The 144179-nt window shown below is 46.9% G+C and overlaps 1 protein-coding gene, 2 long non-coding RNA genes and 2 other non-coding genes across 5 annotated transcripts; 1 reads left to right on the top strand and 4 right to left on the bottom strand.

The window, feature by feature from the left end:
* Window positions 1-42786: 42786 nt before the first annotated feature.
* On the bottom strand, window positions 42787-127229 carry LOC126522330 (glutamate receptor ionotropic, kainate 2-like). Its single transcript, XM_050171060.2, has 15 exons — window positions 127050-127229; window positions 123590-123751; window positions 84860-85108; window positions 76925-77091; window positions 73272-73325; window positions 72853-73017; window positions 72332-72487; window positions 70376-70480; window positions 63603-63746; window positions 59511-59714; window positions 58187-58527; window positions 56446-56644; window positions 50238-50463; window positions 46356-46630; window positions 42787-45392 (listed from the first exon to the last, which is right to left on the bottom strand). The coding sequence occupies exons 1-15, from the start codon at window positions 127141-127143 to the stop codon at window positions 45225-45227; spliced, it is 2709 nt and encodes a 902-aa protein (XP_050027017.1). The 5' UTR covers window positions 127144-127229; the 3' UTR covers window positions 42787-45224.
* On the bottom strand, window positions 80485-80673 carry LOC126523125 (U2 spliceosomal RNA). The gene has a single exon (XR_007597599.1). It is a non-coding gene; the product is annotated as a U2 spliceosomal RNA (small nuclear RNA).
* LOC140218998 (uncharacterized) lies at window positions 91457-96262 on the bottom strand. Its single transcript, XR_011895251.1, has 2 exons — window positions 95968-96262; window positions 91457-94250 (listed from the first exon to the last, which is right to left on the bottom strand). It is a non-coding gene; the product is annotated as an uncharacterized lncRNA (long non-coding RNA).
* On the bottom strand, window positions 110382-110522 carry LOC126523120 (U4 spliceosomal RNA). Its single transcript, XR_007597596.1, has one exon. It is a non-coding gene; the product is annotated as a U4 spliceosomal RNA (small nuclear RNA).
* Window positions 127230-127345: 116 nt separating the features above from the next.
* LOC126522332 (uncharacterized) lies at window positions 127346-128728 on the top strand. The gene is made up of 2 exons (XR_007597396.2): window positions 127346-127433; window positions 128269-128728. It is a non-coding gene; the product is annotated as an uncharacterized lncRNA (long non-coding RNA).
* Window positions 128729-144179: the final 15451 nt, after the last annotated feature.

Here is a 144179-nt window from a genome sequence, read left to right as displayed (position 1 = left end):
CGGCACTGAAGAGCTCCTAAGGCATTGGTAGCATTCACATTCACTGATGTGGCGAAGTAGGGATATCAGGCAAGATAGATAGATTAAACTTTAATGTCCAACGGATTAGGTGATCTACCCACCCCCCGACACGCAGGGCAGGGGGCGAGTGCCGCCGCCTCAGATGCAGGCTGGGAGGTCTTGGGTCCCAGCAGCCTCTTCAGCCAGTTGGACGAGCCGGAGCTGGAGCTCAGAGTCCGAGCTGCGCAGCAGGGTCTCCCAGGCGTCTCTACTATCTATTTTGTGTATTCCCCCGGGAGAGTACGGACATTCCCATATTATGTGGTCGAGGGTCCCTCTCGCCCCACAAAGATTACATTTATCGCTCCTGGCCTCGGGGAACATGTGGTTCGCCATAACCGGGTGCGGATATGTATAAGTTTGTAGTCGTCTCCACGCGACTGCTTGTGTGTTGTTTAATTTTGGGTCTGGCGGGGATACCAGTCTACGAGCCAATCTATAATGCTGCGTGATCTCCCCATATTTTAGCATGCGCTCTCCGCTCCCTCGGTCATCGAGGGGCCCCGTAGCGGCTCGGCGGTAGAGATCTCGAGCCAGCTCGTGGGCCGCCTCGTTGCCGGGGACGGCTTCGTGCGCCGGAGTCCAAATTATTTGAATTTTTCTATCTAGCTTTCTCTGGCCTAGGATTCTGGCCGCTAAGGGCGAGATCCTTCCCTTGCTAAAATTTTGTATGGCAGTTTTGCTGTCACTGATCACAAATTTCGCGTCCGTTCCAGCGCAAGCTAATGCGATCGCAATTTCCTCGGCAACTTCTATGTTGCGCCCGCGCAGAGTGACAGCGGTCACGGGAGTACCCCGGCCGCTGACGGCCGTTGCCACCGTAAAACTGCCGCTACCTCCCGCCGCGTCTACATATGCCACCTCATGTTCCGAGATATTACCGAATCTAATTTTTAATGCTTCGGCTCGTTTATGCCTCCTGTCTTTGCTATGTTCCGGGTGCATGTTTTTTGGCAGGGGGGGGATAATCAGATTTTTTCTAACTTCCCTATCTACTTCCACCTTTTGGGTGGGGCCTCTGTCCGGATTTATTCCAACTTTGGCCAATATGGCTCTTCCTGTCCTCGTGGTGCTAAGTCTCTCAATTTGAGAGGTTCGCACCGCTTCCGCCAGCTCTGCCCATGTGTTGTGCACTCCTAGAGCCATCAGTCTCTCTGTTGATGTACACATGGGCAGTCCCAGCGCTCGTTTTACGCACTTTCTCATTAGAGAATCAATCTTTTCTCTTTCCACCACTTTCAAATCGAGATATGGCGTTGCATAGCTCACCCGGCTGAATATGTACGCCTGTATTAGTTTAATTAAATTTTTCTCCTTTAACCCTCGGCCTTTGCTGGCCACCCGCCTAATTAGGCTCAGGGTCTGTATTGCGTGATTCTGCAGCCTCTTGACGGTCTCGCCATTGTGGCCGTGTGACTGGAGAATCAGGCCCAAGATTCTAATTTGCTCGACTATTGGTACCTCTTTACCCGCCACATTAATTTTGATCTCCGATGGTGCCTTGCACCTTAAGTGTTTCGGATTGTATATGAACAATTCTGATTTCTGCGGCGAGCATGCTAGGCCTCTCTCGGCCGCGTAATCGACTATGATGTCGGTGGCGGCCTGGAGCAGGCTTTCGACGGCTGAATCACTTCCCCGGTTGACCCAGAGGGTGATATCATCCGCATATATACTAAATTTTAATCCCTCGAGCTTTGCCAATTGCTCGGGGAGTTCTCTCATAGCCACGTTGAAGAGTAGGGGAGACAGCACTGATCCTTGGGGCGTACCCTTACTCCCTAGCTCAATTGTGGGGGATACCAGCGTTTGGAACTTCATGCAAGCAGTTCTTCCCGTCAGAAAGTCCCTGATGTATCGATATGTCCTGGTACCTACATTAATCTTGTTCAGCCCTTCCAGGACCGCCTCATGCTTTACGTTGTCAAAAGCCTTCGTGAGGTCCAGTCCCAGAATTGCTTTTGCATCTTTAGACCTTGAGTCTATTATATCATGTTTGATTTGGAGCATGACGTCCTGCGTACACAAGTGAGGTCGGAACCCGACCATCTCATGTGGCCACAGATCGCCCTGCTCCATAAAGCCCATCAGTCTGGTCTGGACGACGTGCTCCATTAATTTCCCCACGCATGAAGTTAAGGAAATTGGCCGTAAGTTTTCCAATTGCGGAGGCTTCCCGGGTTTTGGTATTAAAATGATGCTTGCCGTCTTCCACTGTTGTGGGAGCTCGCCTTTTTCCCAACATTCCTGCATGTACGTCGTTAGATAACTAATGGAATCATCGTCTAAGTTCCTGAGCATTTTGTTCGTTACCCCGTCAGGGCCCGGAGCCGACTTCGTTCGGAGTCTTACAATCTCTGCTCGCACTTCCGCTTCTGTGATGGGGGCGTCCAACGCCTCGTTAGGCGCTCCACCATAGTCGGGTAGTGGAGTTCGCGATGTTTCCCCCACGAACGTCTCAATTAATTTCTTCATGAAATAATCATCGTTTCCTACGAACGCGTGCCTAGCTTTTGCCAATCTTATACCGGATTGAGTTTTCGAGCTTGCGGGGTCCAACAAGTGCCGGAGGATGTTCCACGTCTTGGAGAGGTTCATGCTCCCCTCCATTTCGTCACACTTGTTGGCCCAATTTTGTTCGCATAATGTAAAAGTATAATCTTCGATTTCCTTATTATGCCTAGCAATCCTTCTTCTGAGGTTGCGGTTCCATTTCTGATTTTTGAGACGACGCTCCATGCTTTGCTTAGCTTCCCACATATGCAGAAGACGGCTGTCCGCTATCTCCGGGGCGTTATCCCCTTCGAGCGTTTTTGTCGTCTCTTTAACGTCTGATTTGAGTGCCGTCGTCCATTCCTCGATGTTTCTGATGGGCCCCAGTTCCTGCGCTCTCCTGATATCTCTAAACTTATCCCATTCAACGACGGCCGGCGCGCGAACCCTGTGCGTTTGAAGGCCCTCTTTCAGTATGGAAACAATTATGTAGTGGTCGCTGCCAAAATTTTGATCCGAATTATGCCATTCTAGATCTTTAATGTTTTTCGAGAATGTCAGATCTGGAGATGTATCTTTACTAACGCTATTGCCCACCCTCGTTGGACTCTCAGGGTCCGTGTGCAGAGTGAGCCCTATGTCATGCGTATCTTCCCACAGCTGTCTGCCTTTCGGGCTTTGGTGCGGGTACCCCCATTCCTGGTGATGTGCATTAAAGTCCCCCACTATCAACAGTGGCTGGTTGTTTGAAATTTTGAGGGCCTTGCGAAGCAGAGCCCTGAACCTCACCTTCCTTTGCCTGGGTGAGCTGTATAAATTTAGAAGGAATAAACTAGGGTCCTTCTGTTTTCCGGTTAGAATTTCGACAAACACGTTCTCGATCTCTCTCGACTCTAAATCGTGTTCAATGGCCGCGATATTTCTTTTCACGAGCGTTGTGACCGAGGATTTCTCCCCCCTGCCACTATGAAATGCCTGATAACCTGACAGTTTTGCGGGTCCTCCAGTTTCCTGGAGGGCAATCGCCAAAGGAGTCTCATCTAATAGCGGAAGGTACTGTTGCAGAATCGACCGCTTGCGCCGGAAGCCGCGACAGTTCCACTGCCAGATTTGATTTTCATTTGCGCGCCTGGCCATTTTGCAGTTGCGTGACGATCTGCTCCATATTCTGTTGCCACGCGTTCATGGCGACCATCTCAGTCCTTAGCCTTTGGCATTCCTCGGCCTGTTTCTGAACTGCCCCGAGGACAGCTTGAATTTGGATGTTGATATGGTTCATGAATTCATTCACCTTGGCCTCTAACCTTTCCAAATTTTCGACCCTTTTCTCTATAGCCTGAATAGGGTCGGCGTCTTGAATTTTGCGTTTCGTTGGTGGCGGGAGGGACGCCTCTGTGACCATCTTATCCTCTCCTTGCGGCTGTTGACGTGCCGCTGGGGGGGTCATCTGTCTAATGGGTTGTTGCGGAGGAGGGGTTGCCTGCCTCTGTGATTTCTTTAAGTTTTGGATTTCGGACCGTTGCGAATCGACTATCCCCGTTAATTTTTCGACCATTTTCTTTAATTTCTCAATTTCCTCGTCCCGTTTATCCCTCTGATTATTTTCCTGGGAGACCTTGCCCGCAAAATTCACACCCTTACGCTCCTTGCTCCTACCTCGTCTCCATGGGTTGGCAGGGTCCCTTGAGCTGGAGCGCCCCCTGGACTGGCTCCTGGCACGGGAACCAGAGCGTCCTTTGGGTGGCGGCGATGGTCTGCTCTGATTTGCTTCCAGTTTTGGGAAAGAGTCCTCACGAAACTTGAAGCCCTTGCCCCCTTTGGGTTCGCGTTGTCGACTCTGATGTCCCCCACCAGTCGTCGTTGCTTGTGCCATCTTCTCCCACTGTCGCTTCTTAACTTCGTAGGGAGTGCGGAAGAGTTCTCGGCACTTGGGATCTCCTAGGGCGTGGTCTTTGCCGCACAGCTGGCATTTCAGCTCACACCTGTGGTCACTTGACGGGTTCTCGAGGCCGCAGCCACGGCACTTGACGTTCGTCGGGTCCGGGCACACGTCAGCGCGATGCCCGAGTCGGCCACAGGCGACACACACTTCGTATTTTTTGCGGTACAGCTGGCATCTGTGCGGTGCCCCGTTAAGGTAAATCCACCTTGGCACTTCTTTCTCCTTGAAGAGAATAAAGATCGACTGTGAATCTTTGCCCAGCCTGCGGACGCCTCGAATCTCGGGGTTATCCTTGCGGTCTAGGCGGTACAGAATTTCTTCGATGGAGTATCCGAGTGGAACCCCGTGGATGACTCCCTTTCCGCAGTGCTCGGGGGTGGCCACGTAGGCGAAAGTCTCCACTTGTTCACCGTCGAACATGAGGTGTTTCACGCTCGCGTACTTCAGCTTCCTCTCCGCACTCGTAGTGATGACGAGAACAGAGTGCTGCTTCATATTTGGAGTTATTATATCTTCCTTCTCTTCGCGTGGGTTAATCCCCGCCGACATTTTGATGATGTCAGTCAGATATGCTGTTCCATATTTGGTAAGCTTAACTAAGCCGCCACGTGGTCGGAGAACAATTTTCTCGGCGCCGTCTGGAATGCGCGTATGCTGACGCTCGATCGACTTGGCCGCCATTTTCCTGCCTGCTTGCCTCTGCCGGGCTCGCTGTTTCGCAGTTTTCTGTCCGCTCTTCTCTAGCGGCACGTACCTTCCTCCTTTGCTAGCGTACCATTGTCCTGGAACCGAAGATTCCTCGGGTGTAGTCGCTCCTTCCATAGTAGCCATGATTCACAACTTCCGCGCGACCACGAGCGGCAAACGATCCTCCGGTGGGGACGCCGCGGGCCCGGTCGGCCGCGGTAGCCTCAGCTACGTGCTGCGTTGAACACACGAAGTCCAAAAATGGAGGAAATAAGGTCCCACTTGCGGAGAAAGCGGTATCCTCGTGGTCCTCTCGAGTTCCGTCGTCGATTGAGCACAAAGCCTAGGAAAACAAGATCGAAAGACTGCCGAAAAAGGCCAAAATTCGCGCAGCCCATCGGAAGCGCGTTCTACCAAGAAGGCACACCCACGTGCGAATGAGAACTAAGTAAGCTTCAATTGATACAATTGACATAGGGTGGATGGCCAGGTAGCACAAGCACAAGTTATCCGCTCCCTCAGCAACTTGGGTCACTGCACAGATGGCATAGGTTGGACGGCGCAAGAAGCAACATTCCTCAGCGCCCGTGGGCACCGGTACACAGCCTCTCCAAAAAGATCCGCAACAGAGGAGCCGGATTGCCACAAGGCACATTTCTCAGCGTTTCCACGCACAGACGCGCCATACATATTCAATGCTATGTCCAGGCTACGCCGCGGCGGTACTAGGTGGCATAGAACCTTCAGATATGTCGGAAAGAGTTCTTTCACTGTACAATTAAGCGTCACAAAAACTCATATCGTTGTTGGTAAAACATTGTGTCATTTTTCTCATTTAAAGCTAGTGCATTCCCCCCAACATTGTTCAGTCACATTTTCTGCAAAAGTTATCCTAAGAAAAAAAAAAACACAAATCACAAGGTGGCAGTGCTTCGAACTGGCACCCTGATCCCTACTCGCACTCCTTCGGGCTGGGGAGCTTAGTTGTAACCCTGACCTCACCGTTTACAACAACTTGGCCAACATGGGTCGCACACACGCCACCGGTAGCGTTCGCGAGTCTTATTCTGCCTCCCACCACCTACCGAGCCGAGAACGATTGCAGTTAGCGTTCAGTTATTGGCTGTGGTGAAGGTACTAAGCCATCGGCAGGACTATATAGGGAATCATTCTACCTTGAGCACAGGAATTGTCCTAATGAGGGCATATCATTTAGCAGGCGTTGTTATGAAGAACGAGCGAACCCGTAGAAAAGTTCACGCTTATCTGTCGGCTGCTATAACGGTCTTCAATTCACCTGCGCACAGGCGTTACGTCTGATGGAATTATTATGGCACTGGCGGGATTATATATTCAGTAATTCTACCTCGACAAGAGCAGTCGACCTAAGTACGGCATATGATTTGGCAGGGGTTGCGATGGCGAGAGATATGCAATGAAGCGGGGACGAAGTGCCCGCTTTTCGGCCGGCTGTTATAACAGGCCTAATAGGGATACCTCTACACAGAGAATCGATTTTGGTCTAGTTGATGGGCTGTGGTGGCCGGATCAACGACGTGACTGGCCAATTTGGTGACAAGTGACCAGCCCAAGAAAGGATAGTTTAATAGCACTCCGGCATGCTAGCCAAGCGGTAAAGGAGCTTGAATATATTCCGCTGTCATAACGTTACCAGTTAAAACAAAGGTAACAAATTGTATCCTTTTTTCAGAGTCACTGTGATAGGTAATGTGTAGATCGACCACATAACATTTAGCGCTCAGTTCAGGCGTGCGGTCAGACCACATTTGTGCGCCTGACAAGCTGTGCTTAGCCAGTGTTCAGTGTGGCAAGCATGAAGAATCTTGCCTACCACACGTAGCAGGACGTTCTTACCTGTGCCAGTCAGGAGCTCATCTCGTGTGTCATGACGCAAAACGACGTCGCAGAGGTGACAACTAGCGAGGTCCGTAGAACAGCTTGTCGGGAACGCCCTGCTGATAGCAATGGGTGTGGCGTCGTCCATCGAGACATCAGCCATTTCTCCAGCTGGACGTTGTGACCTCGCCTAGGGGGTCAAGGCCGTTTGTTTGAATCATAAGCTGTGGTTACCCAGTGTTCACTCGGGCAAGCACGGAGGATGTTACCTACCACTCATGGCAGGCATACTCACCACAGTCTTGAATGGCTCATTCTGGGTTCCATGATGGAGACATAGCGACACCACAAGGATGTCAAAGCCAACAAGGAAGAACGACTCTACACGGCTATAAAAAGGTTGTAGCTGCAAAACACGCTGCGCTGAAGAGCGTTCATGTCATTGGCAGCATTCACCTTCACTGATGTGGCGAACCACAGAACAGTAAATACAAGAAATGAAAAAACGGCGCGACTTCTGTCCCAGGACCCATGGTGTACGATGTGAGCGGCTGCGGTTGCGCACTGCTCAGTCGGGCAAGCACGGAGGATGTTACTTACCGCTCGTGCCAGGCATACTCACCACAGTCTTGAGTGGCTCATTCTGGGTTCTATGATGGAGACCTAGCGACACCGCAAGGATGTCAATGCCAAGAAGGAAGAATGACTATTCGCGGCTATAAACAGTTTGTAGCTGGCATACAGGCTGCGCTGAAGAGCTCTTGTGGCATTGGCAGCATTCACATTCACTGATGTGGCGAAGCACAGAAAAGTAAATACAAGATATGAAAAAACGGCGTGAATTCAGTACCAGGACCCATGGTGCACGAAGTGAGTGGCGGCGGTTGCCCAGTGTTCAGTTGGGCAAACGCGGTGGATGTTAGCTACCCCTCGTGGCAGGACGTAGTCACCACAGCCTTGGATGGTTTATTCCGGGTGCAATGATTGAGACCTAGCAAAACCGCTTAAGATGCCAAAGCAATGAAAAAGAATGATTATACAGGGCTATAAAACGTTGCAGATGCAAAACGGGCGGCACTGAAGAGCTCCTAAGGCATTGGTAGCACTCACATTCACTGATGTGGCGAAGTACGGATATCAGGCAAGAAATACGGCACTAACGCACACCCACGTGCGAATGAGAACTAAGTAAGCTTCAATTGATACAATTGACATAGGGTGGATGGCGAGGTAGCACAAGCACAAGTTATCCGCTCCCTCAGCAACTTGGGTCACTGCACAGATGGCATAGGTTGGATGGCGCAAGAAGCAACATTCCTCAGCGCCCGTGGGCACCGGTACACAGCCTCTCCAAAAAGATCCGCAACAGAGGAGCCGGATTGCCACAACGCACATTTCTCAGCGTTTCCACGCACAGACGCGCCATACATATTCAATGCTATGTCCAGGCTACGCCGCGGCGGTACTAGATGGCATAGAACCTTCAGATATGTCGGAAAGAGTTCTTTCACTGTACAAGCGTCACAAAAACTCATATCGTTGTTGGTAAAACATTGTGTCATTTTTCTCATTTAAAGCTAGTGCATTCCCCCCAACATTGTTCAGTCACATTTTCTGCAAAAGTTATCCTAAGAAAAAAAAAAAACACAAATCACAAGGTGGCAGTGCTTCGAACTGGCACCCTGATCCCTACTCGCACTCCTTCGGGCTGGGGAGCTTAGTTGTAACCCTGACCTCACCGTTTACAACAACTTGGCCAACATGGGTCGCACACACGCCACCGGTAGCGTTCGCGAGTCTTATTCTGCCTCCCGCCACCTACCGAGCCGAGACCGATTGCAGTTAGCGTTCAGTTATTGGCTGTGGTGAAGGTACTAAGCCATCGGCAGGACTATATAGGGAATCATTCTACCTTGAGCAGAGGAATTGTCCTAATGAGGGCATATCATTTAGCAGGCGTTGTTATGAAGAACGAGCGAACCCGTAAAAAAGTTCACGCTTATCTGTCGGCTGCTATAACGGTCTTCAATTCACCTGCGCACAGGCGTTACGTCTGATGGAATTATTATGGTACTGGCGGGATTATATATTCAGTAATTCTACCTCGACAAGAGCAGTCGACCTAAGTACGGCATATGATTTGGCAGGGGTTGCGATGGCGAGAGATATGCAATGAAGCGGGGACGAAGTGCCCGCTTTTCGGCCGGCTGTTATAACAGGCCTAATAGGGATACCTCTACACAGAGAATCGATTTTGGTCTAGTTGATGGGCTGTGGTGGCCGGATCAACGACGTGACTGGCCAATTTGGTGACAAGTGACCAGCCCAGGAAAGGATAGTTTAATAGCACTCCGGCATGCTAGCCAAGCGGTAAAGGAGCTTGAATATATTCCGCTGTCATAACGTTACCAGTTAAAACAAAGGTAACAAATTGTATCCTTTTTTCAGAGTCACTGTGATAGGTAATGTGTAGATCGACCACATAACATTTAGCGCTCAGTTCAGGCGTGCGGTCAGACCACATTTGTGCGCCTGACAAGCTGTGCTTAGCCAGTGTTCAGTGTGGCAAGCATGAAGGATCTTGCCTACCACACGTAGCAGGACGTTCTTACCTGTGCCAGTCAGGAGCTCATCTTGTGTGTCATGACGCAAAACGACGTCGCAGAGGTGACAACTAGCGAGGTCCGTAGAACAGCTTGTCGGGAACGCCCTGCTGATAGCAATGGGTGTGGCGTCGTCCATCGAGACATCAGCCATTTCTCCAGCTGGACGTTGTGACCTCGCCCAGGGGGTCAAGGCCGTTTGTTTGAATCATAAGCTGTGGTTACCCAGTGTTCACTCGGGCAAGCACGGAGGATGTTACCTACCACTCATGGCAGGCATACTCACCACAGTCTTGAATGGCTCATTCTGGGTTCCATGATGGAGACATAGCGACACCACAAGGATGTCAAAGCCAACAAGGAAGAACGACTCTACACGGCTATAAAAAGGTTGTAGCTGCAAAACACGCTGCGCTGAAGAGCGTTCATGTCATTGGCAGCATTCACATTCACTGATGTGGCGAACCACAGAACAGTAAATACAAGAAATGAAAAAACGGCGCGACTTCTGTCCCAGGACCCATGGTGTACGACGTGAGCGGCTGCGGTTGCGCACTGCTCAGTCGGGCAAGCACGGAGGATGTTACTTACCGCTCGTGCCAGGCATACTCACCACAGTCTTGAGTGGCTCATTCTGGGTTCTATGATGGAGACCTAGCGACACCGCAAGGATGTCAATGCCAAGAAGGAAGAATGACTATTCGCGGCTATAAAAAGTTTGTAGCTGGCATACAGGCTGCACTGAAGAGCTCTTGTGGCATTGGCAGCATTCACATTCACTGATGTGGCGAAGCACAGAAAAGTAAATACAAGATATGAAAAAACGGCGCGAATTCAGTACCAGGACCCATGGTGCACGAAGTGAGTGGCGGCGGTTGCCCAGTGTTCAGTTGGGCAAACGCGGTGGATGTTAGCTACCCCTCGTGGCAGGACGTAGTCACCACAGCCTTGGATGGTTTATTCCGGGTGCAATGATTGAGACCTAGCAAAACCGCTTAAGATGCCAAAGCAATGAAAAAGAATGATTATACAGGGCTATAAAACGTTGCAGATGCAAAACGGGCGGCACTGAAGAGCTCCTAAGGCATTGGTAGCATTCACATTCACTGATGTGGCGAAGTACGGATATCAGGCAAGAAATACGGCACTAACGCACACCCACGTGCGAATGAGAACTAAGTAAGCTTCAATTGATACAATTGACATAGGGTGGAAGGCGAGGTAGCACAAGCACAAGTTATCCGCTCCCTCAGCAACTTGGGTCACTGCACAGATGGCATAGGTTGGACGGCGCAAGAAGCAACATTCCTCAGCGCCCGTGGGCACCGGTACACAGCTTCTCCAAAAAGATCCGCAACAGAGGAGCCGGATTGCCACAAGGCACATTTCTCAGCGTTTCCACGCACAGACGCGCCATACATATTCAATGCTATGTCCAGGCTACGCCGCGGCGGTACTAGGTGGCATAGAACCTTCAGATATGTCGGAAAGAGTTCTTTCACTGTACAAGCGTCACAAAAACTCATATCGTTGTTGGTAAAACATTGAGTCATTTTTCTCATTTAAAGCTAGTGCATTCCCCCCAACATTGTTCAGTCACATATTCTGCAAAAGTTATCCTAAGAAAAAAAAAAACGCAAATCACAAGGTGGCAGTGCTTCGAACTGGCACCCCGATCCCTACTCGCACTCCTTCGGGCTGGGGAGCTTAGTTGTAACCCTGACCTCACCGTTTACAACAACTTGGCCAACATGGGTCGCACACACGCCACCGGTAGCGTTCGCGAGTCTTATTCTGCCTCCCGCCACCTACCGAGCCGAGACCGATTGCAGTTAGCGTTCAGTTATTGGCTGTGGTGATGGTACTAAGCCATCGGCAGGACTATATAGGGAATCATTCTACCTTGAGCACAGGAATTGTCCTAATGAGGGCATATCATTTAGCAGGCGTTGTTATGAAGAACGAGCGAACCCGTAGAAAAGTTCACGCTTATCTGTCGGCTGCTATAACATAACGGTCTTCAATTCACCTGCGCACAGGCGTTACGTCTGATGGAATTATTATGGCACTGGCGGGATTATATATTCAGTAATTCTACCTCGACAAGAGCAGTCGACCTAAGTACGGCATATGATGTGGCAGGGGTTGCGATGGCGAGAGATATGCAATGAAGCGGGGATGAAGTGCCCGCTTTTCGGCCGGCTGTTATAACAGGCCTAATAGGGATACCTCTACACAGAGAATCTATTTTGGTCTAGTTGATAGGCTGTGGTGGCCGGATCAACGACGTGACTGGCCAATTTGGTGACAAGTGACCAGCCCAAGAAAGGATAGTTTAATAGCACTCCGGCATGCTAGCCAAGCGGTAAAGGAGCTTGAATATATTCCGCTGTCATAACGTTACCAGTTAAAACAAAGGTAACAAATTGTATCCTTTTTTCAGAGTCACTGTGATAGGTAATGTGTAGATCGACCACATAACATTTAGTGCTCAGTTCAGGCGTGCGGTCAGACCCCATTTGTGCGCCTGACAAGCTGTGCTTAGCCAGTGTTCAGTCTGGCAAGCATGAAGGATCTTGCCTACCACACGTAGCAGGACGTTCTTACCTGTGCCAGTCAGGAGCTCATCTCGTGTGTCATGACGCAAAACGACGTCGCAGAGGTGACAACTAGCGAGGTCCGTAGAACAGCTTGTCGGGAACGCCCTGCTGATAGCAATGGGTGTGGCGTCGTCCATCGAGACATCAGCCATTTCTCCAGCTGGACGTTGTGACCTCGCCTAGGGGGTCAAGGCCGTTTGTTTGAATCATAAGCTGTGGTTACCCAGTGTTCACTCGGGCAAGCACGGAGGATGTTACCTACCACTCATCGCAGGCAGACTCACCACAGTCTTGAATGGCTCATTCTGGGTTCCATGATGGAGACATAGCGACACCACAAGGATGTCAAAGCCAACAAGGAAGAACGACTCTACACGGCTATAAAAAGGTTGTAGCTGCAAAACACGCTGCGCTGAAGAGCGTTCATGTCATTGGCAGCATTCACCTTCACTGATGTGGCGAACCACAGAACAGTAAATACAAGAAATGAAAAAACGGCGCGACTTCTGTCCCAGGACCCATGGTGTACGACGTGAGCGGCTGCGGTTGCGCACTGCTCAGTCGGGCAAGCACGGAGGATGTTACTTACCGCTCGTGCCAGGCATACTCACCACAGTCTTGAGTGGCTCATTCTGGGTTCTATGATGGAGACCTAGCGACACCGCAAGGATGTCAATGCCAAGAAGGAAGAATGACTATTCGCGGCTATAAAACGTTTGTAGCTGGCATACAGGCTGCGCTGAAGAGCTCTTGTGGCATTGGCAGCATTCACATTCACTGATGTGGCGAAGCACAGAAAAGTAAATACAAGATATGAAAAAACGGCGCGAATTCAGTACCAGGACCCATGGTGCACGAAGTGAGTGGCGGCGGTTGCCCAGTGTTCAGTTGGGCAAACGCGGTGGATGTTAGCTACCCCTCGTGGCAGGACGTAGTCACCACAGCCTTGGATGGTTTATTCCGGGTGCAATGATTGAGACCTAGCAAAACCGCTTAAGATGCCAAAGCAATGCAAAAGAATGATTATACAGGGCTATAAAACGTTGCAGATGCAAAACGGGCGGCACTGAAGAGCTCCTAAGGCATTGGTAGCATTCACATTCACTGATGTGGCGAAGTACGGATATCAGGCAAGAAATACGGCACTAACGCACACCCACGTGCGAATGAGAACTAAGTAAGCTTCAATTGATACAATTGACATAGGGTGGATGGCGAGGTAGCACAAGCACAAGTTATCCGCTCCCTCAGCAACTTGGGTCACTGCACAGATGGCATAGGTTGGACGGCGCAAGAAGCAACATTCCTCAGCGCCCGTGGGCACCGGTACACAGCCTCTCCAAAAAGATCCGCAACAGAGGAGCCGGATTGCCACAAGGCACATTTCTCAGCGTTTCCACGCACAGACGCGCCATACATATTCAATGCTATGTCCAGGCTACGCCGCGGCGGTACTAGGTGGCATAGAACCTTCAGATATGTCGGAAAGAGTTCTTTCACTGTACAAGCGTCACAAAAACTCATATCGTTGTTGGTAAAACATTGTGTCATTTTTCTCATTTAAAGCTAGTGCATTCCCCCAACATTGTTCAGTCACATTTTCTGCAAATGTTATCCTAAGAAAAAAAACACAAATCACAAGGTGGCAGTGCTTCGAACTGGCACCCCGATCCCTACTCGCACTCCTTCGGGCTGGGGAGCTTAGATGTAACCCTGACCTCACCGTTTACAACATCTTGGCCAACATGGGTCGCACACACGCCACCGGTAGCGTTCGCGAGTTTTATTCTGCCTCCCGCCACCTACCGAGCCGAGACCGATTGCAGTTAGCGTTCAGTTATTGGCTGTGGTGAAGGTAGTAAGCCATCGGCAGGACTATATAGTGAATAATTCTACCTTGAGCAGAGAAATTGTCCTAATGAGGGCATATCATTTAGCAGGCGTTGTTATGAAGAAGAACGAGAAAACCCGTAGAAAATTTCACGCTTATCTGTCGGCTGCTATAACGGTCGTCAATTCACCTGCGCACAGGCATTACGTCTGATGGAATTATTATGGCACTGGCGGGATTATATATTCAGTAATTCTACCTCGACAAGAGCAGTCGACCTAAGTACGGCATATGATTTAGCAGGGGTTGTGATGACGAGAGATATGTTATGGACCGGAGACGAAGTGCCCGCTTTTCGGCCGGCTGTTATAACAGGCCTAATTGGGATGCCTGTACAGAAAGAATCGATTTTAGTCTAGCTGACGGGCTGTGCTGTCCGGATCAACGACGTGACTGGCCAATTTGGTGACAAGTGACCAGCTCACGGAAGGATAGTTTAGTCGCACTCCGGCATGCTGGCCAAGCGTTAAAGGAGCTTGAGTATATTCTGCTGTTATAACGTTACCATATAGAGCAAACATAACAAATAGTATCCTTTTTTCAGAGTCGCTGCAATAGGTAAAGGGTAGATCGACCACATCACATTTGCACTCAGTTCAGGCGCGCGGTCGGACCACGTTTGTGTGCATGACAAGCTGTGCTTAGCCGGTGTTCAGTGTGGCGAGCATGAAGGATTTTACCTACCACACGTATCAGGACGTTCTCAGCTGTGCGTGTGAGGAGCTCATCTCGTGTGTCATGATGCAGAACGACGTCGCAGAGGTGATAACTAGCGAGGTCGGTGGAACAGCATGTTGGGAACGCCCTGCTGATAACAATGGCCGTGGTGTCGTCCATCGAGACATCAGCCATTTCTCCAGGTGGACGTTGTGACCCCGACTAGGTGGTCAAGGCCGCTTGTGTGAATCATAAGCTGTGGTTACCCAGTGTTCAGCGGAGCAAGCAAGGAGGATGTTACCTACCATTCGTGGCAGGACGTGCTCACCACTGTTTTGAATAGCTGATTTCGGGTGCCATGGTGGAGACACAGCGACAGCGCCAAGAATGTCAAAGCCAACAAGGAAGAATGACTCCACATGGCTATAAAAAGGTCGCAGCTGGCAAACAGGCAGCGCTGAAGAGCATTTATGCCATTGGAAGCATTTATATTGACTGTGTGGCGAAGCACATAACGGTAAATATCAGGCATGGAAAAAGAGCTCGCACGAAGTGCCACGTGCCATGAAGAACTAAATGAGCGGCTGTGATTGCCCAGTGTTCAGTTTGGCTAGCACGGAGGATGTTACCTAAAACTCGTGGCAGGACGTACTAGCAACTGTAAGGAAAAGCTCATTTCCGGTGCCATGATGGAGACTAGCGAAACCGCCTAGGATGTCACAGCCAACAATGAAGGACAATTCTTCAGGGCAAGTAAAGGTTGTAACTGGTAAACAGGCTGCGCTGAAGAGCGCTTGTGGCTATGGCAACATTCACATTCACTGATGTGGCGAAGAGAGAGAGAGAGAAAGGCAAAGGAAAGACAGGGAGGTTAACCAGAGATTATCTCCGGTTGGCTACCCTGTACTGGGGGAGGGGCAAGGGGATGCGATAGGTGAGAGAGAGAAGGATTGAAAAAAAAGAAAAAGAAAACTACACACACACGCACGTACACACAAACTGTTTCTGTGGGCATTGTCACGTAGCCCGCAAATGCATTCCTAGTGTTATGCAGTGCACCGTACAATCCTGCGTCACAAAGTGAAGTCGCAATCTGTCAGAAAGTTCAGTGTCCTTTAAATACCGCAGCAGCGCCTTCATAGCCGATCGCGCTGACGTTCGCGTAGGCCAGTGTCCAAGGATCTTGTTTTCTGTCAGTGGGCGCTTGTCCAGTTTGTCCAGGGTGGCTGAGAGGACTGCTCTTTGCGGGGTGAAACGAGAGCACTCACAAAGAAGGTACGCGATTGTTTCATTGCACCCGCAGAAGTCACAAAGTGGGTTATTGGACATTCCGATAAGAAAGGAGTACGCATTTGAAAATGCTACTCCAAGCCATAGACGAACTAGAAGGGTACAGTCGCGTCGTGGAAGCTCGGGCGGAATACGGAGTTGTAAATTAGGGTCCAGGGTATGAAGTCGTGCACTTGTGAAATCGGATGAATTCCACTGAGCTAATGTCAGGTCGTTTGCCAGTACGGCAAGTTTTTTCGCTGCGTCGGCTCTCGAAAGAGGAATGGCAACGCAGCTGACGCCGTCATGGGCAGATCGGGCAGCTGCGTCTGCTCGATCATTGCCGTGTATGCCACAGTGACTAGGCAACCACTGATATATAATATCGTGTCCTTCGTTAACTATGCGATGGTGTACTTATCTGATCTCTGCGACGAGCTGTTCATGTGATCCATGGCGCAGTGCTGAGAGTACACTCTGTATGGCTGCCTTGGAATCGCAGAAGACTGACCATGCATGGGGTGGTTCCTCCTGAATGAAATGAAGAGCCGCACGCAAGGCTACCAGTTCAGCAGCTGTCGTTGATGATACATGAGACGTTTTTAGCTGTATTTCGACGGATCTTGTTGGTATCACCACAGCAGCAGCTGAACTAGCAGATGTGACTGAGCCATCGATGTATACGTGTACGCAGCCACTGTGCACCTCATGTAAAAGTTCTAATGTGGCCTGCTTCAGGGCAAACGACGGCATGTTAGCCTTTTTAGTGATTCCTGGGATGGTGAGGCGTACTTCAGGTCTGTGCAGGCACCATAAAGGTGAGGATGGTCTTGCTGCAGCAATGTAGTTCAATGGCAATGAGGTGCGATTGGCAACAATCATACGACTGATAGCTGCGTGTGGCCTTTCTGCGGGTAGAGCGGCAAGGTGGTGAGATGGTAGTCGGGCAACGTGGCGAATATGCGCTCTGAGAGCGTCGGTTACCAAGTACGCTGATATTGGGTGATCTCGAGCTATGACAATCGTTGCCGCTGTAGACGCACACCTCGGAAGACCGAGACACGTCCCTAGGGCTTGAGCTTGTAGTCCCTGGAGTACACGCAGGTTTGTTTTGCAGGTGTTACCAAGCACAGGGAGGCTGTATCTTGCGAAACCGAGGAACAATGCGTTATAAAGCTGCAGCATTGATCGCACCGATGTGCCCCATGACTTCCCGCCGAGAAATTTGAGGAGATGTATTATTGTCAGCAACCACTTCTTTAGGTACGGAACGTGCGGGCTCCATGATAAGTCGCGGTCGATAATTACCCCTAAAAAGCGGTGTTTACGTGCATTTGCAACTGCTTGCCCGTTAACACTTACAGAATAACGCTGCATTGCCTTCCGAGTGAAAGTAACAAGGCAGCATTTCTCTGAAGACAGCTCTAAGTTCTGTTTTCGCAAGTACAGTGATGTTAAGGTAGCTGCCTTTTGTAGCCGTGCTCGTACCTGCAGTCGTGTAACAGCAGACACCCAAATGCAGATGTCGTCGGCATAGATTGATACTTGGGGTGCTATGCAGGATGCGCCGAGTTTCTCGTTCACCCGAGTTTTACCCGAGTTTGCTCGACGGCAGTCAGTGAACGGAGATAGCGTGAAACGCGCAAAGGCTGCAGGCAAAAAAATATGTAGACAAAAAGCCGCGTATGACAACATGAGCGCACCCTGCGCGGCACGCTGCTTCCACGTTTCAAGCGCAGACGGCTGCACAACGAAACTCGCCAGCGCCGCGTATTGTTATCAACGGATTATCGCAACTTAGCAATACCGTGACTGTCCCGCTGTCTGTCTGCAGACTTGCCGTGAGCCGCTTGCCACGCCTTTCCCGGGCGCGTCAAGGGCGTGCCTCATCTTTCGGCAACTATCTTTCTATCCTCCATCGAATGCGAACAGGGTACATGCGGCGCATTCTTGCAGCTACGCTTTCGCTCAAACGAATACGTTATAATACAACAAATAAAATAACGAACATTTTTATTTCTTTAAGTGTCTGTTTTTCGTTTTGAATGCTAGAAATTTCTGATGACAAACGGAGATCGAGCAAATATATTAAATTTTGCACTTCTTGCCGCGAGTGGCGACAGTGAGGCGAAAGCTTAGAAGCGGATACATTGAACCGGGTCGCACGCACGAGGCAGTTCATACGGTGAGAAGTCGCCTAGGGGCGCTACAGTGCTATTCTCAATAATGTCAGTGATCACCACTCTTTCTCTATTAGGGGAATAGAAACGCAGCGCCATGGTACGGCTGTTCATCGCAGGCGCCTTAAGACGCCCGCTTTACCAACTAAAAACGACACACTAGTCATAAATACGGGAGCAACGGTTGTCGCTACAAAATGGTGGTCCGTAGTGCTCGTAGTGACGCAGTTTAGTGAAAATGTACCAGTTTATCTTTGTGCGCGAAGCCTCGGCGATGCATTGCGAAGAAGTGCGTGCTTCCCATCGACACAGTTCATCGCTTGTCATCGCTTGCCCACTGAAAGTGCCTCTGAGCGCATGTACGCAGTATTTGAGTGTTTTGTGCGCACCAAGGTGCTTGCGGATTACTTATGCTGGAGCCAGCAGCGATCGCAGAAGGATATCGTAACGACACCGCAGGAATCGCATTTTGGCAGGTGAGGGCTCTTGTGTGCGGCTATGAAATGAGACTTCGAACTGAGGAAGGTGGTGGAACTGTTGAGTGCGCAGTGCTTGTGATGAAGAAATGCCATTGCCCTGGGTCTAGAAGAGCGAGCGATTCTCGGACGCTGATCGTGTTTACGACGTTGTGGCTCCGATACATCACCGATGACGGAGCAGCCATCTCAAACGACTGCTGCGATACGCACTCCTCAGCATCGTCGTCACCCTCGGCGCATCGACGCCTTGCAAGCAGCTACAGTGACGTGCCGATAATTATTTACTGTGCGCTACGTCGCCACAATGCAGGCAATGAAACCGTGCTGTGGGGCCATCTCAGCCCGAGAAGCCAGCGACAGTCAACGCTTTGTTTTTGATAGTAGTGCGCAGTACATCACCGATGACAGTGTGTTGTGCGTGTTTTATGTCGGTGGTGAATATTGTTGATGCCTCTCAGCTCGGCACCGCGTCGCTGTTGCCGAAAGATAAGTTGGGCGTGGCCCAACCTTGGTGGGTGCGCGCACTAGAGTTACATGCCTCGCGCGGGGCGTGACCTCTGGCTTTGATTGACAGGCGAACTCGTGCTAAACTCGTACATCGCGAAACCCCCCCGAGTTCAACTCGGGAACATGGCGGCGGCAGCAGCAGCCTGTGTTATTGCAGCCAGCGGCAGCAAGCGTCAGTATGACCGTCTGGACCCGTTCGCGTACATGACCGCCGTGGAGTTTCAGCGTCATCTTGGCCTGTCGAAGACATCAGTGCGCTGGCTGTGTGACGAGCTAGGCGAAGACTCTCGTCTGTGGAGACAGCGTGGCGGGCTTCATTCGCTCACCGTTGAAGAGCAAGTCCTCTGCGCCCTCTGTTTCTACGGGACTGGGGAGTTTTCAGGGAAGCGTCGGCGCCGAGCGTTACATTGGACGTCATCAAACTATTGCGAGCCTCTGTGTCAGAGATGTCTGATGCGCTTATTGATGCGGCGGTGCGGAAGCGGTGGCTGGCTTTCCCGAAGACTGCGGCTGAGCGGGCATTTATAAAAAAAAACGCTTCTTCGCGGAGACATTACGAACGTAGTCGGGTGTGTCGACGCAACGTACGTAGGAATTAAGGTGCCTTCAATGTCAGCGTTACTCTGATTAGCATTGTAGCAATGTCTAGACGCACCATATTGCCAAATTTGTCACTTCTCTGTAGCCGACCTAAATTTTGTGTTTCCGACGTCACACATGCGGCAGCCTATAATACTGACTTTTTCGCTGGTTGCTGACTTTTTACCGATTGTTCTACTTGTCTATCAAGGTGCCTTCCAAATGGCTCACTTTTTTGGGGAAAGAGGTTAATGAAGTATAAATAGATAGATGGATATCACAAATTGTGTGAAGTACCCTGTGAATGCTAATCTCATAAAGAACTTGCTTTTTTTTATGAGATTACTTAGTACAAGTTACTTAGTATGCATAATGCTGAATTTTGGTCATGCGTCATCTATCGGCCACACTATGAAACAGTAAGGCATTGCACAATTTGTTGCAGTGCGAGATGCGGATGTCGCGCCAAGCCGGTTGTGCCTATGCATTTATGGCAAAATGAAAATGCATTGAGAATCTTAGTGTGCTGGCTTGCATGAAGAAAATACTTCAGAGTGTTTGCTGTGTGCACTGTTGGTGCATGTGCCAGTGGTTCAGTGTATTTCTTTTGGGGGGGGGGGGGGGGCAGCGTTGTTCTGTATGGACAAATCGTATATTTTCGTCTCATATAGGGCTCTAATTCTTCAGCAGTAGAACAATGCAGATCCAATGCTCTGCAGAACTCGGTGTGCGTGAAGATGTCGTGAACCACCACGGCAAAATTACATATCGGGAGAAATGTGGTGCAGATGCCAATGAAAAGTGGGTCTTTAACCCGCCATGATAAAAATAAAGATTGCAGATTGAATAGACCTTTTGTACAGCTTTAGAGCAATGATTACACAAACTGTGACATGCTCAAACGTGTAAAAGCTTGCCGCAATTCCAAAGTAGGATGAGTGATATGCAGCATATTTTGGCATTGAACATGTCTTGTAGATGCTATTTTTATTGTAAGCCTCAAGCCTCGCTGTCACGCCTTTCCCTCCGGCACTCCCTTTACTGAAACGCAGCACTGTCTTTCTATTGGTGTCATGATGATGATGGCAACGGCAGCAGTAAGGCTGGTTAATGCTTGCCCCTTTAATTCCTGCGAGTTTAGTGGTACAGAATATGGCACGTACATACACCTGTGCTGCAAAATTTTATGCTTGCGGTGATTTGTTGGAGAGCTAATTCGTGTTGGGACATTTCAAAGATGTGTGCCATTGTGGCTTAATAACTAGATCATTGGTGAGGTTGAAGACTCGTTGTATCGGTATAGAAGCTTGTAGCTGAATTGCACCACAATTCGACGGGACACAAAGAAGTGAAATACACACAGCAGAACGCTCTGCTGGGTGTGTTATTCTTCTTTGTGTGCCGTCGAATTGTGCGGTCCAACTTCAAGTAGAGCATTGGGCCTCTTCGGTGCAGGACCGAGGAAGTGTAAGCTATTCGACACCATGCCAGTGCCTTGCCACACAATTATGGAAGTCTGAAGGTTTGCAAACAAAGCTTTGCTTTCAAACCCACCTGCTCATGTAATACAAGCACTGATTGAAAGAACCATCATACAAAAATAATGGTGAAATGAATCGCCTTTGAAAATTTGTATGTCGACACTAATGACATAATAGGTGCCACAGCAAACTCGACAGTTGTACTGGACAGAGCACTTTGTTTCCTATGTGAAGCACAAGCTTTCATTACATGCTGTGCAGATAACCAAGCTCAGTTTGTTTTAACGTGGTACACAGCATTCACTGTAATCTGTTTTTGATTCTAAAGTGCCAAACACCACCTCTTTTTCAAGGATGTCATGGGAATATTTGGTGAGAACTGTTTACAGCCCCTCATAATAGAAGTGTGGCCAGCCAGCTTTGCTTGGGTGCCTTTATAGATTTCTGTTCCTGATCATTGTGTGCTATCAAGTTGCTAAAGTCTATGCACCCAGTGCAAGGCATTACGTGATTCTATGGTCAGATATAACTTTAGGAGGCCGCAGAATCTGCACTTCAACGGCAGGTGAACACAAGCCTGCACCAATGGGCACACACTCTACACTGACGTCGTGCCGCTGGACGCACTAATACCCGCTCTTTAGAGAGGGACTATGTGGAGGCAATCGGCTGCTGCGCTTTGGTCATCTGGGCGAGGCCTCTCCTGTCTTGTGAAGTTGTATCCGACTAGAGGATGCCGCTTTTCATACAACACAAAAGGACAAAGTGTACAATTATTTGGCCTATGAAATGGATACATCACAAGTGAGCTATGCATGCGCTTAAGCTGTGTGAAAATTAGTACATGCAAATATATGACATTGTTAAAGAATATGTGGTATCGAACATGCATGTAATGGCACGTTTAAATCGGGGAGTGTTGCATTCATGTGCACAGTCTATAGGTGATAGCATTATTAAGGTCATGCCGTTTCCTGTCTTTTCATTGTGAAATACACACACCGTTCATCTTGTGGCTAATCAACACCCACTGTATTCTTGCACATAGAAAGAACAAACAGCACAATGACGTATATGCTGCATTAGTGTCTTTTTCATTTACACGGTCCAGGTTGTCTTATATGTTTGCCCATTTTGAAGACACATAAAGTGCATGTTACAAGTGTCCCAATATGCACAGCACAATGTTTACTGCAATAATTTTATTCATGCTCTTGAATAATAAACAAAATAATAAACTGAAAGCTCCTTTATAAGGTGTGTTCTGGGGGCTCGACTGGAAAGCAGTGAGTGCACTGATCCTACTGTTGCAGAGCAGCCCTCTGGACCTTGCCACACTCTCAAGAGCATGTGCCTGGCGCTCGCCTACTGCCACCGGGCGGTTGAGTGCCTCCAGCAGCAGAATGTTTTGCTGCAAAAAAAGTGGATTGTTGGAATGAATCAACCGCATATAAACCATTATTTACAAATAAAAATGCTCATTGCACTATTGGTACTAACTGCCCTTGACTGTGGAAGCCTTTAGTGTATGCATGATAAAACAATTTGTCGGGACAACATTGCTTTATTTTTCATAATGGGTTGTATTTTTCAGAGCCAATTGTAATGTTTATTAGTGTGCCAACAGCTGACGTGTCCCCGAACCTTCACGAGTCTCTACTGTCAGCACCACAAACTTATTTTTGTTCACTGCGAAATCAATGGCGCCCACTACAATCCCGTCTTATGCGAGCTGATTGCATCCTATGCCTACAAACATCATATTTTTGTCCCATTACGCAATTTTCTACCATCCTCGGCTGCAGTTCTCTCTCCTTGACATCCATTCTGTCACGCTTATGTAATCACCTGTTATAAATTGGCAACAAGTGATTGAAGATGTGCATGGCCTGCCCACCGATTCCATTTTTTTTTTTAAAATCTCAACTAGCATATCAGTTGCCACGGTTTACTACGCCACTGTCTTCCTGCCTTAATGCTGCCTCCAACAATTTTTGTTACTTCGCTTTCTGCACAGTCCTCGACTTCTCAAGTTTCTTTGTTAACCTCCAGGTTTATGTCCCATATTGCATAACCGGTAGAATGCAACGATTCTAAACATTTTTCAAGGATATCGGTAACGTGGCGATCACAATTCGGTAATGCCTCCCATGTGCTGTTCAACCCATGAAATTTTTGTATAAGTTTCCTGCTTTATATCAGTACCTGCTATTGATATTTCACCTGGATAAAGATACTCTTCCATAGATTCTGCGGGCTGAATGTCACTGATGAACTTCTGTTATATCACTAAGTTAGTGAAGGTTACCTTTATCTTTTCCATATTTTCGCGGGCCCACGCACATGTAAAAGCACGAGCACTCATTGGCTCTCAATGCCTTTTTTAAACTGCAGGACATTCAGTTCGTTACTACGAAAGTGACTTAATCCGTGCACTATTATTATGCTAAATATGAAACAGTAGAAATATACTTATCTGCAGTTTGTCGATGCCTCCGTCACTGTGTTGGTTGCGAGATCCATCGTCGGCACCACCTCCTTGTCGCATCGTAGCTATATCGGCTGTCTTCCTTTTGCACACACTATGCAATATTCGTGACGCTCGCAGTCACGCAGAGTGGAGGAACTCAGCGCACTCACAGAAGCAGCACCGGATAAGTTGTTTGTTCAGGATTGTGCCGTGAACAGTAAGTACGCGTTGCGATCTGTAAAATCGCCTAAGCTATTCGCAGTCTTTCGGGGTGCACGGAAAGATTGCTCACGGAGGAACAGAACTATCCAAGAAATAGTGGTCATCGTCGAGCCTGATCACTACGTCGCGCACTGCAAGCTCGTTGTGCGAGTTTGTTTACACTGGGCCTCTTCGATGTTTAGCCGCCATGCTCACCCGATGAATGTATGTGATGACGCCACCACAGCGTTCGCTCGTGGTATAATGCGAAGCGTACTAAATTACAAATTAGTCGAATACACATTCAGTGTACATCTTGTAAGCTTTAAAATGCTTTTAAACCACGTTAAACTAACTAATAATATTGTATTAAATGCATTTGTTTTATAACTCGCTTGTGCGTGTAATGCACTCGGTGGAACGACAAACAAGTGAAAGAAGGCGCGACCATGCACCGACGGTATGATCACGTGAGCCCCAGTTTGTCGACCGCCCAGAAGGCAACGCCCAAGGAATGATAGCCACCCAGAGTGAATCGAGATAAACCAATGAAACTGGAGGCTTCTCGAAAGATAAACTGTGTCTCGGTACCATTTGTGCTTTCATCTTGGGGTGTCGCCAGAGCTCGTGAAGATCCCGAGTTTCGCCAAACTCGGCGCATCCTGCATAGCACCCTTGAACTGTGTTGGGCAAGCATCTGACTAGGCCAACGAGCACTAGGTTGAATAGCGTCGGGCTTAACACTCCGCCTTGCGTTACTCCACGGAACGTTTGGTGTTGAGTCGTGGCGCCTTCCTCGGTCATGACGAAGAAATGCCTGTCGGTCAAATAACTGCACAGCCACTGAAAAGTGCGGCCACCGATTCCTGCTTTAATCAGAGCCTCTATAATGGCATAATGTGCTATATTATCATAGGCGCCTTTTATGTCAAGGAATAATGCCGCAGTGAGTCGTTTCATCCGTTTTTGATGTTGAACATACGTGACCAAATCGATGACATTATCTATGGATGAGCGCCCACGCCGGAAGCCAGTCATAGCATCTGGGTACACGTTGTAACTTTCCAGGTACCATTCCAGGCGAGTCAAAATCATTCTTTCCATTATTTTTCCTATGCAACTGGCCAGAGCGATGGGGCGGTGCGATGACAAATCTAACGGTGATTTGCCAGGTTTGAGAAGCGGAACCAAGCGGCTGCATTTCCATTCACGTGGAGCCATACCATTGCGCCAAGACTCGTTGTAAAGGTTTAGCAGCATGAGTCGTGCTTTCTGCCCAAGATTGGCGAGCGCCGCATAGGTAACGCCGTCCGGCCCAGGTGACGAAGAGCGCCTGCAAGTCGCTAGTGCCGCTTCAAGCTCCTCCACCGAAAACATTACATCCATGCGGGGATACTGTGGCACAGGAGTGGCACATGGTGTAAGGGCGCGTTGAGGCTGCGAGCTGGCAAGTCTTGAGCAAAATTCTTCGGCAACGTCTATTTCGCTGCGACCTTGTTGCAAAGCGAGGGACTTAAAAGGAACACGCTGTTGCGGTGATACGCGAAGTCCACGCACAGTTCGCCATATCTGAGATAGTCGCTGACGTGGATCCAACGACTCACAGAAACGTTTCCATCTTTGAGATTGAAGCGCATCAATGCGGCGTTGAATCTTCTTTTGCATCCGCCTTGCCTCTCTGAGATCATGGATGGATTTGGTTCTCCTGTATCTTCTTTCAGCCCGCCGGCGGACTGCTCGTAGTCGCTGCAGTTCGGCTTCAAATTCTTCGTATTTCGGGAAAGGCTGAAAAGCACGCGTAGTATCTTGCATGGCTTTTTGAATTTCATTTTCCAGACTTGAATGGTTCCCTTGCTGACATACTTCCTCCATGTGCGACCGAAACGCCGACCAGTCAATTCTCCGGAGTGTCGTGGAGGGGCATTTAGATAATCCCTTGATCTTCAGGTACGTCGGAATGTGGTCGCTTCCACGGGATTCGATGTCTGGAAACCATTGCACGTTTCTTTCAAGACGCCGAGAAACCAGGGTCAAGTCTAGGCAGCTGCTGTATGTAAGCCCGCGTAAATATGTTGGACTACCATCGTTGAGGCAGTAAAGGTCGTGCTGTGTGGCAAAGGATGCTAGTCTCCTTCCCCTGGAGTCCATCTTCAAACACCCCCAAAGCGGATGGTGAGCATTAAAATCTCCGGTGAGAATCGTAGGGTCGGGTGTCGCTGATAGCACGTCGTGCAGTCGCTTAGAGTCGAAGCCGCGTGAAGGAGCAAGGTAAACAGCGACGAGTATGAACGTAAGCTTGTTCGTTTTCACAATTAAACAAACGTACTGGTTGTCGTCGTGAGGTGGGACTGGGTGCAACACGTATGTCAGATCACATCTAATATATACAATTACCTTGCTCACATCACCACAGGTAGAGGACATGAATGCCTCATAGCCAGAAATGCGTATAACATTCTGCACGTTCGGTTCGCAAATCACAAGTATGGGAAATCGGTTTTCGAAAACGTAGTGTCTAAAATCAGAAATTCTCAATTTGAGACCACGGGCATTCCACTGCAATAGAGATGCTTTCTTGACTTCCTTGTGGAGGGGCAGCGAGGGGCGGGCCATGGTGCTATGCGATGCTTTCAAGTACTGGAGTCAGCGCGTCCAGCACTTGCAGTGCACTACGAGCAGCCGGAGTGTCCATGTTTGTCAGTAGTAGACGCATGACATTCGTGAGGGATTTGAGCATAGCAATCACTTGTGAATCCTTGTCTCGCATTTGGTCAACTGAAGTGACATTTGACGTTAAGTGGCGAGTCATGTGCTGTGGCTCTGGCGCGTGGCATGTCTTCGGCAGTGCTGGCCACACCTCACTTGATGTGGCGAAGCACAGAACGGTAAATATCAGGCATGAAAAAACGGCGCGAATGCAGTCCCACGTGCCATGGAGAGTGATGTGAGCGGCTGCGGTTGCCCAGTGTTCAGTTAGCCAATAACGGATGACGTTACCTACCACTCGTGGTAGGCATATTCAGCACAGTCTTGAATGACTCATTCTGGGTTCCATGAAGGAGACATAGCGACACCGCAATTATGTCAAAGCCAACAAGGAAGAACGACTCTACACGGCTATAAAAAGGTTGTAGCTGCAAAACACGCTGCGCCGAAGGGCGTTCGTGTCATTGGCAGCATTCACATTTACGGATGTGGCGAAGCACAGAACGGTAAATATGAGGCATGAAAAAACAGCGCGAACGCAGTCCCAGGTGCCACGGAGAACGACGTTAGCGCCTGTGGTTACCCAGTGTTCAGTTGGGCAAGCACCGATGTTACCTACCACTCGTGGCAGGCATACTCACCACAGTCTTGAATGGCTCATTCTGGGTTCCTTGATGGAGACATAACGACACCGCCAAGGATGTCAAAGCCAACAAGGTAGAATGACGCTTCATGGCTATAAAAAGGTTGTAGCTGGCATACAGGCTGCGCTGAAGAGCTCTTGTGGCATTGGCAGCCTTCAAATTCACTGATGTGGCGAAGCACAGAACAGTAAATATAAGGCATGAAAAAACGGCGCGAATGCAGTCCCAAGTAGGTGCCATGGTGTACGAAGTGAGCGGCTGTGGTTGCCCAGTGTTCAGTTGGGCAAGCGCGGTGGATGTTAGCTACCTCTCGTGGCAGGACGTACTCACCACAGCCTTGAATGGTTTATTCCGGGTGCAATGATTGAGACCTAGCGAAACCGCCTAAGATGCCAAAACAATGAGGAAGAATAATTATGCAGGGCTATAAAAAGTTGCAGATGGAAAACGGGCGGCACTGAAGAACGCCTATGCCATTGGTAGCATTCACATTCACTGATGTGGCGAAGTACGGATATCAGGCAAGAAATACGGCACTAACGCACACCCACGTGCGAATGAGAACTAAGTAAGCTTCAATTGATACAATTGACATAGGGTGGATGGCGAGGTAGCACAAGCACAAGTTATCCGCTCCCTCAGCAACTTGGGTCACTGCACAGATGGCATAGGTTGGACGGCGCAAGAAGCAACATTCCTCAGCGCCCGTGGGCACCGGTACACAGCCTCTCCACAAAGATGCGCACCAGAGGAGCCGGATTGCCACAAGGCACATTTCTCAGCGTTTCCACGCACAGACGCGCCGTACAGTCGCGGACAGAATATTATGGACCATGAAATCTAAGAAAAAGCGGGATATCTCCGCAACCTCACAACAAAATCTGGTATTTGCATTTTGGACCTCGACTAGAATATGCTAACAACGTTGTCGTGGGCAGTTTTACTGGTTACTGCTACAGGCTGCTCGGGAATTGAACGTTTTCGGAGATACCGCGGTCCATTTTATTCTGTCCGCGACTGTACATATTAAATGCTATGTCCAGGCTACGCCGCGGCGGTACTAGATGGCAGTTTATGTTATTTTCTGTCAGAAACTTCGGGAAAGTCTCTGACGTGAACTGAGTTCCGTTGTCTGTCACAATGGTTCTCGGTATGCCCAGCCTGCAGAAGATTTCACGCAAGGATGTAACTGTCGATTGCACTGTGGCATGACGCACTGGAATTGCTTCGATCCATTTCGAATGTGAATCTATGGCCACGAGGACAACGGTGTCATTCACTGGACCAGCAAAATCCAAATGTACACGTGACCAATTCTCGTGCGTTAGTGGCCAGCTTACTGATATCTTCGCCGGTGGCATTGCGCTCGCTTGTATGCATGTAGTACAATTCCTACTGATTTGTTCGATAGCTCCGTCGAAGCCGGGTCACCACACCACCCTACGGGCCAATGCCTTCATTGCAGACATTCCCTGGTGCCTCTGGTGCAGGAGTTGCAGCATGTCAGCACGAGCAGCCTCGGGAATCACGACTCTGTGGCCCCAGTAAATAGACCTTCGTAAACGGTTAGCTCACTCCTTCGTGTCAAATATCGTTCCAACAGCAGATCGGGCGCTTTGCGCTCCTTTGGCCAACCATGAAGCACGTAGGACTTGACATATCTAAGTACTCGATCTTTCTCGGTCAACTGTCTCATTGCTTGCGAAGAAAGGGGCGTGTCATCCAGCTGCTGCAGCGAGTGCACGTATATGTGTAGCTCCTCTGATGTGTCCTCGGTGGTTTCTAGAAAAAGCCAACAGAGTGCGTCTGCATTCAGGTTATCCGAGCCAGGTTTGCACTCTATCTTGTACTGGTATGCTCCCAGTAGCAAGGACTAACGCTGAATTCTTGCAGCGGCCATGACGGGCGTGGGACGATCTTCGCGAAATAGACACACCGCGGCTTGTGATCTGTGATCAAGGTTCTTGCCAGTTGGTAGTCCCGAAACTTTGATAGCCCGAACACTAGGGCCAACGCTTCACGCTCAAGTTGTGAATAATTCCTTCCTTCTTTGGTAAGTCTTCGAGAGCCAGAACCTATAGGCTTATCAACATTGCCAATGCGATGGGACAGTACCGCTCCGATTTCGTTTGGTGACGCATCGCACTTCAAGCGCAGCAGCAGTAAGGGATCGAAGTGAGTAAGCTGTTTGGCATCGCATAAAGCGTTTTTTTCACTTCTGAAAAGCTTCCCGTTGTTGAGAGCCCTAATTCCAGTGACGTTCTTTCGTTAGCAAATCGTAGAGCGGGAATAGCAGACTGGCCATATTGGGAAGGAACTTGCTGTAATACGTGAGAAGACCCAAGTAAGAACGCAGTTCACTCACGTTTTCACTCTAATAACCAATACCAATTTCACTCTAATAACCAATGCGACCGAGTAATAGTGGCATCGCCGTAGGAATAAATAACTCCGCAGTTTTCAGAGGATATATGTTTTCTTAAAGAAAAACGCACTTAACAAAATAAAACCTCACCATATCGCGCATCTAACACCGAATGTGTTCGTACATGTGCCGCAGCTGTTTGGCTGACATGATCTTGTGAATGCGATTGCTTCCTGACGACCGCATTTCAGTGGGTGCGAAATGCGAAAACACCCGTTTACTTAGATTTAGGTGCACGTTAAAAAACCCCAGGTGGTCCAAATTTCTGGAGTCCTCCCGTACGGCGTGCCTCATAATCAGAAACTGGTTTTGGCACGTGAAACCCCATAACTTAATTTAAATTTTTGCTTCCAGACGTGCATGACATTGTTTAATGGCAAATGAATTAAGCGATTTGCCTGTTCACATGTTTACCGCTTCTACTGTGTTCGTGAGCTTTTAGTTTTGAAATCAGCCTAAGCGTCGTGCGGCTGTTTGTATGCCCTTGTTGGGTCGGCTGTATTTTCACGCAAGCTTGAAGAATGTCCGCCTTTCCACCGATCTCTGCGCCTTTGTCTTAATTTCAGAGGAAGTTATCAGAAAACATGCTACGGAGCTGCGCGCTTTCCTTTTTCGGCGCAACACCAAGCGCACACGGCTTTCTCTGCGTTGCAAATGCACCCTTAGTTTTGCGTTCCGTACAGTCCATGCTCTGGTGGTGCCCTCTCGCCGCGTCGACGTGAGATTCCACACGCGCGGGCTCTCCTTGACCCCACCACCTTCTTCTAGAACACTATTGGGGGCTGGATGGATGGATGTCATGAGCGTTCCCTTTGGAACGGCACGGTGGGTTGCGCCACGAAGCTCTTGCTATTATACTTACTGGCTAATGTCCTACCTAAGTTAAACAATTAAAAAAATATAAACACTATGAGTTCCCACACCCAAATTTTCTGATCCCCTATTGCTAACTGTGCTTTTGTACGTCTCCGTTTTTTGTCGTTCCCCTACTTTTCGTCCACCAATCCTCCGATCGCCTCTTACTAATGCCTATTGAGGACATGCTTACGTTTCCACTGCTCCCACTGAACCCAAGAACTTCAAGGAGGCCAGTGGTGCCTAAATCGACTGCTGGGTAGACGTCTTCACATTCTAATAAAACATGCTCCATAGTTTCCCTAGCTTTACCGCAACAAGCACATGCTTCTTGTTCCTTCTTATATCTCGCTTTATAGGTGCGTGTTCTAACGCATCCCGATCTCGCTTCGAAAAGTAATGAGCTTCCCTTTGAGTTATAATAAATTGTTTCTTTCCTGATTTCGTTTTTTCCTCTTGAGTAGTTACTCATGGCCGGTTTCCTTTCCATTGCCGCCACCCATGAGATTATTTCAGCCTCTCTGACTTTCCGCTTGACCGTCTTTGTAGCTGTGTTGCCCACCCTACCGGCCACATACTTGCTGGTAAGCTTCCTGGTTCTTTTCCTCCACTGTGAAGCAATGTTTTCCCTGTACAGATACCTGAACACTCTCCCAGCCCATTGACTTTCTTCCATATTCCTCAGGCGCTCTTCATACTCAAGTTTACTGCGAGCTTCCCTCACTTCAAAACTAGTCCAGCCCATATCAATGTCAATATCACCGAATGACTGGGTCAAATCTCGGTGTTCCATCGGAACCGTTAAAAAAGGACTCCAATGTAGGGACTCTAATTTCTGACCAACAGCCATCGCCCAAGGTTCCTTTGAAACTATTCCCAGAACGGCTCACGTAAACTACAATAATTTCACTGTAGCATGAAGTCGCTGGAGAATCATTCACAAGCCCCCATGCTCGGGCCTGGGAGTCTGCCATTAAGACGGTTCTCAGAAAGCCCAGCCATGCTAGCAGAGTGGGCCAATCGCGCCTCGGCCACGCGACCTCCACGCTAGCTTCTGTGGAAGGGTGTCAAGTACTAATTTATGCCTCCGATGCTGTTTACTTCTCTCTCTCTCTCTCTCGCCCTCACACACACAAAGAACACAAAATTACATTACAAACTTTGCAATACAGGAATGACAACTAGGTTAATGTTTAGTTATTGCAGAAGCATACTGCTACCTGTATTTCGTGACCAAAATGGTGGCAGCGGCGGCTGCGAGGATGCCCATCGAGTGTCCGTATAAGCTCCATCTCAATAAAGTATTGAGACCAAAGGAAAACCATCGGCGTTGGTTAGCACCCAAAGAAATGATTAGGCCGATTTGCCTAGACGTTTGCCATGCAGTGCAGGCACCACGGTGTGGTTTGCACAGAGCTGCTCAGCAGGAAGGCTTTTGTTTGAACGCGCTGCGCTCACGCCAGCAGCAAAAGCCAGGATGGTGCCCAGGCTGCAGGAAAGCCCATTGTGTGCAGCGTGACAGGACGTCCAGCTGGTCTCGTAGCTTTTGTAAGGAAACGCACTTTGGGCATATCTATAACAACTAATTCTGCCCCCATGCGGCGGCTGCTCATACACTTCGTCACCATGACAGCACGTAAGTTGCGACGGCCGCGTCAATGGCGACGGATCAAAAGTGCCTTGATCCTCCGTATGATTGTCATCGCAATAACAACATTGGAAAATGTAAGGCAGTCCGAGCAACTATGACATGAAGAACTTCATAGTCCTATAAGGCATATAGCGCATCGTTTGAATGTAAAACAATGCTCGTCATGGTTAGGGTGGCGGGGAAGAGATCTTGACGCTATCCTCGCAGATCCTTTGGGGGGGGGGGGGGGGTGGCTGCCGATGATAGACTGAGGCCACCTATATTGCCAGCAAACAGCAGCCAGGCCAAACACGGGAAAGTAGACAAACAAAGCGTCGCTATAAAAAAAGGACTACATCCAGTAGCATGTATATACTCTATCGGCAGGTGGACAAGCGTGACAACCTACATGATAATTTTTAAATTTCGATATCCGCTGTCGAAGGCTGTCTGGAGATTGTCGTGTCTTGCCGGGTTTGCTATTTTCATGGAACGAAAATAGAGGCATATCAGTGTAACACTCGGCAGGCATTAGTCCTGCAGTGTACCTAAATGAGGCTAATAATAATGATCATTAGGACGAGCAGAAATACGATTATAGTTTATTCTGCACAGCAGAAGTCTCCAAACAGCGTGGTCCAAGTGCACCTGGTGTGTGCACGTATTTTCTGCCTAAACATTTCATATATTTCAAACATTTCTTACATCCTAATCAACGCTTGTGTCTGTTTTGGACAGTCTTCCGTGTACAGCAGAAAATTTTGAACATGCCAAGCTACATTAGAATATTTGGATAATCACCATTACGTGCGAACTACCAAAGGTCTCAGTAAATACTGCCCAACTTAGGCAAAATACCCAATTGTTTAGCTAGTAAATAGCAGAATGTTAAAACAACCCAATTATTCTAAAGTTGCCTGAAGTAGAAATAGGAGGAGGAGGAGGAGAAGGAGAACATTTATTTAAAAAAACAAACGACAAGCAGGTGTCTTTCTGCTTGCGCGGGAGGCGCCCTTAGTCCAGGGCTCTAAGTTTACCTCATTTGCGTAATTACCACCTTTCCCACAAACACAGGTCGATGAGCAAAAGCTAGCTCATCTAACCCTTTATTACCCTGAAATCTTATCTAAGTAGTGCCATTAGTGCTGGGCTAAGCTCCGAGTCATTTTATTGTTGTCTTTTAAGGCATACAGTTGCTGTATCGACAGCGTCAACGGAGAAAATTTTAATGCGAAGGAACATTGTGTGGCTAATCCGTGGTACACTTTGCAGTCGATAGGTAGGTTCGTGTCTCGCCTTGTTTCACAAAAATTAAACTCGAATATGTCCAGGCGCGAGATCGAACTTCCGATGCTGGCCTCACCAACTGGATGCTCATGCATTTACTTTATTTATTCCCCCCCCCCCCCCCCCCCCCGATCACACGCATACTTCTTTCATGCCAACACCGACTAGCTCTTTGAGATGACTGCCGCGAGCGTCGCGTCACATTTACAGCAAAAACTAGAGCATGCATGTGCGCGCGCTAGTTTTCATTGGCACGCAGACTTACAACCCTCTTTCCCATTCGTCAAGAGCGAGAATTTGCCAGTTTCTCCCATTCTGTCCTCGTGGCGTCTAACGCTTTGAGACAGTGTGTTGGATTGTGCTGCCTTTGGGATCGGTCCACATTCCCCAATCCTTTTATCGTCGCAGAACGCTACGAACACGCTGCACAACAGTGTACCGCCTTCAGGATCAGCCCAATTGTAACAGAACAGGTTTCAATCTGATTTCTTCTTCGAGGAGGAGGAGGAATAAACTTTTATTGTACAAGCAGCACTTTATGATGGCCGGGCCTAAGCCTCCCATGAAGGGACGTCGAGGGCTTGCCTCGGCGCCGCCTCACGGCCGTGCTGGGTCGCCCAGGTTTGGTCGTCGAGGGCGGAGCTCCGCAAAGCCTCATGCAACCTCGACGAGAGGGTCGTGGTGTTAATGTGTGTGTGTACTGTGCTGGGTACTCCCACAGCATATGCGGAAGCGTAGCCGGGTGAATGCCACAGCACCGGCAGTTGGGAGCAGTGTAGACGTCTGGAAATATAAGGTGGAGGCGGGCGGGTGAAGAGTACGTGTTTGTTTGTAGCAGGCGCAGGAGAAAAATAATATTCTGCAGAAGCCACCGATGATTACTGTCAATGTAAGGCTTGTAAGTGAATAGCCCAAACAAACGAGCGAGAGATCAAGACTGAGAGAGAGAAAGCTAAAAAGTGTGCAAGAAGAAGAAAGAGAACGAGAAAGCAACAAACGACCGTTTTATTTGACGAGAGCGACCGTTGACTATCGACCACCGAATAGCCCCGAACAACCAATAAAACTGCCTAAATAGCCAAACAAAGGTATTTGCTATAAAAAAGATATCGCCGCCGTGTTGGAGGGGGGGGGGGGGCAGAAAGCTTGGCGGCTGCTAAATTGTGGGCAGCAATTGACTGTAGAGCACGGTGATTTTTCCTGGAGAAAGGTGCCTCTGCAGCACCTTCGTACGCGTGCATCCCGGTTGCATGAAGCATGGTTCGATCCTGCGTGTTGGATAGAACCATGCTCGCCACCCGAAAATTTATGCTGGCCTGCACCCAGAAATTTCAATTTGCTCCACCCCCAAATGTCAAATTGGGCCACCCCCAAATTTTAAGTTGCGCCACACCGAAATTTCAAGTTAGCACATCCCCAAGTTCAAATGGGCCCACCCACAAATTTCAACGTGGTCCGTCGCCAAATGTCAAGTTCCGCCACACCTAAATTTTAAGTTGGTATAGGCGGCATCCACTACAGCAATTCTTTACATATCGTCCTAGTCAAGAGCACGCATACTCGCCTAGGGGCTGTCAGGATTGGGGGCTCAATCCCACCGTTCGTAACTCGTTGTCAAGATTGGAGTCGGGCATGAATTAGAAGGTAGCAGGCCCATTCCGTCGTCCAACTTATCCACGCTGAGGCGTTGTCGAAGGGAAGGACTGCTGCTCATCGAGAACGAGGAATACGGGTTTATTTACAGTATCTACATCAGTCTAGCATGACTGCGAGAGAAAGTACATCAGTATAACATGACTGCGAGAGAAAAGTGCATTAGTCTAACATGACTGCTTGAGAAAGTACCTCGAGCATCTGCACAACAGCGGTTTATAAACACTCGGTCCCCCTCGATTCCAAGGTGACGGAAACGTACGTCCAGTCATCGTAAACAAGCCGCCTCCCCGCGGGATGGCTTACACACACACGCACGCACGCACACACACACACACACACACACACACACACACACACACACACACACACAGGTTCACGGTCCGGAACCGATGTCACACGGACTTCGTAGAACTCGGAGCTGACTCCCGCAGCTCGGCCGGTAGCCCGTTGCCTTGCGTCTCGAACCGCGCGTGGGAAGAGGCATCAGTAGACGTTCCCGCGGGCACTTCCCCGCTAGCAGCCGACCAGGTGGGCGGTGGCGGGCTCAGTAACAATAGCTGTACGCCGACCGCGTTTAGTCACAATGACGACGAGGCTAGAGCGTAACGCTGGCGTTCCAAGCAAATGTTTCCGCCGCTGTCGCAACTGGCTGGCAAAACTTGCACCTGAGCAGGCCGTTCTTAACAGGGCTCACCTCGCATATCACTGCAGTAACTGCGGCTGCACACCATTTCTTGAAAAATGAACGCTTCTGGGACGCGACCCAGAGCAACGTGCTCGTGAAATACGTGATGCTTTCCTAATACACGAACATTGTGATACGTGTGTAAGCGCGCCCTTGCCACCTTACATGGCTGCTGTCGCGCGAACAGGAAATACCTAAGACATGACCTTCTTGCAAGGCTGTCTTCAGACTGATTTCTATTTTTTAGAACGCAGAACTCGTGCCTCTCCTTCCTGTACTTCTTTTGCCAGCACTGCGCGCTACGTATCCAGACTTCGCTACACAGCGAAATGCGTCACTTATCAAATGTATGATAAACTGCCGGCAACAATGGCATGTCATATCTACAATTCTGAACCTTTCTGCGCATAGGTACTCCTATATACTGTAACTAAAAGTGCAATAAAAGAGGTTTAAAGTTTGTAAACAGGGATAAGGTGCCTCAGAAATGCTGGCCAATGTTTCGATAGGAGGACCTATCTTAGTCAAAGGCGGCGGCATCATCCACGGCATGTTAGTTTTAAATGGTTAGTGCAGTGACATCACGTGCGGGTGTTGTCGTTGGCGGTTGGTTATAAAGGGAGAGACTTCAGAGGTAATGAGCGCTGTCGCCTGACGTCTGTGAGCCTCGTTCCCATGACGAGGGGACAAGAGCGGGAGAGTGGGAATGCGGGGAGAAAAGAAAAGAAAGAAGAGGGAAAAAAAACCGGGGGACACCAAGAGGTAAAAATACAATAAAAGGAGAAAGAACAAAAAAAGAACGAAGGGGGCATGGGATAGCGTTGAGGAAGCGACAGGTTAGGAGCATTAAGAGGTGTCATTGATGGCATGTTTTTGTGGCATTAGAAGAGCTGGTCAAGCAGTCAGTGCGTGAGTAACACAAGAGACCAAAAAACTCTTGTCTCTTGTGTTACGTACAGACCGCCTGACCGGCTCTTCTAATGCCACAAAAACATGCCGCCAATGACACCTCTGAATGCTGTCTAACCTCTCGCTTCCTCAACGCCCTCCCATGCCCCTTTCCTTCTTTTTCCTTGTTCCTTCCCCCCTTTTGTTTTTTCCTATTGGTGTCCCCTCTGCCTTTCTCTTCTTTCTTTTCCTTTCTCCCCGCCTTCCCACTCTCCCGCTCTTGTCCCCTCGTCTTGAGAACGACGCTCACAGACGTCAGGCGACAGCGCTCATTACCTCTGAAGTGCCTCCCTTTATAACCAACCGCCACCGACGACAAACGCACGTGACGTCACTACACTAAAAAAAAAGTTATGGGGTTTTACGTGCCAAAACCACTTACTGATTATGAGGCACGCCGTAGTGGAGGACTCCGGAAATTTCGGCCACCCGGGGTTCTTTAACGTGCACCTAGATCTAAGTACACGGGTGTTTTCGCATTTCGCCCCCATCGAAATGCGGCCGCCGTGGCCGGGATTCGATCCCGCGACCTCGTGCTCAGCAGCCGAACACCATAGCCACTGAGCAACCACGGCGGGTCATCACTACACTAAAGGGCCGTTTATAGTCCGACGTAACGCACGCGCGCGCGCACGCTACGTCACGTCGGTGAAAACGACCCCTCTATAGTCGGGCGCACCGGCGCAGCCAACGTAACCGGCGGCTTCCGACGCGCCCCGACGGGCCCGGCGCCGATATGGCTCCTGAGCCATTCGCGCGTCGGAGTCGGTGGAACTCTCGCACCACAATGCATTGCGTGCGAAGAAAAAGGCGCCAACACAACTCCGCAGACGGCTTTTGCGGACGGCGCGGGACTTGCCGAACGTTCTGCGCATGCTCCGAAGATAGCAGCCGGCGCCGCGCGCGTTGAAGTATAGAGGGGATGGCATCTCGGCTGGCGCAGCGCAACCGACGCAGCGTGACTGACCGCGGACGACGCTCGCCCGCGCGCCAATAACGTCGGACTATAAACGAGCCTTAAGCTTTTAAAACTAACATGCCGAGGATGACGAGGCCGCCTTTGACGAAGATAGGTGCTCCTATCGAAACGTTGGCCAGCCTTTCAGAGGCACCTTAACCCTGTTTACAAACTTTATACCACAGTGGGGTATTCCATCTGTCAGCCCCTTTCTTGATTTTGGAATAAAAGAGGTTGTCAGTCGGCGCTGTGTACGTCGTCTCTGCTATCGTCCTGTCCTTTGAGCGGTTTTAGAGCGTAGCTCTTAGCGCCCGTTCCTGGGCTGAGTGTCAGTATCCCTCGGCGTAATTGCGCAAACGCGCTCGTACCACTGCTCGCGCGTTGTTCGTCATCTTCTTCCACAGCTGTCTTCGATGCCGCTCATCATGTCAGTGCTCCCATACTGCTCCTCGTGCTCGTGACACTGCTCGCGCGTTCGTCCTCGTCTTCTTGCACAGCTGGCTGCGACGCCGCTCATCTTCAGCGTTCCCATACTGGCCCTCGCGCTCCTGCCACTGCTCGCGCGTTTGTCTTTTCCCACAGTTGGCTCCGATGCCGCTCATTATGCGAGAGTTTACCATACTTTCAGGGGTGGCACAAGAGAGGGGGGCCGTACGGGGGGCGGCAGCCCCCCCTCAATTATTTTCGCCTGACCCCTTTGCCATTGACCCCCCCCCCCCCCCCCCCCCCGATAGCGCCGAAAAACTGACCCAAAGTAGGCGGTATAAAACAACATGCCAATTTTTATGTCTTATATCTTGGAGGTAGATGTATGAGAGCAATGCTGCTTACAAAGGATGGCCTTGCTTAAGCATAACAATTTATTCTAGAAAATTTCTTATCCCAAGCAATTACCCTCCCGCTTGTGATAGAATAGGCGCTTGAAATACAGCGCGAACTGCCGCAATAAGATAAAAATGGTTTGAAAGGTTCTAAATGGATTTAATAATGGGCTACACTTCATTGTTCAGTCTGCTTGCGCGAACCGGCATGCTCGTGCCTCGGATGCAGTAGGCTATTTTTCAGGCGCCTTCCGCTCACAGGCCTCTTCGGCAGAGAGCAAGCTTCGCCCTGCCCAGGTCGCATAACCGCGCGGGCTGTGTAACCGTAGGTAGCACACATATACCACGCGATGGACGCACACATATGTTTACAAATGGAGCTGGTTTCAATGCCATTTCATGTGATCTCCGCTGGGATACTGGGCAGAGTTGAGCCTTGGCCATGCAGGGATCCCAGTCACATCGCTTAAGTGTAGTGTAACCCAGTGCCAGAACACTCAGTACGTGCAGTGCCATGTACCATGTAAATGTTCATTTCCTTAGCGGAAGCCTTGATGTGTAAATATGATGACTTTTAATTTAAATCTTACGGCGTTGCTGGAATAGCTTATTGACACTGATGTGTTGAGAATGCCTTCAGCCCAGTCAAGCTGTTGCTAAAAGAATATAGCCATTGAGGAAGTCGTATCCGCATCGCAACACTGTTGTGCTCTCGGATGAGCGTGTTGTACATAAATAAATGTACGTCTTTTTTCACATTATTTCATGGTTAAATGCCGCAAGGAAAGCACGCCGAACAACTACAAAGTCCGGGTAATTAAATTGAAGATAAATATGATAACAACGTTAAGAAACAGTGGGATAAATTATAATGCACAGTACGTTGGGCAGAGCAATGGTTGACATCTATTGAAGAGGCTCAGCGTCGATATCTTTTATGCTGCACTTACCTAAGCAGAACACCGGGCATGTTTATTGGAGTCTTGAGCTACTGAAGGAAGCGTAGGTGCTATGTAACAAGATTTATCTTGGCTCCGATCGATTAATTAGAACATTTATAAAATATGAGAGGAAAGCGGAAGCGGAAGCCAAAACACAACGCTCAAGTTTCTCGCCTCCCTGCCCTCCTGAAGAAACTCACTAGTCGTGGATGTCCCCCAACAAAAAAACTTCTGGCACCGCCCCTGCATACTGCCCCTCCATCTGCGAAGGCGCTGACGGCACTGGCCCACTGCCAGTCGGTGCCGTGATTTCGGTCTAAAATTTGCCTCAGTATATTCCGAGTTGATAACACCCATACAACTGCGCCCAAACTTTGCATTAGAAAGTGTCATGATCACCGGAAATTTTTACGCCCTTAGTCAACAGATTTTACTTTCATTGCGATAGCAATTATATTGACACTCCAGGCGCATTCTTTTCATCGACGTCGCCATGATATTGCATATAAAGTTCAAGGGTGATAACACCGTCGCCGCGGGCCGTAGGCTGTATGTGCGAGTGAAAGCATGCGAAAGAAGCCGACGATCGCGGTTGAATAGCGCGCGCAAGGAAGGAAAGCGCCAAGGAAGCGAGACTTCCTTCGTCACGCGCTAAGTATCGGGGGAAGAGAGGGGGGCGGCGTTGTACTCCCACAGCAACGGCGAATTACGCGGCCGCGCGCGCCATACCTTGAGAGCGATCTGCGTTCAGGTGCAGAGTCTAGGTGCTTAGACGACTCATCCCTTTGTGCGTGCTTTGTTCTCGCTGCTCAGTTTGCGTTGAAGCGATAGACAGCACGAAGGTCACTACGCTCGGTGCTGCTGCCGCTCTTCCTCACGCCAGCGTTTCGACAGCGAGTCTCCGCGCTCATCGAGCATGATGTCTTGATTTTTGCCTGTGCGACCTGTCACCATATTTGTTAATTTATTTATTAAGTAAATGTTTGCAAGTTCATACGGCCAATAAAACTACTGTCCTTACTTTTTATAGCTGTCTGTTGACTTGCTACCGCAATCGATGCTTCGCCTCTTAAGCGAAACTGCGACTTCTTTCTTTTAAATTCAACCAACCTCATCAAAGTTTGTGGCATGGTTGCCGAGAAAAAACGATTCCTCTGTCCACATGTATATACATGACAGGAGCCGCCGAGCTAAAGGATCTTTTAAGGACTGGTGTAAATCCAGACATATCGCAGCGTATTTAATTAGAAAGGCGAGTTGTGCCAATTAAACGCGATCCGCTTACCATTCGAGTCATTTGTAGTGTCGTTCCTCGTATTGCGTCGTGGAAGCGCCATCCCCGATCGCAAGCGAGATGACCTCTCTACTTTCGGCAGGTGTCACCCTGTTCCAGCACATTCGCGTAGATATACTGGCAAATAAGATCACGAGCATTCTTCTAAGTGATATAGCCACGAACTAGAAGCGGAGCGAGACTGACATAAATCTTAGCATAACCGAGAGTTTGTCACCTTCCATGCTGAACACACCCAGCCCTAAAGGTACACTATAGGAAAATATTGATTCGAGCTTGCATTGAAAGATTATGCTTCTGTAATAGTGAATTCGTCTTTCGCATCTATAGAGCAGAGCTTTCGTAAGCAAGAAAGGAGAAAAAATGGAAAAAAAGAGAGAGTGAACCACCTGTAGCGGATTGCGGCACCCCTAATCAACGTCAGCACTGGCTGGTTCGTAGAGAGCGCCAACAAAGCAGGCCACGTGGAGATTACGTCAACTGGTTCGTCTAAACGCGGCCGGTTCAATGCAGTTTCTCCGGAAAAGCGAAGCCGTATAGCGAAGTATAAAACTATTTCACGAAGGAAGATCACACACACGAGAGAAGCCAAATTCTTGGTGGTGGGAGAGGATTCAGGCTGCGAAATTGAACTGTCTCCTACTATGACTTCTTGTATATACTCATATAAGGCCGTCACTTCAGTGAACAATTCTTTGAGGTCGTCCCACGATGTTTCTCTAAGTACAACTGTTATGAAAATATATATATATATATATATATATATATATATATATATATATAATGTCCGCAAAGCTGTTCGGGCCCCAGCACAATCCCCACGGGAAAATTATAACTTTCCGCCTATGAGATGACTACACTGAACTCAATGGCATGACATGCATTTCTTTAGCTAAATATATGCTGGATATGCTTGTCGTGACATGCATACGGGTCATTAATGAAATTTCATGCCGGTATGTCACAAAATGATTGGAATAAACGCCGTGATATACATGCCAAGCGATGACACGATTCCCATGAATGTCGCAACATGCTTCACAAGATTGAGATAATTTCGTGACATGCGTGAATGTATCGGCATGACAATTTCATGGCAAGAACTTGCGTCGACGCAGTGGACGAAGTTATCTGCTAACTTGGGCCGATGACCAGACGCTCGTGTTCGTGTTACCGTGTTGGTCTGCTTCGTCATTCCAGCTTCATAATCCGGCTCTCCCCTCTCATTCTCGCGGGCCATCTACGCGAACACCCGGTGGTGGTTTCACCCGATTAAAAAGCGTCTGCAAAGGAGGTTTCTCACGAGCGTTAACTTCCGAGCGCCGGACAACAACGCGCCGCCTCCTCATTCCTCCCAAAGCTCGCAGCGGACTTGCGCGGCCCTTGTCGTCGTTACCAGGCTGCTCAATCGAACATCGAGGCGTGCTCTTTCCGGATGCACGTAGTGTCCGAGTACGACAAGGCTCCATCGAATTACACTATGGCACCGCCATCACGGCTCGGCCAAGGCGAGCGGCTGCACCACGCCTTTCGTCCGAGTGGCCATGAAAGGACATGGGCTTCAGGTTGTGCAGTCTGTGACCCGTTTGTGACCTGCATGTGATTTCACGTGCTGCCCTCAAGGAACATTTAGCTTCTGCGCTTCTTGACCATCTGGCACCTCCGTGCCGTTTGTTCACATGGTTTCGATTGCTTGTAGAAATCGTGCAATCGTACTTACCGTCGTCGCCGTCTTGCTGCTGTCGTCTCCCATACGCACTCTCGCGTTCTTGTTCACTGTAATCTCGTCACACACACAAATACTGAGTTTACATGAGTATACTGGTCAACCTGGTAACGATTTGCGGAACCTCAAATGATGTTCCATTTCCAGCTGCCTGCAAAACGCTCCGCATTCCCACAGTGCATGCGTGAGATCTGCACAATTTTTTTAAAGAATATTGTGCCTGGTCACGCTTCGTATCGTAGGGAAAGAACTGGTTGCGCACTTTTCGACGAGTGTTTTTATTGTCAAACTAACTTTACATAACTTGCGCTAAGCCATCCGTACACATGTGCAAACGATGAAAAGTCATATCGGCACTCGGACGCATGACAATTCTTCATTTGATGTCTTGCGTCTTCTCCAGTTGCGAGCGGTGATCAGCTACAATCCCGAATACCTGAATTTCATGCTATTTAGTCGTGTAAATAGCTGCTCCGATCGAATGAATAGGTTTGTGGAAAATGAGTGATCTTTGAAAAACGAAGTCGCGAATTAATGCTAGAAGTGGGAAATTCTGTTAGTGTAACTTATGAGACGCCAATCTAAGCGAATAGAAGTCCTTGATGAAGCTGTGTAACCATTAAACCTATCTAAATTAAAAGAGCGAACTATTACACCTAACCATTCAAACTACGTATAAGCTACGGCCAAGAAAATCTGCCGAATGACGAGCATATTCCTTCCTCATTATCATTTTCTTCGAGGAACCAAATAACCATTCTAATGCTGTTTTATGAGAACTGAAATATGCAGCAGGGACCCAATATTCACCACAGCCCCGTGTCTGACAAGTTGTGTTTTCTTGTAATGCAACAGGAGAAACCGCTAAGTAACAATATAAAATACGCAAATAGACGACTAGCTTGTCGAAGATTGCTACCTACCATGAAAATGCTTGAAGAATAAACTCGAACACGCACTGATTTTGCATATCACAAGCCTCATCGCTGACTGAAGGGAAAAAAACGAGATCCATCATGTATTTGCCTGCTTTGGGAAGCTTACGATATTGAAAGCAAAGCCGGAGCTACAACACGTCGATGGTAAAAAAAAAGCTTCTCTGGAATCACGTCTGTCGCGTTGCGCTGTTATTGCACAGCTAGCAGAAACAATTCGCATTGCACCGCGCAGTAACCTTCGGGCACGCTGCCAAGGTGACCGAGTACATGACGTAATGATTGCGACTTGAACTTCAACATTTCACAATGTTACGAGCCCAAATTAAGAAATTTACTAGCGCCAGATGAGGCGGCAGACTGCGGAAGGTGTTTTGGGACATCAGCTGATATCACGAGCGCTTCACTCTGCAAAGGTCGAATAAAATCTCACTTTGCTTCCCCTGTCACTTACTTGACATCATTTCATTCCGACGCTAAGCGTGTTTTGGCCAAATTAATTGTAACGTGAGCGCCGTTTCGGCTAGGCTGCAATGTCTTCAGCACATGACAGCGTTTAGAAGTCTGTGAAGTTGTAACGCCCTAACGAGTTTTCACAGCCACTCGAAGAAGGAAATGTTCTTAAATTTCAATAACCATTGCTGTGGAGTTGTTGGGCACGGTCTAATTATGACTAGTTTTTGTCTCAGTGTTGACATTTCATGTTCTTTGTCCTTTTCCTGTTTCCCTTGACTGGCATGTTCATCCATGACCTCCGAGACCGAAAGGCACGCACACTAGTGAACTTGGACGTCATCGTTTATCTAAGGAAAAGACAAAAGAACTATGTGACCTCTCATACATTCTCATCCTCTGTTATTAAATATTAACTATTTTCTCACAGTCTGTCTCCTTTCTGCATTTCATTAAAAATGTCCAGATGTGAACATTTGCGAAGTCCACTGCTTGCTTTCTCTGGCGGCTGCTTAGCTTCTCATGACCGACACTACTGAATTCTTTCAGTACGAAGTAGTCCCAAAAACAAAATTTACGACGCAGTTTGCCGAGAGAACAGTCAGCGCTGTGATTGATGAAAATGCACCTCCCAATCTGGTAGAACATCCGCGCTGATATGTTAGCGTAGGTTCTGAAGGGATATTGCAAATCCGTTTAGCCATCTGAGGCTCAGCTTTAAGAAAGTTTAATGAAGTGAATACATGGCCAGGCAATTCGGATTAACGGAGTATCTTTAACGCAGATCGCTGTAACAACGTGTTGAAGTGCGCGGCATAGCAGAAGGCTTTTCGTCTTCCTTATTTGCATACCCGACAGCCTCGGCAGAAAACTGCGCAACACCGCGTGCTTTCGTCGGCTTCTTCGTATCGCCACGTTGACGCGCCGCTGTTTATCATGACCGGGAGAACACATTTTCGTCTAATTTTCATTTCATGTACTGATACTCACAATTCTGTTTGGCTGGAAATTAAACGAAATGAAGCCGACTGAAATGTTTTATCGGCGTATAAGCCTATGCGACGAAATACTTCATTGTAGCAGATGGCAAAACGGCTCAATAGAGGCAAAAGAAAAGGAAAACTCATTCGGGCAAGGACCTTGGCTTCGCAATTCAGAAGCGGACCGTTCTGTGAGGACGAATGCGAGCTCTGCGAAGTGTGATGCGACGAGACCGGCGAGTGCCACGGACCGGCCACTGATCTGTTGCGCTGCCTCGTGCGCCCCGAATGGCGCAAGCCCAATGTCCAGCGCCACGCGGTAGTTCACGGAGCGGTGTCATTCGGAGTGGTGACGGTGGGCTGCTGCGGCTGCGTCGTGGTCGTGGCCGCCTCCTGGTCCTTGGCCGCGTCTTCTTCCTCCTTGGCCCGCTTCTCCTTGCGGCACAGCATCGCCGCGCGCAGTTCTTCCACCAGGGTGTTCCAGACGGCACTCTGCGCAGCACGAAAGGAATGCGCCAGTCATCGACACGTTATATCAAAAGAACAAAACAGCGCTAACGCAAGATTCGGACAGTCGCAAGGTCAAGCCAAAGGTTGCTTGGTAGATTGAGACTCGAATCAAAGGAACTAAAACTGAACAATGAAGGAGGTCGTCTCGATCCGGCACTGATATTCGTTTCGACGAGACAGGTTGTCTTTGGTACGCCTGGACGAAAGTGCTTCGAAGCAGCTTTTAAACAGCCCCTAAGCAGACGACGCGTGCCCCTGTTGGTTAACGGATATGACGTAATTACGAGCCCGTCGACCCGAGGTTTATCAGGGAGGCACGGGTAGCTGTAATGGCCACCTAGGATCGAAAGCCATGCCTCAGAGCCGCGCGTTCTCGGTGACGTGTCGCTTCTGGCGTACGGTAATGATGACGATTCCTTTTTTTTTTCAGTTTCGGCGCCAAAAGCGTCTACATTGCAATGATTTTCGCGACACTTTCACTCCTACTTGTAACGTAAAGATTTGCACGGAGGCTGCGCTATGCAATATATGAAACTCAGTTTTTTACGCAGTCAAAAGTTTCGTTGAAGGTGGAGAAACTCAACGAATCTATATGGCCTGTAACGATGTTATCAGTAGGTCTGATATGGTGACCTTGTAGTTTCCTACTTTCTGACGTATTCGTTCTCTGCTCTTAGCATGGTAACATTTAGTAAGGCGTACAATTTTACACCCAAAGGTAAAAGCCACGCTGTAACTGATGTTAGAGTAATGTTAAATTTGAAGGTAACATCAGCAGAAGCACTTTAGAGGTCATAAATTTATATATATATCTATATATCTATATATATATATATATATATATATGTATATATATATATATATAATATGAGAGGCAGTAAGTGCAACTGGATTGACTTTAGAACTTATCGTAATATACTTTGCTATGGCGTAGTGTCCACTAACCATGGACTCGGCGCTGAGGTTCTTCTGCGCGTGTCCGCGCACAAAGATAAAGAGCATGACGAGCATGGTGATGACGAGTCCCAGCAGGAGGAAGACGAAAACCAGGCTGAGGCGGCCGAAGCGCACTGTGAACGGGGTGGGACGGTACACGGGCTGCTCACGAGGGCAGTTGATCGCACCCTGCTCGTGCCACCAGTAGTGGCGAAGCAGCTGCAGGGTGCCGTCGCTCTTCAGACGGATGATGGCCGCCGACACCTCCGACCGGAACGCGCTGCCTGCGACAGGCGATCGTGCCCGGGCAATCATTCTCTGTTACGGGTACGACTAAGGTACGACTAAGGTACGACTAAGGTTCGACTAAGGTACGAACACTTGAAACAAGTGACCTTGAAATATAAAATCGTATACCGAATCTTTCTCATTCCTAAGCAAAGTGAAATACAAATGTTCCGAGAAGTCTGTATGAAAAAAACATGCTTAGTTACGTTATTTGACAAACGTAACGCTGTATATATTTTGACGCGTGTCTTTACCCTTAATACATGTGTGTTAAAAGATTCACAAATTTGTTTTGTGGAGGTAGTGCAATAGTGAACGGCAGTAAGGGCAGTCTATCCAGCGTTCTATGCCGGGCGCTCGTCTTGGGCGAAGGCTCGTCCAGGACACCCTCCGGACATAGAACGCGGGGTATTCTCTATGGCAGCTACCTGCTCGAAACAAACATACTTGTGTATTGTTCACCGCACATTTAAAATAAACAAATTAAGCTTTTTGCGGTAGATAAAGGCTAGCCTACTCAACATATTAATTCTACATAGGTGGTGATGATGATGATGATGATGATGATGCACCTTTCTAATGTGGCACTTACCCATAATGAGGAATGCACCAGGAATCGCATATTGGTAAGCTCACTTAATAAGTTAAAGAAAGAACATAAATACGTGTAACTTTGGAATAAAAAAAATATTGTGTAATGGAGCGAGGGGACGAGATGAATAGATTAGAATGTCATATTCTTCCTTCCCATTGTTAATCTTTCTCAATTCCCACAGGCTGCGGCTCATGCACACCTTGGTTCACATGTAATGCTGTTACCAACTTGATGTCAGGTCAATAAAGAAGCTTGGAATTGAGAAACAACGGAAATGTTATCGTATCTTGCACACAATGACCGCAGCTGTAATGAAACGAAACAAAAAAAAAACACGTCACTAGAAGCGCGTCATAAGGTGTAGTGCTCGTTGAACGAGCTAAGCGTACTATCACAAAACTGAAAATAGTTTGAAGGAACTCAAACGTGGGTGTATTGGCCATTTGATAAATAGCTTGGCTATATCAAGACAGCAGGCCTGAAGGCTGCCCAAGGCTAGGCATGCTTCTTTAACGACTGTAAACATGTGCTCATGTTATCTTCTTACATTCGCTCATGAACCGGGTCGTCTGCGCACCAAGCTCAGTTATCCTGCAGCAGAATCGGACGTGCGTCTGGTTAACCTCCCTGCCTTTCCTATCTTCTATTTCTCTCTCTCTCTCTGCAGCAGAATCATTCCAAATATTCTCCCCTTGCATGATACTTTCAGCCTGCAGAATGAAAAAAGAAACTGTTGTTGTCACTCTTAGTATTGACCTCACTCTCAAACATGCCTCAAAGCCCGATTTTCGTCGAAGATACCTTGCCGCCATAACCCAATTTCATTTACAGCTGCCTCACTCTCTGGCCTGCCCTCTCCCTAACCTTCCAGGGAACACCGGTATCACATATCACGGTCGTTCTGGAGCCATAAGGCACAGTAGTAGGTGCTAAATAAATACGTTTACTCTCTCTCTCTCTCTCTCTCTCTCTTAGTATTCGAACGGAATGAATATTCGATAGCTTGGGATAGTGAATTCTCGAATTGAATAGCAACAATAACTGTTCAATTTATATTAGAAATTTAGTATATTCGAACACCCCTACTTTCCATCACAATTATAGCACATTTGTGTGGTTTATGTCCCCTCCCTGCTCCGATTAGCAACAATGCTGGACCTCCTCTAGACTGGTTCTCGCAAGCGCCTGCCCTAGCTAAATGTTCATTCGTTACAACAGAAATCACGTGGCATAGCTTCAGCGGCAAATGCTTATGATGATTCCCCGTGCAGCAGTCAAACGAGCACAAGAGACACACTGATGAATGTACACAGCTGGGCTGTGAGACCATATATTCGAGGTTGAATTACGCATTGCGTGTTGAACCGTACGCGACCCATAGAAAGCTGGCAATATTTGAGTGCATTCAGCGCAGTTGAAAATTTCTATATAAATTTTTCGATGTCACAGTTGAATCCTACAGCAGTGTGACAACGCTGACTGGTGAAGCAATGGATTGACACTCCCGGAAAGGGCTCTTTCGGGTCACAAAAGCTGATCTCGAAGGCCATGGTTTCGTGTACTACACCTGAACTGCAGGACCGGGAAAGACGTCACGGCCGTCATTCCCTGTTTTGTTTTTGCATGTGCTTCTTGGCGCCTGCTGCACCATTGGGGGCCAGAGCGTACCGAGCAAAACGATCGATGGGGTCTAGAAATGTTCCAAAGCAAACGACACAGCAGTGGCCTCTAATTTCCTGACGTCACACAGACCATGCCGAGATGGCCGTCGCTGCTGGTGGGAGGGGTTTATATGCAGCGATTTCAAATCGAAATTTCAAGCTGAAGCGTGCGCTGAGAGCCTAGTTCTTTTTGTATAATAATATTGAGCCCTGTACTCTCGTTACAAGGATACACTGAGAATAGTCGGATGACCATGTCATCGTTCCTTTAAGCACAACTAGAAGGCTAGTTAGTTAACAACAGTTCATCTCTACTGTTCTTTCAATAAATAATTCACAGCCATGAAAAACCAATTGTGTGTCAGTGTGCTTTTTGTTACTGTGAAGCAGTCAGCGCAAGTAGTAGAAATGATCATCTACACGCACGCTAAAGCGCAACACTTCGTCTGATCTCGCATTATCAATCATTTCTTAGAGACTCGATTTCTTTTTATATGACGGCAAAGGGTTCGGTATTAACGGAGAAAATAAATGGCCAAGGTTTCATGTGTGATCTTTACTCCTAATCCACAGCGCCAGCACTTAGTATGGTGTCATGGCCTTGAAACTCTTTTCGCATGTCTGAAGTAGTTTTCTTCCATGAAAAAAAAAAAAAACCTAAACACTCTTTAGATTCAGTATCCTCGTACCTTTTATAACACAATATAGTCTTCGTTCATCGACAAACTATTAAGTAATTGATTAATTTGTCCCTAGCAGACGCTGTCTGAATTTCATGAGGTCACCAGGCGCCTGTGTAAGAACTAGAACCCCGGTTTTTGTTATTGCGTATCTCGTTATTTATTTATTTATTTATTTATTTATTTATTTATTTATTTATTTATTCGGCTTACCAAAGCTCCTCTCGCGGTACGACTGACATTTACATTACATCAGAACCTTTGTTCACACATACAGCTCATCTTAGCATTGCTCTCTGGTTTCTGTTTTGGCAGCGTGGTTTTCCTGTATAAGTCCATTTTGTTTTGAAACAAACTCTAACCTATAGAATGAATAATACCGGTTGTACCGGAGATATCTATGTAGCCGTCCTTTCGCCAAAGATATTTTTATTCCTCGCCTCGACGAAGACAGCTCTCCTTGCCGAAACGTTAGGTCCCCTAGTGTGACCGTTCTTTGTCCCTTTCAGGTCCTCGTCTTTCTAGGAATACCTGCCTTGTTTGAATTTCTAATAACAGATGGAATTAGACAGCGGATGGAAGACACCGCTATCACAAAGTAGATGAATGAACGATTTGTTGGTACTTCTTACGATTCGTTGTTTAGTCCGCATCAAGGCACACGTACCCTTGGGCAGGGCGAGGGCATAGCCCGAGGAGCCGATGATTTCCCCCACTTTCTCCACCTCGCAGTACCGACTCTCGAGGTACTCGAGGGCGGGCGACTCCATGAACATGGCGTACGAGCCGCCCATGACGCGATCCAGGCCCGCGGCGTAGCTGTTCACGAACGCATCGTGGCCCTGGCTTTGGATGCCCTGCCAGAGCTTCATGTACTGCGGGAAGGTTGAGCGCTGCGCAGGACGGCGGAGATAAAAAGAAAAGACAATCACGATCAGTAGGGCAAATCAAATTACGCTTGTAGCGCGTATGCACAAACAAAATTTTCTGGTCAACCACACAGCACGTAGTAGTGCCTAGCCATCGGTCAGGAAGTTGATGAACCATAGCTGCCACCTCCGATTAGTTGACGTATATCACATAGTAACATCAACGAAAATTTCAAATGTGCACAATATAGCAGACATGAAATATTTACGAAGCAAGAACCCACACAATTTATTTTTGTCACTCTAACTACTGTAACGCGCTGTTTGCTTATCTACTCCCAAGGCCAACTATAGTTTTCAAAAGGGCATAAACAACTATAGAAAGCCTTTTATAGAACATGAATACAACAGGCTTCAGTCAACGACATAACGCACTGTAGTGCAATATTTCTTTAACTATATTTTTTTTTATTTCTAGTGATATAGCACTATGCCTTACTCATGGTTAGCGTGGGCAGTCTCACAGAACTGCTCTTCGGATATGACTTAATTTCACACCCTCTGTTAAAACCAGCAGGCGAATTATATTTATGCGTACCCTCCCAGCTCAGTTAAGTGTCCAATTTCGTGAGGTGACTCCTGTTTGTTACGACGCCACTTCCTTAAAGAATAATTCGATGATATTTTCCCTAAAAATGCAAAGGTACTATCTTGCAGCATGTTAAGATCTATATTAAAAAATTGTTTTTTGTACATGCACATCAGGACAGCTATTGCCATTGACGCTTACCAATCAACATCGATAAATGGCGCTTGATGAATAGGCTTAATTGAACATTATGATACTTTTTATATGTTGCTAGGAAACACGACACAATTAGGTTTAATTATACTTTTCTTGGCGGGAAAATATCTGGTGCTGCCCATGTGCGAGACTTTGCTGTTATTGTTGACTCAAAGCTAAATTTTCGGTTGCATGTGTCTTCAATTGTTTTGCGCGCATTGAGACATTTTGGTATTATTTCTAGGTTAACAAGACAATCTCATCGGCACTAGTGTATGCGTACTGTTTACTCTGCTCTCCTGAGACAACGCCTCGAGTTTGCGTCAGTAGCCTGGAATGACGTCTCCGTTAGCTATTCCAGTCGGATCGGAAAATGTTCACGGTCAATTCGTACGCATACTGTATGATATATATATATGGGTCACCGTCGTTTTTATAACTATGATTCTCTCTTAGCAGACCTCAGTATGTCTACTCTTCGTGACAGGGGACTTGTGCGTGACATGCAGCTCCTTCATAAAATTGTGCGTGACTCTATTGATTGTGACCAGTTATTGACGTCACTGCAATTTCGTGGGCCTCGTACAAAAGCCGCCAAATGCTGTGACACATTTTATCCTGAGATGCATGCAATTTGTCCCATGACTCGTTTGCTGGTCACCTATAATCTATCCTTTCATAGCGCGGACATATTTGCCTAAGCTGCTGTTTTTCATCGCTCTTTTTGGATTATTGTTTTATTGTCTATATTGTCTTTGTGATTTTCCTTTTTTTTCTATAATGTGTCTGGTTCATGTCCTGGTGTTTGTATCTGACCTAGTGTGCGCTCGTTTAGGCCAATGGCTGTTGAGGCACATTCAAAATATTATCTATCTATCTATCTATCTATCTATCTATCTATCTATCTATCTATCTATCTATCTATCTATCTATCTATCTATCTATCTATCTATCTATCTATCTATCTATCTATCTATCTATCTATCTATCTATCTATCTATCTATCTATCTATCTATCTATCTATCTATCTATCTATCTATCTATCTATCTATCTATCTATCTATCTATCTATCTATCTATCTATCTATCTATCTATCTATCTATCTATCTATCTATCTATCTATCTATCTATCTATCTATCTATCTATCTATCTATCTATCTATCTATCTATCTATCTATCTATCTATCTATCTATCTATCTATCTATCTATCTATCTATCTATCTATCTATCTATCTATCTATCTATCTATCTATCTATCTATCTATCTATCTATCTATCTATCTATCTATCTATCTATCTATCTATCTATCTATCTATCTATCTATCTATCTATCTATCTATCTATCTATCTATCTATCTATCTATCTATCTATCTATCTATCTATCTATCTATCTATCTATCTATCTATCTATCTATCTATCTATCTATCTATCTATCTGAAGCGCAGAAAAGTGCGGCATTGGACTTTTTTTGCATATTTACGATTGTTTTCTCTTTGCCTACCAGATTTCGTAACTACCTTTCTAGCATAAGTTTTAACGGTACGTCTAGGCCACCATAAAGTAAGTACGTCAATTCGTTCCGCAGTGGTCGTGATGGGTTTTCTGTCTGCGATTCTCGTTCACTGCTTCTCGTGACTCCCAGGTTTTACGAGCTTTCAAGTCATTAGTGCCTCCTCATTTACTTGTGATTATATTGCATTGGGTGCTCGAGCATAGTGGTCTATTTCTAAACGAATTGGCAGATTACATGGGGGAAAGCGTGCCTGAATGATCTGGTTATCCAAATACTACCTGCATCAGCTTTCATTACAGGAGCTACAGATCAGAGACAAATAATGCTGCCTGAATTTTACAACATCCTCAGAGCTTCAGCACTTGTCGCAATCACTAAACTACGCTGTCTAATTCCATTTCTAAATTTTAACCTGCCCAGAGCTTGTCTGGTTCCTTCGCCGAACTGCTCCTTTTGTGGGGAAAAAGAAACAGTAGATCATTTCATCATTGATTACCAAAGATACTCTAATTTGCGAAAACGAACCTTAGAAGCCCCCTTATACTAGACTTAAATGTTGAAATTTTGCTATCTTTTGGATTCCTAGACCTTTAGGTGCAACCACAGGAAGGTTGGTGATGCCATCCGGGATTTTATTGCCGGGCAAATGGGATTGCAACTATAATATCAGAACTTAAGGCTTAGCTATTTTTCTGCGAAGTCGATTTCGATTAGCTGTGTTATTGCTTTGATTTATTCCTTCATTCCAATGAAATCATGAGTTACCAGTCTTGTACAATTATTCATCAACTACCTATTTACAAACTTTGTTGGCATTTTTTACATTTCGCTTTTCTTATCTTTTGTGTGTTGAACTACTTGGTTCTTAGCCAACGCCCGAGTGAGCATGCGCCACTAACATCTGAGCTCTCCATCCCCATCTCCATCTTCGTTGTTGTGGCCCCTCTCGCCATCTTTAAAGCCCAGTAGTGCAAGTAAACCCCACGTCCGAAATCTCCCTGTAACATCAATGGCGGAAGCGTGGGCTAAGCGGAAACCCACCATGGAACTTCGCAGTTGATATCTTGTGTGCCATTAGACAATGTCAGCTGGAAGGTGTGCTGGTTCAGCCTCGGCTACCTCAACATTTGTTGTCCTGACCTAACTCCAAGACTCTGACATCTTCTCCGGTACTGACACCATGAACGTCGATGACCGAATACGGCTGGGTCCGCAAGAACAACCGCTGAAACCCAACTATCATGCTGGCCAACGTCACCTACTACCTCTAGTGAACGGCCCCGTCTTTGGTTCCAAACACGCAAGGAGGAATTGACTAATTGGGACACCTGCAAGCAAGAACTGCAAATGCTCTTCGGGAAACCAGTCGGGCGTAAGCAAGCCGCCTAGAAGCAACTTTGGTGCCGGGCTCAAACATCTACTGAGCCGTACATCCTGTATATTCACGATGTATTAACGCTGTGTCGGCGGGTCGACGACAAACTGCCGAAGCTGACGAAGTCAGCCGCATTCTTAAAAGCGTCGCCGACGCCACCTTCGATTTACTCATAATAAGAACTGCTAGGCCGTTGACGACATCATAAAATAATTTTTACACTTAAAGCAACGAAGAGTGGTCGTGTCAGGCATGACCGTTCATAAGGTCTTTGTCAGGCCCTAGTAGTCTTTTGCTCTTGCTTCTGTTTCTTCAATAGAAACAAAATTCAACTTCAACAGTTCGTGCGGCTCCCTAACACCACCGCTACCTCATCGGGCGAGGTAGCGGCGGTGTTATAACTTGAGCTGTCTTGTGCATCATGAGATTACGGCCACGTCTCCATCTATTTCTCAGGCTCGTATTTACGGTGAGTCTCAACCGGCAGTATTTTTTTATTCAAACCATCGTACGCGAAGATTTGGCGAGTGTCGGCATTCATCCCATGCACCTTGGCTGCAACTCGCCCGACGGACAGAAATTTCTTTCGACCTATCCACCATCAAGACGCCGATACAGAAATCCATACTGACGACACTATCCTGAGCCTCAGCACCGTCCTAGTCCAAAGGAGCGACGGACTTTAACGGGTGATAGCTTACGCTAGCCGGTGGGTGTCAAAAGCGGAAGTCAATTATTCTACAACCAAAAAGTAATGCCTCGCCATCATTTGGGCTGCAACAAAATTCCGCCTATACGTATAGCAGGCCGTTCAAAGTTGTAAGCCACGATCACGCGTTGTGTTAGCTAGCGAACTTAAAAATCCCTTCGGGACGCCTGGTGCAGTGGAGCCTCAGACTGCAAGAAAATGATATGCAAGAATTTTGCCCAGTTACATAATTAGTTCTACTGCAAATTAGCTATGGCTAGCCGATTCGTCCGTCCGTATGTCGGTCACCTGTACACCGAAATCTCCTCCGGTGCAACCGCATGCGCATGAGCGAAATAAAGAAGGAGAAAGAAATAGAGGCGCACGATTAGCCAACACAACTTAGATAGCGCAAGGCCTGTTTCTTTATACCTGTTTTTAAGGCGCCAAAAAACAACACACAGCACACAAGAGAGGACAACGGGACAGAGCGCACTGTCCCGTTGTCCTCTTTTGTGTGCTGTGTGTTGTTTTTTGACACCTTAAAAATAGGTATAATGAATCAATACCAACTTGCCCAGCAAGAAGTTCTCTTTAGGCCTGTTTACTCCAATCCATGACGTCATGCTACCTGGCTTGAAATTTTCATAGACAATGCTGGCGTGACGAAAGTGGTGACGTCAAAATCACTGTTGCCTACTCGGGAGCATCCTCATTAGATTCTACGGAATTCGGGCCAGGTAACATGGCTTCGTGGATCGGAGGGAAAAGGCCTTGTGCTACCTGGCTGGTGTTGGATTAGCTGCGCCAATAGTAACGTCGTTGCCCTGCGTCGCTGCCGAGTGCGCGCGCAGCAGTTTCTCTTCGGCCCCGAAATGGATAGACCACGTATCATACGTACTCGTGAGGAACAGGCAGCTTTCGATCAGCGACGCGGCGAGTAGAACTGGGTACGAGCTCGTCTACGTCGTGCCCATGTTGTAGCCCGGGTGCAAGAACAGGCTCGTGCAGCCGAGCACAAGCAGCAACTGCGTATCGAAGATCCGGCAGCCTGCCAATCCCTCGTTTAATGAGCCGTTGGGATTAACCCAGTGATAAACACCGGGGCCGTGCGTTTAAGCTTCGCCCATTAACCGTCTGTACGGAGTGATTGGGCGGTGATTTTTATTAATAATTAACTTCGCAAATATTATAGCCAGATCAAAATTGTCAATCAGAAGATTGTAAGGCATCATGAACTATTCCCAATCCACCTTTCGCTTTCTCAATACGTGCTACATAAAATGTTTTTTTTTTTCCCAAGCGTTAAAGAAAGCTCGAAGAACACAAACAAATGCTGCGGGACTGTTCGCGCGGCACTTCTCATGTGCTCTTGCGGGCGTCTTTCAGGCTTGGGCAGAAAGTTTAATGTAGCACGTATAGGGCAACGGAAAACACCTGAAAGTTTGCGCCTGAAGTTTGCAAAGAATGCTTTGCATTAAAATAATCTGACTTGCTCCAAGCAACGGCAAAGCACATTATATTGGTTCTTCCGAGCTAGGAGCACTCCCGTATGTTTAAATTTTAGCACAAGTTACGCGACACACCCTGTATTGATGCAAATATGTATACATCGGGCTAGAGCTCCCGATCGGCGCACCCTGAAGAAGTCGTGCGTGGAGCCCTGGTGCAGCGTTCCGTAATTGATCGTCTTCTGGCGGAGGAGGTCGTCCAGGCTGTCGAGCGTGGGTCGGTCACGGTAGCGTATGATGAACTCGCCCAGCACCGACGCGTACGCCACCATCACCACCAGAGAGAAGAGCCACCACGACACCATCGCCACCACGGTGGACGTGGCCCTGCACGCGTCAGTTTGCCAATAATGACTGACTACCTGGCATTCGAAGCGACGCATAAATCTTAAGCAAGTTCGGTTCGATTTCAACAGCAAAACGTTCGAACGAGGTAACCATGGAATGAGGTACGTTTATAAATTAGTTAAAAGCCATTTCTACATTGTTATTGCTTCTAGATACGCTTCAGGCGATGGCTTTTCGTTAGGAACTGCGGTTTCTATTCTGCACTGCTATGCACAATATATCTGAGATATCAATGATGCCGTAATCCGTAGTCCTCCATAAAGAAAGCAACAAAATCTCGATAAAGAAGAGCGTCATGGCAGGTAGATACGATCTCTCCAATGCTATTCACAGCGTGTTTACAGGAGGTATTCAGAGACCTGTATTGGGAGGAATTGGGGATAAGAGCTAATGGAAAATACCTTAGTAACTTGCCATTCGCTGATGATATTGCCTTGCTTAGTAACTCAGGGGACCAATTGCAATGCATGCTCACTGACCTGGACAGGCAAAGCAGAAGGGTGGGCCTAAAAAATTATCTGCAGAAAACTAAAGTATTGTTTGATAGTCTCGGAAGAGAACAGCAGTTTACGATAGGTAGCGAGGCACTGGAAGTGGTAAGGTAACACATCTACTTAGGGCAGGTAGTGACCGCGCATCCGGATCATGAGAATGAAATAATCAGAAGAATAAGAATAGGCTGGGATGCATTTAAAAGGCATCCCCAGGTCATGAACAGCAGGTTGCCATTATCGCTCAAAAGAAAAGTGTATAGCAGCTGTGTCTTACCAGTACTCACCTACGGGGCAGAAACCTGGAGGCTTACGAAAAGAATTCTACTTAAATTGAGGACGACGCAACGAGCTATGGAAAGAAGAATGATGGACGTAAGGTTAAGGGGATAAGAAAGGAGCAGATTGGGTGAGGGAACAAACGCAAGTTAATGACATCTTAGTTGGAATCGAGAAAAAGAAATGTAATGAGGAGGGAAGATAACCGATGGTCATTAAGGGTTACGGACTGCATTCCAAGAGAAGGGAAGCGTAGCAGGGGGCGGCAGAAAGTTAGGTGGGCGGATGGGATAAAGAAGTTTTCAGGGAGAACATGGCCACAATTAGCACATGACCGCGGTAGTTGTAGAAGTATGGGAGAGGCCTTTGCCCTGCAGTAGGCGTATCCAGGCTGATGATAATGATGATGATGATGATGCAACGCAGCTGCGGCAGAAGGGACTTTTGCGCTGTTTGCAAAGGGCGTGGAATGTTCTCGGTATATTGCACGCTGAAATAACCCGCTATGCTTATTTTTAAGATATCCAAGAGCGCAACTATATAACCACAATTTCATCAAAATAATTTCGCCGTAAAAGCATGACAAATCACACATAGGGGTGCTCCAGCCATGGTGCACGCTTTCACTTTCTCTCTCTCTCTCTCTTTTTTTTTCTTTACTTTACCTTCACGTAAATGCAGCCCATCAGAAAACACACTTCGATATGTTAAAGAAAGACTGCCAAAGATACACAGAACGGTCTCTACGCACTTGGGCACGAGTGTGACGCGTTGCAAGGTCAGCCCGCTGAAGAGCATCCAGAAGCAGTTGCCCAGCGTGTAGTCCGTGTCGAGGCGCGAGTCACTTATGCGACGCCACTCGAGCGGGGAGAGCCGGCCCACCAGGCTGAGCAGCAGCATGGCCGCGAGCACGGTCGCCACCACGGCGCACCACAGTGCCGCGCTGAAGGGGCTCAGGAAATTGTGCGCCACGGTCTCGTCCTCGCGCGCGTTCAGGAGCCCGATGCCCAGCGTCATGAAGGGCACCGTGAAGTCGACCACGGCGCTTCGCCGGGAGGTCATGGTCAGCGGGGCCAGCGCCATGTCCGCTTTCTGCAGACAAAGCGAGACGGTCATCTAGCAGGCAGAAACGCTCGAGCGATCCTGGCACACCAGATACCACGTTTACCGCGTTTTTTTTTTTACTCCTTCCAGATTCTAGGGTACGCCCGGGCTTTCTAAGGTGACCGCAACGCCACCTCACAACCTAGCGTGCGGAGGAATGATATATTGTATATAGGTGACGTTCCGCATTCACAATTCACTCTATCATAGCCTCCTAAGACTATGATTCTACTTTATGTTAATCTTGAGGGCAAGCGTTTCCACGTTGTATGTATACAGCCATGCGCGTTCGAACGCTGACGTGGATTGGAGAAAGCTTAGCTCATGACGCTGTAGCGAGCCATAAAACTGTCACGCGCCTGTTGATCTTCAAAATTGCGTCTCATTCCCACCGTAGTAAAAGCGGCTGGCGTCGGCAGATTTTATAGGAAGCTGAAACAGCCGCAGTACCATCGAGCCAGTTCCCGGTTCACATAAATTTTGGCTATAGAAACTCTTCCCCTACGGAACATGCCCCCGTTAAGCTTGTCTGCTGCCTTCCCCGTAATCTTCCTCGGTTGGAGGAAGCCCCTATGTAGAGGCATACCGGGCACGTGCCCCCCCTCCCCTCTCTCTCTCCCTTCTTGAAGTTTCTGTGTGTCATGGTTCTCCCTGCCTGGCTCAGTAGCTACGGGGTTCCGTTGCTGCGTATGAGACTGCGGATTCGACACCGCGCACGTGCCAACATTCCCCGTCTCAAGGAGGTTAAAAAAAAATATTGCCCTGTCTACACGAAAATTTGCACAGTTGTCAGCATTCTGGTCACTCACCCAACCGGCTTTTTGGCACCGATAGCGAACTTGAGTGAACGGCTGTCATGCGAATTTAGAGCTATAGTCGTGCGAAGTTGGGGTCTTGCACATATATGCCCACTCTACGTCCGTACCCTCCCATACTTAGCTTTCTGCGATGCGACGGAAGGCTTCACTCACCCCGGCGAGCAGCTCTCCGATCATGCCGTTCCAGCGACCGCGCTCCTGTTCGACGCCAAAGCGGCCGTCCGCGATGATGTTCAGCCTGTAGTGAAAGCCCAGCAAGTGCGCCACCTTGTCGATGAGCGACACGCAGAAGCCCTCGAAGCGGTCGTTGCCCTCCAGCTTTTCGGCACCCTCCTTGAGCATCACGAACGGCGGCGACTGCGAAAACAGCCGAGACTCCGTCAGTTGGACCACAAACTTAAGTGTTCAAAGACGTCAGCCTGTAATGACGAGAGAATGCGGGAAATTGGGGGCTAAGGAAACCGCGATATGACGGATGGTTCTGAAAGTTGTAGTTGGATATTAAACAGGTACACGCACTACGTGAATATATGCTGTGTACGCACTGTGTGCATATATCTGTAGATTACGTGAATAGATGTATCACATAGTCGCTGTGCTCATCGCGTCCATGTTTCCTTGTGAGATTTGCGCTAATTCTTGCAGTCAGTCAATGCTAACAGAAATGCACCTATAGCCTCTTACTGAGATTACCAGAGGAGAATGTGGCGTTTCAGTATAGTACAGTCATCGTGGTAAGCACTTGTAGGGCGCCTCTAGGAATAGCCTCTGCTTCGTTAAGAAAGCATGTTGCGGCGTCTATCCTAGTATTTTCCCGGTTTAGTTCTGTTGAATGCTAAACTACAAACATTTCCGTAGTTGTGAACGTAAAGCATATAGCGGCGCTAATTTATATTAGCAATCTTCAGAGCAAAATGTCATTAAATTGCATCATCATCATCATAATCATCATCATCATCGTCGTCGTCGTCGTCATCATCATATCATCATGGACGCCAAAAGGAACAGGACTTGCCTTCTCAGCGCAGCAGGAGCAGCGCGTCAAAGCAGTATATTATGACTTGGTTTTTCGCACATTTCGTATTTAGAAGTGCGAGTCTAAGCGAGCAACCTAGCTTTTCTTTCACTTTCTTTGTATTTTCTTCGTATAGATTTCACTTCCTTTGTATAGATGGGTAACAAATAATAGTAGTTCTTCTAGAATTGTTTTCTCGCAAATATGATTATTGCTATACAACGTCTTGTTAGCACGAGATAACGGTTGATAGGATGGGTCTTGGCGTGGGTTATACAGAGTGCTACCAACCCCACTCGTTGGAAGAAACGCGGTTTGAGTCGGTAGGTGAGGCCAATGGGGCGTACCTTTCTTCTACAGCATGTGTGTGGTAGGGTCGCGACTAGACCGCCTACAGCACGAGTAGATTAAGCTAGTGAAGCGGGTCGGGAAGTTAGAAAAGGAACTCAATTGCGAACAGCAGCAGAGGAAGGTGGTAGACGATAAGCCAGCCAACGTAGAAATGAAGCCGAGGGCCGCCATTCCGCAAAGCAATGGTAAACACTTCGATGCGAGCACCGCAAATGGGGCTGCTCCGAAGCGGGAACAGATCAGTAAGCCGAAACCACCACACCGGAAAGCAGTGGCGGACACGTCAGGGATGGTCATGAAGGGCCTAACACTGAAGTGCCGGTTGCAGAAGTCGAGAACAAAGCGAAGGGTGCACTGCGACTTCAGGTGCAGTTACCGGAGACTAGGAGGAGCAACAGCGTCGAGATTTTTTCTTTCTTCGGGGGGGGGGGGGGGGGTGAAGGGAGATTTCAGCATGCATAAAGTAGGACCGGTGATAAGAGACTCGTAAGTGCAGATGAGGGAGACCAGATTAGCGCACTTTCTGAGAAATTGGTCACGGAAGTGATACCGAAGGCCAAGCAACACCTGTGGGACACATGGGACACAAGGAAGGATCGGCACCTAGCGTTGATAATGGGAAGAGTAACTGACGTATACTGCAGGGACGGCGGCCAGAGATCGCCAAGCAGATAGCTAAATAGCGGGGTCACCGATATCAGGGATGATTTCAAGGAACTGCGTATTGCAGTTTGTGACGAATTTTTGTGAAAAGACAGATGTGTGGAATTGAAAGAACAGTGCGTGCATTTGGACACTAGCTAAGGCAATTCATTTCGCAGTCCCTCACATCCACCGAGAAGTGCGCTGAACCGGCCGCGACGGCACTTTTATGTTTTTTCTTGTTTTTACGCTTTTTCTTGTTTCGAATCATTTTCATCACACACAGGGACTCTGCTAACGTATACGAGCAATGGAGATACAAGAAGCACCTTTCCTACAGTGATGCAACTTCACAGAGGCGCCTCGGGTTAGGGGTGGCTTTTACAAAAGTCTTTTTCATTTTTTGTGGGAATGCCAGACTCACCCACGCGTGACTCGTGCAAATCTGAATAGAAAATCGGACGCGCATTGTGTTTTTGTCACTCTGTTATAAGGTCGAGCGTGGTCTTCTTCGAACAGTGTCGAACGGCCTAGACCGTACACCATTTCCCGAGACAAAATCTATCTATCTATCTATCTATCTATCTATCTATCTATCTATCTATCTATCTATCTATCTATCTATCTATCTATCTATCTATCTATCTATCTATCTATCTATCTATCTATCTATCTATCTATCTATCTATCTATCTATCTATCTATCTATCTATCTATCTATCTATCTATCTATCTATCTATCCAACTATCTATCCATCTATCTATCCATCCATCCACCCATCCATCCATCCATCCATCCATCCATCCATCCATCCATCCATCCATCCATCCATCCATCCATCCATCCATCCATCCATCCATCCATCCATCCATCCATCCATCCATCCGCGCTCATTGAGTTTCTCAGAGTAAAATGAAACGTCAAGAACTCGGCCCTGTGGCTCACTGGCTGCGGAGTATTCCTGCGGAGCACGAGGGAGCGAATTGTTTTCAATTTGCGGTGTTTCCCATTGTGACGGACGGAAATATTGTCACGTGGAAGTGACGCATAAAGAACACAGTAGCAATTCTGTGAAAGACGAAACTAACTTTTACTGGGCGAACCAGTGCCCACAAAAACAGGCTACACTTGAAGAACGGCGACAGCGGCGAACACAGTCTGCAATCGTCAAAATCTGATCAGCGGGTCAAGCGCGTCGGCTTTTATACATCAGTCGTCGAATGTTTTAGAGCAATCGCTGGGACCCGCGTGTCTTCCACAAAGTTCTACACTATTCGCGTCGCGCATACATGCAATCAGATTACACAAGGTTCGGTGACAGACAGCGGATAGCATTCCAGAAACTCCCGATACATGCAAGGGCGTCCTGCGCTGTGCGATGACATTTGTTAGGCGGTGACAGGCGGTCATCCGGAAAAGATAAACAAGTACACGTGTCAATATGCTCGTACGCTGCTCTTCTCACGCGCTTTAAAGGGAGGCTAAAGGCAAATATTAGGTAAAGTTAAAGTGGTAGATTAGTGGTACAGAACATCTAAGGTAAGGATATTATCGCGAACGGAGCCTCAGTAATCGAGAAAGTGAGGTAAATGGAGGACACGATTAGACTCCCCCTGGACTTTTCAAAGTACTAGCCCGATGACGGAGGCACTCCTCATTACAATTATCTCAATAGTACTCAGTCACTCGTAATAAAAAGGTCATTGTATTGCACTATAAGGCGCAAGAAAATGCTCATTGTCTAGATCTATTTGATATTTAGAAGCAAAAAGCGGGTGACACGCAAGCGTACGGGTGCTATAGCGCACATGAGACTATCGGCCCCTGCGCGTAGACTCCTCGACTGCCCGCATCGCAGATCGCTTTCAAGATGGGGCTCGCGCGGCCGTGCTATACGCAGCAGCCGCCGGAGACCTGCCATGTACGATAAAATATTACGCATAGGGCACGCAGCTGTTTTTCACGGAAACTTGGTGGTAGGGTTAGAAAGTTGACGTTGTTATATTACAGCTTATAAATTAAATTGGTTTCTTTATTTGAACACCCTACACACCCCGAATCGATTACATTGAGAAAGGGGGGGAGGTTATACAATAGGAGGATACAATAAGTTTATAACGTTTAGTAAGTACCAAGCAAATCCGTAAACTTACAGCTCAAGCATGAGCGAGTTTCACGTATCGTTCAGGTCATAACGATATATGACACTTGATGTATACTTTGAGCGTGGCTTTACCAGAATGGTGGTCACGATGATGGTCCGGTTCTCGAGGGAGTTCTCGTCGATGGAGTCGTCGACACCCTCGCCTCCCGGCACTCCGTCATCGTCGTACGGGTCGTGCACGAAATCGAGACCCTTTTCGGCGCTCCACGTCGCCACCTGCGCAGGGAAAGTACTTCGGCATACTGCTGCATTTGCACGTGAAACCTGATTTTCACTTGCACGCTGCTTCTGTTGGATCACTATGATAAATATGCACGGTTGTCTCCTGCACGTTATAGGCAACAGCAACGCTTATGCCATTTCATTGCGGTATTTCTGAGCTCAGCCTTGCGCAATAAGTTTCACAATGCAGAGTAAGCCTGAAGCCTAAAGAACTTGGATTTACTGACAACGCGAAGGCCTATTGACCCACAGCTCTCACACACAGGAGACTATCGCACATTCTGTATGGTCGGGCTTCCGTGTATAAAATATCGTTGAACGCACTCTATATTGCAAGTTCCCTCGATATCACAGCTAGACCAGAATGATGCAGGCCCATGAATACTAAAGCATGCGGCAACAAAGCTGGCTGTGTGTGTTTCGCAAGTAATTTCTCGTAGCAGGCATCACACGGGGAGCGTTACGGAAAAGCAGCAAATCGGCGTCTTTTTGGTATATTGCCTGCTCCTAGAGGCGGCCTAAACACCTTAAAGAAGAGACTGACAACTGATTCTTAAGGACCTAGTTTTTTTATGGCCCGTTGAAAAGCTCCCCCTCGGTAGTGCTTACGCAGGCAGCCGTTACTTCCAAAAGAGCATAGATATTTTGTAAGCAGAATTTTTCTATCTGAGCAGCCTCTAAAGAAGGAAGGTTCCCTTCTCCAGCAACGCTGAGAAGTGAGAGCGATGCCGATAGCCCGCCTCGTGAATTGTGGAAATCGCCCATCGTTCTGCTTTCACAGAGGTGAGTGCCACTGTAGCTAACCACCTATATTTTGACCTTTTCAACCGCTTTTGAAAATAAAAAGCTGGTACAATAAGTTTACGTTGTTGTACAGACATTCTTATGTATGGTAGCACGTTTCTTCAATTTTACACGCCTACGTTATGGCTGGCTGGCCCGTGCATGGCATCGTTGTTCTGTCGATAGACGAGCCTAAACCCCTGCACACTACTACCGCAAAGCGTAAGCTGATGGAGGCTCTTTAGACGAGTCAAGTCAACTCATCAAAAACGAAGGCGGAGACAGCGTCACTTTTCTACTCACTACAAACGGAAGCTTATCTTCCCATTGTAAGTAAGACAAAGCTTATAATAGAGAAAGGTGGACCGTGTTTCAATACTAATAAAAAGATAGGAACCGCGTACACTAGTAGAAGGTCATGTGATAGGTCACTTAGGCATCTTTATGTTTATGCTGCATGGAGCGGCAAAGGTCATTTCTCGCAGTTTTTAGTGATGAATTAAACATATAAATCCACATTTTATGAGAAGAACAGGGCTAGTTTTAACCAATACGTTCGGCAATCTTTGGGTCAGTAGGTTTACCTCGATTCGTGTTCTGAGTGGTTGTCTGTTCCTTTAAAGGCAAGCTGCGACAAAATTTCACCTAGGCTAAATTGTTATAAATTAGCACTATACACTACAGACTCAATCTTGACAAAGCTGTAGGGCTGGTAATTATATAGTTTTATTATTAGCAGCCTTTAAATAGAGATGTCGTGACGTGGTTAGACGATATGATGCGAGTCCCACCACGTTACCTCCGAGATATTTTGGTGTTTCTCTGGCAGCGCCTAACCTCGGAGGTCAAGCGGAGGAGCTGTGCATTCCAGGGAATGGGTCACTTCAGACGAACAGGAATGACGGTGTTTTCTTTTCGGTTTCAGAATCAAAACGTCTACTGATTCGATCCTTTCGTGACGCATCCACTCGTATTTCAAAAGTAAGATTTCGCCCGTAGGCTACCCTATTAGAATCAGAATGTACCACTATCCGAAACTAGTCTTCATAGGCACCCAAAATTTTGTTGCAGTTGGTCTATCATTCCTACGGAGTGATATAATCAAGAAGCGGTCTTCCGCTGCTAGCATCCACAGTAACATCCCGGACGCGTCTGCGGAACATTTGCTCATCGAGTGCATGCAATTCGAGCGGGAGCGAGAGATCTACCTCAGCCATTTGGACCGCCTGGGTAGGCGCCCATTTATCCGATTAAGAGGTTATGGGACCCTGGTCGTTCCCGTACAAAGACATGCTCTCACCAAACGGCTCCTACTGCTTTGAGATGCAATTGGCGCGTACGTCACGTCTGACAGCAACAATTGACTTATATAAGTGAGAGTTCCTCTCCCTGTGGCGAGCAGCGCTTTGCAATGGTATTTGACGTTGCACCGCCTTCAGGCTCGGCCCAGGTCGGTGGCAGAAACGACGCGCCTTGCATTGCGTGTTGTGGAAAACTATACAGCCTTTATACAAGCACATGCTCAAGTGGTAGTCGTCCGTATGCGTCAGACGGTCACGCCTGCTCTGGAATGCAAGGTTTAACCGTGCAGCGGCCGCACATGGCGACTGCGATTCAGCTCGAAAGGGACGTTTATTGAATTACTATACTCTATCTCAGCAGTTCCTCGCAGCACTGGACAAGCTGCAGGTCTACTTAGCCAATAGGAATATTGAACGCCCACCCCTCAAGATGTGTTCATCTGTGCCGCGTCGTCTGTTCCGCGTCTGCTTGCCATTCTTTCAGAACGTCATCCACTGTTGGTAGAGTGATGCAACAAATGTTTTTTGTTGTTGGTGGTGGTGCTGTAACTATCAGCTGCGTTTCCGTGAATGTCACGGGGGTGGCTTCGCTTCATCGATACACTTTCTGAGAAGTTCAATGCAGCCTACTGAACCAGTTTAAAGCGAACGCCCTGATAAATGTCCACACGCACCGCGCCCTCTGTTCGGCGCCTATTTGGCGTTTGCTTGCCAACGTCATCACGTACCATACTAGAGTGGAGTTGTAAATTGATGATGCAGTGAACGATTAGGCCTTCGTAGCGTTGCGCATCATCAAGGCACAACCATCGCTAATCCTGTGGCGCTATCTGCTAAATGGAAATCAAACCACTTTTACTGGTCGGCGGTGCCTCTGTAGTCATAGCACCGTCAATACAAACAGCTGATCAGAATAATAACGGCAAAACATACCTAATGATTTGTCCTCAGCGTGAAGTGAGACTGAGCAATGATGGATTTTGTCATTTATTTGTTGCTGTCAGGGCGGAGAGCCAGTAACAAGCGCGAATTGGGATCGAAGCGGGCGGTCTGGGCTACATGCGGCTCTTCCATGTTGCTGCGTAATCACGCTTAGGATGGCTATCAATGTTCCCGGCGGCAAACGCCATGCACAGTACTTCGCGGTATACGACGTGCATGCGCAAGTAGTCTAACATCTTACTTATCAGTGTAACGTATCATGTGTCAAGCAAAAATAACCCTCGCCAATCCCGCCAGTAATCAGACAGTTAAGACCGGAACTATATTCTGCTGCGCAAATATGTTTCCTTTGTACACCTAGTAGCTTCGGCAGTGCTGCAAGTCACTTCCGAGGTGCACAGTATAATAACGCTAACACAGTATAGTAACACTAACAGCACACGTGACCGCAGCTTGGAAGAACATGCACACTAATACTTCTGGGTATAAAACAATTGTTGCATCCGTCCGCGCACCATCACTGAACATCAGCCAATTGGATCACTCAACAGAAAAACAAAAGTGTGGGGGAGGGAAGACGAAACACGCACGTACAAAGCACAAAAATGTTGCCCGATGTACTGCCTCTACTTATACTGGTAGCGGACACGCTTCGCCGACATATGAAGAAAATTTCGTATAATTTCACAGACACGCTGCTACAGAGCGGATCCACGCAGCGCAACCGCCGAAGTGTCTCAAGACATTTTTTCACCCTTTAGGAAACATTTCTTCAACACGTCTTACACTGCGAGGCACAAATACTAACAGCAGAGAATTTTGTTCAGCACTTATTTCTTCTGATTGAGAAATAATGTATTATACCTTGAACTGGGTGCACGTTGGAAACGCGCTATCAGTTCATTTAACTGCCACAATAGAGACTTCGTCGAAAGGCGCGAAGATGAGTTTCAAAAGCGGAGCGTGACCGTTATCAATGAATGAAATGCCAAGTTACTTTGAAATAATTAAAAAATGGGACGGCGCATACAAGTTTTGGTGATGATTGGAGACGTTAATGAGATTAGCAGTGTTTCTTCTGACATAAAAAGCCATGATTGCGTGAGTAAATCTTTAGTCACCTCGTCTGGTAAGAAATCGGCATACTTTGAATGCGCAGAATGTGATGCGGCCTCGTGACCTACTTTCTGTTATCTAAAACAGTCAGAAAGGTTGCGCTTATTTTGATTCACTTTGGCAAGTTTACCACACACCTGTTTGACTAGACAACCATTGTGCGGATATATATATATATATATATATATATATATATATATAATATATATATATATATATATATATATATATATATATATGCTTCTTGATGCGAAAGCGCCAAATGGCTCATTTAGCGAGAAAGACGGCGTTTGTAGCAGCGAAATGGCACCTAAATTCCCGTCGGCTGCGATGTCGCGTGCCCGTAACGTTGGCTTGTACTTGCTGGCTCGGGCCTCGACGAAGCAGAGGAGGCGAAGGAGAGCACCTGCTGCCGCGGTATTGCGTGAGGGGAGAAGGTGTCCCCGCGACGCCACGTCACCTTCCCTCTCGCAAGCCTGTACTGCCCGCACGTTCTTCTAGCGCGCAAGCGCTCGCCTGCGTTCTAACTGCGCCTCAGTAAGGCCTAATCAAAACGCGCCAAGCCTCTCAACAAGCTCGCTTGCCCGCGAGGAGTTCGTAACCCGAAGGACTGCTCAGCGGCGTTCAATTGGACTTTAATGCTTTCGTATTCACAGCAAACGCTTACGTGTGCTCTGACATTTTCAAACTAAATCTTAGTTGCAAGGCAGCGCTTGTGTCAATCTGCCTGCTGTTGCGCTATTTTGATAGCGGATTCCCGACTAGCGCGGCCACACACCTCGTAAAGTACACAAGGTCATGGTAGCATGCGCAATCTTTGGCCTCTGAAAACACAAACGAGATAGCTAGTCTCTTTAGAAATAAGGCCAAGCTGCGGGACTAAATGCATGACTACCTTTTTTTCTTCGTTGTTGACCTTCACATTTGTGAGCCGACCGTGCCCGGTTCTAGAGAGCCATGCTACAAATAACTAACACTTTGTACGCGTCACATAAATACTCGTACAGGATGCGCTAAGTGTAGCCCTGTTAAAAAGAATTTGAAATTTATTCTCGATGTGCGTAGAAACAAAATTATCCATTATATTTCGCGAGGTTTGGTTTCTTATCTTTGGGTAATCTCAATAAAACAATGTTGGAAATCTTTCGACCTTATACGCAATGAGAGCAGTTCACCCGCAATTTGTGTTTCAAGACGCATCATTGCACAAATGAGTGATGGGTATATTCTTATGCACTAATAAATTCATGTTAGAGAAGTGTACCAGTAATTTTTTCCAGAGATTCTAATGTGTGCATCGCTTCAGACATGAGTTGTGAAAGGTAAACTTACAAAAACAAAGGTAGTTACCTGCCTGGATATGCAGCGCATTCATAATTTGGAGATGATTGTAGACGTTAATGCGATTAGCAATGTCATAATGGGTTTATAATCGGAGATTGGGAGGGGGGGTATGTTTCCAATGTTATGGGGAATATTATGATCCTTTATGCGAATATTATAGTTCCTGAAGAAGCGACACCAGAGCAGAGCTGTGATACGCATACAAGTGCAGTGTGTTTATTAAAAAGCTTGACAAGCCACGCGAATGGCCGAGCTTCGCTCTCGTACTTGCGTTCTTATTTTATTTATTTGCTTTTGAAGAGCGGCACAAGTCCTGTGATCCAAGCTGGCGTGAAATAGCGGTCCACATGCATGTAGTGCCCCTGACGCCAATGCCCAGTTTCCCATACCTGCAGGGGTCGAAGCTGTGCACACCCAAATAGTCTGTTCGGACACACAACCAATGGCGCGTACTCAGTGGCCCAAGGTGGCCTAAAAGAAGCCATAAACGTACATGACGAAAAATGCGTTGTATTCTCCAAGGTTGGTAATCGCATTACAACTGTAGTACGCAGAACGTAGACAGGACACTTCTAAACGATGTTACATAATGGTGCCTTTGTAATCTTAGCGACTAAACGTAGCAATAAAGCGCTTGGTAACTCAGAGTCACGGTTCAGAACCTCATCCGAAGTTCAGAATCGATGTTCTGGTTTAGAAGCGCATATCTTCTTCTTAGTGAATGAGCCCGACATCCCGCGCAATCCAGCGTGTGTCATAGACAAGCTTTTTCTTTCTATGCAGCAGTCATTGGTGCCTAAATTTCAGATTGTATTGCCACTTTAAGCGCTCGAATAACTTTTGTTACGAACTATTGGCGAATGTTTATCTGAAGTTCTGAAAGGAAACGTTTAGAATGCAAGAAACGTCTTTACTTCTTCTACTTCTTTTTCTCCGTTCCACATAATGGAAAATTTCTGCTCCGTTTAAAGGAAGCAACTCGGTCATATGGTCACCTACAAGTTTCGCTCTTTGTCAGTATTTTTTTTTTATTTCACTGTTACTTCACGACCGAAATTTCGCTGTCCCAATAGAATGTCCATATCCTTCAAGAACATTGCATTTCCGAGTGCAGTTTGTCGAGCGAGAGCTGCTCACCTGTTCGGTGCGGCCTCGGTGCCACTCGAAGAGCCGCAGATCGTCCAGCTCACGTTCCCCGTCCTCGTCGAAATTCACCTCTCCTGTGAATCCATCGTAGCTGGCCTGCGAATCCGAGAGGTATACTCCGTTTTAATTTCACGCCCCGGAATACCATAAAAAGAAAGAACAACAAATAACAGCAGGACAGACAGATGAATCAATTAATCGATTAAATTCTGGGATTTAACGTGCAAGAAGCGCGATCTGATTATGATGTACGCCGTCATTTAGAAAACGTGCGACTTACTAATCTTTCTGGCCGTCGGACACTCAGAGGCCGTGTTACGGAGAGTAAACAAAATAGCGCGACGTTTCTTCGCGGAGCCTTCCGCAGTTATCGTCACGACAAGACACAGTGCGTCGGATGCCGCAGCGCGAACTTGCACGATAACAAAAAGTCTCCATTCACACCTTTCGCCAATGAACGCCATGCGCTAGGTCACGCAGAACTTGAAGCGAAGTGCCCGCCAGACTTTCAACAAACACGCAAGGAAATTAAACAAAACACCTCGGACGAAACCGACGTGTTCAAGTGAGCAACGCCATTCCACACGACATAATAGCTGGTTTGCACAGTCTTGCCAAGCCTTGCGCCAGAATCACGGGTTCGTAGGGGTCACCAACGAAGTAATAAATTGTCAATAGAAAAACATTAACATTTGTTGTTTTATTACAGCAAAAATATTTGAAATGGAATAGTTAATCGTATGACAGTGCTCTAATTAAAATTTTCGAACATATTGTCACGTGGTGGTGACGTAGAAGAACACAGTAGCAATACTGTGGACGAGAAAACTAACTTTTATTGGGCGAACTTGTGCCCACAAAACAGGCTACACTTATAGCACAACGAAAAGCAGCGAACACAGTCGGCGATCGTCGGAAATCTGATCAGCGGGTCAAGTGCGTCGGCTTTTATAGAGCAGTCGTCGAATGTTCCAGACTAATCGTTTGGACCCGCGTGCCTTCCACAAAGTTCTACACCATTCGCGTTACGCGATGAAATCAGATAACACAAGGTTCGGCGACAACAGACAGCCGGGTAGAAGCATCGATAACTTTCCAGAAACGTCGGATACATGCAGGCGCGTCCGTCGCTGTGCGATTACAGTTGTTAAGCGGCGAAACGTGGTCGCCCGATAAAGATAAGTACACGTGTCAATATCTTTTTTCACATAGATTTGCTAGTTTCCGTGTTCGCCCCCCCCCCCCCCCCCCCATCTAGTCACGCTTCAATCATGTACCACTAAATGATATCTCTGGCGACAGGTTTTGGCACGCTTTTCGTTCCAAGCTTCGCGAACCATTTAGATGTACCTGTGCTCGCTCGCCTCGCGCCCGCCGTTTACCGCCAGTTCAGGCCCGGCAGTCAGATGGAGAAGACGTGTTTTGTTCGCTCTGCTGAAGAGCAGGCTGTGTTGAAGGAACAGAAGCGGGCCGCGCGTCGTGCGTTCTGCCGAAGAACAGGTGGTGTTTGATGAACGCCGTCGGGAACTCGCTCGATAAAGGGCTCGTCGCCGACGTGCCGACCTCGCCGTGAGAGAGCACGAAGCCGAGGCGTTATGACAACGAAGAGCCGCGGATACCGAGCTTCGCTTGCACCCCTCTTCACAGCAGTGGAAGGGCGGTCAATTATGTTTTGTTCATAAGGCTCTTAGTAACCTCCCGCATCACGATCAGCCCTGCGCCACCGCGCGCTATCCGCCCCACACAACGTGGTTACAAATTACCGCTTGCCTACCACGTGACATGCGCCTGAGTCTCGGCAGCTTTCCTTGTTTGTTTTTTTGACGAGGCTTGAAAATTGTCGCGGGACACTGCCTGCTACATTTGTTTTTCTCCTCAATGCTGGTGTAGTGGGCTCTGGCCAAAGCGAGAAAAAAGAAAGCAGTATACTGAGGAAAGGACACTAACGCTCTTTAGGGCATCCAGCAGCTGTTGGCCGTCCTTCAGGTAGGTGGCGGTGTCACACTCCACCGTGTTCGGTTCCAGGCTGCCCCCAGTTGTCGACAGGTTGTGCAGCGCCGCCGCAAACACGTGGACGGCGTCGTGCACCAGCGCCAACTGCGTCTGCAGTCACTCGACCCAAGAATTTTGAAAAGTGAGAACGTTACTGTTCATACTATCTCCAAGTGTTGTACGACACCAATAAGCACATATTACAAGCGTAGATGGCTCCGGCAATGAGTTGCTCAGACAATAAAGTTAATCGCTCTCTTTCTTTCTCACTCCGATGAGGCAAAGAGGTCATTGCTAGTATTTTTCAGCCCAAATCCGACTCTCTCTGCTGAAGGGAGGCATACAACTTGGAGTAAGCTTGTGTTTATGAACAATAGGTGGGTTAACATCGGTAGAGATAAGCGCGGATGATGTCTTTGACGGCGAACGCTAAGGGAGCTTAGTCACCACTTTCGCCCCGGTTGCCGGCCCCTCACCTGCTTCTCTCGCCCGCCAGCGGTGAGCTCGGGGTGCTGGCGCACCAGCCGGCGGCCCAGCAGAGTGAAGTCGTCGTCGTCCAGCTCCAGCATGCGGAAGCTGTACACCCGGGCTTCGGCCATCGCCTGCCGAAGGGCGGGCCGGCTGCCCGGCACGTGGGCGTCCTGCGAAATGCGCGCAGGGCCACGCAAGCATCAAGCACGCGGGACCACCGCGCCCATTATAACCGCACTAAAAATTTTATGTTGTCAGTCCAAATAAGTTTTCAGACTACTGATTTGCAATTCTCTTTTTCTCTTTTTTTTGAGGGGGGCGGGTGTGCAGGAGGAAATCAAAGGAGTACTACTTTCATCGAGATTGGGAGAGCTAGGTTAGTACGGGTAGTAAGCTTTTGACAACTGGACGTTGGTCCTCTCACCAGTGACACGAGCAGGTAACTGTGTACCTCCGTCACCAGGCCGGCCTCCAGCGCCTGCGAAGGAGGTAAGATGACGACTCAGAACAACATCAGAGCTGGCACGCTATTCAGCCAGACAAGCTGAATTGTGATGCAAAGCGAAGCAAAGACACAACAGTTGTAAGGAAGGTTACCAGTTCTACATATTACACAACTGGATGTGGGCTTGTTGCAGTCAATGAGTGACCTGCAAGAGTATAAGTTCGCTCCTCGTTGCTATTGCCTTTCTTTCCTTTTCTTGAGCGAGGACGAAAGAAAGAGGCTGAGTCTTGTGTTGCTTGAGGTTTGTCGTTTTAGTCGTAGAAATAATACATCAGAAATACACCAATTGACGCGTCTGAAGCATTTATTTATACGGACCCGCTTACCCCAGAAGCCAGAAAATCAGCTCGCAAGTTATCACTGTCAATGCTACTTAGCTGAAAGTATAGCACTATAATCAGTGATAATGATTAGCTTTTGACCATGTTTTTTCCGTGCTTTCAAGTAATCCAGTTGCCCCGCGAAAGCTGTGGGAATGTGCAACATTGCCCGTGTATTTGTAATTCAAGAAAAAATGATTCCCATATTCTTTGGATGGCCTGTTGCGTTTGGCTGGCGCTAAATCTTCGGACAAGTTCGCCACTTCAACTTCGTGTTCTTTTGGAAGGGTTATCTGCCTGTTCGTCAGGATTAATTCATGCAATGTCGCAAAGAGGACCCGCAACACTTTGCAAGTCAGAGCCTGTGTCTTGTCTGTAATACTGCTTAGCGTGTATGGGAAACCAGAGAGGAAAGTTCACGTGCCAATAGTGGCGCCGTAAAGCACACATTCTCAGTTTACCATGCTCCGTTTTATCACCGCAAAATTCGGTGCTCATCTTGAGACACACGTGTCCACCTCCTGATCTTATTGGCTACCGGCGTGTAGGAACGTACACGAGCGTGCGCTTCTCGCAACGTGCCTGGCCTTGGACAAAGCTTTGCGTGGGCCTTCGAGCTAATGCAGACATTAATGGACGCGCGCGCCTCTTATCGTTTAATATGTCGTGGCATTTTGTGGTCTCGCTGTCTGGTTGCTACAACATATACTTTATTTACTCACCGAAGCTATCATAGCGCTTCCTGGACACCGCTAGTTTGCCATATCGTTAGTATCTTCTTCCGCGCCAGAAATAACGAGTGACCCGGGTCACCCTGCATACGCGACTACCGAGCCGTCACCGATTAAGTGACAAGCGTACGGGCCCTTTGCGGTATACCATCGCCTTCCCGACGTCGCGCGCTCGACCAAGTGTTCTCGCAGAGTACAACCCTGTAAGCAACAACTTTTTTCTTTTTCGTTGTAGTAGGCGGGAAGACAAGCACCCTGGGCGCTGTACACTGCAAATTCCCAAGCGTCCGAACGCCACAGCAAATTACGCCTATAGGAACGACGAACTGTTGGACTAGCTGATCTTTTATAACCGTTGAGGAAAATTGGCGATTAAAAAAATAAACACCAAGAAATTTCTGTCTGAGCGCGGTGTACATACGCTAGCGCGCAAACAATAAGTGGACAACACAGAGACACTCGCGCACGCACTTCACTGCAGTTTGAAAATAGTACATCATTATTAAAGGCGCAGCGGCGACCGACATCTCTCAGCTTAGTCTGGTGAACTACATTTACCGGGATTTATTTTCCATTCATTCGAAGGGCAAAGTTGCTAATCAGCAGGAAAAACGTTGCGTAAAGTTTTCTATCTTTCGTTCTTCCTTTCCCACTTTCGTCTTTATTACTTTCTTTATTGTTTCATGCCCGAAGAGCAGCGCTTTTACATTGGTATGGCGCCCCAGATTTCGAAGTATTCTCGCATGTCTGGCCTGGTGATTTTCAGAAACAATTATGAGAAGTTACCAGGTGAAGTCTTTCGTTTACTTCGAATGAAATGTAATCCATGTTAATCGATAAGCTCTTCCTTAGTCCCAAGAATTATCTGTACTAATCTCATAAAGGATCTAGCGCGAAAAGTTCAAGCCCGTCGTTTTCCGTCGCTTCTTTTCTGGGTTACCAGTTCTTCGCTCACAGTTAGACCAACATTTCTGATTGCAGAAGCTAATTTAAAAATACAGCTGAAGTTATTCCTGCTTTTATATTTCTTTGAAACGCTGCTGCACTATCATGCTGACAGCATCTATTTCCCCATAAGCAGGCACAATTTACATCTTAGAAGATCCATTAAATGCCAACTGCAACGAAATTTCAGTTTGACTGATATAGTTATAAATTATGATTCTACACTAAAAAGAAGCAACCTTGCCAATGCTGTAGGGCTGGCAATTGTCTGTTTCCTTATTAGCCGCCATTGAATAGTGCCTAATCAGACAAATTGTGCACTCAGTAGTAAGTGCGGAGATGTTCTGAGTCGTCAACAACGTTGTGGGTCGTCACTATATAGACAAAGGGCAATGGCAGCGATACTTCTTTTTTTTTATGTTTCAGTACCGGCAACTTCTACTCTTTAAAGCTGTTCGTTACGCATCCACTCGTATTTCAAACGAAACACTTTTGCACGGACACTGTTCTATATCGGCACTATTTGAAGCTCAGCCTCTTAGGCGGTCAAAACGTTTCCTTGCACTAGACTTTAAACAATCGTACAGCCTTCTTGGTCTACCGGGCAGCTATTTCTATACATGGCACCTCACGGTCCCGTGAAAAGGGCAGGGCACACAACTGAAAAATTAATTAGCTTAGTGTTCAGTGGAAGAAAAGCCTACAGAAAGCTTTAATTATAGTTTTCTAGCCAATCTGCACCGTGATCTCACGAATATCGCAGTCTCAACGTTCTCACCACTCTTTCTGGATTTCTTCATGTTCGCATGATTTCTCCGGGTACCATTCATCACAGGCAAAAAAAGAAAAAAGCCTAGAAAACACAGCAAAGAGAACACCACGACTACTTCGTCCAGCAAACAAAGAACCAGCACGCGCCAATTTCAGTAGTCTAGAACATGGGGAGCGCCGAGGCACGAGCACGATTCGGCCACGCATAGCGGAGACGGCTGCGTGCCATAGCGATATGGTATTTTCGACAGCCGATTAGTCAAACATAATTCGCCGCTTAGGAGTTATAAAAACTTAGTCCACCTACGTCGCCAACGCTAGCTTCTGAACTTAAACTTACAGCGCAGACACCTAAGACGGACCACAAAAGGAAGATACGACACACACTGGCGCTGTGTGTTTCGTATCGCTATAGCTTGCTCCGTAACGCTAGCTTGCTCCGTGCAATGCCTGGCAGCCAGAAGATATTTTATAATATTTACAAAATATGTTGTTACAGGTACTTTTTTTGAACAGTGCAGGATAACGTATAGCGATGCAGTACGTTTTATCTTTTTTTGTCAGGTAAGCACATGTTTATTTCTTTCACAATAAGGTATACCGAGTTTAGTTTAGATTTAAAAAAGAACTTCCCGAAAGTTGATGTAGGGTTGTTGCGCGAAGCTAACGAAATACCCTGATCGCTTAGTATCATCCAGCATCTTCCAAGTGCTTCTCAGCTGACTCAGAATATTCTGAGCTCTTAATTCAACAAAATGGCCAACAGTTACTGCTGGCACCAAGTGCTGTTCGCAAGTCCACCCACCTGCATCAGGACGTCCTCGATGCGGTTTTCATCCACGTCGATGACGATGTTGCGGTATCCCGACTCCACCAACTCCGACCAGACGTCGTCCTCGGACAGGTCGAAGGCGAGCAGTTTGCGCTCGGACATGTCATCCTTTCTCTCCAGCTCCTGGAGTCGCTCCAGGCCTGCAGGCGCATGCGTCAGTCGCAGGATTAGGCGGTGCGCCATGATTCGAACAGCTCGCAGTGTACAAATGTACGAGTGGAAGAGATGGCGTACGACTGTCAAAATGTGCCTAGCGAGACTTCATATGCTATAATGGGCGGAAAACTTTACGTGGCAATGAAGCGAAAACTACGCAGGCGAAGGGTATACGTGAGACAAATAGGCCCGCAGTCTCGTTCGTTTAGGCTGGCGACCGAAATGCGTAAACGTCTTGCTTACTACAGCGCTTGTGCTAAAATAAAACATAAAATACGCTACCAAGCCTTCAATTTGACTTTTATTTTTCTCTCTTTCCTCTTCCACGTCTAGTTAACGAATGCTATATCGTCCCAAGTCTGAGGAAAACATAGGTGCAGTTTATTTCGTGGTTGCTTCCACGGTCACCTGCGGTCAACATGTTTGGTGACGACTTACTGCCACAGAAAGCCATATTCGTTTTGCAGTTGAAGTCGTAATCATTATTCCTGGCAGCGCAGTCTGCATTCTTGAGGTAACGAGGTGGGTAGAACGTTCGGGCAATTTGATTTAGGCGCACGTTAAAAAGACCTAATCTTGTCAAAATTAACCAAAATCTCTTTCCTACGGCTATAACATGGTTACAGTGTAAGTTTTTGGTGTAAAAACCCGCGAATTATGAGCTGCCTTTCAATGCCTTGCAGTCACGGTTCTCTAGCAGTGTTGCGGATGCCACCTCGGTTACCAGTGCGAAAATCCACTAACGCGATGAACAGCTGATCGTTTATCCGACTCTTTAACTACAGCTTGCCTGTGCGGTTCAGCGTCTCTATTAGCTCCGAGACCTTCGAGTGGCGTCCTCTCGCATATGACGTCAGCGGGCGGAGGGGGGAGGGGGGGCTCCGCTGCTGCGTCGCGCGCTGTCAACGCTACGTCGCTTGAACGGCCGTGGACCAAATAATAATATAACGTTCTTACTGCAAATGGGTTTACCGTTACATGCTAAATAACAGGTTATCGATTACAGGACTGCTAACAAAACACCCTCGGTCCCATCGTACGTCGTTGCGGGTACCCCTTTCTTCTAAACAGCTTGGCCCGCGTTGACTGCGACACATGGTAAGACTGCCATTGCACCAGCAGACATGGGGTCAATATTACAGTGCCCATGTTAGTCATGTGTTAACGGCTACCTGTGCGTCAATGGTGAGGACATGTGGTAAACATAAAATGAGAAAAGATCCCGGCCTAATTGGTCGTATCTGATGTCTAGTCAATAAACTTTATCGCTTTGCCCTTTCACTTTCGGTAATCAGTGTTTCGTGTACTCTGTTTTAGTGTGAATAAATATCGACTGGCTCAGGTTTCTGTTAGCTTATGGGGATATACAATTAGTGTATGTTGTACTACTAGTAAAGCAGAGATCTGCCTCAGCTGGTGCGTGCTTAAATGAAATAAATAATAAGAAGGAATAAACACGGTGCACCAAGCTTTATCCGATCCTGTTCTTTTTCTTTATGTTCGGTGTTCACCTCTGGTTTCTTTTTCAAGTAGGGTTACCGGATTCAGACTTGCATCTTTAGTTCCGTCAGCTCTCTGCTTTTCTATTGCACGGGAAGGAATAGGTAAAAAGTTGAATGAAGGCAAGTGGAAACGTAATGAGTTATTTCATTAGCATGACCTTTTTCTATTCCAATTCTGCAATCAGCCCTCAGTGATAGGTCAAAAACTTTTTGGGCCACCCTCACTTCGCCTGTCAGTCACGCGACATCATTCAAACTGCAATAGCTCCCCATCTGATATGACGTGTATACTCTGATGATGCATGATTGGACTGAACAAAAAAATAGTTATTTCTGATTCGACGCCTTTTCGCAATTAGCCCCCGGCTATTGGTCAAAAGTTTTCGGGCTGTACCCACTTCACCTGACGGTCACGCGACGTCAGACCCAATGCCGCCCAATGCTTGCGGCGGCGGCTACGCAAGTTGGACGTCAGAAGATTGGAATAAAAACACATTGGAATAGTTTTATGTTATAGGGCCCCTGTTATACGTACTCGCGGTATCTGCTTCACACTCACTGAAAAAGGTTTCCAGAGTTTTCTCACAGTTAACTCCCGGTAAAGGCGTTCGAAAACAAGGTCAGGGATGACGGCTTCTACATCAGCAAAATTACGGGAGGACATCAGACTGGGCTACAAAATTACAAACAACCTCCGCATTGTCGGCGACTCGATCACAGCGAAGGAACATTTGTTAAAATGTGTGCTCGAGTCATTTGGCTTAACATTTTTTGCTTCAGCGGAACAGTGTCACAGATAACACGTTTTCTTTTCTTTGCAGATAGTTGTGTTACTAACGATAACGTATCTACATCAAACGCAAAGTAAACTGGAGGTATTTCGAAAAAAAATGCATATCGCAACGCTGCCTAACGCGTTAACACTCAGCGTGTTTTATGGAACCAAACTAAAAGAAAAAGAACGGTTACAGAGATCGGAAGTAATCAGTGCGTTAATCAGTTACCCTGCCACGCAACTCTTTGGATGACCTACTAACCCTAACCATTCTACCAGAGTGAATTTTTAAAATTGGTCTCCGTTCGAACGCAACTATGTTTTTATTAGTAGTTGTTATCTTCCACGATGGAAAAGATGCGAAACCATGAGCGTAAATGACCGGACAGGAAAGTGGATACTCGGTAGTAGCAAAGATGCCTTGGCACGTGAGTTAATGGAGGCGTACTATATGAGAAAGAGACGAGGTATTTGTATCAGCGATACATGCCCGCGTGCACTAATGAACATGTATTTATAATGTGTATTTTATAATAACCCCTTAAGGCAGGAATATAAATGGGAAATTTAGTTTCCTAGCATTTATTGCATATTCAGAATCACGAAAACCGTATAGCTAAATAACGAATTAATATTTCGCAGTTATTCAGCGTGCTTTGTCAACTTTACAGGATGTTGACTCCATGCCAATCGCTCTATACAGGAATGTCAGATATTATAACATCAGCTCTTTCATGTCTAGCCTACCTGGGAAAGCGACTATCCAGCCACTTGGAAAATATGATATAAGACATGCTAAACAACAATGAAGGAAGTGAACTCGCTACATGACGACATACCGGCGCCAAGAGCATTCATCTTCCAACACTTTACAGATGTTACGGAAGCTTGCAGCACATGTTCAATCAGAAGTGTTTCAAGATGTACGCGACACGTTTTATTTATCCCATTTTCGTCAGTGTTGACTCACTATCTTGCAATGCACAAGTTTGCACGCAGCGTCTGAAGGGGATACGCATCCACTTTGGCAATTCAAGTTTCATTGTTATTACATCGAGGCTGTACATGGCTGGTTTTCAGCGGATCGATATCTGTAGGCAAAACCGTAGGCCGATCTCGAAGACAGTGCTATACTGGGCCAAGCCGCGGCGGAGGTGAAGCAGGCTTCAAGCACTCCGCCAACGTGCGAAAATAAGTTTAATATATTGAGTCCAAATACAATCCATATCAGATATTAAGCTGATAATAACACATACTACACTTTAACCCATGCCGGCCATGTCTACGTTGGCACAGTCCTCTCTTTGTCGGCGTTCCAAGCGATTCAGTACCTAGTTTCTTTTCTTTCCGCTCTCCCGTGGTGGCGTTCCCGTCGAAATGTCACGCATGTCTAGCTTCCTCCGGCTCCTCAGGACGACGGTCCCATCATCCACTCGAATGTATGTATAAATACAACCAAATGTACAGTTAAATATCCATATAAATATAACCAAGTGTGTGTATACATATAACCAAAGGATAGAGTTTGTGGGGAATCAGTTTGGTGTGGCCTGTGTTGAGTGTGACCGCTTGTGGTTTTCGAGTGACCTCACCGTCATCACTGCACTGCGGGACGTCGACCAACGCACCATCGCCTTGGCTACAGTGAAGCGGCGTGTGCCCTTGAAGTGCGGTGAGGTGCGTGCCAGTCCTACGTGCCGGGATTAGTTCGTAAAAGGTGTAGTGCCGTGTTCTGCAACAATACATGGGTGTGCATGCCCCACGGTGTCTCATCATCTTCCGAGGCTCAACATTGTGGAGGAGCGACTATAATCGCGCCTCGCCTTCCATTTGTGTGCATACGGCGTTACGGTCATTAAGCATACGGCCATTAAGGGGCCCACATACACATCTTCGCTTGTCGAATTGAATTGAATTATGGGGTTTTACGTGCCAAAACCACTTTCTGATTATGAGGCACGCCGTAGTGGAGGGCTCCGGAAATTTCGACCACCTGGGGTTCTTTAACGTGCACCTAAATCTAAGTACACGGGTGTTTTCGCATTTCGCCCCCATCGAAATGCGGCCGCCGTGGCCGGGATTCGATCCCGCGACCTCGTGCTCAGCAGCCTAACACCATAGCCACTGAGCAACCACGGCGGGTCATCTTCGCTTGTCATCCGCCTTCACAGAGTGAAATGGCACTTCATTTTCTCGTCTGTTATTGGCGCGCAATGCGGGAGCCTTCGGGAAAAAGTTAAATAAAGAACTAAAAGAGAAAAATAAATATGAATACCCTCTTTTTCATTCTGTGATTTTCTCACGTGGTGTAGCATCTTTTCCCGTAAATATATACAGGGTGTCCCAGTTAACTTGGACCAAGATTTAAAAAAAAAAAAAGAAAAACCAGGAGCTCTAGAGAAATCGTACCGACTACATAGTAGCGGCAATCATATGTACTTAGAGCCAGTATTTTCTTCATCACGAAGTATTAATTAGTTAATTGCTTTTAATTAGCGATTTTTTATCATTGCTCGAATCGCAAACATAATATTTACAATGTTGTAGAGCACCGTAAACAACCTCCGAATCAAGCATTTATTCCGTGCTGCAGTGGTCCTGGTTGTGTTTTCCAAGAAAAAGAAAAGCCCGCGAAATACGAAAAAGATGCGCACTCGCACGCCGCTACTCAAGCGCCTACAAGCAACCATTGAAAGATATAAGGCTGCATTCTCTTATCACTGCATCGTACAAGGCTCCGCAACGCTTATCAATGCGTCAGCGGCGTGTTCTCTTGATGCCGCGGCCATCACATAGCGTGAAACCCTGTATCGAGCTGCCGCCGCTGGTAAAGCCGTGTATCCGTGGCTATTTGCTTGGGAGCGCTTGACTAGCGGCGCGCGAGCGCGTATCTATTTCGTATTTTGGATGTTTCGCGCGCCTTTGTTTTTTCTTGGAAAAACCAACGAGGCAAAGCTGAGCACCAAACAAATGATTGATTTGGAGGTTACTTGAGGTGCCCTACAACTTTGTAATTGATATAATTGCGATTCAAGCAATAATGAAAAAGTGCGCTAAATAAAAGTAATTTTCAAGTAATACTTTGTGATGAAAAAAATACTGGCCATAAGTGCATACGACTACGGCTACTATGCAGTCGGCACGATTTCTCTGGAGCTGTTGGGTATTCTTAAAATCTCGGTCTAAATTAATTGGGACACCCTGTATATATATATATATATATATATATATAGTCATACTGATAGAAATCAACAAACACTGTCACCAAGGAGACAACAAAGGAGAAATACTTGTGCTTAATAAATGAAATAATGAAACGATAAATAAATGGAAATTAAAGTGGATGAAAAAACAACTTGCCGCAGGTGGGGAAGGATGCGAAGATTGTGGGATCGTTCTCCACCTGCGGCAAGTTGTTTTTTCATCCACTTTCATTTGCATTAATTTATCGTTTCTTTATTTTGCTCATTAAGCACAAGTTTTTCCCCTTTGTCCTCCTTGGTGTCAGTGCTTGTTGGCTTCTTTCAATATGACTAATAAATATCAGGAGCCTGGGTTAACCTCCTTTCTTCTCGCTTATATATATATATATATATATATATATATATATATATATATATATATATATATATATATATATATATATATATATATATGACCCAGCTAGTCAAGCAACAAGTAGTGAACTCTTAAAGTTCATCCAACAAGGTGTGGTTAAGGTTTCAGTGAATCAACGAAATTAAAATTTCCCCGCCACGTCGCCTTCAGAGACGGGCACCCCAACGGCGCAACATACAGCGGAGCTTGCGACCGGACCGGCGCAGGCGACTTCGGCGTGAACGGAGGCGTAGTGTGTACGTGAGTCAGGCACACGGAAGGTCGCAAGCGCGCTGATCGAGGTAACCTGCAGCACCTCGTCGTAAATGCCGATGACCATCATATGAGCTAATAACGTTCTCCGCGCTCCTCTTGACGGCGCCCGTAAACTGACGGCGCTGGTGAACGAAAAGCGTAGCAAGCTTTGTTAATTCAACGATAACATTTGGATTAACTTCAATCGTGGAGGAAGAGATTTCCTTTTTTTTTTTTTTGCTACTTCTACTCATACTCTCTAAACAATTTTGTGAACTAGGAGGGTTAATTTTTAACGCTAGCATTCACTATTTTTCTTTCTTCATCTTTCTTGTTTTTTCTTTCTTTTTTCCTTATGCGGGTGAAGCAATGCTTTCTATTTATTGCTCGGTTTAGAGGGTCACGCTCAGCTCAACAAAAATTTTCTCAGATATCCGTACAGTATTTCCATGCGAACACCAACCTATCTAATGTGATATGATTTTTAGAGTTTTACACGCTCTGTCTACATTTAGGACTACGAGAACAATTTTAGCCTATTCGTGTGTGCGCGTATAACAGTGTTTTATTGTACAGTAGGCAGGAACTTCTATTGATAAATGTGAGTGCATATGGGACCCTTCGTCGGATTAGCTCCCATCGCTTTCATTTTTTTTTTTTTTTTTTGTAGTATCAGTATGTTTCTGTGCCTCTGGTATGTATTTGAGTGTGGGTAAACTGAGGCGTAACCACTCGATTACTTAACTCCGTATTAGGATAGGTAGCTCAAATCTAGCCTACCTTCCCGTTCCTAAACAGTAGTTAAACAAACTACAAAGCACGCAACGCCGTGAATCGTGCCGAGATTGATGTGCGCCCAATACACTATTATTCGAGTGATTGAGAGAGCGAGAGTTTGTTTCTGAGAGAAACAGAAATATATTTTGATTTCTGATTCCGCAAGCATGTCGCGGAATCGGTAGATGTTTACAGAAAAAACAACATCAAGGGCCGGCTTAAGAATTACCCACCATTCTATTTGAAAGCCACTTTAGCACACTAAGCCAATCCTAGAACAGCTTTCTGCTCTCAATGTGACCGTTCGTCTGAACACTTCTGTCTCTGTTCTTTTAGTGTACGTGTAAAATTAGATAATAAATAAAAAAGGCCGTTTACGGATGAACGGTTGAGCCCCCCTATAGTTGAGATTACTAAGGCGGGGGGAGTCTAAGCCAAGTTCACCTTATGGGAAAAACGCTGTAGGGAAAGGGGCAAGCCTATAGGTCTTCAGAGAATCTAAAGGCAATATGTTCTAGACATTCAATAAACTGCCTTTGTATGCTAGGCATAAACAGTATATACAGTTTATAAAGGGATATACAGTTTATAAAGGTACTTAAACCGTTTGCTGTCTCAGTATATTTCAGTATTCGGTATACTCAGAAGTACTGTAATTTAGGATAGTTAGTGGGGGCTTTTTTTTTTTTTGGTCGAATGCCATTACACCAGAAAAAAATATACGATACTGAATGTCTCTAAACAGTGTACTGCTTATATGAACGCCGCGTATACCGTACAAATTTATATCCCGGAACGGCGCGAGACGTTGGCAAAGCAAATGTGCACAGTCGGAAGCCCTCCCACCTTGGGTGTCCTCGTAGAGGTAGGCGACGAAGAGCCAGCCCATGCGTTCCAGCAGGTCGGCGCAGGCGTCCGCCATCACGCGCGGCGACGGGGCCATGTCGAGGGTGAAGGTCCCGTCGGCCGCCTCTTCCTCGGTCTCCAGCTGCGGAACCCGCAGCGCGGCGCACACCGACGCCGCCAGCGAGGAAGCGTGGCCGCCGCCCACGGGACCCACCAGGGCGACGGCACCGCCTTCCAGGAGACCGCACACTGCACGGCGAGCGGAAACGGCAAGGTGGGGGGGACGAAGCAATCGAGACTTCAAATCAAGAAGAAAGACGGCGAAATTTATTAAGTGTGACTGCGGTTGTGGGTGGGGTCTTGCGTTCCCGATTTCGTGCCCACACACCATAGAGACGTTACGGAGATTCGAAGGCACGAGTTTAGAGGCACAGCGGAAAGTTTCACGCGAGTCGCGTGGCTGTACAAAAGCTCGTTGTTCCTGGCTAAAATATTGCCTTTTCTTTCAGTACTCATCTCTACAATTTGCCAAGACATTCAGGCTTCCTACTAAAAATAGTGACGCATAGGCACGCGTCGAGCAGAATCAGTGCGGCAAAAAAGTGACCATCTTATGCACGCCGGAAGTGCGAGCAAAGCACTTGCTGGTCTCCGCTTTACACTTTTCTTTTCGTGCCCACGTCAAGATGGCGTTGGTTCGATTTCATTTTCCGGCCATCGCCCCTACACCGAAGGTTTATTCCCTCTTTTTAATGGCGAATAGCAGTCTCCGGCTCTTTCGTCCGTTTTCGTCGTTGCTGGTCGGACCTGCACCACCGGTTCAACGATGCCGATACAAAGGGCACGTGACCTCGTGCAACCGAGCTGTGGGGCTCGTTCATCGCCAAACGCCAACATAAATATACTATGTTAAAGATCCTCCCATGGAAGGGTAGCTCTCACAAACTTATACATTCCAGATGTGGTATTTGAAACGAAAAGATAAACGTATTGTCAAAGTTCATTAAAAAATTCCGGGCTATTGCAAAAAATATTGCAAACATCCTTTAACCCTCATACACTTGTCGTAACCGAAAAATGGCTTAGACCTAATATTAACGATGACGAAACCATTCCACCTTTCCACAAAGTAATGAGGCGCGACCGCGAAGGACGACGAGGGGGCATGGAAATAATAACAAAAGTGAAGTTCAATGTGTCGCGCTTGAGGGCATTCGAGACCATGAAAGTACTGGTGTAAACTCAACTACAAAAATATTTCTGCTTTGTTCGGCGCGGTTTACTGGCCACCAAAAAGCAGTATGTCATACATGCAAGCGCTGGCCGCTTACCTAGAGCGCATGCTCAAACCAAATCACAAGCTGGCGCTCACTGGCGATTTCAACTTGCCTGGCATAGAATGGAACGCACTCGCTATCTCGGGGCCCGATGACGCTGACAATGCACGCCTACTTCTTGATTCATTTTCTCATGACTTGAAACAAATAGTCACTATTCCGACTCGCACCTCTGTAACTACGCAATCGATTCTTAACCTTGTATTCGTACAAAACTTTTCTGAATATCACTCAGTCAGTACTGACGATGGTATCTCGGACCACAAGATTGTTCAAGTTACTCTAAAAATCAATAGCACAAGAACTCCTCCCTCGGTAACAAATTTTAGCGACTTTAATGCTGCAGATGATGAATCAGTCCTAGACGCACTGCATCTCTCGCCTTCTGATTTTGAGCATGGTGGTGATATTTTTCATCTTTGTAACAAGTTCAACAAATTAGTGTTATTATGCATTGAGAGGTTTGTTCTTTTGCGTAGAAAGACTACAAATGATCGGAACCCATGGATTAAACGAATTATTAAATGTATTATTATTATTATTACTACTACTAATTAAGTTATTAAACGTCGTATTAAACAAAATAGGAAGATTAAAACTACGTCAGCATGAACCGCCCTTAAAGAACAGCTGGTTATTAAATTGACCCTTGCGCGCAGTAAATTTTATAGCCAAACTCTTACAGCTTTCTTGAAGGAGTCTCCTGAGAAATTCTGGCGCTACTTGTCAGGTTCTGAACCGTGTGTGAATCAGCTAAAGATCAATGGTAACATGTGTACAAACCTTAGTTCAATTGTAAATGAATTCAACACTATTTTCCCTCGAGCCTGACAATGACAAGGCCAAATCTTCAATATTTGCGAAGGGAAAAGTCTGATCTACCACCTGTTGCAAACCTAATGCCTGACCTAGCTCTTGCTCATGAAGGAATATTTTTTCTATTTTTTAAATGTTAAAACGAAGAAGTCAAGCGGCGCTGACAGCATACCGAATGCCTTCCTTGTACGATACTCAGAAGTTGTATCACATTACCTTTATGTTCGGTTTAACGCTTCACTAAATTAAAGCTCCTTACCCTCAGATTGGCTAACAGCAAGAGTGGTTCCCGTATTTAAATCAAGAAACAGATTAACAGCTTGTAACTACAGACCATTTTCTCTAATAAACACATGCTGTAAATTCCTTTAAGGTGTAATAGCGCACAATATATCTCCGCACCTCGAATCGAAAGGATTCTTCGTTGAGTATCAGAATGCCTTCCGGAAGACTGTCTCGACAACTATGCAATTAATTTCGGTTATGCATGATTTTGCTTCAGCTTTAGATAATAGTGACCAAATAGATGCAGCTTTTGTTGACATGTCACAAGCTTTTGATCATGTGCCCCACACTTTACTCGTTGACAGATCAAGGGATGCCGGGCTTCCTGAGATTGATAGTGTGGTTGCAGGCTTATCTGAAAATCGGACACAGTTTGTAGAGTATGCAGGTGTCAGGTCTGCTGACCTACCAGTTTTGTCAAGGGTATCACAATGTTCCGCACTAGGTCCTTTGTTATTTTCAATTCATATAAACGGTATTGCTTCTAACATCGATCACTCTGTTACAGTAAAATTATTCGCTGACGACTACGTGATGTACGGTGTTGTTAATAACTCTTCTTGTCAAACACTACTGAACAAGAGCTTCCGTAAACTTGAGGACTGGTGCGAACGAAACGGCATGCAAATCAATTTTGATAAAACAGTTGCTATGACAATAACCGCAAAGAAAAAGCCAATGTCTCATACGTATTACACTGCTAACAAAAATATTCAGTCAGTAACGTCTGTCAAATATCTAGGACTAACTATCGCAAGCAACTTCAAATGGGATAAGCATTTGAAGAACGTTTGCGCAACAGAATTTAGAAAACTTTGCTTTCTGCGCGGAAAATTGAAAGACTCGCCGTCGAGTGTTAAACTCGAGGCATACCGCACTATGGTTCGACTAGTTCTTGAGTACGCTTCCGCAGTGTGGGACCCACACTACGTTAAAGATATTGCGCAAGTACAACGAATTCAGCGCCTCGCTGCCAGATTTATTGTATCTGACTATCGATATTCTTCATCTGTTACCCATATGCTGCAGCGACTGAATCTGGAGCCCCTCCGTGTCTGGCGAAAGATTGCCAGACTAAAAATGCTTTATTTGATCCCGTACACAACACAGGTTATCTAGAATTAATCACACGAATGTTATCCGTGCGTACATTACGAGGAAGATGTTTCAGAAGTCTTCTTTTTTCCGCTCACAATTGAAGAGTGGAATTGTCTGCCAGAGTCTGCTGTTGATCGTACGAGTTTAAATGCCTTCTTTTCGATGGGGGGGGGGGGGGGGGTTCTTTGTCATTGCACTTGATGTAAAAAGAAAAAAGAAAACCTCTCCTGTCTGGGCAGCACTGCTGCCTGTGGTATTTTGAAACTTAAAGAATAAAAAATAAGTTGGGGAAATAGACAATGGATGAGAAGGTGTAGGATTTAGACATGGATTCTTGACATTGCTTGTAAAGCGCGTGCCTCATGATCAGAAAGTGGTTGTGGCACGTAAAACTCCATTGCCTGTAAAGCGTAACAGAGCTGTGAGTCACGACAGCTCTGTTCCTCGAGAAGAGTTAATGCAGAAACCATGGACGACGATCATCAAATAAGTCAATAGCCCTGCCCGCTGGTGTACATGCTGCCACGCTAGAGAACTGGGACATCTGAAAGCTTAATCGCTGTGGTGGAGTTTTCGGGTGTCCGCCTTTTCTCCTGCCTCCATATTCCCCTGTGGCAGCTACACGAGAGGGCTACGGCAACGGTGCAGATATGCCGGGGAACGGCTCTGTTCTTAAACCAGCGCTGCCTAAATGACCTCACTGCTACAAATGTAGGCCCTCGTGTGCGCCGTTCCTTTAATAAAGTAGATAGCTTTCCAGAAGCGTTCGGTTATTCGCTTACATGGACTATCATCGTCGATGGTTTCTGCGCAATATATATATAAAAAAACTCACTGAGTGAAGCAAAATAGGATTGGAAAGGAACGAAAACAATGCAAGCACGTTATGTAAATAGAATTCAACACTATGGGGAGTCACAATGTGAACAATTCACGGCCTGCCCAGCTGCATAACATACCTTACGTTTCAGTGAACACTTTCAAAGATTAAAAAAAATAGGCTTTGACAGATATCACAGCACTAGACCATGAGTGGTCTACTCGAAGAGGTGGAGATTACTTGCCCAAAAAAATTGAATTGCATAATCGACTAATTAACAAGCTTCACTAAGTGTCTAACTAATTGCCTTATGGCGCATGCAATTTACAAATTCTAGCCTGAGAGTTCGCGAGGCGGACCTACTTGGAACGAATTCTCGTGATCGCACCAGTTCCCAGATATTTTTCCCCGAAATTTGGGGAGAAATGCATTGGCGTTCCAGTTACACTTGTGCTTCAATGCACAAAACGACGTTTTGTTAACAAAGTAAGTGGAACGACAGTGCATTTTTACCGCGAGTTTGACGGCGCATATCTCGTAAATGGTTTCATCCACACAATATTTTTCAAGTGGATGTAGCTTGCAGTCTCACACACTAGAATTAGTAAATTTCAACATGTGCCATATAGTAATTGGTTAAAAACTTACTCATTTTTTTATTAGTCGATCATGCAATTGAACTTTTAGTGCAAGTAATGCCCGCCTCTTCAAGTAGATGAGCTGATGGACTGGAATTGTATTCTCTGCGACAGGCAAACTTTAGCATTTTTTTTTAGTGTTTGCTGAAACAACCTTGATATACGTTACGGCACCTTGAAGAGCCGTACGTAACTGCTACCGCAGTCAAAATTCTGAATATTTTAGAAAGTGAGCACAAATTGCAAGCGAGGTATACGAGCTTTAAATTTCAAGGGAGCTCGCGGTAATTCCGGTCTTGCAGTCAGTCTGCGAAGCTTGAGCCGGCGATGTTGCGCCAGAAGTGACGACAGTTCCCTTTCATATTCTCACTAGAAGGAAAGTGGCCAGGAATAGAATAAAAAGACACCATTGCAGATGCATGTCATTACACCTATCTTACACCTACCTGCGCACCGCCACCTCTGCCGCAGTGCACGACGGTAGTTGCAGCACTCCTATGAGCGTATGAAATTCGGAATGCACATAACCTGATTGATTGTTTGCAAAGCTTTTTCATCGGTGCGTCGGGATGAATTTAACTGTTGGGAATAAACTATCGCGTAAAGGAATAAACTGTTGCTGCGCAATAAAGTGCTAAGAAAACAACGTTGAGAAATGCATTGTTAATGGTTGTAAATCTTTTGTAGCTTTATTTGATAACTTGAAAGGCTGATAGCGGCTCCTGGTGAATATTGTAAAAAGTTAACGAAAGGTAACAAGGCATATGGAACATAAGAACTGACGCTGCACGAGTTGGTATTGACTCATACCGTGGTTTGCGCAGTTAACACACGGGCGAGAAGGAACATATGTTCGCATTGCGCCGTTTATGAACGCCTGGAACGCGGCACCAAGGCATGTGTGCCACAGTGGAGGCAATTATGCCGCGAAAGACGCGGTGTAATGCGACATGCCTGCCGCTCTGTATGAGTCGTGTGCGGTGAAGTCCCAGCAGTATCTTTAAGCGAGAAAGGCTGTCACGGAATGCGGCAATGCCGCATAATTTTCAGACATTCAAAACGCGCCAGCGTTCGCTCTCAAGCGCTGCTCACAGCCCGTACAAAAAAAATTATTGAGAAGGCATTGAAATATTGTTGGTCAATGTTGAGTTTTTTATTGAGGAATTATTGAGAGTATGTTGGAGAATTGTTGGGTTGAGTGTTGAGCACTCTTGAATATTGGCCACTGAAATCGAATTGAAACACCATTGGGTACCTCAATGTTGAATAATTGTTAAGTTACCATTGAAAGTCCATTGTGCTTAGACGGCCCGTTGTGTTTGTTTTGTTGAATGGTTGTTGAGTTACCATTGATTCTGCGTTGAACTAACGTTGTGGTAGTTCTGTTGACCTGTTGTTGAATTATTATTGCCACAGCATTGAAAAGCATATTGTTGCACACTTGAGATGCCATTGAGATTTCAGAAGTCGCCATTGAAATATGATTGACGTTTCGTTGGGCGAGTGTATTTCTATTCATATATTGCAATTGCTTCGCTGTTCACACTTGCATGCCCCGGTGCCTGCTCGTAACTTTCCCAAACACAAACAAAATCAAAGGAGAGACTGATCAACTTGAAGTACCTTTATTTACACTAAAGATGCGTGCACGTGAAACATTATTACAGTGCATAAGGCACCATTACATCGAACCTGGAGACATAGGCTAGTACCAACAGCACTCTAGCAGTGTAAATACATATGAAAAAACCTATACATATGAATCAAATCAAAACGATCGTTGTGCTCTTCACTTTCGACTTAAGTTTATAACTAGAAGGCAAAGCGACTCAAAAGCCAGGCCTTAAGCATACCCCTGTAACAACCAACTTTGAACACATGAACACTTGGAGCTGCTTGCATGTGAATACGCAAAAGACATCTGAATATGTTACATTAAAATGTTGCACACACTAACACATCACAGGAAGAGCTACGGCTGACTGTGAGAAGGCAAAACAACCAACTTGAAACAAATGACTTCACGTAAATACATACAACCTTTAGCACACGTCTTTCACCACGATTAAAATTTAATGAAGTACCAAAGTAGACTTGCCTGAGCTTTGTCTTCAAGATATAAAATAATTGGGCAACATGAAAATACATATAAAATAACATCACTCAACTTAGCTATTATTTGACGAGACAATTTAGAAAGTTGTCGGGCATGATGAACACCTGAATCGTGTTTCTGACAAGCCAGGATTGCTTTCTTCAGAAATAAACTTGTAAAGCTTTTGTGTAATGAAAGCAGCTTATCTCCCTGGCAAAAGTCAAGAACAGTACACCATTTGATTATGTTAATGTGGGGTACAGAAGAGTTCCTTAGTGGCATTTCCTCAATTTAGTGAGCTCATTTTCAGGTAATCTTTCTGGACCTGCACAAAGCTAATTAAAGCACTTTTTGGGGCCTTTTTTCCTATACCCAGCAACTAAGTGCTACCTCAGTCAATAAAGAGATAAGGAAAGGCTAATACCTTGAACGATAAGAGAAAAAATAATTATTTAGCACAGAAAATTGGTAGTAACACATGGCTAACACAATTCCAAACAGCCAAATAAATGGTCACCTGCACTTTCAGTATCAAGCACCCCAGAAATAGTCATAAAGTATGAGAAAAGGTTCCAATGACTCGACAGCCAGATTGCTTAGGCAGTGAAAAACGCCAATAAATGCATATACGAAACACCAATTACCTCAATTTCGCAGATAAAATGTTATTAAAATAGCACCAGAATTTTGCTGCATAAAATACATAAAGGTTGCATAAAAATTGGGACAAAGCAGTAACTGAAAGACAGAGGGAGCTACAGCACCCATGTTGAATAATATTACAAGGAAAATGATATATATGCATATTTAAGTTTACAATTTTTGCTCCAACATATAGAAAAAGAACGCATGCACTTAGAGCATAAAAAGGTTCATGTGCCTGGAGAATGCAGCGCAGTACAAAGAAGTGTCATGAGAACAGAAAAGTAGATCTTACTACGAATCAGGCATGTGCCATGTCATGCCTTGAATGGATGAAATTCATAAATCTTACACACAAAGGAAGTTACCATCACTCTTATTGGCTTCCTCAGGGGACTCCTTGAAATTGAACTAGAAAAATGTACTCAGTGTCAAAAACATTGAGAAGATAAGACCCTATAGCGTTCTTCCTGAAATAAACAGCGCAAATAACTTCATGTATGAATTCTATGGACACTTCGCCAATTCGGTGTACATTTATATTTCACAACCACCCAAACAGAGACGAGAAGGGTGAATTAAGGTAGGAACACACATGAACGCTGACTCAAGTAGAAGTTTCTTCGTGAAGACGAAGATTTTAAACACACTGGCCAACTTCACAAAGAAAAAGCCATGGATGCGCAGCATACACAGCCCGGCACAACAAAAAAGGACCTAAATACGTCCTGTAGAATAAACATGTGCGTCAAAAACTAACAAAAACATGAAAACTGAAAGGTTTCTCCTGTAAGTGATATTAACGAGAAGTACTGCAGCAACTCTTTCCCACTAATGGTCACAGAAATCTTGCTTATGAATATTTCTTCGTGATCAATAAATAATGCTTCCATAAGTCCTCTTGTGTTCTGGTCTTTGTTATGAAACAATCGTTCTCTCTGCTCTATACCGCAACACCAGAGGAGTTCCAGAAGCAACATTTATTGATCACAAACGAAACAATTGCATAACCAAGTTATCTGTTGCCCTTAGTGGGAAAAAGTTGTTCTCAAAAGAGTATTTCCCGTTGGGTGGTATCACTTATCGGACAAATCTTTCACTTTTTCAATAGATTTGACCGATAGTTCTCGTTTTTCACGCACGTTTATTCTACATGACATGGCTTCATATTTTTTTCTTGTCGCACGTGGCTGTTTCTGCCGCGCATGCACGGATTTTTACCTTTGCCAAGTTGACCAGTGTGTTTAATACCTTTGTCATCAAAAGCAAACTTTTAGTAGAGCTTGCGCTCGTGTGTGCTCCTACCTATTTCGTCGTCCGCCTCTGTTCGTGCTGCTGTTTACAGTACCCACGTATCACTTGGTTAGGCTGGTAAACATTCTCACAAACAAAAGTAAATGCCTCCCCTCAAAAGGTAGCCCATTCTTTACTACTAAACGCCAGAGCAAATCGAAAGTAAGCCTTCACAGCGTCCATGCGGCAGCTAGTACACCACAGAGCAACACAAAAGATAGTTGAAAATCCCACTTGATGGAGAGTGGCAACAGAGATGCAAGCTTGCTAGTGAATCAGCCACATATCAACGAGTGTCTCTTGCACGACGCCAAGGTGCTTTTGGCGTAGAACACTTTAGCATCTGGGAATTTACTGCATACGTAACCTGTGAGAAGGGAATGTGGACAGAAAATGATATTGCGCGGATTAAGAATCTGCCACACACTGCACATAACTACGCAGGAAATAGAACTACACACTATACTGGCAAGTAAAAATTTGCGACTCTTTACGAGTGCCGTCGAAAAAAGGAAGGAATGGGTTGCTACGGTAAATGTTAGCTAAAACACGCACAGCGATGTTTCACGGTGGGGAAAATATTCCCGGCTCTCTCGCAGAACCAAAGACCACGCAACAGTGCATAGCCCATACCAAACAGATATCGAATCTTTGGGCAGAAGTCCAGTAGAAGGAATGACCTAAACATACGCCGAGAGCGATGCGAGCGTGAGCGTGCCTGTACTTCTTTGTAGCTAGCCGCTCCGGCGTGGCTCCGATCATCCCGCGCGATTTGTGTGCAGAACGTCGCGTACACGCCCTTGCGCGTTTTGTGCGGTAGCGTCCGCGCAGTGAGCTAGCTTTATGCACGCGTCATTCTTCACCGCGCAAACGGTGCTTGAGTGCGACGCTTAGCTCGAGGCGACAACGCGCCGATTGGCGCTCCTTTCGCTTCTGGAAACAACGCACATTCGGATCGGTCCAACTCAAAGAGGCAGCAGAGAACGGTGGCATGTTTCGGTTATCGCTTATTAAAATTGTACAGTACGCCTTCAACGGCAACCCGCCGCGCTAGATAAAGACGCTTACTGCGGTAGTTTTGGCGGTGATAGACGATAAGGTGAGCCCGTCGGCGGCTGTGTTCTTTGACCACGTCACCACACCTCCGTTCATTTGCGCTGTGTATCCGTGTACAGTCACCGCGCGGAAGCTGTGACTAATCGGTTGGCCGTTCTCCGCAAATCCCAGAGAGGCGAAATATATTTCGCGGTGCGCCGCATCATTAGCCGCAACCTAAATCGAGGCGCGCTAACCGCTACGGCACAAAAGGTGATCACACTAACCGTATGGTATACGATGAGCCACAACGGAAAAAAAAATAATTGATGTTCCACGTGCCAAACCAACGATCTGATTATGAGGCACGTCGTAGTTGGGGACTCCGTATTAATTTTGACTTCCTGGAAATTTTTACGTGCATACAATGCACAATGCACGAGCGTTTTTGCATTCCGCTCCTTTGGAACGCGGCCGCTGCAGGGATCGTATCCACGACCTCGAGCCCCAAATTGCCACGGAGGCCGCCATAGTTACGAAATGCGTAAGCGTGAAGTGCAACACTGCCTTCCGGTACGAGTGTGGTACAAGCGTAGCACAGCTGCACACCTGCTGCACGATTATTTGTCGCGGTTCTCCGAAACTCGTAGTGCCTGCCTAAATACCTTGAAAGGCAGCGCGCCTCTCACGTAACGGAACGCGATAACAAGCGCTTAGACGGCATACGTGAGCCCCCATGAAAGATGACGTGGCCACTAGAAAATTATCACTGCGCAGAGAAGCCGATCCTTATGTTCCAATTGTGTTCTCTCATACAAATGAAGGAAACGTTATTAGACAGGAACAAATGAAGCAATGCAATTTTACGCACATGGGGCGCCGCTGCCTCTTCGCCTACCATTGTTTCAAACGAAGTGACGGCGGCAGCGAGAGTTAGTATCGCGCGCATTTGCTCCGGGGCATGCGGTTTGCTTCAAGAAAACATGTCACGCTCGTCAATGTCAAAATAGAAAAGAAGGCTACGTGCCCAAGAAAACGAGATTACTTACCTATCTTCAGAAGTGCGGCTGCGACTGTTTCGGGGTGCCTCCTCTCCAAGAGGCATCATGGCCTCTGCCGCGCAACTCATCAAAACCGTCAGGCTCGCACATCAGTAGAAGACTAGTTGTTGGGTGAGCCAACCACTTCACCGGATAAACGTCCCACTTAGCGTCGTTAAAGCATTTCACTAAAATGTGCGTCATGATGTCCGAAAAGAAAATACTTTCATCAAGAAGCACGAGGCGTGAACCACCGCACAACTGCAACCGAATAACTGAGTCCGAGAGCCGTTCACAGCTTCACATGGCTTCACTATCGTATTCAGTTATAAAAACCTTTCAAACACAATATAACGGCACTTAAGAACGACTAATTGATTAGCAATAATTTTTCATCAACTAACCTTCATAAATTTTTAAGAACTACCTAATTTATAGCGTAAACAATAAATACTACGACCAAAATATGCGACTACGAAACTAGCGGTAACCATGTGTACTGTTGCAAAAGTGTGCGCAAAACGAAGCTCGGTTGCGCCCGTTTGCGCGCACACATACACACTTGAACCTACCTTAACGTTGCTCGCGTCACCTAGAAATAAACATTACTACTAGTTTTGCTATTTATACAAAAATAAAACTTCTAAAATAGTTTGCGGCATCTTTGCAGATGACGAGGTGACAAGTAAGGTACAATAAAAGTCCGTTACCTGTATTTCTTTCATTTCCCTGTGGTGTTCTTAACTGAACATACGAGACCTGCAGGCTTGGAACATGAGAAGACGACAGTTCGGCATGGTTCGGCGAGGCTCAAATAAATCGCGTGCTTCTTGCAAGGCGAGTAACGGGAGCAGCCGCAGATACAGCGATTAGCTGTGATACTGTTACGGCTGTTGCTGAATCTTAAGCTATTTGAAGTCAATGGTTATAGCGGCTGCGCGCTGCGATCTCAAAGCGCGTTCATTCTTTGATCTCTAGAACCACGGACATTGGACAAAAAACTATATTTGCTTTACGGACAGAGGGTACGTCGCAGGAAATTCGAAGACATCACCGTGTATGTTTGTAGCGTGTGCGCGCTTGCATCCTACAGTTCCCACAGTGCGTCCGATGCTCGAAGGTAGCGTCGTCGCCTGTCGGCACCTGTCTTATCGCCGGCCGCGCTGCCGCCGTGTCTACTTTTGGGGAACTCCACATGCGCGTAGTCACCGTGTTTGCAAGTGAATTTCGCATTCTTCTGCTCCCCGAAACGTGCTCATTTCGGATCGTACCAATGGTTATGTCATCTAGTGTATGTTAAAACGACGATGGCACTTGTACACCGGCGAAGAAATAAATCGTTATTAACTTGGGCGGTCATGAATCTAGTCTAACGTTGCAGTTTTTACGTAGCGAAAATGGCTACGAAAGTGGGGCGGTCCCGGAGATAGGCGCTTCAAAGCGACAGCACCAGGAAGTGGCACGCGGCGCACACGCCAAGCATTTCAGAGCTTACTAGCTTTCGAATGAGAGGATTATGCGCGCGCTCGTGGCTTATTGGTTAGAGTACCGGGCTCGACGGCCGACGTTCGATTCCACCCCATCGGTCACACATAATTTTCTATTAATGAAAGCGAGGAGAAAGAAGAACCTACCTGCCGCAAAGTGACAGGAATTAGGTTGGAACGCATCGCAAAACATGTTTGACATGTCTTCATATGCGATTTCTAATTATTGTATACTGGACTCAACTGCTACACAACAAAAGAACAACTAGAAAAATCAACACAAATTACCCAATAAATTGTTTATTGAGAACACTCAACGGTAATATTGTTGTGCAAGGATTGAGTGAACTCAATTGCTCTTGAAAATTTGTTGAAGTCCGTTGTTTCAACAATTCCCCAACAATATATCAATGGTTAATCAACACTCATTTTTGTACGGGAGGGTCGGCTCCGCTGCATGGTAAACAGGAAAGAACACGTGTTACTCGGTCCCCTCCCTGTCTGCACTAATTTGCTGCTCCATAGGGCTAACCACATATCCGTTCGTGTAGACAACGTAGTCAAATGGTGTTGATGGCAAGATAATACAGTTTTCCTGAACTCGTGGCGTTGTTGATAAGTAGCGCTTTGACTGCGAGTAAATATTAGCTTGCACGTGTGGCGGCACAAAGAAATCGCCACCTTTGTGACGCACGAAATGAGGAAATACTTCCCACTTGTTTTTATAACTGAAACAATTATTTCGCTTTTGGGTTTCTGCGTTTTTTCCAAAAGTAGAGAAGAAAGCATAACTAATGTTTCACTTGGTGGGAGCCACGCATGTAAATCTGACATTCCAATACATGCATCGCACATTCAGCTGGTCATTTTCGGCGCCGACTCTAGCGACGGCCGCGTGTGGCTCCGCGTTCTCGCCGATTCCTAATGGACGCAGGCTGCGTTGATGGCTGTCATTTGATTTAGTACATTTGATAACTACTAAGTCGCTGCAAGCCGGTCTTCGCAGCCACTGCCGCCACACAAGAACCATGGTGGGACTCTCCTTAATCACAATTTCACGGTAAAACGCTTCTGCGTGGAAAATATTGCGAGTTCCGTGCGCCAATTTAGTCATCATCATCTGCGTGTACTCTAATTATCCGAAATCTTTTCCTTGCCGGAAAGGCCTGCTTGCCTGGTCGACGGAAACGTTTCTCTCAAGTGTTGGCATGGACTGGGTGGAGCCTTTCAGAATGGACGAAACCATGAAGTTTCCTACTGAAATTACTAGAGGAAGCTCTGTCGTTCTATAATACGCGTAGTGCGCGCCGATGGACGCGCCACTGGTGGCGGCGCTGCGAAATGCGCTCGGAAAAGGAAGCACCCTCATGCCGTAGTTTTCTGCGTCATTGAGCGTGCTTCACTGTTTGATTTCAATTTTCAGAACAAAATGAGCAAACACCCTTCGCATGTGTGTGATGACCGAAGCTTCAAGGCATGTCGAAGGATTGTTGCACGGTGGGGTGCTCAAATACCGGCCAAAAAGAATAATTGGCTGCGGCTTAGCTATGCTAGCCCTGGATATGCAAAGCGAAAGCTTGGGTTAGCCTGGTTAAGTATTGGTTTCACTTTGTTAACCTTTGATTTAGCTTTAACTATTATACTTAGGTATACAATCATCGTTAAGCCAGGTATCATGGCTGTGCCTAGGTCGGTGGCTAGACATGACTGTGATTAGGCTTGGGTAGACACGCATCGTTCGACGGCGCAACGCCTGCTGTGCCACAGGAAAAGCGCAAGTGCTAGACGTGCAAAGAGATGCCGCGGACATGCACAGCATCGAGGCACAAACGGACACGGCGCGAACGTGTCCGCTTTCTTTTGTCGTGTCGGTTTTTTTTTTTCCACTCGATCATGTTTACACAGGAGTAAGCGACGAAGCTGGTCACGGCGTGCCCATCTTTTGTTCGGTTCGTCCGCAGTGCAACATGCGCTTTACATGCATTTCGCTGAAGTTCTGAATGCAGCTTTCCGTTTCTACTGTTTGCCACTTCTTTACATTGTTCCTCTAGCTAGGCAGCGCGACTGCACGAGTGCATCATTTTGTATGTTAAAGCTAGTGAAGCTTGCAAGAACTGAGATTGTTGGTTTTAGGCGGCCTGGTAAATCGTCGCACCAGCTGTTACGCACTTCCTTTTTTTTTACATCTATTATATGCGTGGCTTCGTGCAAGTTGAACTGTTGCTCGTAGTTTCATGCAGAACGGTTGTTAATTATTTTTAAGCGCGAGGTTTGCAACTCGCCTCGTTTCTAACGGACCTAAATCACGCTGTGTCTTATCGGAATGATAACAGGCAAGTGCTTCTTTAACAGCTTTATTCTTTTCGCCCAAGGACATCTTCGATATAGTGGTTCCTTGGGAAATGTGTCATGAATTAGTTCAGGGCGAGAATTGCTAATAGTTGCTGCATATGGTACTTCTGTTCCATTTTCGCTAGAAAGTTCACGTCGCGTTTGGGAAGTTCTTGCACTTGGATGCTGTCTGAGTAGACTTACCACGCAGGAGTTATTTGTTCGTTTCACAATGTACTCCCTTTTCGCATATGCATTTGGTACTCAACTGAATTCTTTCTTATCTTTCGCGGCGTAGGAGAGCAATGCTTACGCCGCTGAGGGCTAAACCCGGCCTCGCCGCCAGCGCCCATATACATTGACTGGCGCTGCACTGCGTTTAAATATTGTATTTGACCTCTCTTCCCTAACATTCGAGAAAAACATATTTACAGAAAAGTTTGCCAGAATTTAGCTCTGTACGTCTCCAAGCAGGTCCCTAAGGCAATTTAAACTTGCGAAAACTGCAGCGGGAACGGCATTTCGTCGGCATATGCAGTGGAAATGCATCGGCAGTACAGCGCTAATCGCAGTTTTATTCACTCGTACATTCCGTGACTTCGATGACTAGCATACGCATTTCCATCAACAGATACGCAATTACTCTTCTTGGGGCGACTTTGACGGCACTTATATGGCGATGTCACATGTAATTTGTCGGCAAAATGATCACTGTGACATGCGCAGACATCGCACCATGCGGATTTATTTGAGACATAAGTCTGCACTAACGATGTGTGCCTATTACTGAGGTACAGTAGCAGTAATATGGCTAGGGTAGAGTGAGTGAGTGAGTGGAGTGAGTGAGTGAGTGAGTGAGTGAGTGAGTGAGTGAGTGAGTGAGTGAGTGAGTGAGTGAGTGAGTGAGTGAGTGAGTGAGTGAGTGAGTGAGTGAGTGAGTGAGTGAGTGAGTGAGTGAGTGAGTGAGTGAGTGAGTGAAACAACTTTATTTGGTCCACAATAGACGCGAGTAAACTCAACGTCCCTGGCTAGGCCCACTCGGGGACCTTCAGGTGAAACCTGACGGCCCTCTCACGGGCTCTCAGGACTGCAGGATTCGAGAGGTCTGGTCCTGAGCCTTAATAAACATAATCATTTCCTCTTGGGTGAAAGGGGGACTGGAAGAGGCGCAGCCCCACAGGACATGCTCGAAGTCCGCATAACCACCACACAGGGGGCAGTCCGGGCTTGGGAACCTTTCGGGGTACATTGTGTGCAGTGCCGCAGGGCTCGGGTAAGTGCTTGTTTGTAGAAGTCTGTGAGTGACTGCCTGGGCCCTGCACAGCGAGGAGTACGGCAAAGGCAGGAGCCTTGTTGAGAGATAATTATGCTTGCAGATCTCGTTGTACAAGCAGAGAGGCTCGGGTCGCCCAGGAGAGGACGCGTTACCTGGCGCACGGTCAGTCAAACATCGTGCAGCCTAATGCGCTTCATCGTTGGGGTTGAGAGAGGCACCCCCAATGGTTCCAAGGTACGCAGGTAACCAGGCAAATGAGTGATGTTTGAGGCCTTTAGCATTTTGGATGAGCCTGGGAGGCCACCATTTCCATCTGAAAGGCTCTAAAAGCGGCCTTGGAGTTTCAATAAATCGTGTCGTGTACACTGTCCGTCAATGCAACAGCAATTGCAACCTGCTCGGCAACGCTGGAACTAGAAGTGCGGATGGTAGCGCAGCTGAGGACTTTAGAATCACAGTCAATGACCACTGAGAAGAAGGCTTCTTCTTGAGCGTACGAAGCATGTTCAATCCTTGTCCAAGCGGGCACTGGTGAGCAGAGCTTTACCCCTGGCTCGTCTTCGTCCTTCTTCGTAGGTCGGATGCATGTTGCGTGGCATCCGGTGTATGGGATTCTTGGATCTTACGCCGTTGAGCAGCTTCACAGCGTCGGGACCGACGGGTTACGTCCCAGCATGCCAAGTATGGCTCGGCCCGCTGGGGTACCGGAGAGTCTGACAAACGGAGAAACTCTTGGGCTTCAACAATTTCTTCGAATGTGTTGTGGATTCCCAGCTTGAGGAGGTCTTCTGTGTGCGTTCGGCTAGGAAGGACAAGGGCAAGCTTGAAGACTTTTCCAATTAGGGCATTGATCTCGCTGCGCTCCGACACGAGCCAGTTGTGCATAGCCGCCGAATATGTGAGGTGACATAGCATGAATGCGTAGATAATCCGGATCAGGTTGTCTTCCCTGATTCCGCGGTACCTGTTGGCGATTCTTCGGATCAGACCGAGGGCGCTTTCGATATTGGAACAAATGCGTTTGAGGGCGGCTCCATTGGCCCCGTTAGACTTGATAAACATTCCTAGGACCCTGATAGTATCCAACCGCGGAACTGGGGAGTCGTTACCGGTGAATAACGTAATGTGGCTCCCCGTTGCTGGCTTCCAGGAGCGGTGAGAACCGCCTCCGGGCGTCTTCTTCTAGAGTAAGAGCTAGGATTTGGTGGGCGAGCGCCTTCGCCCGGTGGGGATAAGATACCGCTCCGTCACATCGATGACCTCTAGCAAAGTACCCTCGACCTGACCCTCACATCCGCTGGGACACCAGATGGTGATGTCGTCCGCATAGATCGTGTGGTTAATGTTCGGGATCTTGTTCAAGGCCCTCAACAGGTTGATCATGGAGATGTTGAACAGCTTCGGGGAGGTCACCGCCCCTTGAGGTGTTCCCTTTGGCCCAAGCTGAATTTCGAGGGTCAAAAACTTTAATGTTGAGTCTAGTGAACCTCGAGGAAAGGAATGAACCCACGAAATTGTACGCCCGCTTGCCGACGTGAAACTCTATCCGGCTCTTGAGAATAAAGGCATGCGATATGTTGTCAAAAGCCTTTTCCAAATCCAAGCGGAGACATCGCATTACTCAATAAAACTGAGCAGCTAGTTGACATCAGCTCCAGTTGGTGTAACTGGAGTTCATTGCGCTTGTCTGGGGTACGCACCTGGCACGTATGTGGAACGGGTTGTCCCAAACACCATAACATCGTCTGCTCCCATAGAGGCCACCGTCTTTTCTGCAGCTGTCACCGCAGAAGGAGCAGCCTGCCACTCGAACAAAGGAGAAACTGTAGCCGTGAACTTCAGCCATCCTTGCTCCGAAGTTGTTTTCTGCTGCTCCTCTCGAGCGTACGTTTGGAATCGCCCGCTAGGTGGCTATCAGTAGCGTCATTATAGGCGGTACACTACGCGTATATCGCCATGCGATCGTTCTGCTAGCATTCGAATGATGGATAGTCCATGGATTCGACTGATCTTCGTGCTTGTGGCTTCAAACGCTTTTGTGGCTTTATTTACTGCGCATTATCGGCATTTATCGGCCTAAATTTGGAAGAGATTTATGAGTTCTAAACACAGAACGCGATGAGGCTCTGTGCACATATATAACCATTGCGAATCGTTGCATTTATAACGCACTATTTTGTTGGAAATGAACAATTTGCGAATTCACAACGCCATCTGAAGCCACAAGGACGATTTTTAGGCGAATTCATGCACTCACGCTCGTTTCCATGCTGGCCGAACCACCTTGCTCACATCTCTTGTATGAACTAGGGCCAGAGTTCCTGCTAATCACTTTGATGCAAAATTTTGTTAAATAAACCAACGTTAAGAAAAAGAAGACAGCAGGCATGAATAGAATGTGTGGGGTGTGATAAGAAGCAGATGGGCCTCGCGATTAGCAAAATTCTAATTGCAGAGTAGCAAGGACAAGAAAACTGCTACGCGCACCTTATCTACTTTACGTTCACTGAAGTCTCTAACACTTCTTCAGTTTCAGTGCTAGTTTAGATAAAAGTCTCGCTGCAGATACGGACAGGAACTTGGCACGAGACCATGGGAAAACGTCCCTGGTTTAAAGAGCAAGAAATTTCGGATCAGCAGCAGATGATAACGTGTACAGCCAATTGCGTAATATTATTTCACAAACAGCGAATTGTGAGTGGGCTGATAGTACTCAAGAAACCATTTTTTTTCTGTGGCTTACAAGCTATTGTACCAAACAGTGCAAGGGAGAATACCATCGACATTTAGTTAGAATATTTTGCAAATTATTTCGGCGCGTGTAACGCTGCCTTGCACAAAATAAAATAAACTTCCGTTATTGAAACTGGACGCAGATTTGCTATTACGAAAGAAGATAGAGAAAAAATTGGAGGACGCTTAAGCTTCGCCTTCAAGAGTGAAACGCGACAGCGTTCCCGTCGACCCGCCAAGGGGTGTAAGACAATGCGCTACGGCGCAGCGATCACTTACGAGGCGCCCCGCATTGGACTTTGCACCCACCAATCACACGGTCAGCGTCGAGCAACAAAGCGTTCGGCGCGGCAACGAAACGTGCGCCTAAGCAAGCGGAACGAACCAAAGAACTCGGTGTCTCGAGGGGGGGGGGAAACTATCTACGCCAGCCAAACGTCGTGATCGGCACGGGCAGAGAGTTATATAGATAGTGATCTAAAGAAAGGATGGACGCTTGATTCTGCAACACGTGAGGGAGCACGGCGAAGCGTCGTCAGGGGAGAGGGAGTCGGGGCCGCGACGCGCCTTGCACCGGTCCCCGCACAGCCCCAATGCGCGCATGGAGCGCCCACTGTCGGGGCAGCGCCGTACATTGAGAGGAGGGGGTCTTCTGTGTTTGCCGCAAGATGGCTCTGCGTGTGCGGAAAGCGCAGAAGAAATGTAGCGGAAACGTACTCCGCTACTCGTGTAACTGCAACTTCTGTAAGTTACATGCTCATAATTACCGATATACACCGCAGGATAACTTTCTACGGCACGTTTCTAAGACAACACCGCATTCACTAGAGGCGCTTTTGTACTGCTTTGAAGCATCGAACTCGTGGCTGAGTGGTAGCGTCTCCGCCTCACTATTACGAAAGAAGATAGAGAAAAAATTGGAGGACGCTTAAGCTTCGCCTTCAAGAGTGGTAGCTCCAGAGACCCTGGTTCGATTCCCACGCAGCCCATGTTGCAAGTTGTTTTTATTTATGAATTGCCTGCCGGGATTTTTCGCTCATGGCCAACGCCGCGGACGCCGACACCGACGCCGACACCGACGACACCGGCTTTTCTGCGACACGAGCTCCTTAACGCTGTCGCGTTAATACACTTTATTAAAATAGAAGCTGGGTTTTCGTGACCGTGGGTGCTGCGCCGTAGCTGTTCTCTAGCCGAATACGTCAACCAATCACAGAGGAGGAGGCGCGCCGCTGGACACCTCCACCAGATGGCGCTCGGCTCCGCGTATTCGTGACAACGGCGGCGGCACTGATTAGCATCTCTAAAATGCCTGAGTAAAGCCTTTCATGCCAATGCTGCTTCACATGCTGCGACTGGAGCGGGGAAAAAAACGGTGCACTTGCACGCGTCGCAATGCGATTTTTGGAGGGCTCGTTTCACACGACTGTGATTTCAACAATATGACTAGCGAAATGCGCAGAGTTCCTCTCAGTCAGATTTTGTGGCATGCGCCGCATAACTTTCGTAGTGTAATGAAAAAGCCCAGTGCCTAACAATATTACTGACCAGACTTTATTTGGAGCAAATAATACGTGTGTTAAGGAATATAAAAATACTTCGGAGTCTAAAGTTGTGTTGCAGTGCGCAACAGAGGTTCCTGAAGTTAAGTGCGAGGTGACGTGGCAGACGTAAACACTTGTTCGCAGCTGGTCGTTCAGCTCTGTGTGCTGTTTGGTATGCCTTCTAAGTCCGTACAGTTCTGCCTGCGTTGCAATAAACTACAAGACGACCCATAATACGACCTATGGTAAGAAATAATACATGCTCGTAATTGGGCCTAAGCGGTTCCTGCTCCTAGCCATACTATTGCACCAAACTTAGCCGCAAGCACTAATCCTGAAGCTCAAGTCTGCCCCTGAAAGAAGCCGCAAATGATCTGTGTGTGATTACTAAACGTGTAATGGAATTTGTGTTGTGAAATGCGACCTTAGCGCTAGCCTGGTTCGTCCATCGTGACGCGTGTGCTGTAATTATGTACAGAAGTCCTCTCTGAATATTTCTAAAGGCGTAAAAGCCAACACCACAATCTTTTTTAGGAGCTGCAGTTACTTGTGCGCGTATCATCATAGCATACTAGAAGACATGGACGTTGTCTACTTTCTCGTCCTGTGTCTCGCGCTGATCATCATCATCATCATCATCAGCCTGGTTACGCCCACTGCAGGGCAAAGGCCTCTCCCATACTTCTCCAATTCTCTCGCGCTGATAGTATACGGTGAATCTGCATCAAGAAGCTCCAATCAATATGTTGCAGTGCGTAGCGCAGAGCCGTAGCCACCCGGCAAACAATAAATACGTTGTTGGGAGTACATTTCTTTGCTGAATAACACAATAGAAGACTAGAAGTTTGTATTCGTAATGGCAAATGTAAAGTAGGAAGCTATCGTAACTAGCGACCAATCTGGTTGACATGCGTGTGCTTCTACGTACTTCAGCACATTACATTAAAGTGGGGCTGCAAACCACAGATTACCAAAATCCTGTGCAACTGGAGCAGATGTCATGGTTCCTTTCTGGAAATTAAATCAAGCATCCATCTGTGAAGCTAGCCATGCGCTTAACCTGTATTACACCAATGTGACGTGCTAACAGGAGACGTCCCAAACTATAGATTATTCGACCAAAATAAAAAAAAATGGTGCAAGGAATGTGTTAAGGTACACTCTAACCTGGTATTCCCGAACTGATTGTATTAGCAAAATTTTATGCCTGCGTGAATTGCTGCCTTAACCCAATGCTCAAAACAGGGAAAATTGATTCCTTTTCCGCCTGCTGAAAAGCTACTTGAATGTCAATAGCTCGCTACATATTGTTCTGAGGGAAAGTGCTAAGCAATGGCAATATTTCTAAGCTTTTATATGAGCTTTCTTTATGAACAAGAATGAAATAAAATTTTTTACCTTTGTGAGTTTCAGAATCCAAACATTGTGAAATTTTTGAGGACGCCACATTACATTTTGAGACATACACAATAGAAAATGCGCCTAAGTACAAGTACAGACCAAATACATTTGAGCGATTGAGTGGCCGGTTGCGGAATGCAACAGCGTCCTTAGCTGCTATCTCGAGGTAGCTGCTAGGTTCCACGTATGTTTATCCTATGCTGAGAACTGGCGAAACTTGCCTGTCTTTGCGTCTGTTTCTCTTCCCCTTCCTTCCTCTCCTACAGCCCGTGAACCCGGCAAGTGGCATGATCATGCGTGTCTCATTGCAGTGTTTGCCTAAGCTTTTCTTTTGCGATAGATGGCGGCCAACTCGACCTGAGTGCGATTGTATCTGTACGTGTATTTAGCATTCGTGCTCATCTTATTATGCGCATGTGTTTGTATCATGTTCTGATTGTTGTGCTTGCAGTGATGTAAGCTCTTTTTGAATATGTTGCACCACGCTCATTTATTCAACTTCGTGTTGAAAAGTACAAAATATCATCACCTAGCCAAGGCCAAGATAGCCACCAGCGTCGGCAAAAAAATTTCATGCAGATCCAATGTACTTGTTGGAATCGACAAGACGTGAAGCTTTCACGCAACGGTCAATTAAATTGTATAAAACTAACTGCAGTGTGCACAATCAGCTTTATTTTCATCTAATGCAACACGGATTCCAATGCAATGCTTGCTTATGCACCAAACAGATCACAACTTTGCTGTCATGTAATATATACATAGCTCGGTGAACTCACTCAAATGTCAGCTCACTAACACTTGGATCTACCAATGACACTGAGTTCGTGTGAGCCTGGCTGAGTAGAATTTTGGAGATATTGCGTTGGAGCAAGCGCGGTCGAGAAGAATTTTGGTGAATATGAATCACAGCAAGCTCGGGAGAATAGAATTTTGGTGAATGTGAGTCAGAGAGTGCTCGGCTGAGCAAAACTTTGGTGAATATGAGACAGAGGAACCTCGTCTGAGTAGAATTTTGGCAAATATTAGTCAGAACAAGCTCGGCCGAGCCGAATATTGGTGAACATGAGTTCAAGCAAGCTTGGCTGAATAGAAAATGAGTCATAGCAAGCTCGGGTGAGTAGAATTCTGGCGAATGTGACTCAGAGGATGCTCGGCTGGGCAGAATTTTGGTGACTATGAGTCAGAGGAAGCTCGGATAAATAGAATTTTGGTGAATGTGAGTCATAGCAAGCTCGGCTGAATAGAATATTGGTGAATATGACTCGGAGCAAGCTCGGCTGAGTAGAATTATGGGGAACATCAGTCTGAGGAACTCGTATGAATCGAAGTTTGCCGAATATCAGTCGGAACAAGCTCGGCTGAATAGAATTTTGGTGAGTGAATTGATTCGGAGCAAGCTCCTCTGAGTAGAACTTTGGCTGAGTCTTAGTCCGCATGAGCTAGGCTGAGTAGAACTTTGGGCAGCCTGCACAGAAATGCCATTAAATCACGCTGTGGAATAAAACAGTAAGCTGCTGACTTTCACATTCTATGAAAAAGATTATTTAGATACACAAAGGTCATGCTATCTTTGTATATCTTGCAAGTTGCACGATACTTATTTTATAACCTTATAGCGGCAATAATGACAGTATATGGTTATACGAGTTTATGAAGCAATACATGTAATTGTAAAATCATTAGCAATTTTGCCTTCGTCTTGTCAGGCACGGCCTTTGCTTCGTGATACCTCTGCACAGTTTATTACCTGTGGACGTGAAGATCCATCCGCACTTGAATAGGTGCTATTATTCGCCGGAAAGGAAACAACCTGCCGACTTCAACGCACGATTTTGATTTGCTTTTGTGTAATGTGTTATCCACTGTTCTTAAAAACAAGGCATTTGCCAGCAAGCTCGGGAGATCTAATAGAATTTCGGTGAATATGAGTCAGAGAATGCTCGTTTTTCACAATCTTACAGGTGTTTTACCGGAGGTAGAGAGAAATAATCCGGGAAAGGCAGGGATGTTTATGGTGAAGTAGTTCCTTATAATAGGTTGTAGTTCCTTCATATATCGCGAGCATCTTGTGCCTAACAAACCAGAAAATTGATTTTAGAATCTGAGAATTGAGAAACCAGGATTTATTTATTTATTTATTTATTTATTTATTTATTTATTTATTTATTTATTTATTTATTTATTTATAGGTACTGCGACCCCGACTTGGGGTTTTAGCAGTTCCGTTTGTTGGGTTATGCAAGTTCATTGAATTAGAAGCTTCGGACTTCCGAACTTCGATACCGGCATCCAGCCACGAGGCCAAAGAGACCGCCACGTCAATGAAGAAACTCGTGGTCCACCGGCCGTGCTGGTCGGGATCGGCGGCCCGGAATCACATATGAAAGCAGCGCGGATGCGCCAAACGTCACTGGCGCTGCCCGTTGGCGCCGAACCCGTGTCTGCGTCAGATCTCTGCGGGTCAGATCTCAAATGGGAAAATCTGTGAAATCGCGTCCACTCGTGTGACGCGACCGACGAACACATTGCCAACTAAGAACCGTGGCGTCTCGCTACTGGTCGTCACGCTGGTGCGCGGGTAAACGCCCTGAGCACGAATGCAATTAGCAGCTTACATTTGCTGCTCGATGCAGTCACCACCGTCGACTGCCAAATTTATGGCCACGTTAATTACGCCCTCAAAGTCGCTTCGGTGTCACCACCATCAACCGCGCAATACTGCTGGACAACATTCGACGCGTTAATGGCGCTACCGGACCAAACAACAAGTCGCTGGGTGCTGCAACAGGTAGGCCCTGTTGCCTGTAGACAATCATAACCCTTGAGCGTTCCTCTGCCAGCGCTAGGCAAGCACAGAGCGCATCGCCACCAGTGTTGTAGGCGCAGCACCTCAATGATGCATAATATGAGAGAGAAGGAAAACCGTCGGTGTAGCTTTTAAGTGCATTGTCCGCTCCGCTCCGATCGCTGCACGCGTACCACGGCGGGGTACGTAGTATATGTATATATATACAGAGCTGTTCAGCACGAACGCCAGTGTCCATGCGTGCAAAGCACGCGCCAAAAGTGAAAAGCAGAACGCTGCATTCCTCAAGCTGCAGAAGCTGGGCACGAGTGTACTTCCAGATTGGCTTCGTCATGTTGAATTCAAACGCTCTGCGCGTCCCTAACGTCTCCGAAGGCCTTCTAACCATACAGCACGTGCACCGTCAATACCGTGACAGCATCGCGGCAGCGCCGATGGCGTGAACGTCCCTTGAGGGTCCATTCTATTACTATCGCAGTAATTCGAAATCGCGACGTGTGCAGAATGCACCGTACATGACACGACCTCGCGAAAGCTCATTAACGCTTTTGCTACGGAAATGGCGGCGCAGTGAGAATATTAACGAAGACGGGCATACGCTCTCGCGTGACAGCAGTGGGTGAGAATAGGGACGGGGCGGCTGGTGTGGCGAAGCTTCGAGGGGTGTCGCTACTCCTTGGCCGCTATTTCACGAATCTGGAGAGACTTCAGCGTGACGTCGTGCCAGAGGCCGTCGCCCAAAGTCGCAATGCGTCAGCATTCATGCGAACGCCGACGGCCACTGGATCACTGCTTGCGCAGTCCTCACCGTGCAATGAATCTTTCTTTGTATTCAATCACAGGCCCGCGAGGGCCATCCAAAAATTGCCACGGCCGACGGTATTTCACGTCGTCCAGGCGGGGTATTGGGAAAAGTTTTCAACTAGCAATAATCGCTCCTCAGTAATACTTCATTGGATGCGACACTGCCTCTGCGCAAAGCTGCCTAGGCGACGCATTCTGTCGAGATCCCGTTTCCTCAGTCCCTACTTCTTTTATGGGCGAGCAATACAATGCCTTGATCTATAGCATATGTAAGGTTTGAAATTCATAAACAACTTCTAAAGGCAAAATTTTCAGTACCCAATTTAAAAAGAACCTTTTATTCATTTTTTTTTATTCCGAGCAGTTTGGACTACAGCAGCTTGCATTTTTCTTGTGTGAACCTGTAGGATTTGGCTGTCGCCCACATGACCGCTTCGACGAAGGGCAAAAGGTGGGTAAAATTTCCATGACTCTGTACGGCATAGCCTCGTAAGCACTCTGCTTCGTTGGTGTGCGTTTGAAGGTTCCCTTCCCAACTGGCATGGCCTTCTCTCTTCTGCTGCAGCCAGGAGGAATGGTTGCGGCATTTCGGAAGCTAAGCTAAGCTGGATTCACCCGACAATCGGTTTTGGACCCCTGATTCAGGCCAAGCACGAATGTGACGTGGTTGCGCAGCAATAAATAACAAAAGTAGCGGCCTGTGTGGCGCATAAGTATAAGCATTGCATGGTATTACGCATCGCTTAGTATCACAATAAAGGCAACTGCACTCATCGCATTTAATTTTAGAGCCTTTAAATAAAGGCTTCATGAAAGCTTCGCACCTGCCATGGTTGCTTAGTGGCTATTACGTTGGTTAGCTGAGCAGGAGGTCGCGGGATCGAATCCCGGCCACGGCGGCCGCATATCGAACGCTCGCGAAAACACACATGTACTTAGATTAGGTACACGTTAAAGAATCACTGGTAGTCCAATTACTCCGGAGTCCCCATTATTGTTTTGGCACGTAAACCCCATAATTCAATACAAAGCACCGCTTCATATGTGTGTCTGTGTGTGAACCTGTTCGTTTGATCTGCGTATATTTAAAAATTATTTTCTGTGTGTGAACTACTCGGCAAACCAACAACAAGCAGCAGCAGAATCCACGGTACTTTAAAGGCAATTGCAAGGCCAGACGTTAAGTTAGCAGGAAGGACCAAATTGCGTGGACGAGGATGTTGTGGGAGGGGCGCCGAATTACGCCGCACACAGGGACGCCGTCAGATGATCCACTATAGTGGCTCGTTGAGGTTAAAGTTAGCTATTATTGGTAAGGTTGACTATAATTCACCTCTTTTTATCTAGCGTCGCTAACGAAAATGAGAACTGGTGCTTTCACGCTGGTGCTTTCGCTAGTGCTTTCGCGTGCACGTGCTCTCGTGCCAACATGCTCAGGCGCTACGTGATTTGAGGCACGCGCCAGACATGCGAAACGGCTACTTCGTGTTGGCACGAGAGGAATATGCCCCCGATTGTGGTCTAATGGACATTAAAGAAAAAAAAAATAATGTGCCCTATAGGTTTGACCATCAGACTCTTATTCGCTACGTTTTAGCTATTCCGCAAGACTTATCTCTGACTGATCACGGCCTCGACCGACTCCCACAGATCATAGGGGCTGAGCGATATTATGGCGTTTGCATTCGCTGTGTCAAAGCGGAAAAAATATCCGACGATTAGGATACTCCCTCATGTGAAAGTTGAGCGCAGATGCACACATGTCTTCATTTCGCGATGTATTGAGCCAGAGAATATGAGACCGAAATCACCGCACCGACTGGCAGTGGGCCAGTGCCGTCAGCGCCTTCGCAGAGGCAGGGGCAGTACCACCTCCTTGGGCAGTACGGGAACGCTGGCAGGATGATCGAACGGCATCGGAGCCAAGTCATGCCAAATGTGGAGCAAGACGACGACGAAAGCGCAAGCCGTGGCGTAAGCGCGAGGAGCAGTATGGGAACGCTGGCATGATGAGCGGCATCGGCGCCAGCTGTCGAAGACGACGACGAACGTGCGAGCAGCGGCACGAGCGCGTTCGCGTGGTTACGTCGAGGGACGCCGAGGGACGCCAACGCTCAGCCCAGGGACTGGCGCCTAAAAGCCGCACTATTATATAGCGTCAGTGTTTATTCGAATTGTGCAGGAATGTAGAGAGAATCACCTTAAGACAGTTCCCTATGTATAGCCACATTTGAGACTAGTGCAAAGCGACGAGCACGTCGAAAAGTAAATACACAACTACAGGCTCGGACAACAAGGCATGGGTCGTTTTTGTTGCGGCAGCTAGACCACGTTATGTCCGCTGATAGCAAAAAGAAAGAACGAAGCAAAGAAAAAGCGAAGAGGTATTGAAAACTCGAGACAACCGGATCATAACCAATGTTCCAGTAGGCCATCCTCTCGGAAACATGCTTCCGCATCAAGGACGGCGGCGCGGGCACGTATTTGGGGATGGTCTCTCGTCGGTCACTTCGAAATAACAAATAAACAATAAGAGGAATGGAAAATCTCGGGAAAATTGAGGTGGAGTCGCAAGATCGTCTTCGAGAGGCAGGCCGACTGAGCATTTTGTCGGCGCTCTCTTCGCTGTTCGGGGCACGCGGTCGCCACTGACGTTCATCCAGGTCCGGGTGCCGACAGACAACTGCAGCGGATGATTTCCTTCCATTATAGGAGCGAAAATGAGAGACGGAGACAGGGGTGAATAAAAAAAAAAAGACGCTCGCTATTCGAACTTCGCCGAAAGTGCAAAAGCAGCACAGTGACACAATATACACGGAAGTTACGGATTCGGGACGGCCAGTCGGGTGCTCGTTCTCCTCGCACCGCACGTGTGTCCCGTTCAGCCAGCGGTTCTGGTCCACATGTGCCGGTCGATCTCTTCCATCTTGTCTTCGTCCGTGATGTCCTCCCGGTCGACCAACGAGCGGGGCGCTTCCGTGGTGGTGTTGCTGTACGGCGGGACAGTCGGGGGCAGTATCCAGATGGCCGTGTCGGGGTGCACTTCCTTGGGTTTCGTCACCAGAGCGCTTCCCATGCAGATCCCCACGATGACTACGCTAAGGGTCAGCGATATCACCACGTACAGCATCTCGGAGGGCCGGTCGGCGGGACGCGTCGCGGGTTGCATCTTGCAGTAGGTGCAGAGCCTTGTGTATGTATCGATGGCACGTACCCACTCCTGGGGATTGGCCAGGAATTGGGCAGCCCAAGATATTAGAATATGTTATATATAATATGCAAAGGAAACCAAGCACTTGTTGAGCATATGATCTTTAAAAACAAAAGAACCATAACATGGCAAGTGTACAATAATGAAAATGAAGAAATAAATGCAAACGAATAAGGGCAGTACGAATTAAAATTTGCAAAAAGAACATATTCATTCGCTATTAAACAATTAAAGCAATTAAACCTCACAGAACGTAAAATGAAATCCCGAATGGAAGTGCGAACCTTCCCATCGCTGGGCTCAAAAGTCGTTTTCCTTTGTTGTCGTTGTTGTCGTCCGATAAATATGTGGCTCATGCCCGCTGTGGAGGATTGCCCAATTATTGGGTGAAACATTTCTAGTGATAAATATGATGAACGTGATCATCACCATCATCATCATCATTATCATCGTCAGTCTATTTTTATGTCCACTGCAGGACGAAGGCCTTTGCCAGGGATCTGATACCAACTTGCGCCTGCAAATTTTATAATTTCACCACCCCAGCTAATTTTCTGCCGTGCTCGACTGCACTTCCCTTCCCGCGGCACCCATGCTGTAACAGGAACTCAATTTTCGGGACTGATAAAGATATGTGGTTTTGAAAGGCTATATTACATATTAAAACGACAAGAACGGCGACAATAGGAATCACTCAATATCATTCGAAAATTTTGATAAAAATAGGAAAGAAACACAAAGTGGACAGCGCAATCGGTTGAACTCAATACCACATTCTGGGGTGGTAGAACAAACAAAAGATCAAAAAAATTCAATGGCGATTTAGCGGTAAATGGCAGAGAAGCACGTTAGCATTATGTCTCACCTCTTTGAGGTCCTGGATCCGCGATTTAAGCCACGTTCACCAGGTTGCTAAGTGTTCTTCAAGAGATTACTCGATACACGTCCTACCTCTTCCAGGAGCGAAGTGCGACAGACGGTAATCCGCGGCAGACCACCGTTAGTTGCACTATATATATGGTAAAAAGCCAACAAATAATGACGCGAAGGACAGCATATAGAGAGCGATCATAAGGGGCATAGGCAAAAATTAAATAACCCTACAATGTCATTAATGCCTGTTTTTGTTGGCTTCTTATGATAAGACTAATAATTGGGCCCTCTCGTTTTCTTTCTCCTTGTTCCCACACACACACACACACACATTATATTATATATATATATATATATATATATATATATATATATATATATATATATATATATATATATATATATATATATATATATATATATATATATATTGCCACATCTGATATACTGCATGTAGAAAAACGCAAAGATCTCTCGCATTCATTTCAATAAGACTGAGTCCGCGCATGTCGATTTAGAAAGCAAAATGCGGTTGGCTGGGAGAAACTTAGGGCCCTCGTAACATTTTATGTTACAATAACTTATGACAGCGTATAGTACAACATTCTGCTGAATAAACTTCCTGCCTTAAACCCTCCATCGTATATCATTGCTTGGATGATGGATTTCTTGCACGGAAGAACATTTTTCTGCACAGATGAAATACATTATTCTGGGTGGTTCTCCCAAAGCAGAGGTATACCTGAGGGTTCAGTACGTTCCCCATAATTGTTTAATATACTTATTACCATTAACGTCCCTAACATTAAGAAGAGTGCCCATTCTTGTTTTCCCTTCACATTAATCGGTTTCGTTATCACTTGTGCTTCAGGACCAACTAATTCCGCAGGTAGATACTATAAGGTGCCCGGGAGCCGCGACCCTGGCATAGATTGGCGTCTTATATAAAAAAAAAAGCATTGCGAGAAATGGTGAAATCCCTCATGGCCGGTTGACGAGAAAATGCAACAGGAAGTTTTGTATGCGTAGGGATACCCGACTTCACATTTCTGGCGCCTATGCAAGGCCCGTTCTTGAACTAGGTTGCGTGTTGATATCTGGCTCTCCAAATTATAAGTTGCAATCTTCATTTATGATAGAGAGACGTCAGTGTCTTGTCGTCTCTAAATATGTTGCGAACTCTGTGCGGTATCTCGAAGCAAACATACCAGATTTAGCTTCGAGATTTCAGGTGCTAATAGTAAAAGTTTTCTTAGAGCAAGAAAATGCTCTAAGAAAAGTTTCGGGAGTCCGTAGATGGCAGGGGCTGGACCATTGTGGCACAGCAAGTAGTAGTACATTGACTGGTGCTGGGGTTGCACCATCCGAAACACGTCAGCGAGCAGCGACCATATTTGAGGTTTTAATTTTTGTTTCCGATGAAAGTAACAGATCTTGAGAAAAGTGAATACAGCCTGCCTGAGTACTTGACCACCGGTTGCGATTGCAAAAACTCAAATCACTATTTTTGAATTCTACTCTTTGAGGACTAGTGGAAAGTTTCCGTCTCACTTTTTAGGACAGTTTCACTGCACCACATCGGTGATTTGTTACAGCCATTATGTAATCTTTAATGCGACTTTGTTGAATTAAGTTTTTATTACTGTTAGCAAGGATGACATACATACCTTCTTATTTTGTGTACAATGATAAGAACAATGCACAAAAGACAACAACAACAGAAATACATATAACTCAAGGGGATCTATTTTTAGCCCCCAAGCCACTTGAATAGCTTGTGCAAGTGGTTAGTGTCAATTCAACAGTATGTAAAACGCTTGCTTCTTCCTTTCAGCCTCTGTTTTGTTAATGATTTGGCTTCTCTTCAAGTTACAAGTGGAATGTATTTTGAATAACATGTATATTACTTCCGCAATGATAAAGTTCAAGTACCTGTTTAAGCTCACGTTTTCACACATAAACTCACAGGAACCCCGACCCGCCATGGTTGCTCAGTGGCTCTGGTGTTGGGCTACTGAGCACGAGGTCGCGGGATCGAATCCCGGCCACGGCGGCCGCATTTTGATAGGGGCGAAATGCGTAAAACCCGTGTGCTTAGATTAAGGTGCACGTTAAAGAACCCCAGGCGGCCGAAATTTCCGTAGTCCCCCACTACGGCGTGCCTCATAATCAGAAAGTGGTTTCGGCACGTAAAACCCCATAATTTAACTTAACAGGAACCCCTACTAAACGAATGTTCGCAATATTCCAGCGTCTTTCTAGTTTTGGCGACGTTACGCATCGCCATTTACAATATTCGCCGCCACCAGCAACACCTCATCTATTCATTAGTCCAACTGGACATCACGGACTGCTTTAGATGGATATATAGAGGCAGTTTATATATATATATATATATATATATATACCACAGAATTCTTTTAAATCGTCTGTGACGGTAGCATAATTCTAGTCATTGAGCTGGCTTACTCAAAAAGGCGGACATTACTTGCGTGAGAAATTAAAATGCATAACTAATTATAAAAAAAATTATTTGTTACTTTACGGCCCATATAGCAATTTACGAAATGTAGCTGGCGAGTTCGCAAGGCGTGTCCACATGAAACATTTTTTTCAGGGTAACACCAATTTCAATATGTTCATTAGCAAAGTTTGAGACAAAATACAATGCGCGTCCCAGTTACTTTTCTGCTTCAGTGCATAAAACGGCGGTTTGTTAAATATTACGGCAGAACTCAGCTCACGATGGCTGTCGACGATAATGCGAATAGCGTTCGAGCAATGTAGCGACGGACCCTATTCCAGAAGTGATATTTATTTAACACGTGTAGTGACAGTTCTGAGATTTTCGTCGCTTCGGCTAAATGTTTCGTACTCCGATACCATCTTGACGGCATGACGACAACTTTATATCATCATCATCATTGGTTACGCCCACTGCAGGGCGTAACCCATAGGTTGTCGTCATGCCGCCATGAGCATGGCGGCATGACGACAACTTTATATCATCATCATCATTAGGCTGATTACGCCCACTGCAGGGCAAAGGCCTCTCCCATACTTCTCCAACTACCCCGGTCGTGTACTAATTGTGGCCATGTCGTCCCTGCAAACTTCTTAATCTCATCTACCCACCTAACTTTCTGCCGCCCCCTGCTACGCTTCCCTTCCCTTGGAATCCAGTCCGTAACCCTTCCTCTCCTCATTACGTCCTGCCCTTGTCCATTTCATTTTCTTGAGTTCAACTAAGATGTCATTAACTCGCGTTTGTGCCCTCACCCAATCTGCTCTTTTCTTATCCCTTAATGTTCCACCTATCATTCTTCTTTCCATAGCTCGCTGCGTCGTCCTCAACTTAAGTAGAACCCTTTTCGTAAGCCTCCAGGTTTCTGCCCAGTACGTGAGTACTGGTAAGACACAGCTGTTATACACTTTTCTTTTGCGGGATAATGTCAACCTGCTGTTCATGATCTGAGAATGTCTACCAAACGTACCCCAGCCCATTCTTATTCTTCTGATTATTTCCGTCTCATGATCCGGATCCGCGGTCACTACCTGCCCTAAGTAGATGCATCCCCTTACCACTTCCAGTGCATCGCTACATATCGTGAACTGCTGTTCTCTTCCGAGACTGTTAAACATTACTTTAGTTTTCTGCAGATTAATTTTTTGACCCACCCTTCTGCTTTGCTTCTCCAGGTCAGTGAGCATGCATGGCAATTGGTCCGTCCCCTGAGTTACTAAGCAAGGCAATATCATCAGCGAATCGCAAGTTATTAAGGTATTCTCCATTAACGCTTATCCCAATTTCTTCCCAATCCAGGTCTCTGAATACCTCATGTAACACGCTGTGAATAGCATTGGAGAGATCGTATCTCCCTGCCTGACGCCTTTCTTTATAGGGATTTTGTTGCTTTATTTATGGAAGACTACGGTGGCTGTGGAGCCGCTATAGATAACTTTCAGTATTTTTACATACGGCTCGTCTACGCCCTGATTCCGTAATGCCTCCATGACTGCTGAGGTTTCGACTGAATCAAATGCTTTCTCGTAATCAATGAAAGCTATATATAAGGGTTGGTTATATTTCGCACATTTCTCTATCACCTGATTGATAGTGTGAATATGGTCTATTGTTGAGTAGCCTTTACGGAATCCTGCCTGGTACTTTGGTTGACAGAAGTCGAAAGTGTTCCTGATTCTATTTGCGATTACCTTAGTAAATACTTTGTAGGCAACGGACAGTAAACTGATCGGTCTATAATTTTTCAAGTCTTTGGAGTCCCCTTTCTTATGGATTAGGATTTTGTTAGCGCTCTTCCAAGATTCCGGTACGCTTGAAGTCATGAGGCATTGCCTATACAGGGTGCCCAGTTTTTCTAGAACAATCTGCCTACGATCCTTCAACAAATCTGCTGTTACCTGATCCTCCTCAGCTGCCTTCCCCCTTTGCATAGCTCCCAAGGCTTTCTTTACTTCTTCCGGCGTTACTTGTGGGATTTCAAATTCTTCTAGACTATTCTCTCTTCCATTATCGTCGTGGGTGCCACTGGTCCTGTATAAATCTCTATAGAACTCCTCAGCCACTTGAACTATCTCATCCTATTAGTAATGATATTGCCGGCTTTGTCTCTTAACGCACACAACTTATTCTTGCCTATTCCTAGTTTCTTCACTGCTTTTAGGCTTCCTCCGTTCCTGAGAGCATGTTCAATTCTATCCATATTATACTTCCTTATGTCAGCTGTCTTACGCTTGTTGATTAACTTGGAAAGTTCTGCCAGTTCTATTCTAGTTGTAGGGTTAGAGGTTTGCATACATTGGCGTGCTTGATCAGATCTTTCGTCTCCTGCGATGACTTACTTGTATCCTGTCTAACGGAGTTACCACCGACTTCTATTGCGCACTCTTTAATGATGCCCATAATATTGTCGTTTATATCTTCAACACTACGGTCATCTTCCTGAATACCTGTTCTGTAGCTTGATCCAGAATTCCTCTATTTTCCCTCTTACCGCTAACTCATTGATCGGCTTCTTATGTACCCGTTTCTTCCGTTCCCTCCTCAAGTCTATGCTAATTCGAGTTTTTACCATCCTATGGTCACTGCAGCGCACCTTGCTGAGCACGTCCACATCTTGTATGGTGCCAGGGTTAGTGCAGAGTACAAGGTCTACTTCCTTTCTAGTCTCGCCATTCGGGCTCCTCCACGTCCACTTTCGGCTATCCCGCTTGCGGAAGAAGGTATTCATTATCCGCATATTATCCTGTTCTGCAAACTCTACTAATAACTCTCCCCTGCTATTCCTAGACCTTATGCCATATGCCCATAATAGACACTGACTTGTCTCCAGCCTGCTTCTTGCCTACCCTGGCATTCAGGTCACCCATCAGTATGGTGTATTTTGTTTTGACTTTACCCATCGCCGATTCCACGTCTTCATAGAAGCTTTCGACTTCCTGGTCATCATGACTGGATGTAGGGACCTGTACGACCTTCAATTTACACCTCTTATTAAGTTGAATAACAAGACCTGCCACCCTCTCGTTAATGCTATAGAATTCCTCTATGTTACCAGCTATATCCTTATTAATCAGGAGTCTGACTCCTAGTTGTCGTCTCTCCGCTAAGCCCCGGTAGCACAGGACGTGCCCGCCTTTTAGCACTGTATATGCTTCTTTTGTCCTCCTAACTTCACTGAGCCCTATTATATCCCATTTACTGCCCTCTAATTCCTCCAATAGCACTGCTAGACTCACTAGATAACGTTCCAGCGTTAAACGTTGCCAGGTTCATATTCTAATGGCGGCCTGTCCGGAGCCAGGGATTCTTAGCACCCTCTGCTGCGTCGCAGGTCTGACCGCCTCCGTGGTCAGTTGCTTCACAGCGGCTTGGGACTGATGGCCGGGGTTTGGTTGTTGTATTCATATAAGAGGTTGTGGCCAAGTACTGCACGAGGGTGGCCAATCTTTCTCTGGTGAGGGAGTGCGTTGCCGGTTCTGGTCACCGGGATCAGGCCGCATTTCAGGCCTGTTTTGTGCAATTTTCTGAACAAGCGGATTTTTTTTAATCCGGTGGGAAATTGCGCGGCACCGAGATTTGAACCATGGACCTCTTGCACGCGAGGCGGATGCTCTACCTCTACGCCACCGCTGCAGCAACTCATCATCACCAACTTTATGTGTGTGTGTGCGTGTGCGTGTGTGTGTGTGTGTGTGTGCGTGTGCGTGTGCGTGTGTGTGTGTGTGTGTGTGTGTGTGTGTGTGTGTGTGTGTGTGTGTGTGTGTGTGTGTGTGTGTGTGTGGTGTGCGCGTCTGTGTGACGGCATGACGACAACGCCGCAAGAAAGGTAAGCATAGAGAGAGTGTGCTAACCTCTCCAGTTAGTCGCTATAGAACCATATCTACCTAAAATGCAGGTGCGCCCTTACACAACAAATCGATTTGACGGCATTGTAAAAAAACAACGGTGTATCATAGCCATTTTTCGTGTCTCATCGTTCCTCCGCTCAACTTTTCTTTTCTGAATAATGAAATACCAACCATATCCCAACTATCCATGTTATTATACGATATGTAAGGAGAACACAGGGAAGTAGCTTTGGCCAAGTGATTGGAAAGGGTGGTGCGTTGCCAGTAAAAACAGATTAATAGGGAGAAAAAGACTGCAGATACCATCGACAATGATCGTCAATATATGCGAATAGTCAAACGCTTCTAAAGAGTTATTCGCTCTGTTAAAGGAATGATGTGCTCGACGGCGTGGACTCGTTTGCACGTAGTGACGATATTTCAGCAGCGCTTTATTGTTTCATTGCGCAATTCCGTAGAAAACAGGACTGTTAACCAGCACATCTGTAGGGACAGTATAGGTGACTCTACATGTCAGCCGGCTCGTCATATATGTCAGCGTCATATATGACTCGTCAGCGTGGAGGTGACTTCCGTCCTCCTCTCCAGCCACCGCCACAGGAGGAGAGGGAGGCAGGAGAAGAGAGGAGGGTTGCGACTCCCGAGCGCTTTATGCTATTGGTGGCGAGGAGTTACGGAGTCGCCATCTATCGGAAGAGCCTCGCTGGCGTAGTATGAGGGATCACGCGACGCGCTCCTCATAGGTTTTGCTGTCAGCGCTCACTGAAAACACCACGTACGAGCTCTCCTGGACATTTCTGTAAGTACTTTCGAAACGAGAGAAGTTTTTTACTGCCTAAATAATAATCTTGGGCAAGCGGAAAGCACAGAATCGTTTACAGACGCTATCTCTTTACCGAATACGTACAGTGAACGCCACTGCGCGCGGTTGCCGCGATGGAGTCTCCCGAACCGGCTTCTTGCGTGAAAGGTAGGTAAACGCTGACAGCAAACTATGTGCAATACGTTCTTATAGTGTTTGTATAACTAAATGGAGCGTAATAGAATGAAGCCTCAATGCAGCGATCGCACAGATTCGCAGCGACCGACTGCGCGTCTGCATGCTTGTCCGCCCACTGTTTCGCTTTCGCCGCGTGCGCGTTTTCGCACCGGGCCATGAGCTTTAGGCCGCAGAACATGAGCATTTGACAGTATACAAGCAACCATTGTTGCGTGGGCGCTATCAGAGCTGTTCAAAAATACTTTCATTGTAGAGACTTCGACGCCTACGGGGACTGTGATGTGCCGTCGCGACTATTCAATCTTTTTTTTTTCTTCTAAATTCTTGGACGTTTCAATATTATTTCTCGAGTTGCATCGCACGTATGTTTATCGGTGTTCTCAGCATGCGATTTCCCGCTGCTTATTTTTTTTTTGTAATCCAGTGCATTAATTCATAACACAAACATGACCATATGCCATGCCTTTTTTAATGTGCTTCTTACCGCTCCCTTTCCACTCCAGTGAACTTGCCAGTATCTATAGCATCGACAAGTTCATAGACCAAACTGTCACGACATTAGTCGGGCAGTGACTTGGGCGAGCGTCTCAGTGCGCGTTTTCCGAACATCGCAGACCCGGCGCCGTAGCAGAAATCTTCCTCGCGTTTGTGCTTGCTGCATACCTGAGTTGTAGCCGACGACTGTTTGCCGGTTTTATGTTTCGCGAGCCAAACTTCACGCAGCTTCTTGTCCAGCGGCTACGTGTGAGTAAGACTGACACCGGGCTCCGGTGCGTACGTCCGGCACTGCGGCACCGAGCAGTATAGCCTACCATGTTGCGCGCCTTCAAAGGCAGCCACTACCTATTGTGCTTTCAAGCGCTGTAAAGGAGGCACTCGAAGCGAGAAAATCTCGCCGCTAAATGAGGACCGCAGCGTACGAGGGAATTTAAACTTTGGTTTTGAGCTCGCTTAGGCGCTCCCGAAGCAGCCGACGCGGCCGCTATGTCCACGTGATCCCTCATAGCACGTCACGCCGACGGTGGCGCCAGCTTTTCCAGTGGTGGAGCTCGAGGCCAATAGCAGCTTAACCTTCAGACGGCCAAAACCTCTAGCCCGACACCTGGGGTTCATAGTTGGCGCTCGGCTACCAATGCACGTAGAAACTCGATTGCGCCAGAGCACGCGTCTTCTGCGTCGGCGCCTTTGCATTGGCGTTGAAAGTCGGACCAGCAACCACCGACCACCAGGAGTTTTGGGTGAAAGCCAATGGAAGCGACTCGCTTTGAGGTAAAAGAAAGGCAAGGAGGTTCAACAGGAAAAAAAGTTCGTTTTGTTGCCCGACACGGGAGTAAAAAGAAAATGAATATAAAGAAATAGGAAGAGAGAAAGATGAGTAGTGAAACGGAAATCGGAGCACAGTATTCTGAGGCGGAACACGTCACTATATTCCCGTAGACCGCAGGATGCAAACTTAGTGATCTGAATGACCTCTTATGACTAGGCTTTTGTTCTTGTTATTTTACTCCCCCAAAAATAAAGAACGCATTAGTATCTCGTCAGTTTAAGCACAGGAGTTCGGGCATTAAGCATTTCAAGCATTTTTCAGGCCCCAACTTGCGCACTGTATGCCCTAGTGACGGTGACCGTTTTCCAACTCTGTACACTGCACCTGCCTTTCTTGTAAGTTTCATTGGCAGCGAACGTCTGTTCCACAGTGCTCGCTTCTGTGTAGTCCTCGTTCGTTCTGCACTGCTTCAGTGCATACACCTTTTGCCAAGCGCGGGGCACCGTGGTCTCGGTGTGCTCACCTTTGCGGTACGCTTGCAGCGTGCCAGCATGCTCGTCGAGCCGCTCCACCTGCAAAGAGAGCTTTGCGTCGGGAAGCAGCACCGGGTCCGTGTTGACGCGGTCCACGGCGTAGCGTAGGGCACTCTCCGCCAGCGCATCGTCGTCGCCCGTCAGCAGAGCACCTGCGTGGCAGAACGTCGCGGCGGCCAGCGAGGCCATCCTGAATGCACGGGCAGGTAGGTCTCAGTAGCGGTTCTGCCAGTTATACTATTCTAACCATGCCTTTATTTTAATGTGATTAATTTAATGGGATTATGGATTTAATGTGATTATTTTAATGGGAACGTCACCCAATTTTCGGTATGTCTTTCTGTCCTTGTCTAACCTCTTTCACGTCAACGTGCGTCACTCGGAAATCTAAGGTCTGATGGGTGGAGCATCAGGCTGCTGTGCTGAGGGAACCGGGTTCGAAACCAACCTCTTTCACGCCAACGTGAGTCGCTGGATAGGTGACAGTCAGCATGTGTCACTGTTTAACGGCAAAAAAGAAAGTCCTTTGCAATTTCTCTGGTGCAGGACGGAATTGAACCCGTACCACATGTATATTCAAACAAACGTCACATATATTCATACAGCCTTGCCTGATTATCTATTTCCAGACACGCGCCAAGTGCGGACTTCGCGGCGGCTCCATTAGATGGCGCAGCGTGTAAAGAGGGAAGCGCGATAGAGAAGCCCGGCTGCAGTGCATGCCTCATACATGGCGCGTTTCGGCGTTGACCACACGGTGTGTCACTTCATTGCTTCAGTACTAATCAGATTAACGTCGACAGTCATCCTGAGATGGTCCACGCCGGAATTTTTTTTTTCTCGCTGTCATAGCGACTTTTCTTTCTCTAATGAAAGTAACGCTACGGAGTCGCCCCACCCCGGCGTTCACAATCTCGCAAAATGAAGATGGAGTGATATCTTTTGAAGTCGCAGCGCAACATACGGGCTTCGAGAGGTGCGGCATTGGAGAGCTCTGGAATAATTTCGATATGCTCTATCGAGTGTTGGATAGCGGAGCGTTTCTTGTTTTTGTTTTTTTGTTTTTTGTTTTTTGTGCCTTTTCTGCATTCAGCCCCCGTCATCGGAACGCAGTTGTTGTGACCATGAATTGAACCACTGACCTTGCACTGAGCAGTAAAAAGCAACTGAAGCGGCATGAGGGGCAAGTACAATGTAACAAAAAACAAATATACCACGACTATTTTTTGAAGTTGCCCCGAGGTCCTTTAATTGGAGTGCGAGTAGGGTGTCCTTTCCAGGTCACAACACATTTGGGGACACCGGATGAAAAACACCACGTTTGTTTATGCTTTGTTTGTGTGCGAAGCAGGAGGGGGAAGAAGAGGTTCCCAATATGAGGTTAATCCCACGTCTACAGTCTGCACTCGTCGTATAAAATTGACGTATAACGCAGGATGCTTCAATTTACATGCAGTGACAGCAACAATGTGAGAGAGAAAGTAAACGTTTATTGTAGTATAGGCTGTTTGGTTATGGTGGGTGGAGCCCCTCCTCCAGGGCCCCAATGGTTGTAGCGGCTCGCCGGGCCTGGTCAAGGGTCGCTAGTTGGCTTCCCAATTCCATTTCCGCGAGTCGCGCCTCCCACGACCAGTTATGTAGAGTGTTGTCTAGCAGCGGCGAGGTGGCAGCCGCCGGACGTAACGCGCACTGGAATGTTATGCGTTCCAATGTCGGTGTTCCTTCGCACCACGGGCAGTTGTTGCTGTATTTGTCTGGATACATTTTGTGTAGCCTGTATAAAGGTGGGAAAGTGTTTGTTTGCAGGCGGCGCCAGTCCCGTGCTTGCCTCCTGTCTAGGTCTGAGTGAAGAAGGGCTTTGGTCCGCCTACTTAGCCGTTGTAATTCGAGGATTTCTCTGTGACAGCGAAAAACACAAAAGTACTTGTGTACTCAGATCTGAGTGCACGTTGAAGGAAGGACACCTTAAGGCACAAGTTGCGTTGAAACTAATAACTTAATTAGCATAGCAAATCCTCTCACAGTGTAGTTTGAGGCCTAAATTTAGCTCAGGGGCATAAAAAGGCCAGAAAATACAAGTGCCATTTTTCAAGCTTTTGATGACAGCGCTCAGTCAATTACCATTGCGGTTCCGTTTTAACGTCACAATTGAGCAGCAAGTGTCCAAGGCTTCTCGGCGTTCAGCTCGGGTGCACTCTGACAATATTTAAACAGTGAATGCTGAGAAAGTTCAAACCCTGCTGCCATTAGAGCGTTGAGATGGTTGGCTATCATTTTTTGGGCACTTAGTGTTACCGTCACCGAGATGTGATGGAATAACACCAGTAATTTATTTGTACTATACGATACTATTGGATTTTACTATTACCTTAACAAAGGACCGTACGGCCAAGAACCGCATGGTTCCGAAGAAAGTAAAATATTTCGAAAATTCTTTCTGCATGAGCCATTGTGACACCGTTTTTACTACAAGCCTATATTACATAGCAGCTGGTCCTAAAAGCTAGTGTAAGCTGTCACTGCAGTTCGATTAAATAGGTGCATTCTTCTAGTTGGATTAGAATATGCCACGTATTTATTTACTTATTTATTTATTTATTTATTTATTTATTTATTTCACAATAACACTGAAGGCCCTCGGGGGGGGGGGGGGGGGGGGGGGGTATTACATAGTGTAAAGGTTACATGGTGAGGCAAAGAACAGTGCGTAAATGTAACTATACCAATAAATGCAAAATTTCCAAATTTCACATGCCTCGGAAGAGAGTGCCTCCTAATTCGAAATAGTGACACGAGCCAAGCTTCGTTGCCACTCACGCGTTCACTGTCGTCGGTATCCGTGCCTACGATCGTCAGTGTGAACACAAAATGCGAAGGCTGGATTTGCAATGCGGCCCGATGGTTGCAAAGCATTGTGATGGCACACGGTGTCATCACCATCACGACTCGCATTGTCTGGTCAATCTACCGAGCTTCTGTGCGCTAACGTATTTCCTTTGAAACACGGTGGCAGCCGTAACCTTTCCGAGTCGGATGCACGGTACAATGGTATCACACCTGGGGCCGTGCGATGCGGCAGTAAAGAAGCAACTTTTTTTTTTTTAATATTCGCCTAAAATTCACCGTACCTTCAGGGCATTTCGAGGTCAACCACGGTTCGTCGAGTAAATAAGCAACTTTTGCACGCAGAAGTCCTTTTCTTTACGGAGAACTCCATATTTCCCCTTGGTGTATTTCCCACTGAAATAAATCTCCGTTCATTCCGATGCTAGATTCTCAACACTTCCACATTTTTTTTTTTCCTGCCCATGCACATTCGCGTTTCGCACGTGATATCTGGAATGTCGTGCGGTCAAGACAGAAGTCCGAACTGCTTCCATCGACGAAATCTCTCCTTTCGCCGAGCGGCCAGAGGGCACAACCATGCAAGCATAACATACACGCACTCACCGATCTTGATCACCTCCGGGAAGGCTGCCTGCGAGCCGCCCGCCGTCCACAGTACGGCAAGCAGTAGCAGCACCACCGAATTCGCCGGCGCCATGCTTCTTCGCCCCTCTTCCGCTCGGCACCGTCCCGCTGCGAGACGGGCTGGGGCTGCGGCTATTCGCGTCCGCCGTCTAAACTGGGCTCCTACGCTCGCCGCGCCCCGGGCCGGACGAGGCGCGAGGCTGCAAGGCCGCCGCGTCTCGAGTCTGCCCTCGCCACGGGTGCAAGGCCCGTGGTTTCGGCCGAGTCCCTCCGAAGGGTCGGGCAGACCGGGAAACAACGCGCACCGTCCGCGAGCCCACACGTGGGCGCCGCTCTCGTGGTCGCGGTTCACCGACGACGCCGGTAAGCTGCAGACGGAGCGATCGAGTGCCTCGACGCCGCGGAAGTGCGCGTATACTTGCCGTTCTTTTTTATAAAATGCTAACGCTGGGGCTTGCGTACGGATCTGGTAGGCTCCCTCTGCGAGCGCTGTAGCGTACCTTTCATACGACGCTAAGTGCGAAAACGCCAGTGCGTTAAGGTATCGGTGCGAGAGGAAGCGAAGAAAGGGACATCGCACAATGCGCAAGACATTTTATTCCCAAACCCTCATTCTGTCTGTTCTTGACTTCCGACCTAGCGGACAATTCACTACTTTACACGCAGAACTTCGACTGATATGTTTTTTGTTTTTTTAAAGAAAGATGTCCCTGCCGCCGTTTCGCAGCAGTAAAGCGCAGTTAACCAATGGTGATGATGTCAGCTAGAAAACCCGACGTTCCATTTGGTTCGACCAAGCTGGCCCAGCTCCACGAAGTGGATTTTGCTACATCGCTGTTTTGTCAACCGCGAACGAAGGAGGCGGTTTCAAGTTTGTGGCGCTTAGCAAGGTTTCCACCCTTTCCCTCGGGGCTCCTTCTTGGCACGACCGACGCGTGTTCCTCCAACTGTAGAGCAGTGAAAGGCAAGAGTGCTTACGTTCACCAGCTATAATGGGCAGCACTGTCTTCGCGATTCGCACATGCCTGCTGTTTAATGTATTTGTTATAGGATGCAAGCAGAGTTGGCGCTAGTGTCGCAGGCTTCGTCATACGTCCCGCGCGAGTTGAAACGCCGGGCCTTCTTGCTTGTTTATATTTTCTGTTGTGCTTGGTAAAGCTGCTCCTTTACTCTTTCTTTTCTTTTTCCTTCTTTCTAGAGTTAAGCTAAAGGAGTGGGCTGACTTTCACTGAGCCGAGATTCAGTCCCCGGAGAGCCAAGGTTATGGACAGAGGTGAATGAACTAATGGTAACACAATGAGAAGGAAGCACGGAATGGACAGCTGATGTACGCCTCGGCCTTATGTGGACGTGTGAATGATGTGAATCTGCGTTTGCACGCTGTCATTTGCGTATTTATCCTATTGTGCCTAAAATGCAGTACGATTTTTTTTTTGTATTGTGACATTGTATAGCATGCGATTGTTACTCGTCACTTATGGTCTACATTTTGTCTACAGCGATGTGCTATTGTACTGTGGTGTGTAAGTGCTCTTTGGAAATTTTCAGGCTGACATAACATGTATTTTGTATTGGATGAAGGACTACACTAGACTATTGTCCTAGTGTGGCTGCACTATTATCAGTATGTCTGCCAATAAAAGCTGTCTTAAACAGAACCGAATAGCCAGCTACATTTAGAGGTGCGAGCATCCTCTGACATGAATAAACACGCACAAATAGGACATCGATATCTGTTCTGTGTACAAGTACACGTTGAACTGATTGAGACTACGTTATTAAATCGTTGAATGATCAGTTACCGATAATTCGATCCATCAGAAAGATAGGATGGAAAGAAAACACAAATCTCCAGATCCCTTACTACATCGATGCAATGGAGAGCTGAAAGAAGCATCCACCAAGACTGCGCATTTTTCTGACGACTAAACGATATTCATTGCGGGACCTCCGTCGAGCAGTGCAACCATGCAACTTGCGCAATCATCGCAACTTTTTTGAAAACCGCCGAGTCATAAGCGCGAATGTGTATGGGTTGGCACATTCCCTATGCACACTTGCTCATGGCCATTCCATGATAGTGTTTATGGGTAAAGTGACAGTATGAGTGGATGCGAGTGTCAATGCGACAGTTTGCCGGTAGCTATAAGGCAGGGGTATTTAATTGAACATGTGGGCGTGTGCGTGTGTGTGGGGGGGGGGGGGGGGAGGGGGCTGTGCGTGGGCGTGCGTGGGGGGGGGCGGGGGGCTCCGCGGCTACTAAATGTCACCAATGTAAAAGCGAAGCTTTCCTTGCCTCTTCCCCGGGGTTCCGCGTTCGCGGTAGTTTTGTCGGCGCATATATTTGTGGACATATATGAACAAACTTGGGTCACTAGGTATGCGCGGGCTGCTATCATGTCGAGCAAACAACATGGACCACTCGGTACGTGCCCGGATGAACAACTTCTTTCTGGATGCTGTCTGGCCTAAACAACATATGAGTCACTGGGCATGTGCTAATACATGTGTGCGCGAACAAGCAACCTCAGCGCTGCGTATGGGACATTGGTGTGTCCACATCTGGCCCAGTCTCCAGAATGAATGTGCCAAAGTAAAACAAAGGGTATGCAGCCTTAAATATATTGAGGTATGCGTCGTGCTTTTCTTTGCGCAGGCCGGTCAACAACATTGTTCCCTCGACAAGAAAGAGCAAAAAAACCGAAAGGCAGGGAGGTTAACGTCAACGAAAATTCAGTTTGCTCGCCTACACTGGTAGCGGGGAAAGTGGACGTAGGAAGGTAAGGAGAAAAAAGAAAGACAGAGAAACAAAGCGCATGCACAAATTCATTGTTCTTGGCAACATATGATAACAGTTCCCACTTGTCAGTGTTAGAATCGCTCGTGCAGGTTTTTTTGTCCGTAAGAAGTCCAACAATGCATTCGTAGCCCTCTGGCATTACAGATCGCCTTCGTGCTCGTGATGAAGACAGCTAAAGGAGCATGCGATGAGGCTGCGACCACGGTCACCCGCTGCTGCTACCTCGCTAACTGAAACAAGCTTCGCCTTATAGATTCCAACACTGCGTTGGATCTGCGTGTTCTATTTCTCACAAATGTAGAGCGTGCGATTGGTGTCGAGGAAGGCGTGGTAAAAATTGCGCGTTAATCAGCCTGATTAGCTCCGTTTCCCTGGTCACTTGACTGCAATAAATAGAGCAGCTTAGTCGAACACGTCTGTACAAACGTTCGTAACAAGTAACCCGCATTTCGCTTATAAAATATCGCAATAGTCCAATGCCGGTCACATGTGGCGTGCAGTTGAGGGAACGGCGTTGCAGTCATACAGCAGCGCAAAATGTTGGTGAGCGAGTGCGTGTGGCCGAATATCGCAGAGGTATTTGTCTGTGTGCCTTGTGAGGTAAGTAGACCGACACTGGTTGAACAAGGAATGCACGTCTGCAGCCAGTGTTTGGGAAAGCGCACCTGCCTTCGTCTGGCCGAAACGTTGGCCCTAGAGGTATATCTGATATACACTCTTACAAGTTCTACATCCTCAAATGCGTTCGGTTGTCCGGTGGCATACCTTTAGGTCTACAAATTTTTTTATTGCACACGATGGCGAGCCCGAGCTATACATACGATGAGAAAAGTCGGAGCTCAAAACTCTTTGTTTTTTCGGGCCACCTGTGGCGCACAGCCATGTCTGAAAGGATAATTTGACAGTGATAGCTGCGAAAGCGTACTTAATGCACTTTTCTCGTCATCTGTCACGGCTGTCACCATTTTTTACTTGCCATAAAAAGTCGGCAAACTAGGAAATTTAATTATTTAGGCCCAACCAACGATTCGACCTAACCCAACAAACGTAAGGTCGTTAGCCATGGGACAACCAAGCGCCCTTTATGCAGCCATAAGTATACGCACGTCTTGCCACCCTATCTCTACCACTGCTGGCCACTTCAAGTGAGTATCTGTCACGTTCGAATTGTAAGAGAAGTGGATTCAGTCATTTTGGTCACAACGACGAATTTCGGCGAAAGCAGTGCGCCACGCCTTGCGTCACTCCTTTCTGCCAACATGAGCCTGCAGGATATTAGGCGTAGTAAGACGAAGGAAGCAGGCACCTCTTCATCGTTTCGCGCTACGCTTCCCTATAACTTTCATACCAACTCCCCAAACCGTCAACCTTGCTAAAGAATGTTCCGTTCGTCGCTGCCAGAGGTGGGCAAATTCCCTCGCAAGAACAACTCGGGAGGTGTTGCTAACCATCAGGCACGTACGTACCCAGGATTTTCTTTTTTTCCGGGTGGGGGGAGGGGGGGGGGGGCAACTCAAGATGACCTTTTTTTGCAAAAAAAAAGGGTGGGGGTGGGGGGTAGCTTTAATAGTACAAATGTGAATAAAGCCCACCGCTGGCCATAAAGACGCGTAAACCCGAAAAATAGAAATTAAATAAGCTGTATCTCACGGGTACGCCTGTCAGATACACCTCTCATTTACTTGACCAACAAGAAACCACATAAAACGGACTCGCGCAGAAAAGAACCGCAGGAAGAACAGTGCCACGAACAAGTAAACAAGCGAAAAGTGTAAAATAAAGAGTTAGCGTTCTTTTTTTTTTTTTTTTTTTTCAATAACTTCTGCAAGAATTATAGAGAAATATATATTTGCGGAAGAATCACAGTTTTTTTGGGATCCCTAGTTCGCTGCTCTAACAAGCGCCAAAACTGACTCCTATTGTTATGTGCGAAGTTGAGTAACGATGCGGGGCCGCCAGTCCCGAACAATCGCGCAGAGTACAGGACGCTGCGGTTCTAGACGTACTGCGCCCACCGCGGAAGATTAGAAAAACACCCACATAACCACAGCAGAGAAGTGACTACGTCAGGCGGCTCGACTGATAACTGTAGAAGTGTCATTCAAAACACACGGAATCATTCTCCGCTTCCGGTGGCGTTTTCTCGACTTCCCTTTTAAATGATAAGAAGCTGATGCATAAATACTTTCATAAACAACTGGTAAATTTGTTAATTTTCGTTTTTCCTTCCTGTCTAGCCGTTGCCCCGGCTCTCTCCCTTAGTAGATGGCTTCATTTGTCAACTCCTTGCGGCTCTTGTTTCCAGTTGCCAACTTTGCACGAAAACTTCTGTACAATCGGGGAAAAAACAGACGACTTAACGAGTGACATTCAAATTGCTTATGGGTTTAACGGTTATTGCAGGGTTTGATGATGGACGCTGCTTCGCATTATTTTATTTTCCAGCTTATAATAATAATAATAATAATAATAATAATAATAATAATAATAATAATAATAATAATACTTTATTGACACAGGAATTCTGCCAACACTAATACATAATAGGCCTGCCAAAGCCGCATTGGGCTTGAAGGGCAGAGCCGACAGACAGCGTTTAACACAATGTAATATCGCGGATAACACAAGATATGCAGAAACATTGTTAACAGGCACGGACACAGAAGAGAAACACAAACAGCAATGAGGAGGCAAAAAATGAAAAGAAACCACGTATCATCCGATGAAAAGTAACATAACCCAGCATTCTTAATATAGAGCAAGAAAACATACATCAGGTGTTTGTATTTCACTTAAAAACCATCAATTATCCTATTGACAACAGCCAACAAAAAACAATCGAAATAGAAACCAAAAAAGAGACAGGAATATACATATGAGATCTGCAGGGAGCAGGGCACTGAAACAAAACAAAAGTACTCTTTACACGCTCTATTCAGACACATCAGTAGGTGTAAAATGAAACAAATAAATTGATGTATTTGCTCCAGTACCCTAAATTTATGTAGGGTTTCAATACACATGAAAGAACCAACCGTGCAATGGATTAGAGGTTAATGCGACGAATAATTTGTTTTAATTTATACTTTGATTTCGCGCGAAAGGTACTTGCTGGTAGTTTATTGAGAGAGGAAGGGATGAAGTAATTACGAGTGCGCTGACCGTACTTGGTAGAGCAGCGAGGCACCCGAAAACGGTCTTTCGGCCGGAGACAACGAGCAGGAGCCTATTCGACCTTGTATTTGTGCGACCAGAAAGGACTCAGGATGGCCGTTTCCTCTAGAAGGGCGTTAAAATCTGGCAACCTTAAGGCTTTGAAAAGGTCGATGCCGGTGGTTAAACCTAAATCATAACCAATAATTTTCAGAATAGATCGAAGGATAGAGTTGACTCTATTTTTCCATCGAATCGCGCAGTGACCGTACACCGTAATCCCATAGCGAAGCATACCGTAACCCAAAGCTTGCAAAACCATTTTACGAACGGAGAGTGGCATGTAATATCTGATATTGTATAATGTACCTGAAACCGCACGTAATCTTGAGCATATATGGGCCAGATGCGTATTCCATGTGAAGTCACTGGAATTTCGGGGGCAGGGCCGCCCCCCACCCGGGCCCCCATCTGTGTACGTGCCTGCTAAACATACACGCGGGTGCGACATGTCATGACGTATAGTACGCATGGTGACTGCTGCTGGGCAGAATGGTCAGCAGCCGGGAAACTACCGGGCATCTCACAACGCTGGCTTAGATATCCTATGCTCGCGGTCAGCTTTCTGTGGTAATGAAGAGAAAGTTACGAAGCCCGAGCTCCTGCACACGTTTTGCCGCAGTGCTTGCAAATATCCGTCCAACAGGCTATCCGGTTTAACCGGAGGGAAGTGAATCTGGTCTCGAAAGCCGGTTATCCTAATTTCAAGAAATGAATATTCAGGATGTCCGGCTTAAATAACCGGTTAGCCTGATATTCGGACACGAATATTTGGTGTTCAAAAAAAGGGAATGGTAAGGAGGCTAACCGGAGCAGATGTCGGGTTTACACGAGCGGTGGCAGAATTGACTGGAAAGATAAGAATACAAAGAGAACGAGAGGTATACTTTCAGATCGAGTATACAGAATAACAAATATCCGATAATCCGGGCCCTATTAGCCGAACAAGCGATCGCTCCGGTTATCCGGTTTTCGAATTGAATAACCGGATAACCGGCTTTCCCGCAAGACCGGTTTGATGCACTACTTTACCGCGCCGGCCGCCTTAGCAACGGTAGTCCGGCCGCGCTTAGCAACGCTTTTGGTTTCGAGGAACAGATGCTGAATCGACGCAGCTTGCGCGTGTCACGGTATCGCGTTTCTTGAGACACGGAAGATTAAAAAAAAAAACGCAATATAATCAACTTTAAGATCGAGCGGTGTATTTTGTCTATTTATTTGTTGTGAATAAGGTCATTATGTTTCCGCTTCCCCTGCTTAAACCAACGCGGTTGAAAGCGCGGGTCTCTTTTTTTTTTTTTTCTCAGCCGTGCTCTCGCTAGTGCGTGCACTATATCTCCCTAGGTTTCCTTTCATTGCCACGGAGAGCTGTCGGCGAGTGTAAATGCAAGCGCTGCTTTAAGGTGGTCACAACACCAAAGCGCTATTCGACACTAAATTTCGTGAGCAGCCGTCTTGTTACCCAATCTCGTGGCGCATCCCTGCCTTTTTTTTTTTTTTTTGTTACGCTCTTGCATGTACCCATGTCGGCACTCGATTTATTCAGTTTCCTTAAATTAGCTTATTTTTATAAATGCACGCATGAAACCTGCATACACCTTCAACATATAGGCTGTTTTTTTTTTCTTTTAAAAGCGAAGCTTTTCTTTGCGAGCCTCACCGGCTCTCGTGATCGCGGCTGCGGCCTGGCTGGTATCTTGCCGAACGTGCCAATCAATCACCGCAGAGTGCGGGCCGCTTGGTTCCTTGCACCACCACCGAATCCTCTCGGGTCCTTGCACACCACCACCGCATCGCCGGATGCAGGTAATGAGGAAGTAAACGCTTCTTGCCGATAGAATGGATTCGAATTGCACTACGTACGTATGCGAACGCTGCCTCTGAAGCTATGATGCGTTAAAGAGGTCCGTCATACTTGCTAGTATAGTCAGAAACCCCACTTAACAAAACGCTCGGTATAATCTGTGTGCGTCCGTGCTTGTGTGTGTGTGTGTGTGCGTGCGTGCGTGCCTGCGTGTACTCGTGTTTGGACTCATTATGCACTTATACAAAGCTTCGATGTATATAGCTTCCATTCGTTGAATCTTCTGCATTTTTACACGTCAAATTTATTTACTTTCGATAGCGTGTGGCGCGAGACGTATAAAGCAACAAGTTATAGAGCACGATGGCCTGCTCTTAGTAGCATTATCTCACATCCAGAATGTGAAATGCGATAAACACTCGTTGCCCTCCATTTGTACGTATTGTAAAAGGTATTTTTTCGAAGTGTGCGTTAATAACACCTGTGCTAACTAGGCTATGGAGCTATGAGGTAAATGTGTCGTGTACCGCACTCACATGCGCTATATGTTTTTGGCGGCTGAGACCAAAGCTTTTCTTTTTTTTAATTGGTTACTGCCACGTCGCCAACGGTTGCGGGCAACGTGGTCTGTCTTGCTGGCCGTTTGTTATTATGTGGTCCACATCGTATAATTTATCGAAAATATCATGACCGCATACATATTTCAGCGTGTGGAAAGACACAGTCAAAAGAGACTACTTACGCTGCACTTACACTGGAGCCAGACTGCCAGGCAGACACTCGCTCGCGCCAAGAGCCCAGATACATCATCGTCTTACTCGCGGCTCTTGAGCATCTGTCGATGGTATCGTTATACTACCCCCTCCTCCTCCCCCCCCCTCTCCTGGCAGCAAAAGCGCCATGCCGGTGATGTTAAATATCTAAGGAGTGCGGAGAGTCGTAAGGTGTGACTCTGGCGACGTAGAGAATGTCCCTGGTTGTCACAGTGGAGGACGTATAGCGGACGTGGCTAGAATGATTTCGTGGATGACATCGGTCACTTGGCGGAACACGCAATACGCGTGCCTGTGTAACAGGAGAGTAGTTTTTCACAAAGGCCAACTTTACGAGATGGTGATCAAAGCAACACGAGGGTGTCGGGCGAAAAATGGACATCATGGTGACGGAGGTTGTAGCGGTGCTCTGTTTGTCTTGAGACACTTCGACGAGCGCGTGCAAGTTGGCGAGCATAGTCAACACGGGCAAGAACATCCCGGGCATAATCGCTAGTTGAAACTGTGGTGGACGGAAGCACAGTGTTTATTGTATCGTTGGTTCTCCACCGTACAAGAGGTAGAACGTTGAATAGCCAGCAGTTTCGAAAGTGGAAGAGTTAAGGTAATGTAAGGTAGAGCAAGGTCCCAGTCACGGTGGTCGACTGAAACGTATAGCAATAACATAAATAACGTTACATGTCTGTAACGGTTCGTTTCAAACGCTCAGTGGGGCCGTTTGATTGTGGATGGTGGGAGGTGGCCATTTCATGCTGCATAAAGCAGACATGCATGATGTCGTAAATGACTTTGGACAGAAACGTATGGCTGCGGATATGGGTACTTGACGCGGAAAACGTGCATCCAAATGGTATCGCGTTGGAGGAAGTCCGCAACATCAGTTGCGCAAATGGCCGGTAGAGCGCGTGTTATGGCGTAGCGGGTCGCGTTGTCCGGCCGCAGCGACAGCATAACCCACTTGTTCCCTGATGTAGATACCGGAAAAGGGCCGAGAAGGTCTAAGCCGAAAAAAGGTCTCGGCCGGAATATTCAATAGCTGCAGGTAACTGGAATGGCTTCTTGCGTCGTTGGCATAGGTCAGAAATGGCGACGTAACGTCGTATGGAATGGGCAAGGCCCGGCAAGAAAAAACGCTGGCGTACTCGATTGTAGGTTAGAAATACGCCGAGGTGTCACTCCGCTGGTGCGTCGTGAAACTCTTCTAGGACGGTTGAGCGAAGATGTTTAGGTATAACAAGTGGAAAATCAAAGCCGTATGGATGAATTTTACGACGGTACAAAGTATACCGTCGCGGTGGACGAAGAGGCGTAGTGTAGCATCGGCCGGAGAATGTTCAAAACGGTCGATGAGTGCTTTGATGTAGTCGTAACGGTATTGCTCGCCGGTGACGTGAAGAAGCTGTGATACTGAAAAAGTGCAAGCAGCACTGTCAGTATGTATTTGAGGGGTGAGAGTCGTCAACAAGGTAACGCGACAAGCTGTCAGCGTCTTGGTGCAGGCTGCCAGACTCGTAAACCACGGTATATGAAAACCCTTGGAGCCTTAAAGCCGATCGACAAAGCCGGCCTGTAGGATCCTTTAGGGACGAGAGTCAGCAAAGAACATGACGGCCAGTGACTAAGAAAGGACGACAGTATAGGTAGGGACGGAACTTCGCAAACGCCCAGACAACAGCAAGACATTTCGTTTCCGTAACTGAATAGTTGCGCCCCGATGGTGATAGGAGGCGACTTGCATAAGCAATAGCGCGATCCTGGACACGCTGACACTGGGCTAGGAAAGGACCAATGTCATGACCGCTGGCATCTGTGCGCAATTCGGAAGGGGCATCAAGGTCGAAGTGGGCGAGGATGGGTGGTGAGGTGAGAAGAGTGACGAGACCAGAAAAAGCGGCGGCTTCTGAAGTACCCCACGAGAATTGTACGCCTTTCTTCAAAAGGTTAGTGAGTGCTCTAACAATTGCCGCAAAATCTTGAACAATACGACGAACGCACGAGCATAGCCCTACAAAACATCGAATGTCTCCGGCTGTCTTCGGAACCGGAAAGCCTCGGACAGGGCGAGTTCTGTCTGGATAAGGCTGTGCTCCGGAAGCGTCGACGAGATGGCCCAGGACAGTAATTTGGCGAAGGCCAAAACGACAGTTTGACGAGTTGAGTTGCAGGTTAGCCGTTCGAATAACGTCAAGTATAGTTTCTAGACGCTCAAGGTGAGTATCGAACGTTGGCGAGAAGACGATGACATCGTCGAGACAGCAGAAACATGTGGACCATTTAAAACCTTGGAGGAAGGAGTTTATCATATGCTCAAAGGCAACCGGAGCGTTGCATAATCCAAAGGGCATCACTTTAAGTTGGCATAGGTCATCGGGTGTTATGAATGCGGTTTTTTCTCTGTCCATATCGTCAACAGCAATCTGCCAGTATCGAGAACGAAGATCAATAGAAGAGCAATAGGTGGAACCGTGGAAGCAGAGAAAGGGCGTCGTTTATACGTGGGAGCGGGTAGACGCCTTTCTTAGTAATTTTGCTCGGATGATGCTAGTCTGCACAGAAGTGGCACATGCCGTCTTTCGTCTCAATGATGTTTTTGGCAAGCATTTCGTTCAGTTCACTTCGGATTGCTCCGCGTTCCGACGCAGAAACTCGATATGGTGGTCGATGAAGAGGTGTAGCATCGCCAGTATGAATGCGATGCTTGATCGCAAGCGTCTGGCCTAAAGGGCGATCGTCGAAGTCGAAAATGTCTCGGTAGTACGATAAAACTTTGCGAAGATTTTCAGCCTGCGCAGAGGACAGGTCCGCCTCAACCATTTTCTTTACGTTGGGATCGGCGCAGGAGGCTGGCGCGAGGGGCCTGCTAACCTCGGAAGACTCATCGTTTGTTAAAGCCGCCACTTGATGGTCACCCAGAGAAGCAACGTTGGCAAGGCAAATACCTTGTGGTAGAATTTGTTTTGACAATCTAAAGTTAAAGACAGGCATGTGGGTCCAGTTAGCACTAATAACAGGAACACTATGAGGCACGGTGGCGTCATGCTGCAGTGGAATGTCGGACAGAGGAGTGACGAGGTACTCGCCATCAGGAACAGGTGGTGAACACGACAGTTCAATATAGGATAATAACTTTGGTGGCAGGCTAATAAAGCCGGTGGGGCGTAAGCGGCACGGGGGTGCGTCCGAAGGTTCTGCGAGAATCGGCAACTCAAGGCGAAGGGTACTGGCAGAGCAGTGTATAAAAGCCGAATGCCCAGGGAGAAAATCGAGTCCCTGAATTAGGTCGTGAGGGCAATGAGCAATCACGGTGAAGATACCACGAGTGTAACGGCCGGCGATATTAACACGTGCCGTAAACATGCCGACGATAGGGACAGTATATACCGCTATCCACAACGCGGACGAGTCGTACCTACGCTGCGGTGAGGAGTTTCCTGAGTCGTGGTTGAAAATAAAACTGTACCACCACATGGGGCAGAAACTCGGAGGTTAACACTGAAGCTAAACGACAAGTTAAGGACCGCTCAAACAAGCGATGGAAGGAAAAAGCTAAGGCCTATAGTGTTGGGACATAAACAGAGCGGTGTGGATCACAGAGCAAACAGGGGTACAGTGGTAGTCGAATTTAAGAGGAAAAATTGGAGCTCCATGGGCAGGCCACGTAGTTCGGAGGGCAGATAATCGCTGGTCCATTAGAAATACAGGGTGGGCCCTAGGAGAAAGGAAGCGCTGTCAAAGACGGCAGAAAGTTAGATGGGGTAATGAAATAAGGAAATTTGCAGGCCCAACTTCGAATCAGCTAGCGCAGGTCAGGGTAATTAGAGTTGACTATAGTTGCACGTAGGGCTTGTTAGTATTTCATGATAGAGGCAAAAGGTGTAGAGCATCGGAATAACGATAAGTCAATAATATACAAACATTTATTGCGCTGAATTCACAAACGTTTCTGAAGAGCTTCTTAAGTGAGAGGATGAAAAGATATAAACATCGCACAAAGCGACTGAAAGACATGCGTGTGTGTGTGTGTGTGTGTGTGTGTGTGTGTGTGTGTGTGTGTGTGTGTGTGTGTGTGTGTGTGTGTGTGTGTGTGTGTGTGTGTGTGTGCGCGTGCGTGCGCGCGTGCGTGTGTGTGCGCGCGCGCGTGCGTGCGTGTGTGTGCGCGTGTGTGTGTGCGCGTGTGTGTGCGCGCGTGTGTGTGCGCGCGCTGAGGCTCATGCCTCAGTACCTATTCTCTCCGTTCGTGAGGTACACTGTTAAAAAAGCAGTTGCACCCTTTGGGGTGTCTACTTGTCCTACAACGATAGTCGTCATCTGCCATGCTTGCGTTTCCTTTCTCGAAAACGCTGCGCTCGCTACTTTCCTGTCGAGAATGCTGTGACATGCTAATAACGCGCATGCCGTTCGCGACTTGGAAATACCGGGCTCGAAGCGTTAAATAAAACAAAATAGGCAAGGCAGATGACGATTATCGTTGTGGTACAAAATATACGCTCCAATGTGAGCAAAAATTTTTAAGGGTGTCTATTTTATTTCATAGGATCACTCTTGTTCGAGTATTGACGTCCCGCTTCATACATAGACAGGATTGCTGTCCGTCGTACGCATACATTTGTTCATACTGTAGGCCAGAAGATGAGCAGAACCATAGGCACAGACACTACATTGCTTCGGCTTAGTGCTGAATTGAAACTATGAGCAGTATAATAGAAGGCTGAGCCTAACAACACGAAATACGACAGTGAATTGAACAACAGCAACAAGTTTTGGTAATTAGGAACGCTTAAGCGTTTTGTTTATTGTTGTTGTTGTTTTTGTTGTTGTTTCATCTCGCATGGAGAATTACAGCCCCAAAAGCGTCGATGGAAGAGTTCAAAACACATTAATGACAAACTTTATGTTTGTCAAGGACGGGCACTACACATCTATTTGCTACTCCCTTGAGCGTCATAACGAGTATGAAAATTCAGGCCATTGCGCGCATAAGGAAACAAAGCCTATCAGAAATTAAGCAGAAGTTAGCAGCACAGCATTAATGTTACTCAAGAGTTTTAGAACAGGGGCTTCAAACGTTTGGGGCACCAATGAAATAGCGTCGAAGCCGCTGCGCATGCGCGAGACCCAAACTGCGTTTAGGTTTTGCGTCGGGCACGCTATTTCACTGATTTAGCGGCTGTCCCAAACGCTGCCCCACAATTTTTGCGTAAACAAACATGGCGGCACTTATCGAAACAACGGCTCTAACCTAGTACCAAAATGGGTTCGATTCTTGGTAACGCCTGAAGTTCGCAAGCTAGGCGAAGTGACTGCAATTGTCGCTTTCTCTCAACTAACGTGTGTTATGAACACTGCTGATTATGAACACTGCATGAGACACTGCTGATTGCAAATTCGCTTGTCGATTTCAAGGCTATAGTAGGCCTAACACAGCTTAACTTGGCTGGTGAAGGCACGTAAATTTGGTTACTGAAGACTAAGCGCCACTAATTGCTTGCTCCTAATAGAATAACCTCCAAATCGTAATTAAACGCGGAAACACGAATGTCAGAATTACTCCTCATATCATAAAATGGTATATCTTATTTTAATATTTATAATAGCTTTTCTTTGACGTTGTAGTGGCGCTGAAAGCGCAAGGCGGTATCCGCAAACGCAAAGCGCTATTCTAAATCTCTTCGCTCCTGCGTGCCCCAACGCTAACACCCGCAAAGCTCTTTGGGGCCCCAATTTTAATACTCTCTACTGCCTTCCACAGCAGCGCACGCCCAATACAATTATGCGCACACCTGCGTATGTACTTTGAGGTGAAAAATCGAAACGCGTCACAAAGATATAAGCATGCGTCAACCTTGCCTATCACTTGTGGCCGCTGGCCAATGGGCCGTAACTGCGTGTTCCAAAGCTTACCCGTGTCAGCTCGAGCAACGCAGAGAGACATGCTTATGTTCGTAAGACTGCTTCAACCCAATCGTAGAAATTTTTTTTCTTACTTAGGCAGTTGCTACGACTGTTTATACCGCAAGTATATATATATATATATATATATATATATATATATATATATATATATATATATATATATATATATATACATATATATATATATACATATATATATATATATATATATAGATATATATATATATATATACATATATATATATATATATATATATATATATATATATATATATACTGAAGTTCGCATCTGTGCTACCAACACATACACGCTTTTTTTTTTATTTACTACAGCGCTTGTCTTTGCCGCGACGGGTATACCAAGCTTGCTGATCTTACGAACAGCTTTAGGTTTCTGAATACGCTTTTGCGTAAGATTTCTTTTGCGTAGAAATTTGTTCGTAAGTTCGCTTAGTGAATTTCACCCCTGGTTTTCAGTTTACATAAGAAACCGGCGGCAATATGTTCTTCGGAAAGGCCACTCTTCATTACGACTTTTAGCAGACTCTGGCGTCCCACAAATATCCTTACTAGGACCACTTCATTTATGATGCTCATTAATGACACAGTAACAGCTATTTAAGTTGAATTTAAATTGTACTCTTATCATTGTGTTATTTGCTCGGAGGTCAAAAGTGCTTCTGACCGACAGAAGCTGAATCGGGACTTCAAGAAGGTTATTGGAGGGTGTCGATTCTGGCAGAAGGAAATCAATGTCAAGAATACTTTTTGTCCATTACTCTGAAACGAAAACCTTTAAAATTTAGCTGTTGTCCAAATAATCTGCTTCTAGCTGAAACAACTCAATTTAAATACTTCGGATATTGGATAACAACATCCTTCATTAGTCAAAGTAAATTGACCACATTACAGCTAACCTAAACCGGTAACTGTTCTTTCTTCGAAGAGCTTTAAAATTATCAACCACTGCTGTTCGGCTGGTAGCCTACTGTTGTCTTACCAATAGTAGGACGTGCTTCTGTAATCTGGGACCTTTTTTACTAAAACTGATATTGACAAAATTGATAAAAGACAAAAAAGAGAATGTTGTCTGCTTTACAATAACAGTCTTTGACGCTCTTCAATAACAGCTCTTTTTGCCAAGGCTAATTTACCCACCACGTCCCAGAGGAATCTCTGTTCCCATCTTAATTTTTGTTACCAGCTAATTAATGGGCATACAACAGTGATATATCCAAATTAATCTCTTTGTCACCCGGATATGCCACCAAACAAAGTCATAATCAAGCAGTTACTCCCTTTCGCACACGCGTTCATTGCTTCAAGTACTCTTTCTTCAGCAGAGTGTTTAATGAGCTGTTAAATCTAACTAATGATGAACTTCTTCAACCAAGTCTCGAGTCTTGTTTTGAAACTAGTGTGGGGAAATAAAGTACTTTTTTTTTTCTCTAGGCTGTCTTGTGTTTGTATTTCATACTTGCCAACATTTATGATTTTATCGTAAAACGCTCGATTTCTAGAGCTTTCTAGATTTCTAGAGCTCTAGAGCCCAGAAGTCAAACTCCAAGCGAGCGACCACTTCGCCATGGCGGCCAGTGGGGGAGGTGTCGGCATCGTAGCGCCCGAGAAGCAGCATCTATTCTGGACGATGCGGCGGCGCTGCTGTCGACTCCGAGATGCCTGCCGTACGCTGGCTAAGGTCCGCTGCGGTTATTTGGTTCCGCCATAGGTTCCGCTGTGAAGTGCTTTCTCGCTCCGCGACTTCTTGGGGCGCAATACGCGTATCAGAAAATCATTTTAAAGGCTAGGCGAGTTTATCACCACAGCTGGCCCAACGTACTACTAAATTTTGGTCATTTTATCGCCGTGCTTTAGCTTCGCGCTCAGTGCAACACTTTTAAGAAAACCCGCCGTGGTTGCTCAATGGCTATGGTGTTGGGCTGCTGAGCACAAGGTCGCGGGATCGAATCCCGGCCACGGCGGCCGCATTTCGATGGGGGCGCAATGCGAAAACACCCGTGTACTTAGATTTAGGTGCACGTTAAAAAACCCCAGGTGGTCGAAATTTCCGGAGCCCTCCACTACGGCGTGCCTCATAATCAAAAAAGTGGTTCTGGCACGTAAAACCCCACAATTTAATTTTTTTAACACTTATGAAACTCATAATTGCACCGAACAGAGAAAGCTTCCGCAGTAGGCGGTCGTTTGCGGTTTGCCAGTGCCGCTTTCACATTTTAACGGACTATTGTGGGCTGCCGTATGCAGTTCTGTCTGGCGTGTCTTTATTAGTGCCTTGCGCATACAGGCGCTTGTCCTAATAGTCTACTGGATGGTGCGCGCCTCAGCACTTGAAACGGGCTGCTCGAGTGAACCAGGATTATTTCAAGTTTATTTAATTTTGCAATGAAAGGTAGAACTGTAGGCACCGATGGTCAGAACTGAGCATAATGAGAGCGCAAAGGGAAATTTGGTTTCCAATATTAGGAACATGCAAAGAATTAAGTGCGCGTATGTAGTGCAGCTCAGATAATGCCAAGTATGCCTTAGAAAAAAAAAGGACATTTATTGTTAATAAAATAATGCACACGACTGTATATGCATAGTTG

Source organism: Dermacentor andersoni, chromosome 6 (genome assembly GCF_023375885.2).
Source record: "Dermacentor andersoni chromosome 6, qqDerAnde1_hic_scaffold, whole genome shotgun sequence".
Taxonomy (NCBI): domain Eukaryota; kingdom Metazoa; phylum Arthropoda; class Arachnida; order Ixodida; family Ixodidae; genus Dermacentor; species Dermacentor andersoni.
This window is presented reverse-complemented; position numbering and strand designations above follow the sequence as displayed.

What these genes read in the sequence shown, in the direction of transcription:
- LOC126522330 (XM_050171060.2), bottom strand. Translation starts at nt 127,143, where the DNA reads ATGGCGCCGGCGAATTCGGTGGTGCTGCTACTGCTTGCCGTACTGTGG. An exon ending in TCGAGGACGTCCTGATGCAG is followed by an intron (nt 73,326 to 76,924) that starts GTGGGTGGACTT and finishes CCTCCTTCGCAG; the next exon opens with GCGCTGGAGGCCGGCCTGGT. An exon ending in TGCCCTCGCCCTGCCCAAGG is followed by an intron (nt 46,631 to 50,237) that starts GTACGTGTGCCT and finishes CGCCTGTCGCAG; the next exon opens with GCAGCGCGTTCCGGTCGGAG.